Source organism: Seriola dumerili, unplaced genomic scaffold (assembly GCF_002260705.1).
Source record: "Seriola dumerili isolate Sdu_G_001 unplaced genomic scaffold, Sdu_1.0 BDQW01000025.1, whole genome shotgun sequence".
Classification (NCBI taxonomy): Eukaryota; Metazoa; Chordata; class Actinopteri; order Carangiformes; family Carangidae; genus Seriola; species Seriola dumerili.
The window spans coordinates 12,584,924-12,729,102 of record NW_019174280.1 but is presented as its reverse complement, the minus strand read 5'-3'; the positions used below and the strand labels follow the sequence as shown (position 1 = coordinate 12,729,102).

At 40.9% G+C, this 144,179-nt stretch overlaps 5 protein-coding genes across 7 annotated transcripts; 2 read left to right on the top strand and 3 right to left on the bottom strand.

Annotated features, from left to right (window-relative positions):
* Positions 1-35,284: 35,284 nt before the first annotated feature.
* On the bottom strand, positions 35,285-57,242 carry rps6kc1 (ribosomal protein S6 kinase C1). Its single transcript, XM_022770379.1, has 16 exons — positions 57,100-57,242; positions 55,945-55,980; positions 54,511-54,631; positions 53,851-53,966; positions 53,677-53,770; positions 53,536-53,589; positions 52,975-53,397; positions 52,684-52,808; positions 52,249-52,347; positions 50,195-50,242; positions 49,395-49,527; positions 46,258-47,901; positions 44,943-45,032; positions 39,572-39,654; positions 37,766-37,861; positions 35,285-37,038 (listed from the first exon to the last, which is right to left on the bottom strand). The coding sequence occupies exons 1-16, from the start codon at positions 57,199-57,201 to the stop codon at positions 36,937-36,939; spliced, it is 3,366 nt and encodes a 1,121-aa protein (XP_022626100.1). The 5' UTR covers positions 57,202-57,242; the 3' UTR covers positions 35,285-36,936.
* Positions 57,243-59,361: 2,119 nt separating this feature from the next.
* LOC111236693 (DBH-like monooxygenase protein 2 homolog) lies at positions 59,362-65,958 on the bottom strand (the record flags this gene model as incomplete). The annotated part of the gene is made up of 12 exons (XM_022765521.1): positions 59,362-59,484; positions 59,685-59,744; positions 59,865-59,961; positions 60,126-60,214; positions 60,333-60,505; positions 61,245-61,347; positions 61,478-61,633; positions 61,883-61,966; positions 62,136-62,288; positions 63,222-63,368; positions 63,473-63,701; positions 65,915-65,958. Coding segments are annotated over 12 exons (1,458 nt in total), but the record flags the coding sequence as incomplete, so codon positions are not given.
* Positions 65,915-81,492, top strand: LOC111238936 (sorting nexin-9-like). Of its 2 annotated transcripts, XM_022768668.1 has the most exons (19): positions 65,915-66,237; positions 67,732-67,818; positions 69,192-69,266; positions 70,272-70,403; positions 71,039-71,116; positions 72,233-72,395; positions 75,348-75,486; positions 75,924-76,008; positions 76,278-76,403; positions 76,498-76,615; positions 76,727-76,857; positions 77,100-77,203; positions 77,342-77,445; positions 77,650-77,727; positions 78,002-78,078; positions 79,111-79,200; positions 79,529-79,643; positions 79,738-79,829; positions 80,001-81,492. In XM_022768668.1, the coding sequence occupies exons 1-19, from the start codon at positions 66,226-66,228 to the stop codon at positions 80,046-80,048; spliced, it is 1,854 nt and encodes a 617-aa protein (XP_022624389.1). In that variant the 5' UTR covers positions 65,915-66,225; the 3' UTR covers positions 80,049-81,492. The 2 variants fall into 2 exon arrangements, with proteins under 2 accessions (XP_022624389.1, XP_022624397.1); XM_022768676.1 differs by lacking the exon at positions 71,039-71,116 and having other exon boundaries at positions 65,917-66,237.
* An 891-nt stretch (positions 81,493-82,383) lies between these two features.
* LOC111216318 (angiopoietin-related protein 1-like) lies at positions 82,384-104,447 on the bottom strand. Of its 2 annotated transcripts, none has more exons than XM_022737816.1 (9): positions 104,375-104,447; positions 87,152-87,392; positions 86,111-86,326; positions 84,646-84,765; positions 84,421-84,535; positions 84,188-84,325; positions 83,729-83,945; positions 83,417-83,612; positions 82,384-83,343 (listed from the first exon to the last, which is right to left on the bottom strand). In XM_022737816.1, exons 2-9 carry the CDS (start codon positions 87,335-87,337, stop codon positions 83,197-83,199), a joined length of 1,335 nt encoding a protein of 444 aa, XP_022593537.1. In that variant the 5' UTR covers positions 87,338-87,392; positions 104,375-104,447; the 3' UTR covers positions 82,384-83,196. The 2 variants fall into 2 exon arrangements, with proteins under 2 accessions (XP_022593537.1, XP_022593536.1); XM_022737815.1 differs by lacking the exon at positions 104,375-104,447 and adding an exon at positions 87,901-87,950.
* An 11,729-nt stretch (positions 104,448-116,176) lies between these two features.
* kcnk2 (potassium two pore domain channel subfamily K member 2) lies at positions 116,177-143,360 on the top strand. Its single transcript, XM_022769079.1, has 7 exons — positions 116,177-116,436; positions 117,964-118,277; positions 128,397-128,514; positions 133,714-133,874; positions 136,697-136,883; positions 139,335-139,477; positions 142,763-143,360. Coding segments are annotated over exons 1-7 (1,281 nt in total). The 5' UTR covers positions 116,177-116,435; the 3' UTR covers positions 143,120-143,360.
* Positions 143,361-144,179: the final 819 nt, after the last annotated feature.

The window sequence follows — 144,179 nt, the reverse complement described above, 5'->3', positions numbered from 1 at the left end:
ACAGAGGGAGGGAGGGAGGGAGGGAGGGAGAGAGAGAGAGAGAGAGAGAGAGAGAGAGAGAGAGAGAGAGAGAGATGAGGGACAGGAGCCAGACACAAGTGGAGGAGCTGAAACAGGAAGACAACATCACACCAGTTCAACCAGCCAGAGCAGCAGACAGACAGAAAAAGGGGCCATCTCTGTTACCAAACACACACAATCTGTAATCACATGCCTCCACTGAACTGCAACATCCACCAGCACTTCAAAGTCTTAATGACAACCAGTGAATGATTTAAAGGGATAGTTTAACTTTTAGGGAAATGCCGTTATTTGATTTTTTTTTCTGAGAGTCAGATGAGAGGTTGATACCACTCATTAAGTATGGAGCCAAGAGGCTATTAGCTTAGCTTAGCTAAAGACTTGAAGCAGAGGGAAACAGCTAGCTTACTAGACTGTCATTTGTGGGTTTAGAAGGAGTTATGTGGTGTAACTATTTCTTGACAAACAACAGTTTATCCTGTTTCCAGTCTTTATGCAATGCTAGGCTAATTGCTGCGACACTTTAGCACTCTATTAAAGCACAGATGTGTATATCCAACTTCTCGTGTAAATCTAGGAAAGAAAGAAAATAATAAATTTCACAAAATGTTGAACTAAGTGCAGAGCTGGAATCAGGACTTGTTTAGCTTAGCTTAGTTTCGCTTATGTTAGCTTAGCATAAAGACAGGAAGAGAAGAACAGCTGGTCGGGCTCGGTTTAAGAAAAACTATTATACCTACTAATATGTCTACAGCTCACTAATGAACATGGTGTATTAATTCTCAATTTGTGTTTTCGTGCGTTAGCTGGAGATGCTACACAGAACTCTGTTCTCTGCTTTAACACCTTACTCCTCTTTCAACCACAAAATACCATTTAATTTACATTTATGGCTGTGTACAAGTTAAACAAAACACATATAATGGAAATAAGTGTTTAGACATTATTATGCATTAATGCTAAGCTAGGCTAAACAGGTCGAGCTCTCCACTTAATACACAGACATAAGAATCAATATCAATCTTCTTGTCTCACTCTCAGAAAGAAAACTAAAAATTAATTTAATAGCCCAAATTACGTAAAAAACATTACCCATAAACAACAAGCAGTAAAGTGATGTGAAATAATAAAACAAATGAATACAACCAATTGTTAAATCCAGTTCAGCCTACATACTGAAGAACTGTTCATTTGAAAAGCAGGCAGGCATCTGAGCAGTGAGTTGTTCAGGGATGTGAAACCCTTCGTCCAGATGGCGATATTTTTTCCAGCTTTAATTCATTTATTTCATGTCACAGTTGTGCTTTGATCGCTGCTCTCTAATAATTAATGTGGTTTTGCTGTGCGCTGCTCTTGAAGTCATTGTTCCAGTCTCCGCTGCACCAACACGAGCTGGCTTTGACTTCTACACCTGATGGGAAAAGCAGAAGAGCACAGCACTCTCCCCCCTCACCTCACCCTCCTTCCCTCTGTCTACTTTTCTATCTCTCCATTACCTTTTCTCTCTTTCTCTGAGCTCTGAATCGTCTCGAAGGGGTCCCTCAAATTTTTACTCTCACACACACACACACACACACACACACACACACACACACACACACTCGTTGGACTGTCTGGTGTCTCTCCAGAGTGGTTGGGATACAGTGGTTGGCATGTGTCACTTATCCATTATTGATCAGATCCAGCTGCCATCATCTACTACAGATCACTTAGAGATACACCATTGTCTCCGTCACACACACACACACACACACACACACACACACACACACACACACACACACACACACACACACACGCCCAAGCAAACTTGCTCATCTATCTACATTTTTAAACTGATCTGTTAATTAGCTTGTCATCTCGTAATTTGTAATTATTATATTATTTTATAATTATTCCTGCACTAAATTTGAACTACTTTACATTTTTCCATGAGTAATTGGAATGAAGACCCCTTCAATACAAAACTTCTTAATGTACAAAGACTGAAAAGCCTTATAGCTACATGCTTAATAAACAAGAACAGTGTGTATCAACCTATGTTCATAGGCTCAAACAATCACACACTCCAGTGACGAGTGAATCCTGCCAGCAAAGGCTTTGATTCCTCACACAAGAATATTTGTAACACACACACACACACACACACACACACACACACACACACACACACACACACACACACACACACACACACACACACACACACACACACACACACACACACACACACACACATATATATATATGCCATTTTCTTTTGGGTTATCATGGACTAAAAATAGTCCTTTGGCTGTTGTTTAATGTCCTCCAGTGTGTTTCTTCCTTTGTCTTTCTAACTCTTCATTTCATCAGGACAAGCTCAGACTGCTCCAGATATCTCAACCACTACTTAAATGTCCAAATTTTTTCAGGTAATTAAGTACAAAAAAAGAAAACAAAAAAGATTATCAGGCTAGGAAGAGCCCTTCAGAGAACCACTAACCACTCATTTCTTGAAAAGATCTATAGAAAGTATGGGCAATCCATTTATTAACAACCTATTGACATTTGCAACTACTTGGTTTATTTAGGACGAGGATATATACCAATTTGAGATTTTCCACAACCTGGAAACAAAAACATATTCATATTAATTGTGTATAGCTGAAAGCATCAGAGAATGATTAACAATTTATAAAACCATTAGTTCAGAAAGTTTATTAGCACAATCCTGTCTAGAGAGAGAGAGGGAGAGAGAGAGAGATGCACTTGTTGGTTGAAGGTTTAGGGGGTAAGAAGAGGGGGTCTGAGGGAGGACGGAGATTTTGCCCTCTGCAACGTATCCACTCAACCATGTCTGTTCTCAGCTCCCCCTCTCGCTCCTCTCTGACTCTCTTCCTTTTTTTTTTTTCTTTTTTTCCAAATGCAAGTCACCGTGAAAAATGTGCTGGTCCAATATTTGCACAGAAGTGGTGCTGGGACAGGCAGATAACCTATCAGTATTTGAGTTTGGCTTCCCATGCTCCAAATAGCCATCCTCCGCCTGTTTAGCTTATTGATTGGCTTGGCAAGAAACTAGGTCCCCTCAGCAGTGACCAAGGTCATACAACACATGGACTCTGTGCCACCCATCCACCCCCCCCCACTCCCCTCCAACACTACTCCCACCACCACCCCTTCAGCACCCACCACAATCTCTTCCTGCTCTTAATTCCTCTCTCGCTCACACACACACGACGTTGACACATGCATGTATGAGTCGTCTGGATGCATTCACTCTATCAGACATACTTGCACAAAGAGAAAGCCATTAACAGTGTAATGAAGTCCTACATGTGGGAGCTTTAGAAATGAGTCAGATTAGTGCTCAGCATGAAAACACTGAGGACTCAGAGAGATTCTGGGGTGGTTCTGTGAATGGTTGAAAAGATAAAACTTCTTGTGTAAAACATTTGCAGTGAGTTTGATTTAAAATATTGATTTTTTTTTTTAAACCCATGTGTAAAAACTTCCTTCTTTTATACTGAATTTCCACATTTCACTTCTATGAGAAAAAGCTTAAAGTGCATGAATGTAAGTAATGTGTCACTTTACTGTACTATTTGTGTGCCTGTCTGTGTGTGTGTGTGTGTGTGTGTGTGTGTGTGTGTGTGCACGTGTGTGTATAATGACTCAGGGTATGGACCAGAGGCAGCGTCCTCCACTCCTCTGTGGGAATCAATGAGATTGAATTCTGAAGGTTTTCTCAGGGGCATCAGCCCTGCTTGTCAATACTGCTCTGTGTCACAAGTGCATTTTGTACACACTCGCATACACACACTCACACACACTTCCAGTTCACTGTCCCAAGCCAGACCTCTCCCTCACCCCTCCTCTTCTCAACATACCCCTCACAAAATCTCCCGCTTACAGTCCTCAATTAAATTTAGCAAAATTTTCCCCCTTTTACACTTCTCCCTTAATTTCCATCACCTCAACTTTCCCTCTATTTCACTTTATTTAAATGTTTCAATTCAGCCCTTTTCTTTCCTTTCTCATCCTCTCAAGCTCCTACAATGTAATCTCTTGTAGGAATGTTATCAGATGCATTTTGTGCATGCCATTTGTTTTATATCAGTAACACACTAGATTGTTTCTGGCTTAAAACTAGGGATTTGTATATATATAAAACACTCTATCAGATACTATTTAAATACTTTCTATCTGCAGTATAAAAGTTTATTCTTGACAAATGTGCCACTATCTTGGAGGGAAGGAGAAAAGACCATTTCCAACTCTGCCATGAAGTTGTCAGTTCCTTGTATGCGATGAAGAAAATTTTTATTGTGTGCCAAAGTGATACTATTGATTACATATAATGAATTTTTTTGTAATTTTGAACCTCAATTGGCCTTTGAGCAAAAATGAACTTATTCCATAGATCATTTTAAATGCTTGTCTTTGAATCAGACCAAGAGTAAACACAGAAATTAGCCCTCTGGATTAGCTACAAGGAAACTACACAGAAATGCTCCTTTAAAAGTCTCTTTTTTTGTCCCCTGTGCATAGAACCTCTGATAGGGATTCATGGACAGTAGAGCAGAGCACATATTTGTTACTTAATCCTGACTGCCACAGTGTATTATATTCTGTTCTGTTGTATTCTACTCGTTGTTAGTCAGTAAAACTCAGACAGTGTAACCTGTGGCCAGATGATGAGCAGAACAAGCTGTGTGATATATGCCTGCTGCTGTGATGTTCTGCCGTGTTCCACTGTGACAGATATTCCTGATATTCCCAGAGTCCTTGCTCAGAAACCCACCAGGCTCCGAGGGGAAATCGGCTAATCCCCCCCCCCCCAATTTCTAATTTGAAAGGGCCCTTGAATGCCTGCTGGCTGCAGGCTAAAAGTCACATACACAGCCACACACAAACACACAGATACAGTTTATACACACACTCATAATCACTTAGTGTTGCACTTAAATATGGCTCTGGGGAGTTTGAGTGTCATTCTCTGGGAGGAGCGAAGGCCCCTGGGCCACAGCTGTGTGTGTCTGAGTCCGATCTGGTATCCTGCCACACTGAGGGAAGCCTTGGAGCCTGAGGCTTGCCTTGAGGCTACAGCCAGGCCTTGAAGGACATGAGACATGGATAGGAGATGCTGCCCCTCTCCTGAACTGAGGCAATAGAGTCTGACAGAAAATAGAGACTATGTTTAGGGGAACTAAACAGAAGTTTTTCTTTCACATCCTTTATGTTCTCTTCTATAAATACACACGGAGAAGCACAGTGCAGACTCCTCCACATATGTGTCCCCTGTCCCCTACACCCTCTATATACACACACACACACACACACACACACACACTTAGAGTGTTAGCCCCCGCCGCTAAACAGCTGTCTGAGATTTGGTGGTGTGACGTACCCATGCTTCATCATTGTCATCTCCCCATCACCACATTCCTTCTCCTCCTTCGCCTTCTCCTCTCCATCCCTCCATCCATCAGCATATTCAGACACAGGGCTCTGACAAGGGCACATCCATCCCCTGGCCATACATCACCTTTATAGGGGGACGGTGGAGGTGGAAGGGGGGTGTGGAGAGGGGGAAACGTGGTGCTGTCCCAAACTCCTTCACAAGTTGGGACAGAGCCAAGTTTCTGTTTGTCCCCTTCCTTGTTTTCCTTTGTGTCTGAGGAGTGGGTTTCTTTGTTTAGAGACACCCTTGTGTTTTCTGTTCATTTGCTCTGTATGAAACTTCTTTTTTCAAGGCACCCAAATTCCCAAAATGTTGATTTAATCAGCATTCTTCAAAGTGTTTACTTAAGTTCAAGATTTTAGGAATAAAGCTATCCAGTCTAGTAGGCTAGGCTTGTAAATAGTGCAGCAGTAGGAATAAGGCCTGGTCACTTCAACAGCTAAAATAACAACATTTTGAAATTAATTCAAATGGAATCAAAATTTTTTTGTGTTGACCTCAACTTTGACCTCTGAATTTGCATCACTGACCAAATCTGTCTTTACAGTGTTGAACTGAGGGGACAGAGAGCTGGAGAATCCAAAATGGAAGAAGCTACCGTAGCTTATTTGCTATGATGCACCATTTTATTTTACCTTCTCCGTCAGAGGTTAAAGTGTTGGATGAAGGAATGGATCGCATGGATATGCTTATCGTTCTTATTTTAACTTATATTATTGCTTGCTGCTCAGTCTCTGCATTGTATATTTTTATAACTCTTTCCACTTGTGAAGTATTTCATAACACTGTAAACATGTCTTCCAGTGTTTTATCATGATTTTCATAGAAAACATTTTTAAAAAACCCTCAGTATTTCTTCACATCTACTTTGGTTTTCCTCTTTGTATTTTTTCTGTTGCAGTCTGGTTCATGCCTTTAACTCGGAGGATAACTCCTGCTGACCCTGCCGTGCTCTTCCTTCAGTGTTCTCCTCTATCCCGTCCTCTCTATCCCTGTCTCTCTCACCCGTTCCTTCACTTTTCACACCTGGACTCTATTCTTGGCTTTTTGTTTACTGCTTCTGTTTTCCAAAGTCCTGTCCTCCCTCTCTTCCTCTATTCCCCCTCTCCCGCTGCACCATCTATCACTCACTCCCTCCTTCTCACCTCTCCCTCTCCCTGCTACCTTCTCTCTGTCTGTCCTTGCTCTGTTTCTCCTCTGGCTCACCTCTCATTAAGCCCCTGTGCCTACTGTCACCATGCACAGTGTCCACCCACACGTCTCACACCTCTGTTTCTCGCTTTTTGTCTCTTATCTCCGTCCTTCTTTCTCTTTCCATATTTTATCACACCCTTAGGCACTTCTCATAGCTATGTTTGATCACCTCACATTTTGCATGTTTTCTTAATAAATTTAAATTATATGTCAAATATGGACTGACTGAAATAGATAAATAAAATTCATGTAAAAATACAACTTTATATAAACTGAACATGTAAGAAATCAGACTTCTTTAACATTATGTTATTTTCTGTTGTTACCTCTCATTTTGTGTGACAAAAATAAAACACATCAAAATAGCGATACTGTGGTTTAGATTAAACTCTGTCAGCATGGGACAATTGTGAGTGTGTGACCTGTTATAATATGTGTCTTTTGTTCTGCCCATTTCTCTCCTATATTTCAAAGAACCAATACCTGAGTATGACACAATCTGATTAAAGCCTTGTGGAGTTTCATTTCAAACAAAGCAGCACATCAAAACATGGCTCTATAGCACCACAATGGGTCAAAAACTTTGCAGGATGCTTATGTGAAAGGTGCCAAGAAAAGGGCTTGTGCAAGGCCATTAGCTTGACCTCTTGAGATTATAATCAGCCCTTTTCAGCTGTAGAAATGTCCACAAGCTGTTTTTTTGTTTCCTCTGATGAAAGTATCTGACAGTCTTAAGCAAATACTTAGTATACTTTGTAATTATACTGCTTTTCCATTAGCAGTAAGAGCATAAATTGCACACACTAGGCGGCAGCTACAGTATATGCACTCTAATGGCAACAACCAATCTATAGTATCTCTGCAGAAATTGCTGCACAGCTGTGAATATGCATGTGTAATGTAAATACACATACAGGCACAAAAACACAGACAGGTCATACTTAGGTGAACACGTACCTAAGGAGCATGTCTAACACATTTCCTACGGTTATACTACAAGAGCTGGAATACAAAAGTAATGGATGAGGCATAAATGAAGAACTCCATTATTTCAATTATTTATGATATCAGAGCCAGCCTCAGTATATTACTGTGCTTATACCCTGGCCACTTACCACCAGCAAAAAGAGAAGCTTGGTTTAAATTGTCCAATCCATTTTTTGCATTTTGCTTGTAGTCAGTTTAACCCATGGTTAGGGACATATAACCAGTGAGATCTTTGGCACAAGGTACAGGTGTCACCAGGTACATGGTTACCTGAAGTTTATAGTAATATACCATGTGCACAGCTGTTACAGTGGATAAACTTAAACCGGAAACTATGCTTGAAGTGTCCTATTATATGATTTTAACAGACAACTGCCAGCCAGTCAGAAACGAGTATTATCTATGGCTGTGTAATAATCAGCCTTTATGCATACATCATACATCAGTATCTCAGGCACAGCATCCTCCCTCTCCCTCCCACGTACGTATGTGTTTAGATCACCCGGCAGCCTTACCTTGACCGTACGGCTCCTCCATTGATTACTGCCTATACTTCTTCGCTCAAAAACACAATGCATCACAAAGACCAAACTGTCCGTGAAGGGCTAAAATAATTGTTTATAATAGACCCTCCACTTGCAATGACAAGAGTGCTATGATGTATTTTAGGGTGTAGACAAGAGCTCCCGCTTTGTGCTCAGGTAATTTTCTTTCCAGGCGTAAGTGGTGAAGGTCTGGCGTTTTTAAACGCATGTGAGTGATGTGGTGTGGGGGAACCGTATTGTTTCAGGAGATGCGCCAATGTCCATTTGGAGAGCAGCAACACTCGTCTCCCCACTTGAGGAACAATGGAATACACTTCAGAGATGCTGCGTATGAAGTATGTTTATGAGTGCGCTCGGACAATGGTGGACAATGTTACACAACACAAGAAATGGGTTTGGCTCAGAGAGGAATGAGGTAGACCCTGCAGACATCCTTGACATTCACTGATAATTAAAACCCGTTGACATGGCGAGAAAAAGACTGATTCACTGGCAGTGTTTACAGTAGCATATGATTGCAGAAAGAGCTGTAGCCACTTTTGAGAGCAGGAGAAAGTGGGCTGGAGTCATTTGGGGGTGGGGAATTGTTGAGGTACAGTGAGAGAGAACACATTGTGTTGGTGTTTTGTTTGACATAAAAACCTGCTAACAGCTACTGTAAACCAGGAGCTCTGCCAAGGCTCACAGGTGTCATCAGGGATCTGGCTACATGCCACAGAGAGAGAACACCCAAAGGCCCTGAGGCTCGCCTGGAGGTGTCACCCTGCTACAAGAGTTTCCAACACATCAATGGGAGAAGTCAGGAGAGGATGGAGATAAGGAGAGAGATAACGTGTTAAAGTGATCACAAGTGTAAGCAGGAAAAACAGAATAAATACTGAACAGATATAAGACTGGGTGTAAACGGATTTGAAGTTGTTAGTGACTAACTTCTCTGTATCTAATGAATATGGAAAGGAATATTTCACCTTAATTTGTTGGGTGATATAATGACACAGTAAAGATCCATGCATCTGGCCATTCCATCAAAGGTGTATATTTATACTGAGAAGTATGAGAGTAAAAGAAATACAGCGCTCAGAACAAATGCCTTTGGTTAGGTCAGAGTGTCTTCTAATGACCTCATTTACTAACAACAAACCCTGCAACCAAGCAGGCAAACACACAGCACAGCAAGACCTCTCCTTTATCCCTGCGTGACAGTCGACGGAGCGAAAGAAGGATGGAGGGATAGAAGGCAAAAGGAGGCCAAGAAGGAATAAGGAAACATGGAGACAAGGGAGAAAAAGAAGATTTAGAGTGTAGACATGTAAGAGAAAACGGAAGATAAAAGATGAGAAAGGAGAGATAGAGACAGCAAGGTAAGAGGACCTAAAGGACCAATGCAATCAAACACAGACTTCGTGTGACTGCTCAACCTTGCCAATGAAAATAGGTTACCTCTGTTACTACGGGTGCCCAGGGGAGGCACACACTGGCAAGACTTGTGCCCCCGTGTCACCCTGTAAACATTTAACCACAAAAACTGCCCCGCAACACCACTGACAACACTCCCCAACCAATTCCCGTGTAACACAGCAGGGCGTGTGACGTGTAATGTAAAATGTAGCCAAACTGTGCAAACAGTGACAAACAACTTTATTCTTATTCTCACTCTAAAAACATTAAATATACTCTTTTGGTTTAAAAGTTAAGCTAAATGCTAAAATGACATACGGAAGAATGGACAAATACTGTTAACGTCTTCTACAAATTCAGCTATCAGCATGCATTTGTGGAATGACACACTGTATCCTTCTGAGTACAAAAAATATCCTCACCACATGCGAAAAAAGGTTTATTTAGCAGCTCGACTTACACCAATAAGACCCTTTTTACACCAAATTTAGCATCTATAAGCAGGTTTTTTTTACACCTGCTAAAAAAGGCAACTAACTCCCTTTACACTGCCAGCAGAGTTTGTCTTTCTGAGACGGGACACACACACACAACTGTAGGGAGCAATGTCATCAAATGTATGCAATGTAAATAAAGATTCAAGTGCTGATCAGTTCAGTTGGCTAGCTTTCATGTTGCTAGCAGGAATAGGTACCGTATTAGAGGAAGTCAATAGTTCAGCATTTTGGGAAGTATGAGATAGATAACACTCTTGTATCTGTCTGCTAATCATAAAGCTACAGCTAGCAGGTTGTTAACGTATCTTCACAACACTTCCTGTTTTATTGGTACAAAACAAAGCGTAAAAACCACAGTTCACTACTTTATGTGGGATTGTGTGCTGGAGTATTTCTTGGCTGGGACTAGCAACTTCACTGAGTTTCACCACTTAAACAAGACATATTAATTAGGGAAGTTTAGAGGTCCTGGTAGGTGGATTTTATTTCTTCTGGACAGAGTCAGGCAAACTTTATTCCAGAAAGCAGATAAACTTATTTCTCAAAATGTCAACAGCTGTAGCCTCAAACTTAAAATTGCATTAAAGTGAGACTAAAACTTCACTGTTGTGAAAACTAGATTTAAGCTAACAAAAATACAAAGGTCTAACAAAACTATTTTACATTTTCGTCAAAAGACACATGTTAAAGCTAAAACAAAATCAGGTGCCTAAATTAACCCTGGCTGGATGGAATTCCTCTTTACACAAATGAAAACGAGGCGTAGACTCAGCTGCAAGGGTTCACTTCTTTTCTTGATTGCGAGCATAAGTGCACCCAGCCGTTCCTCCATCCCGCTCTCCTTCCTTCCATCTGAGCATCACTAAAGCCCATCTTAATCTCCCTCTTCCACAATCACGGAACAAAGAGCAGAGTGCTGGCAGATCCTTGTTTTTCTAACTAATGTCGATTACATATTTGATAAACATGCATTTGCATTAGCATTAGCCGAGGTCAGGATTAGCAGCGTTCATCCTCAAACTGTTCTGTCTCTATGCTTCGCCTGTTTGTTGATCTTTTTTCTGGCGGTGCCTTTTTTTTTTTTTTTTTTCTCCTGTTGTTTGTGGCCATCTCAAATCCTAAAGGACACGACTCCACACAAGCGACGGCACAAATATTTGAAAGGGTGATTAAAAATCGTTTGGGAAAACAGATTATTGACTGTTTCTCTTTTTTTTTTTTTTTTTTTTTTTTTTTAAATCAATCTGTAAACACAAACAGGCTGCTTTAAGGAGTCAAAGGGGGTCAGAAACAGTTAACATTTTATCTGTTAATTTAGATTTCACCTCACTTTAGAAGTTTCATGAATAATATTACTCATCGCATCTTTAGATTTTCTTGATCCCTCCGTTTCATGGACCCTCATCCCTTGGTATGTAACATTTTTCCAGTAAAATATTTCAACAAGTGAAGAAGCACAAAAAAAAAAAGCTTTGTAAGTATTTCATATATGCCCTTCTTCATCTCTGTACAAAAGCAACAAAAAGGAAGAATTAGCTCCAGACAGCTGGGGCTCACAGAAAGTTTCAAGTGCCTCTGTTGACCACACAAAAAGACACTGATCTGCTTAGCAGGCTTAAAACTCTCCCTCTCCCCCTGTCCTTTCTCTCTTTCTTGTGTCAGTCTCTTCCTAAAACCCTTCTCATACCCCCCATACTCACCACACACACATACACACACACATACACACACACGCACGCACTGAGATGCCTCAAACAACGCAGCTCAGATCGCTAGTCCTGAATGAGGATCTTAAAGACCTCTCCCGACCACCTATTAAACAGCTTAGAGGCATATAATTGTCAACCAGACGCTTCTCTCCAAAATGGGTTTTTAAAAGCCACATTGTTCCTCTCCGCCACCAAAGGTTGAGTAATCCTGAGGCTTAAGCAGCCGAGAAATGGTCCATCTCATTCTGTTTTTCTCCAGCTAATAAGATCCTTCCCTTTATGAATACTCCTGCTTTAACTGTTTGACATTAATGCTAATCAAGCTTTTGTTTTTCTTTGTAACATCCTCCGCCAGACTTACATGTATTTCCTTCACATTGCCACTCTCTTCTGCTTAATAATTTTTCCTTCAAGTGGATTTGTTTAGAAAATGTATTTCTTAGAAAAAAGGAGGACAATAATGATTGGTGGTAATTATAGAAGATTTAGTGAAGAGTATTATAAGAGCAAACTGATGCCATAGTCATGAAATGAGGAGCAACATTAGTATCCTGAGTGGAACCTAATTACATTTGTGGAAAACAATATCGGACAAGAATCAATCAAGGAGTTCTGTGGCTACTGCTAATCAGATTTTATTAGTGTCCTTATTGCTCGCTCATGGATCACAAACGCAAAAAGAAATTAGCTAGCGACTTCCTGCGCCCATCCGCTTGTTTTAATTGGAGAGATGACAAAACAACCGCTCTGGAAGTCTTGATATTTGGAAGATAATTTAAGGGCCAGAGTACAAACGAAGTGAGGAGACAAAAAAAGCCACTCGCTCCTTAATTAAAATTTTTTGGTCTCCTTCCTCCCTGACCACACAATTACCATATTAGAGACCTATTAACCTTATCAACGCAGGCAGAAAGGCCCAGAAGATTCTGCCTCTAATAAAGCAGGGTTATGAGACATAACCCAAACGAAGACATTTGGTTGATTAAACTGTGTAGATGCAACCGTGAACAATCTTTTTCTGTGTCTTGGTGAGTGGACTTATTAGTCTGTGTGCAACAACCCGGATGTTTCTGAGGGTACATTATATATAAATTTGTACATTACTCTGTGATATACATTTTTTCCCCCAGTTTTATCCATGTGATTTGGTGCAAGAGCTGAAGCAACTTGTCCGTTTTTATTCCTCGTGTTTTCCTAAGAATTGAAGCAGTCCGTTTGCTCTGGACGACTTAATGATCTCCACCAGAAAGAGATTTTTTCTTACATTTCCATAAAGACAAGTGCACCTCCACCACTGTTATTTCTGTCACCGAGAACTTAAACCAAATAAAACGATTTGAGAGATTAGAATTGTTCAATTAGCTTTCATTGAAGCCAAGTGATTGGTGGAAATGAAATCCCAGCTCTCCTGCTGGATCTCCGGGTCCCAGGGTCGAGGATTTGTGAAGAACGTGATTGGTTGCTCGTCCCTCCGAGAGTCGTCCAATTGCTGGTCCATATGGACCCCTCTGACCTCTCCAGCCTCCTCATCCTCCCAACTCCATGGCTCCATTTAGCAAACAGAAGCTGCTAAAGGACTGCTAAGTTGTACTTCAGCGGTCCTCCAGTCCAATCACTCATTTACCTGAAGTGATTTTATCACTCTCCAGAGATAATCATGGAGAGTCCGACACAAAGTGCTGGGTTATTGAACTGACAACGAACAATTAACAAAGTTACAAACCTTGTCTATGTTCTGGCTGTGTGTTAGAGGCATCTTAACAAGGTATTACTGGGGTGAGTTTGAGGCATAAAATGTGCTTTATTTAGATGCTATGATGTAAATAAACACTGCTGAGTTAAAACTAGACATTAGTCTCTAAGTAATGGACAGTGGATATCCTCTCCAGATGGATTTCTCTCTGTCAAGTAGCTCTAAAAGGTTTTGGGATTTGTGGAGTGGGCATGGCCACTGGTTTTTGCATTTTGGGTCCTGCACTCGCAGTGGTTGGTCTGAGGGGAGATTTTAAGAGGGGAATTATCTGGAATGGAGAGGGTGGATTTGTGTGGAGATTTGTGTGTATCTTTGTGTGTGAGTGTGTATGAGAGAGAGCAAGAGAGAGTGAGAGACCATACTTCAGTGGTCCCTCTGGTCAGTGTGCAAAAAAACCCGCGGAGGGGACCGAACGCATGGGCCGTTTTTGAGAAGGCTGCCTGCATCAGCTTTGCTCAGATCTCCCCTAATCCTTCCCACTTGAACCTTAGTCTACCACAATCTGCAGGCCGACAGATTAACACAATACGCAAAGATAATTCAGCCGGCCCAGGACTGACAGTGATCTCGCAAATCTCTGAACGGCCAAGGGAAGATACCTCCCCAAAACCCAGATTAAGTCCACAGATCTGAAGCCTTAGACCCTCTTAGGGCATATATTAGCATTACTGCTGGATGCTTTATTTATATATTTATCTGATTTTAAAAACAGATAATGCTGCCTGGTCAGCTTGAGTGTCACAAAATCTGCCTTGGGTGGATGGGATGGGATCGGATGGAGGGATGAGACCATATCCCAGATTGAGGGAGCAAGAGTAAGAGTGGGAGGTGGAGAGAGAAAGAGGCAGAGCGCTCTGTAATCCATATTATATGCTGCTGAGAGCAAGGGAATTATTTAAGAAGCTCTTTGTTTTACTCTTTTTGGAAGTGTCATTTGGGGATGGGATGAGGCCGGCCAGTTCTATTCTGAGGCAGATTATGTGATTTCAATTAAGAGGCTGAAGATTGAAGATTGGAGAATTATGATTTCCGTTTTCAAAGGATGTCAGATTGAGGGCGATATGGATATGAGAGAGAATGGCAGAAAGAGGACAAGAGAAAAGAGAAAGTGCATTTAGTTTTAGGAAAGGTTTAGATATTTTCAATCTTGACACACTACACAAATGCCTAACTTTAAGAGTTAAAGGTTGCTGTAATCATTCCTCCTATACATAACAGTATGGTTACAGCATAAGAGATGAGGGACAAAATACACAGTACATTTTGTACAAAAATTAATTCTAAAGTTCAGTTAACGTGAGGCTTCAGTACTCTTCTGAGTTTTCAGATCAAGTGGATATCTCCCAGAATTTGTGTTTTGTGTAGTGCAAATTTCCCTCTCTGTACTTTGCCACACAGTGTTTTTTTGCTTAACCTCGGCAGAAGGATTCAACCTGGTAGTTTACCAGGATGAAGATATTCTCATATCTGGCCAAATCAAACCACAGAAGGAGAGTCAGTATAGGCCAGTATGGAGAGCAGGAATGATTACAGTGATCAATCAGTCTCGGTATGAGTATTCAATCATATCACCAAATGACATTGGAAGATTTTGCAAAACACTCACTGGCGCTTTTTCCTTCTAATGCCAACATTTTTCACCTTCATCGTTTCTGCAATATATGTGCATGTCAACTATAGTATCCTTAAGGTTAGGAAAATATAATCATTATAGTCAAATGTTGACTGCAGGTTTGTGACAGGATGCGCAAAGTTGCATCCAGACTGAATTTAACTGTATGAATTGTTTGAATGAGGCCAGTCAGTAAAGTCAATGCAGAGGGCTCCATCAAATGTCTGGCAAAAAAAGTTGACTACGTCTCATCTTTTGGATCTGTTACTCAAACTGGGTCCTACTTAATGTCTCACCTGTATCTGAAGCGTCACCTCCACCATTGCAGCCCCTTGTGTTATCAAAGGCTGACGCACTACTCACCTATCCACTACCCCAAACCCCAACCTGGTTCCCTACAATAAAGCACACCACTTCCTGCATTGGCACTGAATGTAAATTGTGAGCTATCAAATCATTTAATGTGGATGTGATATTAGGACAGATGTGAAACAATTCCTGCCTCACCTTTAAAGAACTGCAAAAGTATGTCTGGGGTTTATTCACACACAGAAAGACACATTAGCTTAATAGACAACATCCAATTTGAACAGCCCCCAATTTGCATCTCCAGTCCCTCAACTCATAACTTTTTTTTCTTTTTTTTGGGAGCGGGTGGGGGGAGGAGGGGGAGGGAGGGGGGTGTGAAGTTGCCAAACTCCTTCCCCATTGTGTTTTTCCCAGTACTGTGTTGGGATAGTTTGGAGAGCTTACTGTGTTCCCGCGGCGACAGACTGCGGCCCCTCTCTGCCGCGCTCAAGGGCCCTTGAGGCGGCCATTATCTGGACGCCCGCCTCGCCGAGGCATATGGGTAATTACTGAGCTAATAGAGTGATGGAGGGAGAGGCAGAGGCAGGAGCCTAGGCCAATTAGATGATGCATTAGTGCTCTGTCTTTTGTAAGCACCTAATGTGTGGGGAAAGGATGGGGTAGATAGAGAAAACGTGTCATTTCTGAAGGGTCAGGATCCTTGAGCAAATGCAAACAGTCTCTCTCCCTCTCTCTCTCACATACACACACGCACTTATGGGACTCAGTAGCTGTGCACACATTCACACAAGCGTATGCGCGCAAACACATGTAGACACTGAGACCACATTTGCACAATTGCACTTAGAATGTACCAAACCCCACACACACACACACACACACACACGCACACACGTACACGCATACACACACTGATTACTGCGCTTTGTTTTGCTCTTTTCTCTAAGTGTCTGAAGAGTGTGAAGTCGTAATTATTGCACACTCTGGCTCTACCTCATGCCTGCATGTGCACATACACACATAAACACATAAACACACACACACACACACACAGACCAAATGCAGATGAGTCCAAATAAACGAGGAGACCCTGCCCAGTCTATTGAGGTCTGCTATGAGAATCCACTCCATCAATTACATTAAAGAGGCTGCCTAATGATGGCCACAGCTGTAATCACGCTCAGCTGAAGCATTTTACACCCCGCTTCTTTGTTTTCACCTATTATCATCCATCCCACAAAGGAGAGAAATTCTATCTCAAGCATCGGCACAGTGTTTTGAGTTAAGAATGAACTTTTTGTCATCATCCCGTTTTGTCAGATTGTGAATCAGTGTTTTGGCAGTTGCAGCTGGAGTCATTGAAGTTGGCAGGCAGCAGGAGCAGCAGAAAGTTGTCAGTGTGATGCAGAGTTTTTGTCTTTTGGTTTTTCATTCTCACAAATTCTAGCACAAAAAATATAACTGGTCATGATTCAACTTTAAAAAGGGGTCTTCAGAGCAGATTTACTGTCTGAATCTTTCTTATATAGTATGTGCTAAAACATTAAGATTCCCTTAATGTACCATTTGCAAGATTTAAACTATAACTATCTCAGAGAATTGTGATCTCAACCTCTCCAACTTTTGTAAACAGTGAGGACTGGTCAGTCATTACAAGTGCCAGTCTTCCCCAGCACCACAAACATGTTCTCTTAAATCACACGCAAAGAGCTCCATGTCATTAACTTAATTATTATTCCACTGTACAATTAGCATCAAAACAGTCTCATCAAAGGGTGAACATAGACAGGACTTTAATGCTGGACGAAAGCGTATGATTAACACTCCAAATCGACTTCATTGTTTCACCTGTAACAATAACTCCAAGGACCTTTGCTTTCCTCTGCATGTTGCCTGACCGAGGTGGCCGGCCACTTCAGTATTAACCCCACAATTACAGACATACAGAATGTGTGTGTTTTAGTGTGACGCTGAATAGACTCACAAAGCATTGTTATTCATTCAATCCCAACAGATGAAACTGTAATAGCCATGTATTATTATTCCCCATCAGAAATAGCAGCTCTCATTATCAAACAAAAGACTCTATTACTGATATCATTATCAAAAAGGGAAATGGAGGAGGGGGTCTATAGCTTTCAGTGTATAAATTACTTTGTTTTACAGCCCCTTAGTGGGATTTTACTGTTGTCGTGATTGGCATGTTCGTTTTTTAAAAAACAGGTCAGCTTCACATCTTTGACCTTGTTGCTGCTGAGTGACAATGTGTGAAGTTAGTGGGCGATTATTGGTAATGGTGAAGCCACGGCTCCCCTATGATGTGGTTTTTGTTTTATGGTGCCTGTTGAAACACCTTAATTGCACCTAATTCAAGCCCATCTTTGATGAGGAGGGGCGGGGGTAAACTGAACTGTGCTTGCATTTTGGCAGACACATTGATCTTTTGTGCCGGCAGGAGGAGTAGCTTCAGGGAGATTCAAAGACATTCCCAGACTGAATCACCTTGAGGAGCTTGCTTCAGGCGGTCTTAGCGTCGCTGACTTGCTAATGAAAGTGACTCATGGATGGGAGCTGGCATGAAAATATGTTTTGAAAACCCTTGAAAAGATATTGTGGCCGCTCAACACACCCCCAGCCACTAAGGCATGTTTCATTCATGCAAATATATTTGAATTTTGATTACATGGAGAACCTAATGTTGAGGTTAATTTTGAAAGATATAGTTGGCCAGTGATGTGGGTTTGAACAACTTTTAATAGGATTAGGAAATAGGAAGTTTTGGTGAAATTCTGTTACTCCTAAGAGGGAAATTTTGATTTCTTCTTGTAGTTTTTGTCATCATTCCTATCAGTAGTAATAAGATTGTACTGCCCAAGTCAACTGCTAGAATGTGGAAAGTCTGATGGGACTAGAAACACAAGCGTTCCAACTTGTTGTGTGATTTTAGCAATTACTTTGGTGAGTTATTGTAATAGGAACGGTGGCTAGAACTACAAAAATAAGACCAAAGTTGTAATAAACAAAGTGCCTACACTTATTTCTCTGCGTATAATTGTGTTTATCGATTTCTTCATTTGGTTGAGAAGTGTGTTCATTCACAGCCACACCTCCAGGTGCAATTCCGGAAAAAAAAAAGTTCCTAAATTACAGACACACAAACTCCAACTCTAATATCCATAATGCAAACATAATTGATAGATTATCTATGAACTAACCTTCCTGAAGACAACATAATTTCATTTAAATTATCAAAGTAAAGCCTCTATTTTGTCTAATTTCTCCAGTGTTGCAAGTGTCACAAACAGATCCAGAAGATCTGTTTGTGACACTCAGTCTTGTCGTCAATCTGCATTAAACATAAATGATTTTTTTTTTTGCTACCATTCATTTGAAGTTATAATCCTTGAGATTTTTTATGAAATCCAACCCCATTTTTCACTTCATATTTTTTTTTTGCAGTTACCTTTCAATGTATTTACCTCTCTATAGAGTAGTATCTATAAGTACTTGCAGAGTCTGCCTGCACTGGATCCAGGCTGCCTGTCTGAGCAACAGGGATTCAGACAAGATGACAAGGTATGTTATCCAGTGCAATTTAGACAAACTGATAATAGGGATGCACATGGTTCAAATTTTCATAGTACGATTACTGTGGCCAAAAATATAATGGGGAATGGTCTCGTCACAATAATCGTTCATAATCAGCTAAACTTCTCTTTACAGTTTAGTTTAAATAAATTATAGTTAATACTATAGCTACAGATGTGTTAACAAAGTTTGACATCATACAGTATATTTATAGGTAGCAGTGGGAAGCAACATTAACCAATCACCTGTCTACTATAAATGTGTGTTACAAAGATTTACATACTTTACATAAGCCTAACACGCTGAGTAAATACTGCACAGCAAACAAGACGGTGGGTTTACCGTCCTCTCCATCCCCCTGGTTGTTAGTGATACAACTGAGTAACGGACTCTGGGACAACCTAGCTGAAAACAAAACACATGCTAATGCGTGACCTGGCTCTCGAGTCTCACCTCCTGCGATAGAGAACCATAGTTCTCAAGTACAGCCAACCTGGTCCTTAATCTATCAATGGGAGGCCCTCTTCTCCCAGCATGCGGACACATAACCATCTTTCCATCCTCCAGACAGAGAGCCCTCTCCTCTCCTCCTGTGCCACCCTCCTCCCCACACAGTGGCCCCTGCCCTGGGTAAGACCAGTCCCCATCTGCTCTGGACTGAAGGGCCCTTCAGACGTCTACTGAGAAAGAGCAGAGGGGTGGGAAAGAGAAGGAGAGGAGACGGGCAAAGAACAGAAAAGACTGGAGAGAGTGGAGAAAAAAAACAGAGGGAAAGAAATGACAGAGAGATGTGAAGAGAGGAAGACTGAAGGAGGAGGTAGAGGAGATGCATATTGCATCGGGCCCCTGAGGTTATGGCTATAGTTCATGTCGTATATTAATGTGTGAAGCGCTAGTATTCTCTGTCATGCTAATCTCACTGTGTTTCTTTGTTGTGTTGGCTGGTATCTGCTAGTGTCACATTCACTCATCTCTCCTCTATTCCTTTGCTTTCTTCTCTTTATGTGCTCCCCTTTTGGAGTGGACGATCAGAGGGAGTAATAGAGGGTAAACAGTGCTGTTGTCTAAAAGGATCACATTTGAATAACTAATACATTGTTAGCATTAGCATACATTAATTATTCAGCCCTGCAAAGGTGCTTGCCATTTTCCAAATAAGCCTCAGTTGTTTTTTCAGTTGCTGTTTACAGAAGGAATGCTTCCAGGAATCAGGACACATGAAAGAAAAAAGAAAAAAGGAAACTGTTTAAAGCCCCTCAGCTTGCTATCATCAGCTCTGTCGACCCTGGGGCTTAACAGTGCTACGTCCGTCCTTGTTTCACATTTTTTATGCAACAATTAAAGAGGAAAATTTCAGAGGTGTGGGCCGTGTTGAACAGTCAGCAAGCTGTTTTCCAGCTTCCTCCTGATTACTTTATCGTTTTGAAATCTTGGATGGGAAGAGAAATTGCGAGAGCTAGCCGAGCCAGAATTTCCTGGAGGTAGCATATCTCTCAAGTCTCAGTTGGTGTGGATAGAGGAGAGGAGGGGGATCTCCTCCTGCGTGTTTATCCACAGTAATCAGGAGTCTGTGGAGCAGGAGCGGAGGCTTGGCAGTGGGGGGACCCTGCCACATTAGAGAGGAATGAATAGCAACATGCCAAGCCTGGCACACCAGCACTTTAGACACAGCATCCTTTCTGATTTGGTCAAAACTTTAGGAGGGAGGCAGAGAGAGAGAGAGAGAGACAGAGAAAGAGAGAGAGGGAGAGAGAGAGGGAGGGAGAGAGAGAGACGTTGAGACTGTTGATCTGGAGCAAACTGGACCAGTGTTTCAGTTTTGTTGTGTTTTTTTTTCTTCTTCTCTCTACCCATGAACTTTTGCAGCAAAGCAATGGGGAGGAACAAAAGAAGCCGTTCTGGGTTGACAAAGAGGAGAATAGATGGTATGCGAACGACAAGCCGCCATCTGCTCTGGAGGACGACCAAAATCTTGACACACTTCAGCAATCCCACAATCCCCTGCTCCAGGAGCGTTCCAGGCGCCCCATTCATACTCTCCCCTCCGCTCCCAGAGTCTGTGTGATTTCCCCCTTTTCTCTCCTCCTCAATTAAGTCATTAATTCCTTTCTTCGCCCCCCTCTTAATGACCGCAGAGGCACAAACAAGCCCTGGTTGCTTCCTTTTGAAGCCCTGTGATTGGGCGTAATTGCTGCGAGGGCCTAAGTATGGGGAAGTGGTGAAGAGGGAGGAGGGAAGCATTGTTTTTTTGGCAGTGGCGAAGAGGAGGACAGAGAGGAAGATGCACATTAGGTGGAACCCTTCCTCTTTTGACCTGTGTCACATTAGTGTCAGTGAACATCATCAGTGAACCCGTCCTCGATGGAGGGACAATGAAAATGAATTGAACGACTCCAGACTTGGATGAACAATAAATAAATAAATAAATAAATAAATAAAAGGAAAAGCTAGAATTTAGTGTCACAGAAAACACAGGGGACTGCATAAATTTCCATGTTAAACAGCAGGTCTTTTGTCCACCTCCTAATTATTATGACACATCATGTCTTCATCATGCAAGTTTCAAGACTGCCATGTGTTGAGTGCTTTAGGGGGAAAGGTGCTTTTGTTGGCAGTAAAGGAAACCAAGCATGAAAACCAACCAAATAACTACGCCATTAAAATAGGAAATAAAGAGAACTGCAATGCAAAGAAATGCTTTTTAGTTGCAAGGTGTGCGAGGTAATCATCTGGTATATGCAAGGCACTCAGCATGTCTCTCTGTGAACCGACTACATTGTTTCAAGTAGACGAGCTCTTCCTCACTCCCATGTTTTGGACTGGAACTTGGTGCAGCTAAAGAAAGATTCAGCATTGGTTGTGACTGGTGCTGGCTCGCTTCATGCAGCTAACATTTGATGGCTTCTAGCGAGCAATGTCCACCAAGGATGCCCTCCAATGAGAGAGGGAGTCCAACATTCCACCCTAAAATCAGCCGTCTTGTTTGGCTGATTGTGCATTATGTGACCATCTGCAAAAAATTGGGAGTGTGTGTGTGTGTGTGTGTGTGTGTGTGTGTGTTGTTGGGCTTGGTTAAGGGGGCGGGGGGGGGGGGGGGGGGGCTCGGGTAGCCAGAAGGGATGTGCAGGGAATTAACATCTTTAAATAACACATTTTGGGGATAAATGCATTTTTGAAATACTCACAGATTGCTCCATTTATAGATGTGGAGAAGTAGAAACAGAGAGAGAGAAAGAGAAACAGAGGGAGAGGGGAACAGATAGAGTAAATCTCCAGATTAGAGATTAGCCATAGTAGCAGATTTAAAGGGGCGTCTGGTCCTCGGCCAGGCTGCTCAGGCATCTATCTGGCTTCTGCTGGCCAGGCCTGCCATGGCCCTTCTAAGTAGATCACTCAACCCATACTGGGGACGCCATGTTACCACTGTTATCTCCTGTGGTCTCTCTTTCTTTCTCTCTCACCCTGTTGTTGCTCAGCTCTCAGAACAGGAGACAAAAGGTTCTGCCTGAATCAGTCCTAGACAGAGGATGGGCTGGACGGAGAGCATTTTGTCCACCCTTCCTGGCTGGAACTCCTGGCTTTTTAGGCCCTTTCACATGATTTTCCCGCCTCAAAATAAAACGCCGAAACCCCCTCGCTAATGTCCAGATCAGAGGAGCAGTTAAGCGCCGCCGGAGCCAGCTCAGTTTGCTAGTTTCGGGAGGGTGGAGGGGATGGAGAAAGGAGGGGCAGGGGTATTTACTCCTTTTTAACGTGTAATGGTGAGAGTGGGTGTTTGCGTGATGCAATGAGTGATGTTCCCCTTGGCCTAATGATTATCTTTGACGTTTTTAGGCCCTTTAAGCAGTTCTTATTGGGAACTAATTCCTGTTTTTACATGGGTGTAAGTAATCTGCTGTAATCGGCACATTCACCCAAACACACTCACATATGTATGCACAGAAAACCAGTGGGTCAAATAACTATTACACACACTTGTGGCGTAAATCCCATTGAGGCTAAGCTGCAGGGGTTGGACACAGGGGGTGGCTCCTGGTTAAATATGATCTGTGGGAACTTTTACTGCCTCAGTCATTTAACCCCTTTATATCTTTTTAATCGGTTTTGGAATGTGTTTAAACAGACATTTTAGGCATCTGTTTACTTCTCAAATCTCTTGAGCATACGAGCTCATTGTCAACAGCTGGACACAACTGCAAGTGCACTGATCCAGTGACTTCACTTAAATAACAACACCATATTTCGAAATTATCCATGTGTGAACAAATGTGTACGAGAAGCACAAATGCAAATTAACTAAAAAAATAAAAATAAAAAAAAACTAAAAACTTTTGTGGGAGAAACACCAGGAAAATTCAGTTCCTCTCTTGAAATAATGTGATAAAAGTCGGTGTGTGGCACATTGAGAGAGCCTTAAACAAAGACTGAGCAGCTATATCTTGCCCTGCATTATTCTTCTCTAAGCTGCTTACAACCCAGTTGTGGTCTGATACAGAGATGAAATCTTGGAGAGGCGTGTCTCTGGACCCAGGAAGCGGTGGCCACTGATTGGAGAATAGAGCTCTTGGATGGAGGATGTGCTCTGGGGGTATCACACACACCCCAAAAGACGGCGGGACACAATGAGAAATCACAGCTCTTTCACTTTCCGTCCATCTGCCCGCCATGGAGCGTGCTCAGTGTGTGCCACTTGGCTTAATTCTGTCCCATCAGCCACCACAAAAGCCCCCCGATCCAATCACAGGGATCAGACCTGGGCCAAGACCATGAGACGGGGAGCCAAGGAACAGACCAGAATCAACAGCCCATTCTCCTAAGATCACACACACACACACACACACACACACACACACACACACACACACACACACACACACACACACACACACACACACACACACACACACACATAGAAAACAAGGGGACAAGAAGAGACACAGAAAACACTACGGAGGAGAGTGTGGACAGAGAGTGAGGACTATTTCCACCTTTTATTCTTTTTTTCTAAGTTCAGCAAGCTCAAATTCTGGCTCCACGAATGGATGAAGAGATGACAAAAGTCAAACAAAAGCGAGAGTGGAAAAGTTACCATATGTTACAGCTGGTACGCCATTTTTTAAAAATAGGCCAGGAGATCAGGGTAGAAAGATGAGGGCAGAAAAATACTTTTCTCAAATACCACACATTCCCTCTCTCTCTCTCTCTCTCTCTCTCTCTTACTCTCTCACTCGCTGACTGTTAATTGTATGAGAGCAGGTCATCAGTAGCAGTGCATTAGAATAATGGAAATAGATGGCAGAGACCTACGGATGGCAACACAAGCCATCTTCCCTATTTGCATGGCTGTGTGCTCCGGGACAATTATGTCATTATCACAGACCTCTCTCTCCGTATGTGTATGTGTGTGTGTGTGTGTGTGTGTGTGTGTGTGTGTGTGTGTGTGTGTGTGTGTGTCTGTGTGTGCCTGTGTGTGTGTGTGCACGAGCTCGGTGACAGGTGGGCAAACGAAGATACTAAGTGCCAAGGAAATCTGAACTCACTCTCTTTCACTTTCGCAGTTGATTTGGCTTCAACTCAAAAACCTCTAAATCTTTATGTTGTCTGCTACTTTTTTGCCGGGATTCTTCACGGTTTCACTCAAATTCCCAGTGGAATCCCTGCAGCGTATGTAATGGTTGAGCCAAGTTTGAAGGAACGTTTCGACATTTTGTGCTTTCCTCCTGAGAGTTAGATGAGAAGATTCATATCACTCTCAGCCAGCAGGCTCTTAGCTTAGCATAAAGATGGTGAATAAGAGTACCAACATGATCTATTACTTGAACTCAAAAACCTCAAAATGTTTGCGCTTTCAGATCATTTTTTTTGTAGCACAGGTTTTTAGCACTGAAAGTCTACAGTTTTCACTATACACTATGAACTAAACCCAACTGCAAGGGAATTCCCGTCTTAGCCTCTTCCACCTATCACCTCGTGACCTTTCCGGGCTATATAGGGATCCAGACACAGCCTTGCTGAGGAAATAGCGGAAAGACAAAAGAAAATAGTTAAAACTCATCATCATGACAGCATCTTCCCTCCTTCCTCCAGTTCCCCCTCCACCCCTGAAATGAGTGAGGGCTTTCCAAAGTGGCAGGACCTTATCAGTGACCTGAGACTTAAGAAAACACTGCAAAGAGCAGGGAGGGATGCCCTTTGACTCAAACAAGTGTCTGCTGCTTCCACCGTACACGACTGACACTTCCTGTACTCATCAAGACAGGGAAGAGGAGGCCACCTGCTAACCATGCACTGTTACCTCTCTTATGGCGGATGCACTGTGTGTGTGTGTGTGTGTGTGTGTGTGTGTGTGTGTGGGTGTGTGGGTGTGTGGGTGTGTATGTGTGTGTCTCTGCTCTATTCCTACTTAGATTTGATCCCACTAAGATAAGTAATAACCTATTGAAATCACAACGAGCGAGTCGCTTTTCACTACACTTTCAAAACAGCCGGAAACATACAAAGTACATGTTTTGATGGTGGCAGCTGGATCACAGCAGCATCTGAATTAAAAAAATAAGTATTGACATGACAAATCTGAGCAGTTATGAACATGGACAACAAGAGGCCATTAAATCCATCAGCAGAGTCTTCAGGCTGTTTCGGTAGCGTCAGAGATGTTGGACAACATGCATTTATCTCACTAGCAGCAGGCATTGTGGAGAAAAGGTGCGAGGTCTTTTTTTTTCTGTGAAACCTCTTAGCGTCCCATAATCAGGAGTGATAATGTGTCTCATTCTATGCTAATGTGTGTGTTTTACAGCAATCAGGCGACAGGTGATGATAGCGCGCGCTGAGAGATGTTCTGCTGTGTGCATGTGCTGCGGGTGTGTGTGTGTGTGTGTGTGTGTGTGTGTGTGTGTGTGAGCGGGCAAGTGTGGACGCAAGGCACCATTAGTGACTTCCCAGGTCCTCTTCAGGAATACAATGGGCGGCGAAATTGCTTTAATGGAAAAAGGCTAATGTGAGACGCACACACACACACATGTACACGTACACACATGAACACACCGCCTTAGCAAATCACTCAAGCCAGTGAGAGGTAGAAAAAGGGAGGATATTATCACTTACACTTGAAAAAATAGAGATGGAGGAGAGAGAATAGACAGCGAGGAGAGAGTTGGTGCTGCTCTTCTTCCACTTAGTTCATGCTTCCACCCACTAGAGTCGGTAGTTTTCCAAAACAGAGGCATAGATTCTCATGTTAAGATATAGCTGATGCTTTTTTTTTTTTTTTTTTAAATAACTTTCTTAAACATGCAGGTGTCATTTGAGAGACAGGAATGGAAAGAGAGAAGAAATTACCTTTTAGAGTCATATTTAATGAGAAAACTGTCTACCACCCCTGTCAGGCCAATCTGTCACCACATGTTCAAGTCATTTTCCCTTATTTTGGGGGGTGTGTGTGAGTCAAAGGAGTACTATTGAGATGCATTATCTGCAAGTACACTCAAAAGAGAAATCATCAACATTTTTAAAAAGAGGAGCAGAGGTCAAGATATCCCAACTTTTAGACCCTCTCTATTTGACAAACACCCATGTCCTTAATAACTACACGCCCCCAGCTTTTAACACAAGCTTTTTGTTAAAATTTTAAAGTCTCAAACAAGATAAGCGCAGTACCACCTCACATAGAGTTGATCAGCAATTGAGAAAGGTACAGTGTTGTGCTCATTAGTGGCTGTTTCCCACATAGAGAAACATTTGACCAATCAGAGCTTTGTAGTATGTGTTCAGGTATATACTGTATAAGGATGCCTCTTCCTACATAGCTAGCTACCTAGCTACAACAAACCCCGAGAACAGTGCTGGGCTTCCGGTAGCATTACGTGACACGCACTGGCCCACACACCATCACTGGAAAGGGAGCAGCTGCAATAAGGTGAATAATTTTTTTTAAGCATCACAAACTCCCTCGAAATGACTCTGTATTATCAGAATTTGATCCATCCATTCCAATAACATTGTACAAGAGCCTTATGACTAATTCTCAGCTTTAGAACGACTCTAGTATTGCTAACATTCAGTGTGGTTAGGTGTAGACTGATAATTAAAAAATAAATAAATAAATAAAGTAAAAATGGATTGCCCCTTTAAGTCATTAAAGATTGTAGACAATTTTTTTCCCCCCTGCTATTTCTTGCTGTTGCCTCATCCTCCCTAAACAGAAGAGAGGTACCGTATGAGTAAGATGAATGTCGGTCCATTAACCCGAATGTGGGCCAGTTTTCACACAATGAGCACACAGTTTGTTAAATGTGTGCCTGCTCAGTCAGTATCTTCGATGACCACTGCTCCCTGTTAGCAGCTGCCTGCCAGGGCATCATGGTCTAAACACAATGAATGTACAATCAACTGAAGACAACTGATGTGCATTTGCATAACTTCAACAAACAACTCACGCTCTCTTTTCTTTGAGAGACAGGTCCACACACACACACACACACACACACACACACACACACACTCTTGCACTGCTCGGTAAGACAAGGCACGTCCCTCCTTTGCTTCTAAATGGTCTCATCTGTGCCCTGCTCAAGGCTGGCAAGGCCTGCAGCATCTGTTTGACTGCAGGCCATGCCATAAGGTGCCAGGACTCCAAGGATCCTCCACACTCCCTCAAGAACACTGTTCTATGCCCCGCTAACCTCACCCTTCACCCCCTTTTATCCCCTTTACACCTCACCCTCAGATGTTGCACCCCCCCCGTTACCTTAGACACCGTTATATCATGAGGTCCAGCTAACTCTGTGGCCTCTGCTCATCAATGCCTAAAACTAGCTCTCCTCTCCTCCATCTTTCTCACCCATCACTCATCACTTTGGACTTAGAGCCCCCCACAAACACACACACACATCAAAGTTACCCTTCCAACTGGTTTCCTCTTTCCCTTCCTTCCCTAATCTCATCTGCCCCCACCGTTCTCCTCTCCACCTCCCTGACAGCCCTCCGTCCTCCCCTCATTTCCATCTAATGCCCCCCTGTCGAGATGTGTGAGATGTCATCTACCTCCCTAATCTGCTCCCCCTTTTTCCCCAACCCCACCCCAGCCCAGCCTCCCTCTGAACCTCCTCCTTTGCTTTCTTCCCCGAGGGTGAGCGAGATGTCGTCTGGCTGGGACTTTAACTTCGGCTGTGTGTGTGCGTGCGCGACCACATGCGTGTGTCTGGTAACAGAATGTGTCTCATCGCCAGGAAGATTTTCGCCTTGGAGGAACAGACAGATTAGCGGGTAGATTCTCGCTCCCAGCGCGGTGTTCAAGCTGCATTCCCAGGAATGTCTCCTCCTCAACAGGCATCACATTCCCCTCCGGGTCGCCCGCGGCAACCCCTCAACCCCAGATACAAGGAGGGGAGAAATTGATCTGATGGCACTCTCTCTCTCTCTGTTATTTTTCCTTATCTCTCTTTTCTTGTTGGGATAATCTAAAGCCTTTGCCCCTGAGCTGCAACTATAAGATGTTTTTGCATGTGTGTGTTTGTGTGTGGCACAAACAGGAACCCCTGCTGAGAACCCCCGAGAAAGAGTGGATGGAGAGAGTGAGAGGGGAGAAAGAGAGGGAGGGAAAATAAGGGCCTGGGAGGAGACACGGTCAGGGGGACACAGACGGCGGTCTTATGACAGAGGGGGTCTGTGGCTAACAAGCGGTGTGGAGCCACAGAAGGTGTGTGTAGCCGAGCGTGAGGAAACAGTTGAGACAGCACAGGCCCACTGAGATGACCGTGGAGCTAATGCTATGTTAGTGAGCTGCTAACGGCATGCCTGGGCCCTGGCTCACCGCCCTTCCACACAGATCACAGAGGCCCACAGCGCAACGAAAGGAGACACCTCAGGTCTGGGGGCGAGGTATTACTAGTGACACGTCTTTTGGGCACCGGTTGGGACTCCTTTACCATCTGAGCCTTTCGTATCATGACTCACACGCAGGCATGTGGGTTATATAAAGAGACCCCTAAATCCAATGTGGCGGGGAAGGTGAGGTAGAACAACGCTCAGAGCAGGAAAAATAACCAGCACTTAAGGTCGAGATGTACAGAGGATGCTTTATGCAGCAAGACACCTTGGATAATTTGACTTGAAGGGAACTGAGACACCTCTCAGGGTTAGCAGGCATTTACTCTGCACTTACTCTCTCTTTGGCTGTAGACTGTTGCCCGTCTTGATTTAACTCCACAGCTAAAATGTATGAATCTGAGATGAAACATTGTGCTGTTCTCATTCAGCTCAGCGACATATCACTAACAAAGTAATACATATGCTCGAAAATGTATTTTGGCTAAACAAAGAGAAAGCTGAAGTTAAAGGTCACCAATACAGATAATCCTTAATACGGTTTGTTAGTTTTGATAGTGGAGAGATCCCAAACAGCAATGTTCTGTACAACGAATTAAGCCTTTTTGTATTGTCGTGCCCATACTTCATTCTATATGTCTGCGTCCAGAATTTACTTGCAGTCTCTGGATACAGATGTCAATGTAAAAATTGTGGAATAAGTTATAAATGCCCTTTTTTGTTTTACCATTTTCAAATGTATTAAATCTATTTATATAAATGTATTTTCGTGCAGGTTTGCAGGTGTTATTGTTTTCCTGCTGACTGTTTTGTGGAAAATAAACATGCACTAATAATACACACAAAATAATTTGGGGTGCCTTCATGTGACCTCATGGACTAACAATGTTTCCAGTGACCTCTCAGTGACCCCGTTACGATGTCTGAAGGTGGGAAAGATGAGCATTACAATATGAAGCCATAAGGTTAATGAATGGAGAGTGTGGTGCACCAGCACAGCGTAGGCCAGTGACCTGTAAGATCACTGAACCCCTTAAGGCCAATTGGTGGTTAATTTTGGGTCTTTGCTTACAGAGACTGATATTTGCTGAAACTGAATCTGTAAGTGCACATGAATTATGTCTTTTATGGTTAAATCATCTGTTTAATATTGCTCAGTTAGGGGCGGAGCTGAGGTAAATGACAAAGCTGCTTTGTACGATCTGTTCAGATCAAGGCTTGAGACAGCCCAAGGCGTGAGGGCATTGACCCAGCGTTGACAAGTAGTATTACAGCTGTTAATTAAAGTCAGATCTAGAGGAAATTTAATTAGACCTTTATTTTTTATCTAGAGCCGATGTTTCTTGCTATGATATGCTGTATTTTCAGTTTTTGTATAATCTGTAGTTACTGTCTTGGGTTATAGGTACAGTGGAAGGAGGAGTATCGCACTGGATTTATATACTGGATATTATCTTACACACAAATGTCCGTAGAGGTTATGATATAATTTTGAAAAGATATATATGTGCTGTGGCTGGTAACTGAACACTGATTTAGTACAACTGAACACCAGTGGTTTTGGTTTGTGGCTTTGCTTTTTCTTCTCTATATTGATGTTGTTCGATCCCTTCCCTTAGGATGACACTGGACACCGGCTGCTGCTTGTTACACTACAAACCCACATTAAGCAATGGGCAGAAACTGTATGGACAAAATGAAATATTAGAATTTATAATTTTTTAATATGTAGAAAGTTGAGTTTGCAGCCACATGAGTTTTTTATTGTGACACAGATTTCATGATGCAGCATCCTACACTGTGTGTGGATGAGAAGGAAACTGAGGGGGTACATCAGGGAAAACAAATTGATTACTTGCCTATTTCCTCTTAATCCTAATGTTAAATACAAGAAGCATTTAAAATCAGCCTAAAAAAACAACTACTTAAGAACTGTAGTAAATCATTAATTTAATTGTTTTTACAACTTTACCTGTTTTACAGTGCGGCTCACCTGTACCTCATGTGCTCTAATGCTGTTGACTCTGTAGCTTGCGTGTGTGTCTGTGCAGTGGTAAAGATGTGTGTGTGTTTGTGTGTGAGGGGGGTGTGTGTGTGTGTGTGGGGGGGGGGTGATAATGAAGAGGCATTGTGTCTCTTCATAATGACATCATGGCTCTGACAGAAGCTGGAGAAGATGCCCGAGGTCTCAGAGCAGACCTCTTCAGTTTGGCGCAAGTGTATGTGTGTGCTTGTGTGTGAGAGAGTATGTGTGTGTGTCCATCCCTGGGCTATAGGAGTCCTCCTGGGCTTTGTGAACGAAAGTCAAACCGTCAAAGACAAAAACAAAACCTGACCACCAGCAATATGAAGCAGAGGGCAGGCCATTTGGCTGCTGCCCGCTCACTGGTGCCTCTGTGAAAGCGATGGGTGCGAGCTGGGCTGAGGGGAGGCACATTTGAGGAGAGAGAGAGCGAGAGGTGGGAAAAGAGCGCAGAGAAAGAGAGATGAAAGAGAGAGAAAGAGAGGGAGGTCCAGGAAGTTGCAGAAGGGGTTCAGAGGTCAATTCAGCCTGCAGGCCTGGGTGACGCTTTCAGGGCTCTTAACAAGAGGCCTGTATTGCATCATGGCGTCCTTGGCATGTCCTCTTAATCTTGCCTCTGACCACACGGATCCTTCCCTGTGGCTTTGTACACACACAAAGACACACACATATGTAAAACACATGCACCTTGGTTCTTTGTGTGTGAGGAGCCAAATATATAGTGGTGGAAAAGCACTCAAGTAAAAGTACCAGTACAACTGGTTAATATTAAAATACTCAATTACTGTAAATCCTTCATTCAAAATCCTACCTAAGAAAACTGAGCATCAGTGCGTAAGGAGCATTTCACCTTATTTAACTACCTTGTATACAGTTAGGTAGTGAAATCACAAGGGTCACAGGATAAATCTTATGGTTTGAAAAGCAAAAGTTCTGTTACACCTATCTATATTTATTTCTAGGCTTTTATATAATCTTTGCTTGTTTGTAAAATAGTGGATTATTTTACCTCTTTTATAATTAAACAATTACTTAAATGAAATCATTAACAATATTTTTTATGTGAAATCTGCAGAATAGCTACAGAAATAGAAAGCTGATAATAGTTTAGTAAAAAGTACAATATTTCACACTGAATAGTAGTGGAGTAGAAGTATAAAGTCGCAGGAAATGGAATTGCCCAAGTTGAGTGTAAGTACCTCAAAATTGCACTTAAACACAATAATTGAGTAAATGTACTTCACCACTGCAAATAGAAGTCAGTTTGTAGTGCCAGTTTGAGATATTTGTTGTAATGAACCACATTATACACAAGAAAATAAAATGAATGCTTGTGTTATGGGCTGTTTAAGCTCATACAAGACAATATCATACAATGTGAACCATCAGTGTACATACAAAATTCCTCTTGTAGCAGCATAAAACGTGCTCGGAGGGATTTGCCGGCTATTGTGAACGCATTGAAGGCACATCTCACATCTACACTGAGTACGATTGACAGGTTTCTTCTCTGAGCTGCAGTGAACCTCTCGCCCCACGCGTGTGTGTAATGAGACACAGGTCTTATGACGAGCACTAATCAGTCCAGACTCTTGACCCTGTGGCAGTGAGGCTGACACAAGGGAACGCACTCCAACACTGCTAACAATTGCTCTGACCTGTGTGTGAATGTGTGTGTCTGGATGAGCATGTGTCATTTCAGGTAATAAGAGACGTACCAGGAATGAGTTCACATTCAGTTCAGACTAGAATCAGACCCGGATTAAGAATGCAGAGGCCCCTGGGCACAAAATTTTGGAGCGTGTTGCTGAATGGCATACACAAGCACATGCTGCCCCACCTCCACCAATACAGTACTATGATTCAGATTCTTCCATCACACACACAGAGAGAGAGAGAGAGAGAGAGAGAGAAAGAGAGAGAGAGAGATGGTAGACCTATAACAAATCATGTATGTTACCTGTATCATACAGGATTTACATCATATCACCCATCCTGCTGGTATAGACACGCAATGATACAATAGACAAATAGGTTTTCAAAACCAACAATGTCAACTACTTCTCACTGTATAAACACCTTGGCGACAAAAACATATACGGTGAGTTAGGACAGTCCACAATAATATGAGAGAAAGCCTACCTTATGTGATGGTCTTCTTTCTGGCCTTTCTCCTCGAAAACTCATCATTTAAGTCCAGGTGTCTGACGACTTCCGACTCTTATTGCCAGTACTGATAAAGAGTTCAAGCGTTGCCTCATTCTTAATTTTTAATTCTCAAAGTATGGGAAAACAGGTAGAAAATAATAAATTGTGGGGCTGATAAACTGGTAACCCACTCAACCTACTCAGGTGGAGATGAGGGCGGGGCAGTTGAACAGGTGTCTCTGCTTGTGTTAGTCCTCTGCGATGTTAGCACCGTCCTCTCCAGGCTCCTTGCTAATGCTATAGCAAGCCGAGTAAAAGTCGAGAGAGATGGTATGTTTGTCCGACTTTGAGTTTCTCTTCGTCCTTTTCTTTTTTCGCTTTTCTCTCTGCTGTTACACCTCTCCAATGTTTATTTTCCATGATGTTTTAGAAGCATCTTAAACAACCGGCCGCTTTGCCGCAAAATTCTGACGGTCACCACCTGACCTCTGACCTCCTTCGTCATCATCACGATACAGACACAGCCAGCAAACCGATCGTAATAAATTTTTTTTAAGCTTTTAAAGTAACTCTGCACTCATTGTTTCGTATTTCAACATACAACTAATTTATGTGATTTGAACAAAAAGAAAAAAAAAAGCCAAGATAAAGCCACAGCTGGTGGGGGTTAGGAGGCCCCCTAGATGTTGGAGGTCCCCAGTCACCAAAATGAATGCCCTGTGGATAATCTGTACTTGCCTAGAATGTAAATTTTCTTGATAAAGGTAAAATAAATTGGCTTCATTTCCAAATGCTTCCAAAATTACCATTCCCAAATTTGGCATTTTTAGCCAGTCTTGTCTGTTGTCTTTTGATGAGTCATAGTTTGTTTTCCCCATTGTTTTAGGATCAAATCAGGTCCAGGAAATCAACCAGCAAGTCATTTTCTGCTAAATAAATTAATAGTTCAACATTTTAGATAATGGTGTTATTTGCTTTCTGGCAAGGGCAAGAAGAGAGGGCTTATACCACTCCCATGAATACATGCTTAATACTGTACTAGAGCCAGCATCTGGTTAGCTTAGCATAACACAAAGCCTGGAAATGGTTAGCATATGGTGTTATAATTTCTTTTTGCAATTCGTAGAAAATCCATGTTTTTCTGTTTTGGGGGGGTGATTTCTTCCTGGAGAAGAGCGAGAAGCCAGTGGAGACTGCATGTTTGGACTGGGAAAGAAATTCAGACCTGGACTTATCCACTGCGACTTGCCTGCTCCCCAAATGACAGGCACACAGAGATGTCCGGGACAGAGACTGATGGGACCAGTAAAAACTCTGTATCATGTTATTAATCTGTAAAATGTGCAAAAGGTTTTACAGCCACAAAGACCTAAAAACAAAGTTTGCTAGCACAGTAGATTTATTTGGTTGGATAAATAGTTTGAAATGCAATACTGGGTAATATTTCCTTTCTTGTTATCTTCGCTACAAACCATCAGTCCTCTCTTCTGTCACTGTAGTTCTGTAAAAACAATCTAAACAACTAACTCTAGTTTTTACTCCGCTGTGTGCATGTCATTTGTTTGATGAAGTTTTATAAGGTTTGTTTTGCTTCAGCTATGAGTATTCAATCCCTCACAGTATAAGCTCTGGATTCCACCACAGTGCTTTGGCAATGCACGTCCATGAATTTAGGAGGCGGAGCTTTTGAAGGGAAGGGCATTTTTGTTTTGCTGTTGAGTTCAAATACCAACAGTCTTTCTCCAGCACTGCTTAGTCCACCTTTAAGTTGGCAACCATTTTCAGGTTTTGTCAAAAATACAAATCTTCTTCAAGATGCAACATCAGGGAATCGGCCGTTTCTCTGCATTGCTTTGCCTGATCATGGTGAAAACTACTTATGAAATTCACAAGTCCTTAGTGTACCTGGACGTCCCTTGCTGCTTAATGGAAAGCTCAGAAGGGTTGAATGGACACACTGCTGAGTAGCTACACCGGCAGAAGCAGAGCAGAAAAAGAAACACTGTGCCCCAAAACGGCCAAAAGTATCAATGAATGCTTAGTATTTATACCATGCTGTGTGTGTGTGTGTGCGTGCTGGCTTGTATTACAGTCATGGTTGACACTCAGGAGGAGTGACAGCAGCTTTCTAGGAGTATCATCAGTCCAGCTGATAACAGAGGGGCTGTAGCCTCAGAGCAAACACACACAACACACGACACATTGTCTACAAAGAAAACATCACAGCTGTTCATGTACTCATCCAGGTATGTTTATTGTTTTCCAGAATGCACTGACAGACCGGCACAGACATACAGCACAGACAAGAGTGGGCATTCAATAGAAACCAGAAAAAAATCTGATCCCACTGTGATGTTTATGTCTGATAAAAAGGGTTAATAAGTGGAACTGAAGATGGATTATTTACATTGTCTGTTAACATTACAGTGGAGTAAACAGTGCAGCTTCTACAGTGGAGTGATTATCTGAGTATTGTTAAGAGAAATGTGTTTGTGTCATCTGATTATACAAGTGATAATATATGGCCTGTAATGTTACCATGAAAATGTTTACCATATCATTCAGTCATTATAGATACTATAAAATCAGGATTAAGCTCTATGTGGCAGGTTAGTGGATGTGTTGCTCAAACACATTGATTGTGATTGATGAGGCAGTATGTGATTGACAAGTTGAACATAATCAAGGCTGTGACACCTGGGTGTACCTTTCACTCAGCACAACATCCTTTAAAAGGTTTATTTACAAAACACTATTTATTGTTCGATAGATTTTTCATAGTATTAAATATATTACATAAATCATATTCTTACATGCACAAAATGCAATGTTGTACAGTACAGAGAGCTTCCTCTGATATTCATAAAATCAACTACAATCTGTAAATGGACTGATTTCAAATGTGTGGTTCAAGCCTTGATTGAGCCTTCATTATTCTGTCTTTCCTGAATGAAAAAGTCTCACTGTCCACACAGACAAAAGGCTCTCTTTGTTTAACTGGCCCTTTTTATTTAATAATTTTTTTTTTTTTTTTTAGCTATAATCCATTAAATAACTCAATCTTAATATAAATAGTTCATCACTCAGAATCAAAATCAAAACCTCGAAACTCAGGAGATTTTGTTCATTCACCTTGCATAGTGTCCATCTGTTACCATACATGGCCTGGTTGGCAGTAAAAGGGGTTGGCGCAAAAAAAAAAAAAAAGTTTGACAGTGTTGTAGGAAATGAGTATTGTTAAGCATCACAGCAACAACACAACCCCAGCATTAAAGCAAAAGCTCAAGATGTCCCAATTTAATCTCAATGTGCACCATGAGGAACGACATGAGTGTTATAGGTGGCAACAAATTGCACATGGGTTTTTCCGAAAGGTGACTTAAGTCTGTGTCAGTTAGACTGGATAACATACAGTACTTAATTAATGCAATGAAAACAGGACTAAATGTCACCTCTCACTTCCAGTTGTGTCATTTTGGCTTCCAGCTACTGTATGAGGAGAGTAAAAGCAACAATGCTGTAGTGGATCATCACTCAGTACAAGCACTTACTGTATAAATTATTGCACCGCACATGTTGTTAAGTGTTCCCTGCACCAAAAAAGTTACACAGTAAACCCTCAACGAGAGATAAAGAAATGAGCAATTTACAGGGAAGGTAATACTGCTGCTTGGCACACTCTATAAAAATTAAAAAAAAAAAAAAAAAAATCAAGTACATGGGGACTAATGGCCATATGCAAAATGGGAGATGTGTGCAGAAATGCATAATCTGGATTTACTGTACATCTGCTTGTGTGTCCAGTCTGAAGGGAGTTCATTCAGGACTGCCAGTTTCCCAGCACGCAACTCTGTTTTCTGCAGTCCCACAATGCACAGCGTCTACTTGGGCCAGTCTACTCTGGCAAAGAAAGGGTGGGATTTAATATCATCCACGCCTCCCACTCCTGCCCCGAGTCTCTCCATTGGGTTGTACTGGAGCAGCTGCACAGGAAGACAAGGCCGAGATCAAAACAGACAGACACAAAATATTAAATAAAGAAGCTACAATGTGAAATCTGAACAAGAAAAAAAAAAAAAAAAAAGAAAACCTCATTTTCATAGAAGCATCTCTCAGCCAGTGAGCTAAGTACACTGAACAACTGTTAATGAGTGTAATGACTAATGAGCTGTGCTACCAGAGCCCAGACAACAGGCAATCCAGATTAAAATTTTACAGCTTAAGTAACAAGGGATTCTGTAGAGTCCATACATCCAGTCCTTCACAGCACAACGACACTGGGTTCATGGCCGATTTGTACTACACTCAGCAGAGATAAATCCAGGCTAACCATATTAATACATATCTAAAGATTGCCAGTTTTGAGGATTTGCCGTTAGTGTTAAGATATTAGCATGGAGCAAGCTGTCATTAAGCACATGTCCACCACATGTAGCGTATATTTGTTCATCTGTCATAATCTATCATAAAAACACAAATTCCTAGTCTTTTTAGGCAGTTAAAATGATGTGTAGTTTTGATTCTTATTTTAGTAATATCTTTGGTGATGAATTATTTCTGCTGTTGTTGCTGATGAAGGTGTGTTCAATGTGTGTTCAACTACAGTGAACTTTAAAACAAAAAAAAAAAAAAGTTTTTCTTTCAATTCTGTTTCTGCAAAACATTGAATTTCATACAGAAAAAGCAACAAACAGCACACCAGACTCTCACCTGCTCCAGCAGAGATCTGGCCTCCTCTGAAACAGACTCGGGGATGTTTAGAGCCGTGTGGCGGCCGATTCCTGCTGGATGGCACCGGAGCAGAGACTGTGTTGAGGGAAGGAGGGGTGGAAAGAGGAGAGGTAGATAACCATTAATTTAAAACAAAGACACACTGGGAGCTGAGGGGACAGATATAATGACACCCGCAGAGCCTAGGTCAATGTGAGCGCATTGGGACTGGACAAATAGGAGGAGACCAAAGAGCCAGTGCACCTGAATCAACATTGATCGCACCAACTACAACAAGGGCATGGTTTCATCACTGTTGCTCTTTCTTGGAACTGCTGCATGTATCAGACAGAGTGAGAGTCACAGAAAGAATGATGTAGAAAAATGTATTGTTTTTGGTTAGTTTGTTCTCTGTTTACACACAGCAAGCTTACTGGAAGAGCTAACAGTTAGTCAGCAGTAAATGTAAAGCCTTTTGATTTGTTTTCCAGAGTAAAACCTTTGACCATCCAGGTCAAACTGTCAGTTCAGTTAACAAGAAATTGTTGCACTCACAGGAAAATAAAGCAAAACTAATCCCAGAAGTGAGTAAAAGGGAGCACAAGACCTGCAAGTGCTTTTCTAACCACAGAATGTAGTCCTATTCTTAAAATAATTGCCAATAATGACTGTAATCACCGTATACTGCAACTGCACATCTTTCAGTGCATCTACACCAACAAACTGAAAATGCTGGAGCAGAACACGTGTGGCAAGAGAAAACCGTAAACTGTGTTGGGGAACCCTGTGTGTTCTTTCCATCAGTGAGGTCGGTTTGCCTCTATCTCTCTCTCTTTCTCTCTCTTCCCCTCTCCTGATATGTGCTGCGGGAGTTCTGGCTAGGTTCCTAGCTGCAGTCAAGACTGCTCCAGGCAAGATCTTATCCTGCAAGGATCAAGAGACACTATGTGTGCCTGTGTGTGTGTATCCTTGCCAGGACTGTACCCAGACATAATCATCAAAGGAGACATCTGTGTGAGTTTTTTTTTTTTTTTTCTCTCTCTCAGGTAAGTGTGGATGTGTATTGTTCAACATACTTACACTAACCTAACACCCCGACTCATGTTTGGACCATTGAAGGGAACCACTGATGGTTGATACAAAAGTATGCCCACTGGCAATCAGTTAGAATTTATCCAAATTTAATAGACAATGAAAACTTGGAGGGACGCGTTGCACCTGCACTGGGTGTCTGTGTGTGTATATGTCCTTCAAGAGAGCAAGTTATAATTAGCACTTGCATGTGTACATATATGTAACAGCTGAATATGTATTTGTTGCCTTGCAAACATGATTTTCCCCCTCTTCCCAAGCCTGTCTTGAAAGAAGGTCCCTCAGACAGCCCTGATCCGGGACCAGTCGAGCTGCAGCACCTTGAGAGCTGCCCCAGTCTTCACCCTCCACGCCGATCCGAGGTCAGTGCGCTCAGAGCCCGGCGCTGCTCCAGGAGCCAGCAAAGGGGCCCGGGGAGAGCTGACCCCCTGGCCCAGCAGATGGAGCTCAGGCTGGGGGAGAAAGTCACACCGACACCCCTGGCACTCCCCGAGAACCAGAGTAAGAGACGGCAGCCAAGACGCACCTCGCACACACACCAAAACAACAAACTCCACCTACTCAAACACATACAGACACGCGCACAGAATCACACACAACCTGGCACGACCATAAAGAGTGTGAGAGAGTTGAAAGCCAAGACACCTACAGACATCCCACAACACCTTAGCAACAAAGATAACATTTTTTTTTTTCAATACTTTTTTGACTCACCATGCCTGTCAGGAGCTCAAACAGGATGGCGCCCAAACTCCACCAATCACACGCTGTTGTTTCCTCACTGATACCTCCCACCTCTGAAACAGGAGCAAAAAAGAGGAAGAGAGAGAATTAATCAATAAATTAACAAGCACAGAAATAGCTTATGTGTTGGGGAGGAGCATAGGTGAGAATTATCAACTAGTGATCAATGTAAAATGAGAGAATAATTCAAAATGTATAACTAAAATCATTTATTGATCTTAAGCTTACAAGCTGCTTCAGGTATCTTGCTTTCAAACCCTCAACATTAAACAATTCCAGGATGACATCTTGGATTAGTTAATATTTCATTGAACGCACACGATCGATTCAAAATGAGCACAAAAACACGGACACGCTCTCTCTCTCTCTCACACACACACACACAAACAAGTGTGTGTCTCATAAAAGGGTTATTTGCATAATAAAAAAGCAGTTAAATTGAGGAAACCGTCTGTGCCGCAACTTCACACCATCTGCATGACCTGACCTCAAACACACACGCATATAATATAGACACACACACACTCACTAAGAAATGGAAAACAGGGACATGAGAACAAACAGTATAACATTTCTTTTCAGTTTTCTTTACCCCTGTACTTATTTTCAGCTCCTGAAAATAATCTTATTGATCTCATCTGCTGATTATTTTCTCAAACGATTAATGTTTGGTCTGTAAAATGTCAGGAAAATAGTGGCATATTAGTAAATCACAATGTAGTAAAACCCAAATCCATTCAACACGCCAAACTCTAAAGAGATTCAGTTGACGATAACAATAAAAATAAAGCAGCAAATTGTCACATTTAAGAAGATGTAACAATTAAACAGTTAAAATGTTTACCTGAAAAATGACTTGAATGATGAGTCAATTACACAATCAGTTGATTTTTTTTTTTTTCTTTTTCTGTCAATTGACTAAACGCTACAGCTGAAGCTCACAGCCACATTCTGTGAGATTTAGATGTAGAGCCCAAGGGACTGTTGGGACTCACAGTGTCTGTTTAAGCAAGACACAGAAACCAGGAGTGATACTTGTTCGCTAAAGTCAAAAATGTATGTTTCAGTGAGTGTGTATATGTGTGTGTGTATGTGTGTGTGTATGTGTGTGAGCTCCACTGGGTACCAGATGGCCTCTTGTGCCGCTCAGCTTCCCTCCTCTCTGCTCTCTCCAGAGGGAGGGCGCCTGGTCACCCAGAGGGCCGGGACCCAGGGTCACGGCTGTGTGTGCCCAGAGACTGGGCTCCTCAGCTGCGGGAGCATAAGAGACAAAGACCCCTCATCTCCTGGAAGCTGCCGGGAACTCCAGAGGCCTGTGTGGCTCTCTTGCAGCCAAGGTTAGAGAGGGTTATGATACGACTTACACGTTTTGTACACACACACACACAAACACTCACAAACACACACAAATACACAGCCAACTGAGCAACCAGTCTTCAGGGCTCCCCAGGACTACTGTTTTGACAGCCAAGGAGAGAAGATCGTCATTGAACAGACTAGTGATACCTGCGCAGTTATGAGCTAGAGGGGAGACACTGGACACACACACACACACACACACACACACACACACACACACACACACACACACACACACACACACACACACACACACACACGTCTCAGAGCAAGGTCGATGTCATCACAATGGATTAATGTCTAAGGAGCTGCAGGGAGAGTACAGTGGAGCTGGCTACACTTACCGCTCTGTCAGAGCAAGGCAGGGAGAAAGGGAGACAGAGAGAAAGAGGATGGGAAAGGAGAATTAACTGCATCCACAGGCCATAGGTCATTCAAAGCCCACTGATGTGTTCTGTGTGATGTGGACATTTTCAAATTTGACAATACTTCCACTAACTTGGCTTTGTCTTTCTTGAAACTGCACATCTTACAAATTAATTGGGGGAATTCTAAGAAAACAAAAGAATGAGAGCTGAGGAGTTCAGACAACACCATTACAACAATACCGTGTGTTCACCTTGTGGCCTCTTCTTCCCTTTTCCTGCAACAATGCAGTTCCCTCCTGCTTTGTATCTTAATCACACTCCATCTCCTCCCTCCTGGGGGCCATAAGGAACTTTCTCTCTTCTCCTCTTAGACCGACTTCCCTAAAAACTTAACTGACAGTCATTGTTGAAAGAGGAAGTAAAGTATACGCAGGTAGGAAGTAAGGAGGGATCGGTTTGCAATGTTCCAAGACTGCAAGTATGTGTCTTGCGAGCATGGGAGGCTCCGTTGAAATGCTGCCAATTCTTGATATAAGCAACTGAATTATAAATTCAAAACAAATCTATGTGTCATCTGCACTGTGATGGCAGAGTGAAACTATTTAAATAATAATGCAGAAGTACTTTTAGAGTACAGTTTCTTCCCTGGAAATCTTTTCAAAACAATGAGATGACAGCTTAGTGTCAAAAGGGGAACTAAACTTTATCTTGCCATAAGATCATTCTCTGGCTGAGCAGGTAAGAGAAAAAAAAAAAAAAACAGAGAAAACAAACAGCGAGTATTAACTTTTAAGCCTCAGTAACAGACTTTTTACCTCAGAGAGGAAGAATATTGAATTTCCCTTTTCTTAGACACTGAAGACAATCGGTGTTGGCCTTGCTTCCCTCTTAACAGAACAATAAACAATACAGATTTCTGGTCAAATTAGGTTGCGTCTCACTGTCCCTCAACAGCTTGTATTTTTTTTCTTATTAGAGAACAAGCCATGTGATGTTTATCAGTAATGACGGAATGGCGAGAAAGTAAATAAGCAGAAGTGCAGAATAAACAGATTAACACCCTGCCAATGTATTTTCCGAGTCCACTCCTTTGTTTTTTTTCGATGTGAATGTGTGTGTTATAAAAAACATGTTTCCCTCCTTCTTATAGACACACACACACACACACACACACACACATATATATATATACACACAAGCGCACATACGGTCACAGCAGGCCCCCTGCTAGCTTTCTGGCAAACAGTCATAAATCTGTCATCAGGAATGAAGCCATCGCTAGAGCTGACCCTGTCTGGATAAACAGCAATACATAACAAGGGCAGGAGAGACACACATAGTCACTAACCTCACCTCTGTGTTAGTGTGTGTGCGTGTGTGTGTGTTCACAAGCACATACATCTACAGATAAATGCATGCAGCTACATCAGGTACATGCATTTATCTGGGGGGAGATGGGATAAATACAAGCAAGTTCAAAAAAATGAAAAATGAAAAAAAGTGCTTGTTTGTAATGTGTGTAGCAACAACAACAAAAAGGTGGACAGAATGAAGGACAAGAAAAAGAGAGAAAGTTGCCTGTGTTCGAGTAGGACTGTCAGTGGACGTGGAAGTGATCTCTTCGCTTAACGATAGCATAACACACCCCCTGCTGGCTGCTAATATGCATTACATCCATTGATCCACAAGGGATCGACAGTCGTTTAACTAACAGGACCTTTCACACCTGGGCTGAGGTCAGTTAAATTCCAGTTCACATTACTGACATCATCCCCAACGTGTCATAATGGATATTTTCTGACTTAAAAATATTCTTACATCGAATCCATTTCTATTAAGATATATGTGAACTGAAGGTAAACATCCCTCAAACGTGATTCAGACAGTACCACTAATGATTTTTCAGTACACTTGAGGACACTTTTTCCTTTGCCATTTTAGTCAATTAACCAATGTGCAATTAAATACTTAAAAGTTAGTTATGACAATGGATTTAACATTTAAGTTTGGTATCAAGTGAAAAGGTGTTTACAGTTTTTTTTATAAAGGGAATATTTACCTGGTTTTCTTTGGTTCATATTTATACTGATGACCTTGGGTCAAACAAAATAAAGGACATGCTGACCTTTCAAAAATAATCTATATGATCTGGTAATTGTTAAGTCGATGGGCTCATCAGAAAAGTCATTATATGTATTTTGTTTTCATTTTTAGATCACAATAACAGATTTTTTAAAAATGGTGTGCATAATCCAGGTCCCCTCCCAAACCTACCACCCACACACTATTACAAGAGTAAAAATCTCTCACTGCTTTTAATAATATGATTACATTAATAAAACAGTGACTTGTCAAACATGTCTCGGCTTAGCTCTTAGATTTTGAGCTACATTAAACATCTCCTTGTGCTGAGCTTTATCACTGAGTCTTTAGGTCATCTTCATCTGGCCACTGGCACATATGCCTCTATGTGCTTCTATTTCCATTAGTAGGCTTTTAAACAAGCTGTTGCTAAGGGAATAAAAATGCACACTTTGGATATTAGATAGAGCATTTGTTGCTTTCAGATTTATTACAACGGTGTCATACCGTACGTTCTAGACACAAGGAGGATTTAAATCTGAAGTGACCTTCCTGGCTTGAGAGAGAGGATGAATATGAGAGAATAGCTTAATATAAGTGCGTGGGAGAGTGAATGAGTATGAGGGTCACTGTGTACGTCTCTGAGTGTGTCCAGTGTTTTCAGCGAACAGTTAACCATCCTGCATATTTAAGAAAAATGTCATTAAACACATCAAATATAATCTATCCAACAGCCCAAGTGTGAAGCCATATGCTTAAAGCAGCAACATATTGGAAAAGTTATCCACCCATAGATGCCAAATGCATGCGTATGCACGCACACATACATACACACACAAACACCCGCCACACACAGAAGTGCTAAGTAGGGACATGGACTGTAGTCTAGCAGCAGTTTGTTTTAAGCAGCTTTTAAACAGCATGCCAGAGCTGCCACAAGCTTGCTGGGGGCAACACATGGGGTTACCACACTACAGGCTCACTGTTGCACAACAGCACACTCTACAGGACAACAAGAGTACTACAACACAATCTAGCTTCCTCAAAACTGTGGTAGCAAGTTTGTAAAAAAAAAAAAAGAACAGACATTTTCCATTTATTCTGCGGGTATTAACCAATCTGAGCAATAATCAAAATGTAAAACAACACTGCCAAGTTGTATACCTTGTGTATTCCTTATATACAGTGCCTTTCACCTCATAAAACAACAGGACAGAATGCAGGCGCACCTTTGAATAGGGATTTCTGTCATTTTAAGAGCCAAAAAGAATCACAGCATTCATTTGTTTCTTCCCCTTTGAGTAGTGTGTGTACACTTGGGTAGTTTATTCATGTCTGGCTATGAATGAGGGTTTTGTGACCATGGGAAAGTGGCCTACTTATGGTCCTGCATGCCTGCATAGAATTAACCCCACATAAACCTTTGAGCTGACAGACAAACATACCCAAAATGAGGTTCCTAAATAATAAGTACAGAATGAGTAAATAAGAAAAAAACAAAAACTGTGGTATGATGTGTATGTATATCTCACCCGGTGCACAGTACATATTGGCAACGGCCTCTTTGTCACAGGACTCCTCCACGTCACTCCAGCTACAAAAGTAAGTGATCTGAACATGACCTGAGGAGAGAGGAAAAGATACAAAGTGTTCAGCTCAGAGTCTAAGTGTGAAACATCTGTCTAATGCTCTACCTGTTGTCAACCCCGCAGTCAAGTGTCACTCTGAATCTCTACTTTTCAAACTGTTTATTCACCTTTAGAGCATTTCCTTCCTCCGTTCCTTTCTGCCTCTCTAAATCTCTCTGCGAGCTTTTCAAGCACACAGCCCCGGTGATTACTCCTGTTTAGCGGCTACCCGTTAACGCTATCATTAGAACTAATGGTGTCATTAGGTAGCCGTGGCCATTAGCCTGGGCTAGCCAGACTGATGCACCACACTATGCTGTTGATGGGCCCTTTAGAACAATAATTACCACCAGGGAGACGAAAACAGCCACTCAGCTAATTAGACGCTTGTTGATAACGAGGTGGAGAAAGATGATTGTAGGACGACAAAAGAAGAAGTTGAGGGGGAATCTGTGACCTCCTGGTAAAACAACACTTTCCCTTCTGGAAGAGCCTTCATTTTGGTAAATAGATTAGATCATGGTTGACTGAAGGAGAGAGTCCCTCAGTCAAATACAACTGGCTCTAAGAAAGGGATAAGCAGAGATCCTGACTTCAAATCTCAAAAAAATATTCATTTTTTGCTGAACAAAAATGAGACACACAGCACAGCAGCTTCAGAGGGATCTGATGTTACACTTGTTGTGAGAGAAAGATGAGCACATGCCACCTTTATGATGCTCTTTGACACCATACAGGATGTGGACAATTAAGTACTCTTGCTTGGCTTTTCAAGGGAAAAGATCATTTAGATCGTCGTGTGCCACTACAGTCCCACATTTCTGATGAGGACAATTCAGACGAGGAATCAGCGGATGATTTTGTGTTGAAAATGTTGAAGAAACGTTTACGCTTGTAAACATAAGGTAAGTCATTAATGATTGTTTTTCGTCTTTGCTTTAGTTTTTGGAGGGTCAGCTGTCACGCATATATTTTGCACTGAGCTAATTTAATCCCTTTTTTAACATTGTGGTCACTATTATTATCATTCAATTAATATATCTCTAGGTACATGTGTTATTGTTTAGCAGTATTTCAGCACATATTGCAAGAATGATTTTTTCTCCATAGCCAACACCGAGACACATTTTTAGGATATATTTCAACTCTTCGTGTAATAGCAGAATAAAACACTCAAACAGAACCAAACTCGACTAGTACAAGCGGATGGATGTCTAACCTTGGTAGTCGAGCAATATGTTGTTGGGATTTAGGTCTCGACAGATGATGCCCTCTTGGTGCAGAGAATCCAGGGCTGTCACCATCTCTACGGCCCAGCACTGCACAAACTCCTCTGGGATACGAGCTTGGGACGCAGCCAACGACAGCTCGTCCAGCTCTGCAAACAGCCGTGATACTTCTTTATCAAATTCGCCGCCACCTGTATTACTAACAACTCTTGATGATTCACCATCAAGATCTAATAAACTCTCAACCACCGCACAGGCCTCAGTCTCATTTGTGGCTGGGATGGAGTCTGCACTGGGGTCTGTGTTTACTCTTGTACCGGATTCTGGTTTCTCACTATGTGGGTCAGTATCCGGAATTCCTGGATCAAGGGGGAGGTCATTATTTTGGCATTCGGGATCAACAAACATTTTGTCAGAGGCCTCTTGGCCAAATGTCAGGCTGTAGTCGTCCCACAGTGAAGGGAGGGGAGAACAAGATGCAACACTGGTGTCACAGGTTGCAGAGGCTGTACACAGAGATGAAAGCTCCTGCTCCAGTGGCTGCTCCTCCCCTTCCTCAGGCTGGCTGTGAAGCTGTAAAACATCAGGCTGGATTAACTTCTGAGGAGAGGCTGTGGCCTCGAGACCCAGACACACTCCTGAAGTCTCTAATTCCTCCTGTAACGAGTCAACAGTTCCACTCACTACAGGAAGGTTGACCAAAAGATCTGGCGGGTGACCATCATCCTCCACTACTGCCTCTTTAAATGAAATGACTGGCACGGACTCGTTGGAGCCTTTATCACTGCAGTCCAACCACCAAAGCTCTGAGCTGTGGCCCTTGACTTCCTGAGCCAGCTCTGGAAGATCCTCTGTGACATCCGATCCCAGGTCAGACGTAGAAAAGAGTGGGACCTGCTTTTGAGGGGGGCGCTGCTCTCCCAAGTCAAGGCAGGTGACCTCGCTTGCACTGTCTTTGCTGTCAATACGGAAAAACTCCATTGGCGTGTGCTTGGACTGATCGAGAGACAGAGGCACAACAGGGGAGGGTAAAGGACTAAAAACTTCGCTGTGGTCCTGTCCTTCGCCGCGGTCTTGCTCATTGTCATGGGTGTTGCCACTTTTGTCAGACGACTCGGTGAAGAAGCCAAGTTCCTGAGAGCTGAGAGGTGAAGAGAGGCTGTCGTTGCTCAGCAGTGAGCGGCTACGTGAGGAAGTGGTGGTCGTTGCAATGGGCACTTCCAGTGACAGCATTTCCCGTTCACTCTTCTCTTCTCCTTCCTCTAGTGCATCTGGTTCTACTTTGTCTTGTTCATACTCATTGCAAAGAGTCAAGTAACTGTTGGTGCACTCTTCCTCAGAGGTGGCTCCAGAGTCTGCCTGCGCCCCAGTTTGTTCCATAAGCCTGGGAGGAAGAACACTCTTAAGGGGAGATGCGGTGAGGTTTTTTCCCTCCTTCTGCACCTCTGAGACAGAATCAGGACCAGCAACAGGCCCTGAACCAGAACTGGCTGAACCTACATCCAGCTGTGGTACAGCATGTTGCGGAGAGTGTACAGCTGCTGTGTGGCTCTTCTGGATGAAAGGAATGTCAAAGCTCTCCTCTGGGCTTGAATTACGTAGGTACTTTCCAATGTGAGACCACAATTTCCCACCTGAAGATAAAAGAAACAGGGCATTAAAGACTCTAATATAGAGGTTAGAAGATACAGCAGGGACATTAAGGAGGAATGAGTAATTAGAGAGAAAGCTGTCTCATGTGCTACATTCTGTTCCTTAGCTACAGTTACCATGTTCAAAAATGTCTCTATAAATACAAGGAAGAGGGATGGTTGATAGATGTTTAAACAAAGTTATGTAGCAGACTTCTTAAAGTTGTTTCAATGTGGTGACAATCTACAACAGAAACACGGCTGAAATATCCCGCTATGAGGCCTGGCGCAGGAATCAGCTGTGGGCTCCCACACACATTCTCCCAGGGTCTCAGAAACCAACCAGCGTCTCTAGCTAGCTTTACTGTATGTCAGTTAGTGTGATAATTTGAATATGTGTTTCAAATATTTACCACCTCATTAAAATGGCAACAGAAATATTAGAAGTGTTAAAACTAGATTTTGAAAAGGGATCTCCAGGGGTCTGTTCTTAAGATGTGATGGAAGTGTAAATATGAATGAGCAAGAGGGATCTGACTCTAGCTTCTGAGGGTCCTTGGTTACCAGGACTATTTGGTGAAAAGGGTCATTAGTTTCCACTTAGGAATGAGGAACCAAGGTAAACAATACCAATTGTGACTGAAACCAATTTGGCTAAATGGGGTTGGGTGTGTGTGTGTGTGTGTGTGTGTTTTAGGCTCCAAGTGTAATGTTAGTGTTTTGACTTCTCTCTGTCTTACACACACAAACACATGGACACACAGACACGCGCAGGCATACAGATACACACACAGCTGTAGTGTGAGCAATTGGAAGCCAGCATCTGTTGTGTGTGATGAGAATGGATAGGGAGTTCACAGTGATGATAATGATAGCGGGGCAGCTCGATGGCTTAGAAAGTAAAACCATCCATATGTTGTTTTGTCCAATGTCACTCAGGTCACTGCCTCCCTCCGTCTGCCTGTCTATCCTCATTCAACCTATCAGCTGCTAACAGCATACTATAGATGCGTAAGGAGCAACTCCAGGTTTTCTGAATAACAGAGCTGGGATGTAACGGTGGTGAAACTATGCCTTTTCTGGCATTTGTTTAGCTTTATTAGATTCTGTTTAACAGCCCCATATGATATTCAGTACTGTCCACTAATATTAGCACAGGTTGGTTATGGAGTACACCAGATTGAATAGGTCACAGGGCATTAAAATGGGTGCATTTCACTGTATGCACTCAGCCACACAATCCACACACACATCCTAGAGTGAGTGGGATGTAAGGAGGCCCAGGTGTTGGCATAGCTAATGAAGCATGGTGCCACCTGGTATTCAGAATAATGACCTGTGACACACACCCATCTCTATCAAACATCTGTCTGGAACAAGGGCAGAGAGAGGGGCGGGAGACGAGAGGAAGAGACATCAGGTGAAGGAAGGGAAAAGACAGTCGGAGGTACAGAAGACGAAAGAGGGAAGGGAAGAAATGGCTGTGTGCGTCTTACCTTCAGCATACTGCAGCAGAAGGAAAACCGTGTCTTCAGAGACAATGAACTTCCTGAGCTGCACCATGTGGGGCACAGAGTGAGGCATGATGGTTCTCTTAGTCCGCCCACAGTCACTGCTCTTCCTCAGACCCTATCATAAGAAAAGAGAGAAGTAATTAAAATTGAACTAGGCGCATAACAATAGACTGTGGATTTAAGGACAGGAAGCGAAAAGGAAAGTTAACCCAAATAAAGAGGGTATGGACAGGAGGAGGAAGAACAAGGAGAGAGTTTAGGTTGTGTGAAGACAAGGTGTAAAATGAAAAAAAAAAAGAGAAAGGGACTGTGGCAAAGGAGAAAGCTCCCATTAACGAAGAGCCAACTATGCCCCATGGCAAGCCAAAGTCACTGGATTCATCAAGCCACATACAGCGCGTGACTTTAAAAGAGCCACATAAATCTATCAGCGCTACACGTAAAGTTCACATTGGCCGCGAGTGTGTGTAGGCATGTGCGCACGTGTGTGTGTGTGTAGTCATCTGTGCCCGCGCTGTGCGTTGGCATCTGGCACACGTCTCACACCTGAGAGCAGAGGAGCTGACAGGGACAGGCCCATTAGAATCAATTACACCGGTCACACACAGGGGCTTCTGGCACACTTCACACTTACACTTACAGTCAGGAAGACAAGGATGAGGGGCGGGCGCACACACACACACACACACACACACACACACACACACACACACACACACACACACACACACACACACACACACACACACACACATACACACAACCACACACACTACACTTACTTTCAGGATGAACATCTCTTCTGTTCTCTTGTCCATGACCAAAAGAACCTGTGATGGAAGAGTGCCATTAATTGCCATGTATGAACAGACAGTCTAAACACAGTCTAAAATGATGTAGTGGTTATGTCCTCCAGAGCAGTGTTTTTCAACGACTGGGTCAGGGCACACATAAGGGTCAGCGCAAGATAAATGTAGGTCCCTAAATTATGCCAGAAAAACTGGCATTAACATGTCGGCTCCTGCTGTGTTCACAAAACCAAGTCCAAGTGTAAGAGGAAAAAAGAACAACGGAAAGGTGACAGAATTAACACATATTTTCATAAACAGATTATACTGAAAATCGCTTAGTTCATTAATTGATTAGGTGAGTGACAGAAAAATGAAATGACAATATATATATAATATTATCATTATTCTACTTTTCCCTTTTTGTTTTTAATTTTTTTTTGCTCTCTTTAGGTTCTGAACTGCTGTTTGAACAAATTCGATCAGAAAAATTACAACGGCCATTTTTGGACATATCATAGACTTAACAAGAAAATAAATAACTGACAAAGTAATCATTACTGAAAATAATCATTAGTTGCAGGTTTTATGAGATGCACACATTTCTTTCCTGTGCTCCTGAATTTTTTAATTTTGGAGTACACATGTTCCTTGAAAAATATGTCACCAGAGAGCTGTGCAATGCGTCACAACAAACACAGCAATGGCTATAAATGCCACCTTTAAATCCCTACGTTCCTCCCATCTGCACCCTGATTCCAACAACAACAAAAAAGAAGCTCCTACCACCTCTCATCTCACTTTCCTTTAGTTCCTCTCTCTGTCTCTCCTTTTTTTCCTAATGTCTTTATTTCCTCCTGCTTTCAACCCTTCTTTTTGCTCTGACATCTCCATTGCTCTTCTGCTCCCTCGCCGCCTCAGGGGACAGCTTGAGCATATGTGTGTGACCCGGTGTGTGTTTGTGCGTAGTGTTGTGCGTGCGTATGTTTTCTGGGTGCGTTTTCTCCATGTGACCCTGGCTGGGACCAAACAGGTGCAGGCTAAATGGATATGAATGGAGCTGTGAGTAAACAGAGTGGCAGTGCTAGCCAGGGCGCTAATATAATTAAGACACAAACATCAGGAAAGGGGGGATTTGGAGAGGGGGGGCAGAGGGGGGGCACTAGGGTGAGGAGCTCTCTCCATCTGTCCCCTCTGTCCCCATTAAAAGTGAAAGGAGGAAGGAGATGGAGGAGGGTAAAGAGGAGAGGAAAGCGGGCCATTTCTGGATAGCCTAGTTTTGACTTGTGTGTGTTTGTGGTTTTTTCTGCTGTGTTTTTATTTGTTTGTGACATATTTTGGATTTTCTGTACACCTCTGCAGAGTAACACGTGTTGGTGTTGTGTCAACATTTTCCTTGGGGTTTTGTGTGTGTGCGTGTGTGTATAGGATGAGCATCATTGACTCAATGTTGTGTGTTGCTTTCTGAGCTGCCTGCCAAGTCATTTCATGGCTGAGTGGTGAAGTTGCTTCGCCAGCAGCTGGTTGAGAGGACCAGCAACCCAAACTGACCTTGTGGTAGTCATAACTGACGCTGAACATACACACACCAAGCCCTTACTATACTATCCAGTAAATCTATTACACTTTATTACATCAGATAAAAGAGATGGTTGAAGAAGGAAAGGACATAAGGAGGAGAAAAGTTGGAGTTGAAAGGTGTAGATACCATCCACGATTATCTGGGCTGGCACTCAATACTAAACAAATGAGTGTCTGATGATCCAAAGTGTAATTATTTTTGTTAGGTTATTATTTTGTTTTCACCTTAACAATTGTCTTCAATGTTTACTTTAATATTCAAGGAGAAAATTCTGACATTGGATCAGGAAAAGTCGACTGCTTTTTTTTTTTTTTTTTAAACACAGATCTATTTTTGTCTATGTGTACAGACTCTCTTGGCAGGTAGAAAAAGACAAATTATTTATTGGGTTTATGAATGAATGACATCAAAATAAAAATCACAAAATCTGGTAGCAAGATGTACAACTTGCTTATCGTAAACTGACCTTATCTATGACCCCCAACACCCTGTAAGCTCTCAGCTCTTCAGATGGACTCTGCTGGCCTCCTCTGCTGGTGGAAGGGCAGCACTGTGCCCCCAAAGCCTTGGGGAAAAAAAAGAAACATTTCACAGTGTTTTAATGGTGTGCAATTTTCTCATGGAAATATTTTCACCTTCATTAGGTATCATGACCTCTTAAAACATGTGGCCCAAGTAATATGTGTTTATAGTTTGCACTGTCATTGTGTATTTCAAAAGGTAGGTTTAATATTTTTCAGCACAGACTTGCTGTGATTTTTTCATCTGTAATAAATCCGACCACACTCCAATACACTGCCTCAAGTGGGTTGAGGACCCTGTTGGATACAAGCATATGAAGTACATTTGCATAATCTAACATACACAGGAAAAGGGCCAATGACACTTCCCTCCCACTCACCGCTGTCTGCGTTGACCCTTGACCCATGTTGCTTCTCAGATGCTGACTGGATATCTGTTCTGCACGCATCAGATACTCTGCAGTCTTCTTCTTCACTGCCTCTCGCCGCGTGGGACTGGGCTCACCTGAAATAGGGGTGATTGAGATGATTAGAATAGAAGAAATTTTCTTTACAAAGCAGTTTTTACAGTTTCGGGTGTAAAGTTTCTGTACTAGCATTTTTCTGTACTAGCATTTAAATGGATTCCACTGACCTAACAGAAATGGTAGCCAGCTCTTGGCCAAACTGACCTTGCACTCCTTGCAGCAGCAGGTCCACTCCGTTGCGATAGTAAGAAAAAGCTGCCTGGTAATCCTGCTCTTTCTCCTTCTGTACAGCCAGACAGATGAGCTCGCTGGCTTTGTCTAGGTAGTCTGACTTTACGTCCTTTGGGTTGCCACCGATGGCTTTCTTCAAACTGCCAGAGAAGAGCGGCGTTCGGCCTGGCCAGCTGACCTCTGGGTTTGGGGCTGAGGAGGCAGGGATAGGCGCAGGAGATGGGGTACGGCGATCGTGCAGGGAGGGCAAGCGAGGGCTGCAGCTGCTACTAATGTTGGTAGCTCCCCCCTGTGGCTGGTTTGGGGAGGTGCGGCCTGAGGCCATGCCATCATCCAGCTCAGCCAAAGAGTCTGTATCCACAGCCAGGGAGGTCAGGTCGCTGTCACTGGACGGGCCTGGAGAGGGAAGAATGCCTGGGTCAGTACTGACAGACACATACATACACACTATATAATAAATCTATATATGATCAAAAACCTCAGGAAATCTAATGTATTTTTTAATTTAATGAACAAACAAACAACAAACTGTACCTCCATACTCAGATGTGATAGTCAAATCATCTGCCCCACTGATGTCTCTTTGAACTGAAAAACATGTCCACACATCTCTGAGTAAGTGTGAATTTACAGCCACAGTAAATTAAAAGAGAGAGTTAGTGTCAGTGACCCTACCATCAGAGCTGCAGTCTGATAAACTGTCTGCCAGGAAATCCGAAAAGGGCTCAGCGGGGCCAATGAGCTCTGAGCCGTCGTGGACCTCGCCGCCCTGGAAAAATATTAACAACATTGCAGTCCACAGTCTTTCTGTAAATGATGTGTATCTCTGCCTGTGTGTGTATATTGTACTTTAAAGAAATCTTGGATGTGCTGACTACTGTAGAGAGCAGGGATATTAGCAGAGAACTGCAGCAGATCCTCAGAGCACTGTCTTCTTTCCTCAATCACCGAGTCATCAAAACGACCTGAGCATGCATACACAATGACACACACAGAGTGATATTTAAAATACATGGTTATAATACGCTGTCTCAGCAGTACTACTTTTTCAGGACAGACTGGACACTACAGTGACTCAGTATCGGAAAGTGACAAGACCGAAGGAATGAAGTTTGATGCTGAACTCACAACGGTTCTTGTTAACTGGAAAGTAGACAGCTGTTAATGCTAATGTTGGCTATGTAACAATAGCAAAAACTTAGGAACAGCTCCCTTAAGTTCAGCGGGTGATCATATCCAGAAAGAGTAGTACTTGCTGAGCCGTCACAAGAGTCATGACTACTTTTTCTGTAGTTCAAAGGTCCAGGATTTATTGTATTGTGCTAAAGCACTCTATTGCAGTTTTTCTTTGGTCACTAGAGATCACTAAAGGTTTAGTAGAAACCAAATGTTAAGATCCTAGAGGCCAATAAAAATCATAAAGGAGAAAAGGACTCTGCAGATCTAGGTCCAACGCAAACATCAGGGCAAATGTTTGACACAGAGGGATTTAGTAGGTTAGTTTCTTACCAAAGACTTTGGCCTTGGCAAAGGGAGGAAACAGCTCTGACTGGCTACATACATTCTTGTGCAGCTGCCAGAGATTCTGATGAAGCTTCCGGAAATCACTGTATCTCTTCCATACTGTTATCTACAGAGAGGGAGAGAGGAGAGATGGATGAAGATAGAGAGGACGTTGACTTAGGGCAGGAATGATTATATCAAACTGATTATATTTATGTTCTTTACCAAACACTGCTTGACAGAGTAACTTGATTTAGTACTTGCCTGTAAAAGTAATCTCAATAATTAACTGATTTTATAATATCTGAATAATTTAAAGATTTTTTTTTATAGTGACAGTAAAGATAGACAGGAAAGTCAGGGGGAGATGGAGAGAGAATGACATGCAGCAAAGGGCCCGGCCATAGCACCTACCAGGTAAGCTACCAGGGCACCTCAATATCTGAATAACTTAAATATTCATTATGTCTTGTTAAAGACAACACAAAAATTTAGAAGACTTTACTCACCTCATATGACAAGCTAAAGCCTCATCATACCACCATCTTGTGTAATAAAACTTCAAATACAAGTCATAACATTCACGCACAAACATGGAGTTCCCTACTCTGTGGAATAAAGAAAAACATAATGTTGCAAGAATCTTGGCTGGGCAGCTGGTGTGAGACAAACTGGGTTGACCACCACTCTCAAATAGGAGCGCCACTAAGCAATAGAGGTATGTGTGTATCGAGGCAAAACTCTGTCACTCTGTATCTAAGACACACATGCAGTAATTGACATCATGCCGGTTGCATTAGCGCTGGTTCCAGGCCGGACTGCATTCCTCAGTTTGTTTCAAAAGAAAGAGAGCATGTTTGTGTGTTTTTACTGTGTGTTCATGAAACACTACGAGAAAAACGGATAGATAAATGTTCTGGTAAAATATTTAAAAACAAATCAGTTGCCTGGAGCCAAAAATAAATCTTTAAAATGGTTACACTAGAGCAATCTCTGAAGAACTGGATTTAGGAGATGTGACAAGCGTTCCTTAACATTAAATCTTTGGACGACAACAGCTGGTATGTCAGTACACTGACATAGAGATGATGAACTTGCAATGTAAAAAATGTATAATGTATGTGTGTGTGAAAGAGAAATCCCTTCTGATGTAAGCCTAATTCTTGATTTTTAAATTAACTATTTTCTCAATTGAATTTTCCGGTCAGAAAGAACTACACTCTCTGAAAGGAAGCAGATTAGGGATGCAGAGCCACACGCACACACACAACAAGCAAAATTTTTAAATATGTTATTATATTGGTCTTGTAAGGTCCAAACCAACTTAGGCCGAGGAAAATTCCTTGTTAAATTACATCAAACTCTTTTCCAAAAACTTCAGCTGTCTGCCAAAGTTCTGCACACTGACAAAGTCACCACATAAAGACAATAATGGCTTACCTCTTGGACATCTTCTGGGTTCTTCCTGGAGATTATCTGTGTGGCAGAGGAAGAAGAGGGCTAAAGGCTTTAGAACCTCTATGTGTGTGGTTCTTATATCAAAAATATAAGATGCCAGAGCTGGTTTTCGCTACAAGGACTTTTTTGTGGGGCTAAGTATGAGCCGGGACACAGCTCTGAGTGTGACAATGAGTGCTTTATAAAGCGAATGACGGAAATCTCGAGAGTTAGAACGAGACATCACCAACATTCATAACAAACAGGATGTCAGGCAGGCGAAGACAAAGAAACTCAGCCGGTCCTTGTCCTAAGTTATTAAACTGGGGATGTTCCCATATAGCTGTAAAATCACAGAACACACTGGTGATTGGATGTCTGACAGAAGTGTGGACAAATAATGAGATATTTCTTTTCATTTAATCACCAGAAGACATACTTATCCATGTCAACACTTGATCTGTGAGTTGCTGCATATTATCAATGGGGACAGGGACTCATGTTTACTACTCAAAGCCCCATTGTCCAAAACCGAAAAAGTTATTTTTTATTCTAACTACATCTTTTCAGAGTAGAGAGGCACTTTATCCTGGCAGATAATTTAGAGAGTTTATGACATTGACATGTTTATTTAGTTAAAATAGGCGATGGTATTTCTCCATCCCAGATAGCGGGTGTTGATTATCAGGATGCACCCAAAGCGCTCGTTACTTCTTTCAAGTCAGTTAACTGGGAAACTTGCATCAAAATATAATGGCGATATGAACTAACTGTTCTCGTTAACGCTATCTTCTTGATGCTCGTCTTTTGCAACGCTTCACATAGATCCTTAGCTATTAAGTAGCCTGACAACATTGGGTTAACACAACGTTTGGGTCGGATTCAGCCAGTATTGCTAATATTGCTAATGTATTTTAGCAACTAGACAACCCACTGGGAGTAAAAAAACCTAAGATGTTAGAACATTATCAAGTCTAAATGTGCCTGTTAGTTACATCTGTGGTGTTCACAAAAGCTGTTACAACTGTCAGCGGATAACAAAGGGGTAAACGTAACGTTACTTGTGTTTACATCATATTAGCTTGGCTAGCTAGATAGCTAGCTAACAACACCTTGCATTAGCCTAGCTGTCAGAGTGGTCATCCTCCCTTCACTTACCCTTGCGGTGACTTTGTACACAGTATAGCCTTTCTGGTGCTTTTTAGGGTCTGTGACAGTATAAAACCGAGCAAGTTCTCCTCTGTCCCGCTGCGATATCATTCTGATAGTGACAACATTGCCAAAGCTACTAGTCGGCTAGCCGTTCACATTCATTCCCTGACAGCACACTGACAGGCAAGGAAATAAGTTGGAGCTCCCCCCTGAGGAAAGACAGTGAAACTGCATGCTTTAATGTCACTTCCATCCACTTTTTTAGACATTGATGACACCAGTTTTTAATATATGATTTCTGATATATATGTATACTTAATGAAGTGATTGGCACTTTTTATATAATTCAACAATTAACAATCAGCAGTGGAGGTAATGAACGCAATTATGTACACAAATAGCCTCCGTGTTAGTGCCATATATTGTAATACATAATCATGTATGCATAAACTAAATGAGAAATATTTAAGATAGAGCAGAGTTGGGCTGTAGTATATGGTGGCTCACTAATGGCTTATGGGACACTTGAATATAACAGAGCCATTATCAATGTTATCAGTAACACCTGTGAAAAAGGCCTGTTTAGCAAGTGATAAAGTACAAAATAACAAGTGTAATCCAGCAAATTAAACACCATGTCATATTCATATTCATAAAAAATAATATAATAATGATTATTGCCATACAGCAGTTTTTTCATTGATTTGCAACACTGCCCAGAATAGTCTAATTAATTCAGAAATATTAAAGGGGTAATACATGGCTTATCATTATAGCCAAACTCTAACTAGATGTAATGTAAGTTTTCTGTTATAAATGTACTACCTTACTATTGAGTGTGTAGTTAAATAACATGTCTCCAGGCAGATGTGGCCAACCATGTAGTGCTTTTATGAAACAGAGTATAAAGTGAGATAGAAATGTAAATCTCAGTATGGTAATCAATATGACAGTTGCTGAATAATATGACAACCAAATGATTAACAGTTAATACCAAAGAGAAAAGATATGTGATGAAAAGATTGAAAATACAAATATAAAATGGATACACTTTGTTGAGTGAAGTTGAATATACCCCAATTCATTTTTATCAATCAACAGAGATTTATCAACTGTACCTTCCTTTATCTAGACTGCAATAGATTGGATCTGTTGATCAAACAATCATGTTACATTATTACAATCCAGAGCAGCAAAAGCATGACTCCTGCTGGGCTCAAGATCCAGGGAGCGTGGAGTCTGCTTGACGAGTTATTATTCTGACACGTTACAGTCGGAGTCTTCATCATCTCCCTGATGGTGCCATTTACGTAAGATCTGAAGTTGTGCTGTGGAAAAGAAGAAAGAGGATTAAACATTTTTTAAAAATGCTCTTTTTATGGTACTGCAGAAAACAAGCATTAAAACACCAAAAAGTCTGCTCTGTTGGAAATTAATTCAACTTAAATGCCACATACACATATAGCAAACAAACTCTCAACATGAGACACAAAAGTAAACATGTACAAATCTTTAGCAGAAGACTGACTAATAAAATTGCTGTATGTGTCATTAAAAAATATTTCTATGTGTTTTTGCAAGAAAATGCTTGAAGCAAACACAAAGGAACATAACAGAAGAAATGGAAACAAGAGCAAACACTGAGAGGACAAAAAACAAACTTATATTTCTGTTGTAAAACAAATAAGATTAAAAAAGCAAATAAAAAAATGCTAATAATGTTTGTTCACAGACAGCTCTGTAATTTCAAATTGGAATCAGGTTATATATTGAAGTTAAATTGTTGAATGTCTAAAACTGCAAGGGAAAGTTCCAGTTGTCAGAAATACTTAATCATCTATAAATGATTTTTAAAAAAACTTTTAAATTTCAAATAACTGTTTGAGGGCCTTGGTGGAAACGATGACACATCTAGTACTTAATGACACATCTAGTAAAATTCCTCAACAAAATATTATTTTTCTTTGTTAGATTAGAGGTAGAGAAGAAACAACATTACGTTACTTACATCATCATCAGAGATCAGCTCAATTTGTGGTAGAGCATTTACCAAACTCTGATACTCAGCAATTTCATCCTGGTTTGTGGTCTCCCCAGACATCCTGTTAGAAATCAGAAAGGAGTGACTTTGACAAAAAAAACATATAAAGATACATCTGCCTGAAAATATACATATAATGTATGTATACTGTAAGCTGTTTATACAGTAGAACTGGTGCTATAGATTCAGTCCTAGTGGAAATATTGTGTGAAGCAGTGCACCGGGTCTTACTGGGGGCTTGAATTTGATAGAAACATTGTATTTGGGTGGCTAATACATGATGTGATCTTGATTGCAGGGTAGTAGAACAGGAAGGCCAGGCACATCTCATCGGTGGTTGCTAACCCCATCTGAAGGAGCAAAATTTGAAACATGACAGTGTATGACAACAGGGGAATATGAGAGCCAGGCACTGTTTTGACCAGTTACCATGTTTCTCTTTCTTAAAATTACAATGCATGATTTGTACAGGAAGTAAAATAACAAATTTTCTAAGCCCTTTTTTCATTAGATTCCACTAAGCGATACAGGTCATACAGTATTTACCCACCTCAGTGACTCTGGTGCGATCAACAGTGTTATAGGTGCACTCCACTGCAATCTCATCACCCTGTAATGGGTAAAAGTAATGTGCATAATAAACTATATAGCACTGTTAATATTATATAGTTTCAAAAGCCTAAACAACTAATGGGCATAATATGTGGGAAAGGAGGCAGAGGAGACTTACTTGCTTGATGGTCTTGATGTTTCCAGAACTGATGATCTGCTGTATCTTAAAGTTGTAGTTATCATCCAAGCCCAAGAAGTCAATCTGTTTTCCATTTCTACAGAGACCAGGTAGGAAAGAAGAGTAACACTATTTTACACTATTTCATAATCGGCATCAAAACCTCTGTCCAAAACTGGATTTTATTCAAATCATGAATACTATTTTTTAATTCTACAGCTTTGATATTGACTGATCTAAAGCAGATCATCTCTTTCTTACCTGTAGTGGGCAACTCTGACTTTCCTCCCAGCCAAGTGAGTGTGCAGCATCACAGCGAACATGTGAAGATCAGGAACCGGACTCACCAGCTATAGGTGGAAAGTAAAGACAATCAAGAACACCATCATAAACAGGAAAACATTTTTTTTTTACTTGTCTCTAACAATCACTTTTGTAATTTGAAATCCATACTGAATCTCTGCATACCTGAGAAAAGAGAGAGGTATTGCACAAGCCGTAGGTGTGGAATTGAGGGGCTTTTGGAGGGATGTTGTACTGTATATGATCAAACGGCACCACACCTGTAGTCATGATGCCCACATCATGCTGCCGGAGTTGGGACGTATAGTACAGTCTTAGTCCGGAGTTATCTATCCTGCCTGTACAGAGAAAGACAGAAGTTTAAAAAGGTTTGTATCTTGGTCATGTGATGATGAGACTACAGAACAAAGAAAAGAGGACATACAGAATGTTCCAGGCCTTTTTTTATACAGTATGTAATCCTATGTGAATATATGAGTGCTTACTGTGCGCTATCAATATTACACATAAAGGTCAATTTAATTATCATGGGCAGCACTGCTCTGTCTGTGAGAACAGATCTATAAGCGAACTATATTAAGACTTAGAGACGACATCAACAGGGTCATTTGGCTTGGGCTTTAAAAATGTAATCATTTTAAGAGACATTCTGAGCTGCCATTGGTTGTATCATGGAAAGTGTAGGACCTAACCTTTTTGGAACGCGATCAGGGCTAAAACTAATTATTATTTTCATTTTTGATTCTGCTGCCAATTAAAATTTTGATTGTTTACTGTATACAATATTATGAAATAATTAAAAATGTCCAATTCCAGTCTCCCAGTGCTTAAGATGTTCAAACGTCCTGTTCTTTTTTCCGGTCAACAGTCCAAGACCCAAAACGATTCAGGTTATAATAATGAGATAAAACAGAACCAGAAAATGATCGTTGTTCTTTCACTACTTTTGACAGACAAATGACTAATTACTGCTGATTATTTATGTCCATCAACTAATTGATCAATTCAGATGTACATTTCAAAATCAGACATTTATTGTATGTGCACTTTTTATTATCAAAATTCAGTAGTATTTACCTGTTGCAAGGTTTGGGTTATTATAATGGACTTCCAGCCTGTAGTATGTATCACTGTCCCCACCACCAATGGGAATACCCGCATTTTCTGGAAACTCAAATACCTGAGGTGTCAGGGATAAATAGGGGCTTAATTTGTACAAGCACATCACTGACATCAAATTACAACATGATGAATCAAGGAATTCAAAGATCAGACTAAAACAAGAGCATGGACACTTCCCTCTCCCTCACCTCTCCTCCCACTGCCCATGCGGCCACCACCCCGAAGCAGGCATCCTCCATGCTGCCGATGTAGCACGGATTGTCGGACGTTTGCGTCACAAAGGAGGGACAGCTGTACAGAAGCATGTGATGAACGATGTCATGGTGCTCAATCACCGGTTCAATCTGAGGTAAAGTAGGAGAGATTTTGTACAGACGGTTTAAAGGATAATGAATAAAGAAAGTCATGCTACTTTAAATTCATTTTATATTTAGTTTTTCACTTTAGGAACTAATTTTGAATTAGATGATGTCTCCCACAGCCAAGAATTATCTTATGTTACATTACATTAATACCTACATTGTATTAATGTAATGTTTTTTGGATATGCTTTTGTTAGTGTGGCAATTGTAATATGAAGAGAGTATGATTACCTGATATATGTGATGTTTTGTATTTAACTTTGGAAATTTCATGACCTTACAGTGGTAATAGGTATGAATGGGGGGGACAGTGATCTGCAAAAAAATAAAGATAAGGGTAAATAAAATACATTTCGTTTTGTAACATTTCCATTCATTCATCCAACCTGTATATTGAATGTATTTGTAATGTAACCCAGTGTCTAAAAAAGTGAGCTAGAAGGTAAAAAAATAAATAAATAAAACTGTTTGCAGTTATTCTCACATTTTCCACTGTGGCACTGAGATAGTTGAGGTTGGGTAGGGACGTCCTGATCTTAAAATTCAGCAGGTTGACCTCCTTGGTGCCTCTGCGAGCTCCATGGTAGCTAATCTCATCTGTTGTTCCATACGCATAGATCAGCTTAATGGGTTCATCCTGTTAAAGAGATGACAACTTTAGTCAACAACTAGAAGACAGCAGAGAAGACATTAAAGGAGTTTCATTGGGGGGAAAAGGATATAGCATGTTCCTCTGTCCCCAAAACTGACAAATCAAATATTTGTCTACGTGACAAAACAAGTTATTTTGAAGATTGGACGATTGACTGACAATGTAATGCTCTGACTCTGCAGTTTACTGTGCACAGCTACATGTCAACACATACAGCCGGGTTTTATTACCAAAACCATATAGCATTTCAGGTGTTCAATGAAAACAAAATGTAATGGGCCTCATTGTGACCATTGTATTCATTTCTGAAACCACCCAATCAAAGCCAATATAAAGGATCGTTCAGGTAAACATAACAAAAGAACTCCAGTAACATACTTTACATGGTCACAAGCAGGAAACTTGAGCTTTACATAGAGAATTGGATCAACAATACAAAAGACATTACAGGCATTACAAACAATGAGACACAACAGTGAAGAATGCAGGTTAAAACTCCACGGCCTATAACAACACAGTTTAAGTGAGGCGTTCTGGTTACCAACAGAAACAACAGCCTCTTCTTGGCAATGTTCCACTCACTCTCAGATAACGATGTTATTTGTTTCATAATTTTGCTTTCAAGTTTCAGGGAGTCTGACATTTTTCAGATGTTATATTGTGTGAAAATGTCAACACTATTTCTCACCAAAAATCAATTACTCACTGAAAAATAAAACGTAATTGGCGGAAACAACAATCAAATTATCATTTAAACCAAATAAAGTATTGATTTTGTAGCAGTGGAAACTCCTGCTGCTCTTCACCAATATGTTTTCTTACAGTGATGTTGGTGTTGTACTTATGCAGTACTCTTATCAGCTTTGCATCTAATCTAATCGCAGACTGTGGTAGGGAGAGAGTAACAAAATGTCTTACAGTGATATGGAAGTCTTTGTCATCACAGGCCTGAATGGACCTCTGAAAGGTCATAAGGGTTTGACCTTCACTTTCAGTCAGAGACAGGAGAGTGTAGCTCTGCTGTGCATCCACTAAAGGCATGGTGTTCCCTGTGGCGTAGCGATCCTATAGGACAACAAAGAAAAACTCTCAGACATCAGAAAGCTTGATATTTGCTATGTTTGCTGTGGAAAATGAAAAAAATAAACGTGTATATGGTAATGGCTTACTGAGAAGTAGCTTCCACTGGGTCCAAGTCCCCCTATGACGATATCTGACCCCTTCATTCCTCCGTTGGGACTCATGCCAAAGCTTACCCAGCCCGTGGTGTTGACAACCAGTTTGAATACAATGTTTCCTTGCAGATTATCAAAGCCCCACTTCAGGCAAACCAGATGGTCCTGGTCCAGGTACACCATGAAGGGCATAGAAGGGTCCGATGCCACTGCTCCTTTTGTCCTGGCCAGGAACAGGCAGAGGAAAGGGAGCAGAGAGCGCATGATGTGTCTGTGAAGTTGGAAATTTTCAAACTGAGCTCACTGTCTGTGGACTTGGCAAACTCCGTCCCACCCTCCTTCGACACACCTGCACTGCTAGATGAATTCAGGTGATACAGGCGAAAAGTGCTCAGTCACTTGGCCTTGTAGAACAATGGATACTGTACTGCACTTTGTGAACTCAATTACATTCTGATGTTTGTGGTGAATTTCACTACAGGTGAAAATTCAGAGATTTCCTCAAAGCTTATTGTCAGTGTTAAAACTGTGAATTCACTGGCTTTGATGACTTTGAACAGTGAAACTTCACAGTGGACTTCACATACTTACAGCAAACTGGATCCCCTTTCAATCCCCTCCCTCATCAATATCAACCTGTTCCCCCAGTTCTTTTCCCTTGACAGACAAATGAGACCACTGCTGGACTCAGGCGTTTGATGTATGAGGAGGTGACGGGGGAGTTAGTGACGCAGGCCAAAATGAAATTCAACCCCTTACCCCCCCCCCCTCTTTGTCACCTTCTCATAATGTATAACACTTGATTCTTATAGTAATGTGAATGGTGTAATCATTCTCCATGTTGTATCCTGACATTTCACCTGCCATCACTCCTTACATACCAGCTGACACCAACTATTTACAGGGAACTTAAAATATCCAGGGTGCTTCAACTTCAGCTGAAATTTTATTTGCTTTCATCAGTTAGTTCATTTGACACTTCAGCTGCTTTCACTTTATTTATTCTTTTAAATGACAGCTGAACACGCTTTCATCTGTTACACTACTTAAATACACACTGACAATTCAACTGCCTAAAGGGCTTAAATTTGAAATTAAAATGTTATATGATGTCAACATTTCACTCTCACTTAAACTTTTGCACTTCGAAAGACACTTCACATCATTTCAGTGTTTTAACCTCAGCTGACACTTAAACTACTTTAAAGTGCCTTAAACTTTAACTCCAATTCAACATCTCAGATAAAAATGATTAATGTTTTAAGACATTTGAATATGTTTATAGTTTTTACACAAGCAATCTTTCAGCATAAGACAGCACACCTCAATTTTCTTGGTAGTAGTAGTAGTACACAACAGAGGGATAATATGAGATAATGTGTGGGTTAAAAGTATCATTACTGATATTGCTGTTTTGTCTTTGTGCTTTGATTTGTTAATTGAAGATGTCGGCAGTAGAGATGTGTACACTCTGTTGCCACTTTATTAGGAACACCTAGCCTACCCTCACTGATGTTAATGGTGTGGACCAAATAATAGACTGTTGTATTAGACTGCATTAATTCTATATGTATGTACCTAATTGAAACTAAACTGAGTGTATGTATGTATCCTATTCTGACCACACTGGTATTCAAGATGGTATTCAAGTTGGCTTAAAATGTAGTAACGCCCTGATCCCAGCAGAGGCCGACTTAAGCATTAGAAATGAGCTCAGGGTCACTCCCTTTGAGCCACTGTGCCAGCTGTGAGCTGTCAGCAACAGTAAACACACGGCAGTCGCCTTGAGATCAGAATAATACAGAGGGAACTTTATGACCATTGTTTAGGCTCAGGGTAAAAAAACAAGAGCACAGCAGTGATGTTTTCGGAAACCTCTGAATTATCCATTTAACCATCTGATATTATGGAAATTAGCCAGATAATCAGCAGCAAATTAACGAACTGGATGACGAATATGCAAATATTGTATAAAGGAAACATTCGGATTGCTTCTAAAATTTTACTAGGAATATTTACAGTTTGATGGCTACTATCAACTGTTTCTATAGCTACAAAATGGAATTTGTTTAAGTTGTTTAGGAATCAAGATATAATAATAATAATAATAATAATAATAATAATAATAATAACAATGATAACAACAATAATAATCATAATAATTATGATTATTGTTATTATGATTATCACCATAATCATCGTCATTTTTAGTATTATTATTTTAATATATAATATAATATATTAAGTTATTGTTTTGGTATTCAATGTAATTAATTTAATTAATTATTACTATTTTGTACGTAGGCCTATGTTGTTATATGCGTTTCATAGTTTCCTCACATTTTTCTTTAAGTGCGCCGGTTTCTAATTTCTTGCTTCGTGCTCTTTTTGCGAACTAGTCAGGTCTTAGAGGGTCACATATCAGACGGAGACTACCTTTCCGGTTTCTCTCCGTGGTGCAGGTCACTCCCTCCGTACTGTCAGCAGCTCTCTACGCGGTTCAAACTTACAGTCGCACTTCACCAGTCTTGCACTTACCGTTTTTTCTTCAGGCTTTTGAGATTTTAAAGGAAAACAGTTTTTAGTAGTGTGTTAAAGTCTGCGGTACGGGGGCTCTCCACCCGGAGGAATCACCGTGTTTTCTTCGCTTTTAGCTGAAAAGCAGCGGGGGGAAATGTCCAGCTGAGGATTGGAAATCCTGAAAACCGCAAGGCCTGTTTTTGTAATGATTGATCAATGCTTCGACAATGGCGCTAAAGGTAGGTCTGACAACTTTTCAAACCTGTTTTAACGTCAACCCATGTGTCCTATCTCCTTCAGTTTCTACTGATAGTTGTTTTTTTTTACGAAAACTGCCGGCTGTGGAGACTTGTAGAGACGCGGACAGAGTTGCAGTTTCTCGCAGTAGGTTTACAGTGAACACTTCGCTCGGTATAAGCTACACATAGAGTCAAAAACATTTCACTTCTCTGGTTTAGTTGCGTGTAATGGACGCTTACAACACGTGTGTGTATACAGTAAATGTGAAACGAATGTTTTTGCCATACATGGAAAATGTGTCTCATTAAGAAAGTGTCTTGTGACATTTTACTACCTTTCCAGTGCGGGTCATTTCTACCTCTGGAATTCTGGGAAACGTAGTCTTTGGCTTGTGTATCGCTTTGTTCATTCATCACAGTATACACTCTGTTTTCAGTTGATTAGGTGCACGTAGTTAAAATTAATACAGTCTAATACAGCAGTCCCACAATAAAGGCTTCTTTCATGAAGGTTATAATGTTCAGTTTGTGGTGAAATTGTTTTATAGAAGTTTTGATTCAACTTCATGGTCATTTTAGAGGATGGGGTTTGTGATGAGAGAGGTGTTTCTGTTATTTAGCCTGCCCTCACTGATAGTAATAGAGTGAACAAAATAGTAGATGCACGGGTCAGTTTACCCCGGTGCAGTTCTTTCACTACTTAAAAATGATAACTGAGCTAGCACAGCTGAGGCTGTGTCTCTTTCTCTCATGTAGTTCCTGTTTAAAACATCATTCACCTTCTTTGGCCCCTGCCAGGTGGCAAGCTGACACTGGAATAATAGGACTTTGTTCAAAGAAGACCAAATAACCTTGCATTCCATCTCATTGGTTAATGAACAAAGTTAGATAGTCACACTGAATTTAATTCTGTTTCGATAACAGATGACATGCTGACTCTGTAGCTTGGATAACAACTGGCAAGCCAAATGAATGCACAGTCAAATTTATGAAAATAAATTAGTGGGTAGGCTTAAAGATAAGTCATGAAGTGTCAAAAGCGGAGACATATTTAGAATAGTTTTTACTCTTATGACTTCTCACGGATGATTATCTATATCTCTTTGTGTACGTGTGTGTGCGCGTGCATACGTGCGGATGCACACATGTGTCTCTGGGGCCCTCATGGAAAGGAAGATTAGTAGATGTGGATCAGTGTGAGAGGAACCACAGGCGACTGTGTTAAACTGAACCAGGTAACATGATGGTACTGGCCTTGTTTTCGCTTGATAGTGGTGACTAGTTAAGAGTCAGCATAACAAACCCAGAAGAACGAGTTTGGTCTGCTTCATTGTGCCCTTATGTCATTTCACATGTTTTTGACTGCTGAGGGTGTCGCTGGGTGTGTTGGTCTGAACATTCACATTTACAATCAAGTATACGTTCATATGCTGGCCTCAAAAAAGTGGACATCAAACATACAGCGTGTGTGTTTTTTTTCTTGTTTGTGTTCAGGCACAGGTTTTATATGACTTCTCTGCTGAGCCTGGAAACAACGAACTGACGGTGAAAGAAGGCGAGACAATCACTATCACCAATAAGGTAAATCCACACCAGCAAGAGATGCTGAGTGCCCGATCGCAGTAGGGCTTCATTGTTTGCATTAGTTGTCTGTTTTGGTTTTTAAATTTCAAATGTTTACATTATGTTGATGTGCCTGTTGGTACCTGAAAAAATGTATTGAAGTGAATATTGTCTCCATTATCCGATAATTAAGAATTAATTTGTCACCTCTTACACTGTGGAAGTATAAGTACATTTAACATTTAACTTTAAGGTTTTCAGCTTATACTTTGAAGTTAATTTCTTTTTCAGTATTTCTGCCTCAAATCTTTGAATTAAATCTAATAGTTTTGTGTATTGTAGCTGTTAGTTAAATGCTCGTGAAGCTCTTCCTCATAACTTTGTTATTGAAAATGACCAATCCTGTAAAGGTCCAACTCACATGACCTCAGGCTGTCTATAAACACAGAGTGTCATAAACACATAGGACTACACAGGAAGGAAGGAGAAAACAGGGGGAAAAGAGCATGATGTCATTAAATCTAACAGTTCAAAGGTCAGTTGCTGTGTGCTGACCTACATAGTTTTCTAATCAAAGTCTGCCTTAAGCCAATCAGGACTTACTGTATCAGGAAAACAGATTTTTTTTTCTCCACTAAATAAACTGACTGTAGGAATTTGTCCTGGGAGCGTTCAGTGTGTTTACTGATGCTTTGGTAACCTGGTTATTGTCACATTTTTGCTCCAACCTGAATTCCTAAACAATGTGTAAATAGCAAACCTTGTTTCCTTAATTGCAATAATGAATTAAGAGAAACACATCGACCATAACAGCTAAATTTTTCTGGAGAAACCTGTTTCTCCAGGGTTTCTGCAAAAGTGCATGTCTATATCAATTACTTCATGCAATATTAGTAAGTACTGCAGTGGCAGCAGAGCAATACGATCAAAGGGAACAGCTCTACCCGCAGCAATGTGACCTTGCATCCAAATGAATAAAAAATCCAAAGTATGACTTGAACTCAAACTGAAATATGTATAAATCTATTTCAGTTGGTTTCCATGTATAACTAATAGACCACAGCAGCAAAACAGGATTTGCTCTCTCATTGCAAAACCTTGTGTTTTTCCTGTCAGTCCAAATGCCTTTAAAATTTCTAGGCTCATAAAAAATACTGTAGAGAAAAAGCAGGAGTAATCTGATCCTGTCCAGCTGCATGTAAATGTGGGTTTGGAGTGTTCAGGTTATAACAATGCAAGTAAACACATTCTCACACATTCATTTTTAATGTTAAGTTTCTCATGAACCTGGTCTTTTGTGTGCATGAGATGCTGACATCTGTTCTCTGCTCTCTGAGTCAATCTCAAGTCATTCATGCTAACATGTTGTCTCGGGTCTCACTCTGTTTCAGAATATTGGAGGTGGCTGGATTGAAGCACAGAACTCCAGAGGGGATGTTGGACTGGTGCCAGAAGACTACATTGAGGTAAGTTAGACAGTCTCTTAATGTTTGCTAGTGATTTCACCACAGACATCTCATATCCCACACAGCATTTGAAGTGAATTTACCTCCAGAAAAATTAAGCGACAAAGCCATCCCCTATCACTCTCTGAGGTCAAGATGCACCCTCAGTGCATCTATCAGTATGATATTTGTTATCACAGATAAAGATATGTCTCTGCATATTGTGATGCAGTCTCTTGCCTGAAAGTCAAATCACAACAGGATGTGCCCCCTTCAGGATTTTGCTGATTAGGGTGTGTGTATGTGTGTGTCCGGTTTGATCCAGAAGCTCTGACTGAGGATGTGATTCACGCTGAAGACATTCGCAAAGAGACAGAGAAACAGCTTGATTGAAAGTAAAGTCCTTGAAGTCTGTTCAACAGTTTTGCCTCGCTCTAAACACCACTTAAAGCAACATTTAACAATGTAGTGTCTGTGTGTACAAGCAGGGGACTGATATTATCCATCTGCTTAACTCTGCAAACAAGCTCATGTGGATGTGTGTGTTTGTCTGACCTTAAGTTACCTCTCCAGCTGTCCCCGGACTGTTTTGATCATAAAATCCCACTGATGACAAATGCACTTGTAACTTATGTAAGATCTAATGGAAAACATCAGGACACAGTCTCTTTCTCAAGTAACTTACTTTCTATTTCACTGCACTCTACTGGTAAAATTTAGATCTGCAAAAACAAAAGGATGCCGTATGACAAAAATAGCCAGGAGGATTAGGAGTGGCATTTTTAAATTGGCAAGTGATAAAGCAAATTTCAAATGTGTGAATTGAAGTGTCACCTCCCAGCACTATCACATTTTTGATAAAGTGAGAAAGTTAAAAAGTCAGTTTTCAAAACCAGAGAGTGCCAAGGAGACACGATCACATTACCACAGAAGAATGTACCTTTAAAAGTAATCAGATCACTGTGGAATATCTGGATTTATTTTTTCTAATGGAACTGTTTTTGTCTTTTATTCTTTCATTTGTAGTTCAGTAAGGCATTTCCATCATTCCCAGCAGCAGGCAGTGCAGCACCTACTCCAAATGTAGGAAATGTTGCATCTTCAGACCTTGCCTTCTTTGATGCCTACGCTCCTTCATCAGCACCTGCACAAAACCAGGTAATGCACTCGTCTGATGATGGCCTGGGTTCATTAACCTCATACTGTTATCATATCAAATGCCCCTTTTTTGGATCTTTGCTCTCCTGTAGTAAGAGTATAAAATGAACATACACCCTTGACTTGACTAGACCAGTGTAGGGGAAGTAAGTTATATATATATATATACAGTAATTCTTCAAACAGCACACCTGCACAACACAATGTGTGATGGGCTGATGTTGGAGATAAAGCAAAAAGCAGAAGTCAGCGATGACCGTTTTACTGACGTTCGTGCCGATTGTGTGAACCCCAGAGATGCAGAAGTGAGAGCAGCTGCGTTGGGAGATAGTCACTTAGAGCTGACGCATTTTTTTTTTTTTTAGCTCCTGTAAAATAGAATAGAGAGTGAGGTGTTTTTCTTGTTAGCAGACAGGAAGTTCCACAAAAATGAGCGTACTGCTGGATCAGTAGAAATTTACACACTAAGTGGTTGAGTCAAAGCAGGAAATGTGTCAGCCATCATCCTTCATTCTCTCTCTCTCTCTCTCCCACACACATATACAAACACGTCTACAACCAACATCACTTTAACCCATCCCATAAACCTTCACTGCTGGCGCCTTGTGATGTTGTCACCTTCTTTTCCCCTCAAGGTGGATGCTGGGGGCTTGAGTCCCCAGCCGGACACCCCCGACACCCCAGTTTCCCCCTACCTTTCGTCCCCTGATGAGGTAACTGCCACTTGGGGGTCGGTGGGTGTGGCCAGAGGCATGAACCCGAGCCCTCCCACACTCACTCGGTGTCTGCCTCAAGACCCTCCTCCTCTCTGATTGGTCTGCTTTGGCAAATTCCCCCTCCTACTCCTCATGCCTGAAGAAAGCATGATTTCATCTTCTCCATTCATCTCACACCACAGTACAGACACATAGGCACTATCAAGTCACCAATCAACTCCCACAGCTTTCTTCTATATTGTATGAATCAGCACAACAGTGAAAAGGTTTAAAGATCAGAGTCAATGATCCTTATATCTCACATGTGATTGACTGTTCACACTGGCGAATCATTCAACCTCAACAAGTGCACTTTCCCCAGATGATGATCAGAATCTCACAAATATAATATAAATAATCATCAGTATTTTTAAAATGTCATCTTGACTGAGCTTTGAATATAATGTTCCATACTGTTTTTTCTGTCATAGTCATTGCAGCAATTTGCTCTGAAACTATTGTTTTCTTTTTTTCTCAATATGTGAATGTGCATTACATGGTGTATTTGGTGACGCTGGTCTGCACTAGTTCTGTGTTCAGGTAGCTCAGTGTTTGGTTAGCGTCAAGCTAACTGCAGCCCACAAAAGGCATATACACACTTATTTGCATGCCCATGCCCACAGGTTTTTATAGTGGTGTATGTACCTGCCTTGCAAGCATGGCCAGCACTTGAAAAAAAAAAAAATTGTGTATGAGGCTTGAGAATGTTATTGTTTGCTTTTAGTTTGGTACTTCCAGTTACTGCATGTGGTAAGAAGCATTTATTTTATACCTCAAACCACTCCGTTACCGTGAAGTTGATTGTTAATCTTAACAGACGCCCTGTGAGAGGCCAGCTCTGCCTGATGTGTTGTTTGAAGGAGCATGTTGTTTTAAGACTTCTGTCAGCTTCTTATTAAACAGACTCCAAACTCGGCCGGACTCCACTCGGTGGTCTCCGTCTTTCCCCTCTCTCTCTCTCTCTCTCTCTCTCTCTCTCTCTCTCTCTCTCTCTCTCTCTCTCTCTCCATCCTCGATCTGTCATTTCTCTGCTTCTTTCATCCCTCATGTTTTCACTCTCTCTGTCTTGTCCAGGCTAGTAACGGTAATGATCCCTGGTCGGTGTGGAACGCGGACCCGTCGGGTGGATCCAACAACAACTGGGCGTCAAATCCGGAGGGCACCCAAACTGGGAAGAGTGCTGCTGACCCCTGGGGCTCCGTATCACAGGGCCACCCTCAAGCTTACCAGGGCCCAGGTAAGGACAGCTGTTAACCTAGCAGCCACGGTTGGCTTGATGTTGGAAACATGTGCCAGTACAATATAACCACTGTCCTATGATCTTGCGTCATTTATAAATTATAAATTTCATACCTGTGATTGTACTTTCACTACTGAGAATTGTTTTTCAAAACTACTTAACTGAAATCAGGAAATAAAGACTATGTTACATAAATAATTTTTAAACTTCCTCTTCAAGTGGTTATATTTGTTTGCTCTCAGATTTGACAGGACAATTCAAGTTTATTCAGATCTTAGATTTCTGAAGTAGCAAACATGATAATCTTAAAAATATAGCCCTAAAAAAAGAGGTTAGATCGGCTGTATATCATGATGTGTTAATGTGTTTGGAGCCATGGGAAGGTCACGCACTGTTTTTAGCTACTGGAGTCATTACTTAGCTAAACAGTTTATATTACGATTTGCAGATGGTTGGCTTATGAAAATGTAAATGTGCAGACAGGGAAGGATATATGTGGCTGCAGTGGACTAAATTGTTCTGGAAAGCCAAGACTTACAGCTCAGCCCTCTGCAGGTGTGAGCTTAATTCACCAAATAATCAGATTAAGAAAGCTCGTGTGACACTACACTGCAGCATAGTTCGATTATGCAGCTTGTGAATAGTGTTGCATGTTTATAAAGGCCTCGTTAGACAACAGAATCAGCTTTCATCATCATGTATAAATGTTTGACCACAAGTTCTCTCTTGGTCTTTTGGTTGAAGGTCTGTTTGGATGAAAAATGAAAGAATGTTTGAGAAGAGAAAAAGATTCGCAGTAACTATGATGAGTCGTTGTCATAAGACAGAAGATGACTTTAAAATGTCTAATGGTGTGCTTAATGTATAATGTTTTGCTTTTTCCCCCTTTATTTTAATGTTGAACAAACATTTTATGTTCAACAAAAAGATTATACAACCCACGTTTTAAAGAGTGAAATATAGGTCAAGTAGTCCTGGCAAATAATACTTAGAATCAGCTTCTTTGGAGAGGAGATGGGGTTTGCATCATACAACAAAATGAGAAAGAATATTCCTTATACCCAGGAATACTGAGCATAAAGACCTGATACTAATGAAAATACATTGAGGATATACAGTAAACACACTGATCTGCAACTCAAAGTATCCAACAGTTATTATTTGCAAATACTACTTCAGCCAGCGTCTGCTCAGTCTCTGGTCAGTCCCTCCACAGAGATGCTCCAGTATGTGGACAGGACCGTCAGTGGAAAAGTTAGCCTCACTCATGACTCACAAGGGTAAATTACTTGACCTGATTTTTTAAAATTCTCCAGTTGTTTTTGTAAAAAGAGAACAGAAGGGATAAATGGCGAGGAGAGGTATTAACAGACTTTTCCTTTCTTTCTCTCTTGCCAAAGACATCTACCCATATCCTTACCTTATCGATTACACAGGTATCCCGTGCACTGCCTGGTGGAAGCTTTTTCCTCATTTTTGTGTGTGGAGTGAAAATAGGTGCTCATAAAGACTGATGGCCTCTAGCAAATAATTTTAGGAGATGATTTACAATTGTAAGAGCATGTGTGTGAGGCATCCAATTTGTATCTTGACATTAACACTGTATCTTGATATTAACACTATATTAACATTATTGTGATGTGGGAAAGTGCCAGTGGTGACTGGATGACTTTGTTCATCTCATACAGTCAGAATCACACTGTGAAAACACTGACATCTCTCAGACTTTAGCTGTAGTTGGAGGTGTCTAACTATGAGTTTCAAAATGAGTATGAGTTTGTGTCACAGCATGGCTGCCCTACAAAAGACAGAGAGCAGTAACTAGAGACAGAATGAAGTCTTGTTAGCCCGACTGTTTGACAGGTGAATTGTAAATTGTAAACAAAAGTGTTTTGTTTTTAAGTTATTCCAACTTAACATACTTTTTTTTCTACAAACTTATATGTTTGTATGGCATACTTATATTGTATATTGTGAAACAAATTTCAGAAGCTCTGATTGCATTGTGGCTTTCGTAGGGCAGATGCAATGCAGAAATACATGCAATACAATTACTTCCTCAATTACTTCCTAACTTGATAGTGGTGTATGTGTGGAAATGTTTTGATTGCTTAGGACCACATTCAGATTTAAAAATCTGCCTTTCACCATAGAGTCTGAACCACGTTCCTCGCACCTCAGTCCTTTAGCTTTATAGTCTATGTACTGTTATCATGTGCTTTCGAAACTCATTTTGAAAGTGCAAAGCTCTTGAGAAAATGATGCTATACAAATCATGTCTTTTCTTAGTAGCATCTAAGAATAGAAATTCAAAAGTGGTTGCAAGTAAGAACCATTTTTAAACTTGTGGTCACTGATTTCTCTCAGCCATACCTGCACTTTGCAAGCATAAGACTGAACACCAGGATGCATGCTTTCCATTTTCAAAAGAAGCTATGGCAGAAAAAGAAATCACTGAACCCTTGAACACATTTAACCAAACATCAAAACAAGGTCAAATTTCAACATTTGTAACTAATTTGTTTCAATACGACGTCATGATGAGAAACTACGTGATGAGGACTACAGAGTAAGGCTTAGCAGAGTATTTCTCTACTTATTAGATAACATTAAGAAAAGCTGCATTACATTACAATATTCTTCCATTTCATCTACTTAAGTTGATATTAGATTCATACTGCAACCTGGAGTTCTTTCTATCCAGCACAATAACCATTAGATATGTAATTAGGAATTAGTTTAATAAACAGAACTGATCAAATGTCCATCCCTGCTAGCGTTTAATTAATATATTTTCACTCAACTCTTACAGTCTGCTTCTTGTAATGTGAAATATCCTTAGCCATAGTACAATAGACATGAACACGTTGTACAACTGCACAGAATGTGTTTTTCTTGTGTCCGGGATTGTAAAACTTAACTACTGAGTGTGCATGTATCTGACCTCAGGAGCAGAAGACGATGAGTGGGATGATGAGTGGGATGACGTTAAATCCACTGGAGGTTATGCCGAGTCAGAATCTGGAGATGGCGGAGGAATACAGAGAGGTGGAGCTCACGCAACCTCGATGAAAATCTCCCTCAACAAGTAAGAGTTGATAAAAACACGCGAGGATGGAAGAAAAACTGCAGAAATATTGTGATTCATTTTATAAATGCTTTGTCATTAGATTAAGCTGAGCTTTGGTGTCGAGCTGAACGTGCTCTGCCTTCGAGAGTTTAAGAATTTCTTGTACATTACTACAATGTTGACTTCTTCCTGCTTCTGCCAACTTTCCCTTCTTATTTCTGCTTGAATCAGCATTAATATTCTCTTCCTGTTAAGAGCCACACACACTAAGAACCACATCCTAGATGCGTCTTTCATTAATGGTGGTAGTACTTTGATGTTTGCGGTTGACATAAATCTGGCCACAGAAAGCTTCCTTGAGCAACATCAATACATTCCTCAGACTCCGTGGAAGAGTTAAAGAGAGCGATCAAGAGACCTTCCCTTTTCAAACTTTGTCAATTCTCTTTGCGCAGGTTCCCGGGGTTCTCCAAGTCTGGTCCAGAGCTTTACCTCCTGTGCAAGCAGCTTGCAAAGGGCAAAGAGAAGCTATCAATCTATGTAGGTAACCTCTAAATATCTGTGCAAGTTGTATGCTATATAGCATTAGATATCCTTATGTGTTATATTAGTGGTGGTGATGAAGTCATTTTGTCTGCTCTTTCCTAACTCAATAAACCGTGAAATATTGAGGTATTGTAAATAAGAGCTTCCTACAGTGCATGCAATAGTATTACAGCATGGGTTGACGTGGGTTTCCTCTTTTTGCCAGCTTGATCCATCTGTTATGCCATAAAAAGCAGTTTCTAAACACAGTGTTTCCTGCTCAGATGGGCGAAGTTGGTCCCGTGTGGTCTTACCCAGAGACTCAGCTAGACTGTGTCGTGGCTGATCCCAAGAAAGGCTCAAAGATGTACGGCCTCAAGAGCTACATTGAGTACCAAATAACACCCAGTGTAAGTATCCAGCAGCGTTTTCAGAGCTAAACTAGAGAATTTCCCTTGTTTACATGATTTAAAGTGTCTATAACTTCATGTTATTGGTCTGCAGACCACAAACCGACCAGTCAATCACAGATACAAGCACTTTGATTGGCTGTATGAGAGGCTCCTGGACAAATTTGGGTCGGCAATCCCCATTCCGTCTCTACCAGACAAGCAGGTGACAGGTAAGTGCTCGACTCTTATGAACAACAAATGTAACACAGAAAGAAAACAAACATGGCTGAAGTCAACATGTAAATTAAGTCTGTCTCTTTTTACCTTTGCGTCTGTTCCAGGGCGCTTTGAGGAAGAGTTTATTAAGATGCGTATGGAGCGGTTGCAGGGCTGGATGACCAGGATGTGCAGGCACCCGGTTGTTTCCAGCAGTGAAGTTTTCCAGCTTTTCCTCACCTACAAGGATGAGAAGGTATGTTATACCTCCCCCTCCTTGTCCCTCTAGGTCTCAAATGATGTGTCCTTAAACACTGTACGACTGAAAGTGCCTGCTTTTATTATTGAAAACAACCATTTTATTAAAGATTTTATTTCACTTTCAACGGCTGCATATATCATGGACTTGATGATCTGCCATCGCTGAAAGTTTGGTTTGGGACTTGATTGCTTTATTCCTTTATTTTGTAATTAAAATGAGTGATTGATTTTGTGCAGGACTGGAAGATGGGAAAGAGAAAAGCAGAGAAGGACGAGACAGTGGGAGTGATGATCTTCTCCACAATAGAGCCTGAAGCTCCAGATCTAGATCCTGTAGAAGTGTGAGTTCAGTCAAACTTTGCAAAAAGCAATCCGTGGCTCAAAAAGCAATGAGGTTACTCGTGTGTATTAGCATCACTGTATGTGTTGATGCATGCTACAGTAAATGTATGTTCAGTACATGTGTTCATTGTCCTCAGGGATCAGAAATGTGAGCAGTTCAGCAGGTTTACCAAAGCCATGGATGACGGGGTGAAGGAAATCCTCACAGTGGGAAACGAGCACTGGAAGAGATGTACAGGCCGTACGTATACACCGCACCGAAGCTAAATATTTGTTTTACCCTACACAGGCCACACCTCCACCTCATGCTGTAATTACTGTTTATATTAAAGAAAGAGTCATTATGTTTAGTATTTAGTCAACTTGGAAAAAACTTTATTCACACAGTGTATGTGTGTGTGTGTGTGTGTGTGTGTCTTTGTTCATGTTTTCTTTCACTCCACAGCTTTGCCAAAAGAGTACCAAAGGATTGGCAAAGCCTTCCAGAACCTCTCCTCTGTCTTCACCAGCAGTGGATACCAAGGTAATGAATACAAATATGACATCCAATGTTATTTTGAAAGCCTTAGACATTTTCCCACAAGCAGGCACTTGCTAGTTGTGTCTCGTCACTTTGCTGTCTTTGGTAACCCATTCAAAAGATTGCTGTAATCAACACATGTTATAATCATAATGACAACAGCAGAAGTAGATGCAATTTACTATGCAGTCATTCATTATGTGGAAATCTGTTTTGAGGCGTATTGACAAACAGGTACTCTTAAGAAACACGCTGATTACATGTTTTGATCGCTCAGGCGAGTCAACCTTGACTGATGCCATGACAGCAGCAGGGAAGACGTACGAGGAGATAGCTCAGATGGTTGCAGAGCAGGTAGGTTGCTGCTACGGTCGTAACACACTGTGATATTACTGCTATCCAAAAAGTTACATAACTGCTTCCGCCTTCAGTATTCTTCCTGTGGGCATTCTTTAGAGAACTTTTATGTTCCTTTCATGTTCTTGTGTTATTCTCACCCAAACAGCCTCTGTTATATTGTTCATGTCTTAAAATTCAACACAGTCCCTGTCATGGGTGTTGGATATACGGTGTGTGTTTCCCCTCTGAAACAAGGCAGTGGAGCAGGACTGTCAGAGCTCTGGTGTCGAAGGTCTTGAGGTTTATTTTAGGCCTTTTTTATCAACTACATTGTCGTGTGTTCACTCTCTCAATTCACAACATCTCACAATGTCTGTGAACATTTCCTGCTTGCAGTCAGTGTTTACATCCTAGCTGTGGTGTTTATATGACCCCTTTAACCCAGCGTCCTGCTCGTGAAGTCTGCATCTGTAAAGGAAGAAGTAATGAGCAATTTATCTCTAGTATTTCCTAAATCTTTGTTTTGACCCACTATTTGAATGTGGCACACCTCATTCAAATAACACGCATTCTGTGTTGTCCGGTCAGTGTGGTGTGTTATAAAATCATACCCGGGCTCTTTTTTTTTGTTTTTTTTTGTTTTGTTTTTTTTTTTTTAATGTCCCAACAGCTTCCAGAGGGAGGGGGATTCATCTGGTAAGCTTGTGCTGACATGTTGTCAGTGCTCCTGTAGAGTTGTTGGCTTTAGTGTAACATTGCCTGTGATGCAGTTTACAGAATATTGAGGAAGCAATTGTCTGGACATAGATTCATCTCAGGAGCCAAAAGGCTAAAACAGTGAAGTTTATTTGTTGAATTATCTACGGAGGTTGCAGAGAGCATTCCCTTATATGATGAAGAATACAGGAAAAATTGTACATTGTATCAGTTTCAAATCCGTTTATTATTTCCTCTGCTGCATTTATCTCTGTCATTTTTGTCAAAAACACTTTTTCCTTTTACATTTATCTTTCTTGTTTGTGTTGTTTCCTGTGTGTCATTCTCCAGCCCAGGAAAGACCTCCACTTCCTCATGGAGACCAACAATGAATACAAGGGTCTTCTTGGATGTTTCCCAGACACTATTGGAGTCCATAAGGTACATCAGGAAATACTTACACAAAGGTTTTTCAGAAAGCAAATTTAATTGGATTTATATATACTTAAAAAGTAAAAAATATATGTGTATATATACATATATATATTCAAACTTAGTCAAGTTTTCACTAAATGGAGACTTACCTATTGCTAACTTGCCTGGTTCAGAGGTGAACATGTACAAACTTTGTTATGAGATATCAATCTGTCATTTTGCTTTTTTAAATTCCTTCACCTTATCTGTATGCAGATGAGTGAAATGATTTCCTGTTCTTATGCAATGTAACTCAAGACTCATGTTGTTATTTGATTATTTTTAATTCTTGCAGGCAGCCATAGACAAGGTGAAGGAGGCCGACAAGCTGGTAGCCACCAGTAAAATAAGCCCTCAGGACAAAGTCACCATGGCTAAACGAGTCAGCACCATGTCTTACGCTTTACAAGGTACCACACTCTCTCAGCCAGAGGCAGTGAATTAGTGTAGTTTATCTTGACGTTGTTGCCTGATCTTAGCGGTTTCCCCTCTTTTCTGCCTCAGCTGAGATGAACCACTTCCATAGCAACCGTATCTATGACTACAACAGGGTCATGCAGTTGTATCTGGAGGAGCAAGTCAAGTTTTACGAGACGGTAAAGGCATTTTTATCAACCATCTGTCAAAGTAAATTGGACTCTGTAACAGTTTGTCCTTTTTGTTCCCTTGTTACCTGTGGAGCAGCTGTAAAGTGCTTGGATACTACACCATCACGATCACCCTATGAGTTTGCATTCATACTGGTTTTTCTTCTTCTCAATCCCCAGATTGCTGCAAAGCTGAGACAAGCACACAGTCAGTTCACTACAATGTGAAAGCCTTCAGTCTCGCACTACAAGACAAGAAGAGTTAAACCAGCTCAACATCCAAAATATTCTTGCTTATACTGCATTCTTTTCCCTCCATGTAATTTAAATTTCACTTCTCTCTTTGTTTCGCTCTTACCTCATCTCTTCCTTTACTGCTCGTGCCAGCAGTCCCGGCTCATGGTGTTACTTTTGTCTGCTGTGCTCAGACGTTTTCTCAACAGTTTATGAGCATGTGCAGCAGCTGAAAAGGCTTTGGCACAAGTGTTTTTTTTTAGGGTCAACAATGGGAGAAGAATGAGAAACACTATGTAGACACATCTTTTCCTCTGTCCAAGGTCCAGAGCTTGTGACACAGGAAGTAAACATCCAAGTCACAGTTTGTGACCATGCATTGCTTCATTGCATGAGTCAGACGCCAAAGCTATTGGTGGAAACATGCAATACTCTGCAGTTTTTCAAACTGTTCCATGTTTTTTTTTTTTTTTTTAAAGGTTAAAGAAATGAATTACACATGTAGCAAAACTGTTTTCAGCACAGTGATGTAGTGATGTACTGACAATAAAAACCAAAGCCATTCTCCACCCTGTCAGTAGGGACAGCCGGGGAGCTGATTACTAAAAGTAGCTTTGACAGCATATCAGAGCTTTACTGCCTGTTTACCAGTCAATGCAGAGTTTATTCAAATTATTTTTTTCATTTCATTTCAAGAGTCGCCCAACGTCGTTAGTAAGAAGCAGTGGAGCATTCCTTTAAGATTCCAACAGTCTTGGAAGAGTTGGCAAAGGCGGAATGTGTGTCCTCTGTATGTCCACCGCTGGCAGTGCCAAGCCCTCTTTCATCCTGCACTTCCTCAAAAGCTTAACAGGAAGCTCCACCTCCTTCCTGTCTTGCCCACGTGCCTTGCCCCTCTGAGGAAGACAGAAAAAGCTTGAGTTAATTGCCCCCCAGCCTGTGTGACATGACACTGTGGTTTACATTTCAGGACAGAAGAGAAAATGTGGGATAAATGATACTCAGGTTGGGGTTGGTTATTTTAAGCATTGTACCTTTAAGCCAAAAGTCACATGATTCTTTTCTTGCAGGTCAGTCCTGTTTTTGACCAGACTATGGTGTTTTATATGAAGGTGTAACAGCAATGTTGCTGTAAGAATCTGTTCTATAAGAGTTTGGGACAGAGCCATGGATTCTGTCATGTATGCAGTCTTTCTTCTTTGCTTTTCACCACCCATGTTTTCAATCAGTCGCTAATCTTGTTCACTCTTTGTTTTCTTATCACATGATACATGAAAAATATACATATATATATAAATATATATATATATATATATATATATATCAGGTGCTTCTTGTCATTGAGATACTATTTTATGTATAGAAGTATTTTCTATACAGTGCAACTCAGAGAGGAGCAAAACTTCTGTTTGATTTATTAAACAATGATTTGTATTCATTGGGACTTTTGTTTGTTTGCGTGTGTGTGAATGAGTGTGTGTGTTTGCTTGAAAGAAACCTTGTGTTGTTCTTCTCTGTACGGTTCAGAGTGTTCAACACACTACGCATTCTCTGGTTTTCTCACAGTAAAGCTCTTATTCGCACCAGCAGATTCTTGCATAGAGATGGATAGGAATGAGAATGAGTCGGCAGCCTGTGCTAGGGGTCAAAGAGTGTGTTTGTGCAGTCTTGTGTTGGAGGAAGTGAAAGAGCCCTTTTACCCCACTTTCAGCTCGCACTGTCGTCAGGTGCAGCTGGATGTGTATGCCACATTAAGTCACCAGGCGAGGAGATGGTATACACCAGACAGTACATGCATTCTAATATTTGTCACTTATTTTAAGTGTATGTGCGCTAGTGTGTTTGGGGCTTTAGTAGAGCTAGGTGCACTTATTCCACTGTTTAAAATGAATTCACTTTTTATTTTTCATACTTTCATACTCTATCTATAAATTCTTATAAAACTTGTAATTCAAATTTTTTATACATATAGAATATATTCTTTAAAAGTGTTTACAGTGAACTGAATACATCCTGCTGCCTCTTTTTCTGTCGGCCTACAGACTTTACCTCTGCGCAACACTTGCCTGATATACTGACACACACCTCCTAATATGCTAAAGGTCTGTGGAAACTCCTGTGTGAAGTAATTTGAATGTAAGTAACTAACACTACTGGTTGCCATAGTCAAACAGTAGTGTGTGTATAGTTAATGATAAGAGTTATCTATTATTTCAGGCTGCTAGTCTGGTCTGTAGCTTAAATCACAAATGGTTTTAGATCTTGAACCATTCTCTCTATATGAAATGGTGTCCTGTGTGACATAGTACATGAAACATGTAGTCTTTATTGCACAGCACATATGTATGTATACACAGTCCTCCATCCTCTCTGTCTGAGTCTATATAGTGAGACGATAGCACTTATCAAGTCAAAGGGTTGGGGTCTTTTTGTCTAATACAATTCAGTGTTCTTATGTCATGACTGATTAATAGTGTTAATACACTTATTACAATAGAGATTTACACATTTGATTAAATTCATAGTTGGCTGGATTTCAAAGTGAATGGAAAATGGCAAAATATAGACATCATAAAAAGTACATGCACACGGCGTATGCAAAACATCCAGTAAACGGTCTCATGCTCTGCCAGCCAGTTGTACAGGCCTCCTCTCAGCGTTTGATACTGCAAGCCTCTTCATGCTGTCAACAAGTTGTACAAAATCTGCCTTTTTATTTTGGCGGAGTTACTAATAGTGTGTCAAGTATCAAACTAAAGGTAGAAAATAGAAGTAGAAAATAAGGAAGAACTCACTTCCCATGACTGAGTGAAAAATGTCCATGTCCCAAAAAGAACTCTACAGTTTAAAGTGTGTGAGTCCAAAAATATGCAGCAGAAAATGAGTCCATATTTTGTGAGGAATATCAAGCACACCAGCCATATTTGCACATACAATCAGTTCAAAAATAGGAGAGGAGACGCCATTTCCACAGGTTAGTCAGAAGGTTCACTCACTACAAAGACTTGTTGAGATTCACTTCCCTCTTGTAGAGCTCTGTCAATAAAAACATCAGTGGATGTCACCATCAGTGTGACGCCATGTCATCTCCAATGCCAGAGTATTGTTCCTGCGTCCCAACCGTTGTCAAGGTGACAGTGGTTCAGGGTGACAAACGGGATCTGAAGCTGCGTGGGCGGATCATCATGCTGACCTTTCGTAGAGAGTAATAGTCAGAGTCTCTCCAGGAGTGCCAAACGATCCCATCAGGACCCAGCGGCCCCCGTCCTTTAGGGGTGTAGTGGCCTCCCTGCGGGACCAAGAAGTAGTAAGCACACAGGACTTTAACAGTTTAAAGTGAAGGTCAGTCTGTGTGCACTTACCCTGTAGTAGACGCCATTAAGGTTGGCGTAGAAGCACTGGTTGTACCACCAGCCACCATGGGAGATCTCAGCACAGATGTTACCACTGTCTGGGGTGCTGAAGCCCTGCTTGTCGTGGTACCAGCTGAAAGAGTCCTGCACCGTGCCACTGAAGCCTGACACATGGAGACGGTACTGATGCTCCTCATCGTCCACACTGCGCGCACACACACACACACACACACACAGAAGAACAGTATGAGATTATGCATGAGATACAGGTGGTTGTGCATGTGTTTGTCACCTGTTTGCACACATGGGCATGACACTGACCTGAAGCTCTGGTAGAGGGCGTGTTTGTGCTTGTTGGTCCAGTCCTCCAGGTTGATGCGGAGGCTGTAGTCTCCCTGGGTGCTCAGGTCATGTATGTGGTCGTTTCCCAGCCAGAACTCTGAGTGCAGGTCTCCAAAACCGTCCCTGTAGTCCCGCCAGCTGCGGTCAAAGCTCACCGAGCCGTCAACTCGCCGCTGGATCACAGTCCAGCCACCACCTGAGGCAAAAAGAAGGCAAGGGGAGGAAACCATATGCCATGCTCAACTGAGGACGACAGGTCAGCTGCACATTAGTGTCACATCAGTGTTGCTCAGTGTCACCGAAGTGGAGTGTGTGCATCCCAACACAGAGACTGAAACTCTGGCCGTTCGGTTGAAATATAGTCGAAGCTAAGCCAACTTTCTACCCATGTGTAATGTGTCATCTATCGTTCATGTACGTATATTGTATGTGACTCACCATCTGTATCCATGTCACAGTAAACCTCCACAGGCATGCCTGCCAGTGATGGCACTACAGTGTAGAGGCCTGATCTCCTCACTCCATTGTAGTAGATAGAAGCACAGTCTATGGGGCAGTTCCTCACATGCTGAATCTCTGAAGGAAGAAAATGTGAGACAGTAAATCAACAAGGTGGGTTTGGCTCCCTCTGCTGGGAGATCATAGCATGTGAGTTTTCTGGAAGTGTGTACCTGGGTGCAGGGCTTCTTGAGCACTCATGAGAGGGTTGGGCCGGACGATGTTGATCAAACAGCCAGGGCTTCTTTTTACTTTATTCACCAAAAGCGTCAGATTATGGAGCTGGTTCTAAACAGAAAGCCAAACAGTCAAACTATCAACAACCACCTATTTGCTATGTGCTCTTTGCCTCACTGAGAGTGAAATAGTGCTTGTTAGGATAAGGAGACACAGTGTACCTGTAGGTCCAAGATCAGAGTGCCCTGAAGGTGCAGCAGGGTGGTGGCTTCAGCATAGTGCAACTCCAGCTCATGAAAACGCTGTTCCAAGGAGATGTTCAAATGGTTTCTCTCTTCACTCTGACATTATCCACGCAAATACACAGATGCACAGCCAAAAACATGCAGTTACTGTGTGACACGGAGTACATGAACAATCAGCAGTTTAAGTGACATAAAAGAAAAAATGTGGCAATTTTTGGCCATGCTGCTGTGCAGATTAGCAGATAACATTGATCTTGAAATAACAAATATGAAGTATGCTAAATTGTAAAATAGGTTTATTTTCTTTAAAAGAAGCAACAACTTATATTTTAGTTTTTTAGCATTTTAGTTACATTTCAGACAAGATTAGGGATTGTGGCTTATTTAACGTGGGTTGTTAATACACTGATCTCAGTGTTTATTGCTTGTTTACTCTGTTTTGACGTGATTGAAAGTGTAATATTAAAATGTAAATTTTGCCTCATTGTGTTACTAAAAATATACAGCAAAAAATTTAAAATTCACAAATCTTGTGGCTCCCTCACCCGTCCTCAAGGGTCACCAGGGTGGAGTGACACTGACATTGGGTGGGTAACTAAAATAAAGTCCACTAAGACTTCAACTGACTACTCAGTTTTTCTAGTCTATCTCTATGTGGACATTAAACCTCAAAACATGCGATGTCTGCTGGTGCTCTCAGGACAAAAAGGACGAGTCCTCTGTTCTAAAACCTAAAGCCAGACACTTCAGAATGTGGTCTATTCCTAGCCTGGATATGGAGGATAACACTAACTCCCATTACCACAAACCCTGTAGCCCTCTCCTCTGCCCTCTTCTAATGTACAGCACATGAGTTCTTTCTACCGTCCACCTGTGGCCAGTGACCGCTCCAGCTGAGACTCTCTGTTTGTGTGGGCTCACTGCCTGAGACGCATGAGGCAACACGTGGAAGAGTAGGAGGCTAATCCTGTTAGTGACTAAGGTCAAGGACATGCTGGGGGGGAAGCCAGCTTGATGACCAGGCACCACGTTACAGTGCAGATGTCTACAAAGGAAATAATGTAGTGTTCCTCCTCTAAACTGAAAACACTGACATTTACCAGCTCGCCAGACTGTACGGAGAACAGTCTTGTTGAAGTGAAAGACAACAAAGGCTTATTTGATCAAACATCTTATGTCTAGTCTGAAAAGGCCCCTGAGCAGAGGAAATGTTCAACAAAAAGTCTGGTTCTGACATGTATATTTAATACCACACACACTCAAGAACAAAGTAAGTTTATGAGGAGAGAAGTTCTGTTTGTCTGTCTATGAAAAAGTAACCAGTCACATTGCGACAACATCCAGAGAGTCTCCACGTTGACTAGAGCAAGTGCTCAAAGCAGCTGAGAGGATTGTTACTGATAGTTGACCCAGGTCTGTTAAGTCGATATGGAAATCTCACCTGCAGCTCGAGGACTTTGATGCGGTGCCGGTGGTTCCTCAGCTCCTCCTGCAGCTCAGAGATGGTCTCCTTCAGCGCCACAATCTGCTGTTTCCTCTCCTCGTTCTCGTGCAGCCAGTAGGAAACCTCATCGGTGCAGCGAAACATATCCGGGCATCTCTGCTCGTCCAGCTGAGGCAGCGTGGCCACCAGCCGACACATGCCGTTCTCCATCACCTGTTTGATGAGGAAGATTTGATCAAGAGAAGCTTCTTGTCAGACTGGGAATAGACCTGTGTGAGGTCCAGGAAACATGCTGGGGTTTTATCACTGATGATCTCGAGTGGGATGGAGAAAAAATAACCACAGTCTCAAAATTTAATATATTGAACTGTCTTAATTTAAAATAATTATACCTTAAATGCTTCAGGTTGGGCTTATATTAACAAAGCTTTTTCTGGACTCTAGTTGATGGCCATTGGCTTCTGTCCTGCAGTGGTGGAAAGTTACTAAGTACATGTATTCAAGTACTGTACTTACAGTAATATGATTTTTAGCTGCCACATTATTCCTCTCAGCACCCATCAAATTTGTCTTGTGACCCTCTGAAAGGGCCCGTCCCAGAGGTCGGGAACAACTGCACTAAACTCAGTGTACCTTGAGTGGATAAACTAGTTACATTTACACAATATTACATCAGTACCAACAATCTAATAATACCATGTATAATAATCAGGCAGTCGAAGTATATATAGACTTTTACTTGTAATAAACTATTTTACATTGTTTTACTTTTACTGGAAAAAAGGATCTGAGTGCTTCTTCCTCCACTTCTGTCTTGCATGTTTAAATATACATTATGTGCAGTGCAGAATGTTACTGCAATCATTAAGTCACTTTTTCAGTTCTGTAAATGTAGTTGGAAATGAAACATTATCGGGTTTTCTTTTGAGCTGAAATGCTCTTTCATAGAGTTGACACATCTCTGGAGTAAAAGGAGGAAACTGACGACAGTAATAAGATCATTTTGCTGTGTGTGTTCTGTATGCTAATAATAATTACCTGGTTAGTGTACTCCCCACACTGGGAACCCCCGCCATTGCGCTGAGTGGTAGTGTTCAGGTTGTCTGCTTTGGCCTCTGGGAGCAACACGATGAGGATACAGAGGGCAGAGCACACGCTCCAGCCCGGGGGGTTGGTTAAAGACAGGAGAGACATTGTTGCCACCCGGTTAGTCTGTCCCTGCATTGTGTGTGAGAAAGGGGGTGGGACTCCGGAGTGTATCAGGCTCTGCTGGCTCTTCCTACGGGGTAAACAACATAAAAGATGATTGTATTATATTCTTTTCATAGAGCACAGTCTAATTCACAAAGCTATATATATCTGTCACTTTGTCTCAGTATGACTAATGAGACATGAACGTAGGAAAGTGAGATTAATTAAGAGGAAGGTGATCCCCACAGTCTAACACGTTACTTTAGTTTGTCCTCAGGTAACTCAGTAAACACACACACACACACACACACACACACACACACACACACACACCCACACACACACACACACACACACACACACACACACATACACGTCAGCTACTCTTGTAGCCAAACTGAGGTTCTGGCTTCAACTGAGCTAAATCAGACAGCAGGTGATAGTCGTCATGGTTTTCTAATTTTCTTAATCTTACTCAATAAATACATAAAGACAATAAATAAAGATGACATGATAAAATGTGGCAGTATTCTCTAGAAGGAACAAACATGTTTATTGTGCACCCGTGGCACCTGTGGAAAAGGTGGTGTACTCACCCTGGTTACAGACCATCTCCAACCCCATTCCTGGCCCATTTCAGGCTGAGGGGGTCTCTCCATTTTCTTCTCCCTCTTCTCTGTATCTCTTCCTGAATCGCTTTCTCTCTCACTCTGTGAGCCTCATGCTCATCTTCTTTCTCTCTCTCTCTCTCTCTCTCTCTCTCTCTCTCTCTCTCTCTCTCTCCCTCTCTCTCTCTCTCTCACTGTCTCGCTCTCTCTGTATCTTAGTCCCATAATCCACCTCTAAGAGGATTCACAGTGACTGAGAGATGGAGAGAGGCAGACAAACAGGGAAGTGGTAATAAAATTAAAAAACTGAGACATAAGAGAAAACACTGCGAGAAAAAGCAACATTGATATTTTCTTTGATAAAACTATTATATATTGTTATATACTGTGCCTTTATTTATTACATCAAATGCTGCAGCCATACAGTATGTACTGAATTGTATTTAATACTTATAACACTTTTGGGATTTTACTGGATATTGTGAGGAATAAAATCAGTATGTTCTAGATAAATGACAGAAATAGAGAATATAGGTATAATTTGCTGCAAGAGTCAGATTATAAAGTAAAACCGAGAGGGATGTATGGAGTCAGTTCACTGCTGGAGAACGTAAAGCACATATATTATATGCATCAGCAAAACACCCACACACATCACCATATACAGTAAATAAGCATCACCTCCAGGCACAGTAATCCAGCTCAAAGCTAGTGGTAATGAAGGCTCATGTGAGTGGGAGTATGAGGGGTGCTGATCCTATTACAGTAGCCAAGCCGCTCTTTCCATCTTTATACCCTTGACTATGGCTCTTAAACATTCACAGTCTCATTGTTATTAAGAAATAAGCCCTATAAGTGCACCCTTTAGGTGCAATTATAATGTAATTAAATTATAATGTAATTTAAAAAATTATACATTTCCTAAACCATGTCTCTGTATTGGGACAGTACAATATCAATTTGCAACACTACCTGAGGCGCTGTTCTTTGTACTTAAAGAGGCCTCGCAGCGAAAAACTTCTGAGCAATCGTGCACTTTTCAAATGGTTCAGCTGTTAAACAGGCTCAGGATTCAGCACGTTACAAACTTAGGTGTTTAACTATTGCAAATGTAGTGCATATAATTAAGGTTTTCATATGAGCTCTCAGGAATGTAAAATGTCCTTCATTAAATGTTTTGCTATAGTGCTGATAATGTTATGATATACATGCTTTTTGCATGTGAGAGAAACCATGTATGTAAGGCCACATGGTGGCACCACGTTACAACTTAGTGACCTGCTGGTCTTGACTGTGCTGATGAGGAGCTTCCTCACTGAAGTGAGCAGAGAAACAATACAGACTTCAGAGAGGTCTGCAAAGCCTGGTGTTATGGGATGTTTATCTGGCACCAGAGCCAAAAGTTGTGCTGTTGACATATGTTGCATATCCTATAAACAAAGTTTTTTGATTAATACATTTCTTTTCAAATATTCATTTATTTATATTTAGTTTGATGAAGATAATGTCTTTGAGAATGTTTGTGCCAAATCTAAACAAATTCCCTCTGAGCGTTGCTGAGATATCACATTCACGAGGCCAAAACTGTGTTTTGTGAGGTCACCGTAACCTTTGACCTCCTCAATCCAATCAGTTCATCATTGAATCCAAGTGAACATTTGTGCCAAATTTTAAGAAATTTCTTCAAGGCATTAATGAGCCATTGCGTTTACGTGAATGGGACAGGCGTAGAGACGGATGTACAGACGTAGAGACATATGGACGGTCAGATGGACAACCAGAAAATATAATGTCTCCATCCCTGGCTGTCGCCAGCGTGAAGAGATAAAACATTTGGCATATTTACATTACTTTTGCGGCCACAACTGGTAACTACAGGATGATCAAACATTGAATTTGCCTTCATTTCCCAAGATCCTCTCGAGGCAGTTCCTTTCAAGCCTTTATCATGTTTATCTGTGCCATGCTACAATGTACTGTAATGTCAGCTAACACAAGCTGGTAAATTAACAGCTGTTAATGCTAATGTTGGCTATGTAGCATTAGCTAAACTTACAAATAGCTCCTTTAAGGGCATAAGTGTAAAGGTGAAGTTTAGTCAGTCTGGCCTTTTATTTATGGACTTTTAATTCATTTAAAACTGCTACTGCGATGAACACGATGAAACGCTGTTCACTTATATTTCATGCATTTAAAGCGATTCACCTTGCTGAATTATTCATAACACAAAAAAAAAGGCAGGACAACATTTGTCAAGATTCAAAGTGGATTTTTGCAACGCGTTGACATCGAGCTGAAAGCTGAGGCTGAGTGATGTGACAGTCTGACAGGATGGAGGACAGGTGGTGATGTTTTAAGAAGGAGGTGGAAGGAGAGAGGATGGCAGTGGGAGGTATGTCACTATTTGTGTTGGGAACATGACACACGTGTAGAACAACGTGAAAACAGTAGGAGCAAATAAATAGAATTTGAATTGATTTATCCAGCTCTCTTCTTCTGACTAACAATGAAAGACCTTTTGCTGAAAGGCTAACTGCCTGCTTTGAACCTAAAGACCAATCATGTGTAAGTAAGGCGCAAATGTCCATTACACAGGGTGAAATAAGTGTTATGAGGATAAAGCTGTTGCTCTACACTGACGTGGAATGAGGGCGCTGCTCTCAGTGAGTCTCTCAATTTGGTTTAAATAAGCTCTGAGAAAGATGACTGGTTCATGGAAAAGAAACTACTTTATGAATAAATGTGAGCTTGTGTGTTTGTGTACGTAGCTCAGAGAGAAAGAAAGGAGACTAATCATACAAACCTAGTGAACTGTCTCAGCTCACGCATAGCATGTTACTCCTTTGCTCTGATACAACTTGCTCTGTATGACTTCATCTCTCCGATGTACACAGATTAGGGACGTTAACCTCACATTAACCCTTTAACCTCAATAAACCAAATATGAATAAACAATGAATGCAGATGCTTTCCTACAGTGTATGGGGAAGAGGTCACTGAATGGTTTAGCATGAAAATGATGGGAAGCTTATGCTACGGCCTTCACAGTCACAAGATTTCGATCTGGTTGAGCATCTGAAATACAAAACTGTTGGCCCATTAAACTTCATAGCTCCTTTATTCACACTCTTCAGATTCGTGATCTGTGTGTCTAAATGTCATGAACAATATTAGAAAGGAGGCAAAGCCTATAAGCTATAAGACAGTCAATTCGAATCTGCCACTACACTGCAACATGCTGGATATCCATGGCACCCTTTACGTCTAAATCATGTACTGCAGTTGTTGGTACTCTGCTCGCCACAATGCTAACCAGAAAGCTATACTGTCGCTTGCTTATGCTGCTGCCCCTGCTGCTGTTGTTCATATAGTTTATGAGCCTCACCTCCACCTGCAGCCTCCGAGTTCCTAAAGGGGGGGGGGGGTCTGTTGCCATCGCTCACACTCCCCGCTGTGCTGAGCTTGGTGTTTCCTTGTGGGGAGCGATGAGGTCAGAGCCAAACATTAATGCTGCACATATTCCTCATTCACTGTACTAATCCATTTCATGTGAGCTGGGGCTGGCTGTACTGCATACAACATTATTTACTCTATATGAAATGTTAGCATGTGCATAAATTGCGCAGCTACCTATACCTAAACTAATAAATGAACAGTCACGCCTTGGGGGGATTATTGATAAGCCAGAGTGTATCGACCCACACATTCCTCAGTTTAAAAATGAACTTTAATTTCCTTTTAGACGCATGAAATGAATCACACCTCTTCAGGGCAGTTTCAGTCCCTCTGAACTGGCGTCGTCGAACAACACAGTCAGGCTTCAGAGCTCTGGCTGAGGGGCTGACATTTTCTTGAGAGAAACTGTAATATGGTCCTCATTAGCAACAGAAAGAGGGGGAGCTTTTGTCAAGTGTAATTCAACAGTGCTGCTGGGTACAAGACATAGATTTTACTGGACAGAATGCTTTAAGCGTCTGATAACCAGATGAATATTTACAGATGCATGAGTTATTTCCAAGAGCCAGCAGCACTGGGACCTGCACGCTTAACCTATTGCTTTCCAATAAGATTGCTTGCGAAGGCTTCCCTTAGCATTGATCACAAGTCGTGTCACCCATCTGTGATGCACAGAATACAGAGAGTCTCTGAGTCTCTGCATGAATCAATCAATCAATCAATCAATCAATCAATATTGATCAGTATTCATCACGTGTCTGCACCATTCTCTGGATGGATATTTATCTGGAGCACATGCCATTACACCAGGCAGTTACTCAGCATAATGCAACCACATCCATCAGATTTCCATCTCCGTTTTGTCTCACACGCACACGTGCGCGTGTGCACATGTGCGCACACATGCAAACACACACACACACACACACACACACACACACACACACACACACACACACACACAACAGCACAACACACACAGCACACACTAGCCATACATTTCAAGGACTAGCCTATGCTTTTCAGCTGTAATAAATTTAGGAGACATTAGACTTCTATTCATCACTGTACTACCCCTGCTTTCATGTATTATCAACGTTATTTATTAGTGTTTTTCTTATTTTTCTTATTATTAATTGGTGCTGCAATCATTGCAGCTGTTATGACTAATAACATTATTACACCTACAAGTATCACCAGACCATTACAACAACCAGTCTGAGGGTGCTTGAATACAACAGTCTTTCTTTCTTCTCTATCCTTCACGTCTGCCCTCTCAACCCAACCGGCCGAGGCGGATGGCCGCCCACCCTGAGTCCAGTTCTGACTGAGTTTGCCTGTTGGCAACTGTTGGGTGGCTATACTCTTTGACAAGTGACACTTGCAGCTGGTGTTGTAGAGGGGAAGATAAAGCCACAAGATGTAGAGGGCCTATCCAGTACAAACCCAAATCGGACAACACCAAAAGACACGCTGCAGAGCAGAAGCGGGAGCAGGAAATTGACTTGTCAAGGAACCGCTTTTTCCTGAGGCCTGAACGACTGGCCAGTTAGCTGCCCTCTAAATGTCTTCTGTGTAGCTGACCATTCTAGTTTCCTGACAGCAAAACAGCCGATCACAGCAGTGAGTTTAGAGGGTCCCTCCGGCTGATCCAATGTAGCACCAACCCACCTTAACACACCCATTGAATAAACTCTGAATTGACTTCGGTTCTGTCCAGTCACAAACAAGAAGTGTCGTCCCACTCTTTCTGTAATCTGAAATGTTTTGTGTTGTGTGAAGTTTTGTTGGGGACAGAGGATCTCCTGAACCGCTCTGTTCATCAAAGTGCCCAGAAGCCTCACTTCTTCTTCTTTTGTTCTTTTTACAGGCAAGCTACTAAAGAGAAATAGACTGAATATTTTATTAAACTTTGAAAGGCTAATTCTGAAACAAGCTGTTCTGATCCAAAGAGCCATTATTCCAAAGAATAATTTTAAGATGAAGCAGCGTACCTGAAGATGGATGTTTTTAACAATTACAATCTTTCGTTCCTCCTCTGCTTCACTATCCTCATCAGGGCATCTTCTTTTTCAGCCCACAGATTTTCCATCTCCTTCTGTCTCCTCTCCCCGCTCTCCTCCCCCTCGACAAGCTCCTTCTTGAACTTCTCCAGAGCGTTGCACCTGTTTATGCTCTGGTTCAGTTCAGTCTCTTTGAGGCTGAGCTGGGATGAAATGATCAGATTCTCCTCAGTGCGAACTTTAAGACTCTCTCTCTCTCTCTCTCTCTCTCCCTTTTGTTCTCTCTGATAACTTCCTCACTCTCCCTCTTGTACTCTTCCTGGCCTGCCTTTGTGGCCTCTTGAGCCTTTTCCAACTCCTTGATGTTTTGTTTGGCCATGTACGGCTCTCTCCCAAGCGTCCTCTGCAGGCACCCGTTCTCTTGCATCAGTGTTTGGTTTACTTCCTGCTGGCTGGCAATCTGATGTCTCAGTGAAATATTTTCAGTGGCCAGCTTCAGATCATCTTCTTTAGCGGACAGCAGGGCTTGTCTGAGAGAGTGCACATCCCAGCTGGGAGGCACTCCTGCAGGTGGCAGGTAATGCTGTGGCCTGGTAGTGTTGCCATTCTCAACTCTACCACATGCCTGAAATACAATAATATATAAAAGTGTTTCGCTTAAACTAGTCTCATCCTCAGTGGTGGAGGATGTACTCAGGTCATTTTATTTAGTAAACGCAGCCAGTAATGAACTGGTGTACAAATACTCTGTTACAAGAAAAACACATGTGGACCAATAAACTTTTAAATGAACTTACACTGAATAATTACAACAAACAAAACATGTTCCAGTGCTCATATGGGCACCTGCCTATTGTTATAACGGTTTAATGTCTTCATGCAGTTCCTACCAGTCGTTGATAGATGTTGATAAAGACTGCACATTACTTTTAGCCCTTATAAATTAAATGGATAAAAACAGCTTGAAGTGAAATTATAACTTGAATGCACCACAGGGATGTATTAGTACTAAAGCAAAAGGCAGAAACAGCGAGAAAAGATGGCTCAGTCTAACACAGACTGTTTGTGTCTTTGATGTTAACCGCCTCAGAGCTCATCCTCTCAAATTGAAGGGGGGGGGGCACATAGAGCAAATGGACACATTGTGGTGAAGCATTTTATTTGATAACTTACTCCTGGCTGATTTTTTTTCTGTGCTTCCAGCACCTTTTGGAATTGGATGGACTGTTATTTCTCTAGCTGACCTTAAATGCAACACCTGTTGAGGTGTGAACTTAACAATTCACCCATGATATTCTTTTCACCATTATATTCTCCACCAGCGCCTCTCTGAATGTTTCACAAGAGAAACCTGAGGGCTTCTTCTTCCTTTGCAATAGGCACTGATTACAGTCACAGTCCACTTCACAAACATCACCTGCCCTCATTTAACATGTCTGTGGCGTGTTGGCAGGCTCATCAACCACACCGCTGCCTCGCCTGAGGACAGAGTTAACCTACTCTTCCACACTGCAGCGTGGAGGAGTAGGTTAACTCATGTCTTTTCAGACATAAGTTATTTATGCAGAATGCATTAAGCACTGACTTCATTAGTATAGCTCTGACCAGTTTGGGTATTTAGAAAACAATGTCTTGTCAAATATCTCATCAAAATGTCAAGATTAAGAGATTTCAGACACATCGTGTGTATGAACATTTTTTAAAAGTTAAAACAAAGAAAGAAAGAAAAATGTCATATGGTGAAGAGCAAACCGTTAAATTCATTGATGACGAAGCTTTTAATCACCAACTTATTTTGTTGGTCAAATCTAAACTATGACAAGCATCTTAGTCATTTTTTTTTAAAAGATGACTAAAGATACTACACATTGTCACTTGATCCATTGTTACTGTAACCATACATATGGAACATTTAGATGTTATTATTAAAAACTATCTTTAAAATGCACATTTTATCATAATACCTGACATGTGTGTGTCAGCTGAACATCTTGGGTTTAATTCTGGTCTGTTGTGTTTTATGACATGCTGACAGTTACATCATGCACAGCTCCATCTTGCTTCAACCCTCCTTTCCCCTCACCTCCTCTAGTCGTGCCATTTGTGTCTCCAGAGGACAAACCTGGCTCAACCTCAGCTTCACAGGACAGAAACAACATTTCACACACATAGTGCTCCGCCCTGAACTGACAGGCCATGGGGAATGTGTGTGTGTGTAGCACACTGTAGAAACACACTGAAGGAAGCAGGATCATGTAACTGAGAGAAGACAGGTTTGACAAAGTGTGTATTAACCTGTAGCTCTACATGTCACTTTAACTCCACGTATACAGGTACAGGCACCCTAACATGATTGCATCTTTTCAACACGCAGAGTGATTGAGAGCACTGAGTGCAGAGTAAGTGACGTAATTTCTGTATGAATGGAAAGGAATCTATTTATAAGAGAGAGATACAAGTAAAAGGCGAATCACTCAGCATACAAACACAATCCTCGAAGTAAGAAACAGGAGTATTATTGTTAGCATTAAAGTCAGTATTCCTGAGACTATATAAAAGTGTCTGCTCTGCGTCAGCTGAATTTCACTTTAGATAATTACAGTCATATTTCATTACTGAGATTTTGATACTTCTTCCCTTTAACTTTCAACACATAAAAAATTGTCTCTGACAAATGAAAATGTCGCATGAATAAACAAATGATTTTATCAAGGTCAGAAAGGGAGTGGTTTAGACTTCAGGAAAAATTCAACTTGAATCCATATTTTCTTAATGAGAACAATAGCATTTACTTTCACTTCTGCTAAAATATTCACTAAAAAAAAATCCTCTTACCCTAATGTGTTCAGTGAATAAGCGAGCTTGATTTTTTTAAGAGACAGCTGATAGCACTCCTCCAGCTGTTTTTGCACCAATGTTCCAGATGTTCATCATCATATTGTTTTTGCTCAGCCTTTGTTCTTACATGTACCGCAGCTGACATTCTTTGTTTGGTTCAGTGGCGGCCTCTCTTTCTTTGGAGTCCTCTGGATGAGATGCAAATCAAAAGCAACAGGAGTAGAAAGATAATGTAACGAGGTGGTAGAAAGCAGCTGCTCAGCGAAGCAACCGGAAATCAACAAGACTAATAGTCTAGAGCCATGCTCTGTGAGGCTGCACTGAGGCACAGCGGTGCTTTGAGGTAAATGCTAACATTAACAAGCTAACATGTTGATGTCTAGCGGTTCTGCTGTTTGCTAAGTTTGCCATTTTAGTTTATTGGTTTAGCATGCTAACATTTGCTAAATAATTGCAAAGCACAGCTGAGACTGATGGGAATGTCAGGTATTATGTCATAAACCAAAATTTGAACTGATGTTGGTGTTAGAGGAGAAGTTAAGAGTTCACCAAATTTAATGCAATCCATCCTGAGCAGGATGTGAAGATCTGAACCACGTTTCAGCCACTGGGGATCAAGAATGTCTGAAAATTTTGACATTCCTTCTTCTCTAATTCTTAGAAACGGGGTATTTTTAAACTCAGGCTACTCTCGGTATTTTGTCTAAAATTTGATGAGAGCTACTGATTAAATCAGAGTTATTTTTGTCCCCACTTGATGCCCCTGTGTCTGTCTACATGCCTTCTGGCCATGGGGACACTCGAAGATCGAACACAAAAAGAGCAACACCACACACACAAACAAAGGTTATGTAAGACCTCAGCAGTGGTAAAACTGGTGAGTCACAACACACTAGTGACCTGTAAAATGCTGAACTCAGCTAACTCACATTACTTTGCTTGGCATAAATATTTTCGAGACTTCCACTGCTAAACCGAAAATGTACCAACCTGTACTCGGTAACATATACTGTATTTGACAAGCTTACCCATAGCATGTGGCTGCTCTCCAGCAGAATGAAGGGCCGAATGAATGTTTTATGAATGCAAAGTCTCTTTGTCTCTGTCCCTGATCTCTCCCTGCTGATGACGTAATAAGGGACTGTGGTTTTCCGTCAATTGCATTATCCATACTGACTCGTTCACTGCCTGCCAATGCTTCTTCTGATTGCTCAGAGACGATAAAAGGCTGCCTCTATTATGACAACACACACACACACACACAAACACACAGGTTCACTGATAGTGGGCAAGAAACTGAGGCAAGAGGAAGGAGAACTGAAAGATTCGTATCATATTTTATTTCAACACTTTCAATAACGAAATAAAAATCATGACCTAGCCTCTCTCCGCAGCTTTTCTCCTGACTTCAGGGTGTAATCTGTGGAGAGAAATTATTCTCAGTGCTGGTGAGACATTTACAGGATTAATGTTAGTTGTTAATATGTAATATTGGATTAATGACTTTGGAAATTGGAAATTTATCTGTAGAATAATGACATTCATTCAAATGCTGTGTATGTGTTTGTAAAATGGTTTTACATTTGTTCAAACTTGTCGCCAGTTCACACTGACACAAATTTCTCTAAAATCTGGGCGCCGTGTCCCTGACTCCTACCTGTGCCGATCCCGCTCTCTCTGTGAGATCACACTGACCTCATTGACCTTGTTTTGTGTTCCTGTTTGGTTACTTGACTGAAATCAGTTGTTGTGCACTTGTTGTGCTTTGTGCACTTTTGTTTTGTTCTTGAGCCGGGCCGAGCCGCGACAGTGACTCACACTTGAAGAGTTTTATGTAATCAAGTGTCAAGTCATTGTCTGTGTGAGTGAAAATGTTGAAACTGTTTAATGCTTTTCACACTGAATTAGAGCAGCAGCAGTGGATTCTCTGTCGCCTCGCAGCACAGAATTGAACTTATTGCTAATTAGCAGGACATTGTAGACAGGTGAAAACCTTGTATCTCCCTGTTGGCGGATTTTGTGACCTGAAAGAAATTCAGATTGACCCGTGAGCATTTGAAGGGTTTATGCAGTGGATTTTAAGGCAGTTTCACTAACAAAGACCACACCATTAAAAATATGGATCTACAATCATTTATTGTACGATATAGATGGAGGTGACCCAAGATAATGTATTATTATTATGAATGAAATAGGATGGATTGAGAAATGACGGTCAAGGGATGATGTGATGAAGGATGAAGGAAGGAACTGAATCATGAATGGATGGATTGTTGGGATAGTTGATGGGCCGATGTTGACTGGTGGCGGAAAGACAGTGGGGACCAACGGAAGTCGAGACTGACTCTTCACATACTGGATGAATAGAGCCTCATAGTTCCTGTATTTGGACAAAAGAGAGGAAAGAAAAAGAAATAAGGGGGAAACTGAGCCAAAGGGGAGAGGAAAGGATAAAGTGTGCTTAAATGCTTTTGGTTCGAAAATGGGACAAGTACACAAAGCATGTACTTCGGTTCAGCCACTTGTATTCAATGTGGTGCCAACTGGCTCTGAGTTGAAAACAACGAGGGACCGAGTCTCATGGGTTTCCACTGTTGTGGATAGGTGTGTTTTTCTCATTCGTACAGCCCAGCCTAAAAGCACAGGTAATAGAATTGGATGTCGGACATTCTCCCATGATAAACACTGAAAATGATCTGGTTCACTTATATCGACACCCAAAAATGGATCCGCACCTATTATCCAGTGGCCTGGTGGCTGAGTGGTTACAATGCATGCCACATAGCTGCAACATCCATGGTTTGAATCTGGCCATGGACCTTTGTTGCAGGTCATACCCATTTTCTGTCTCCCCTCTATTTCCTGTCCGCCTATTCATTTCCAATAAAGGCAAAAATGCTCAAAATAATATTTTGCACCAAATATGAATGCCTATTTTATATTACTCTTTAAGTCTGTCTGTCACTGTTTTCTGTAGCTGTCCTTTGCATTTTATTTTCTTGTGTTTTACCGTTGCAAAGCAGGAATGTGGCAGTAATATTGTGTATGAAATGTTACATATGTGTATGCATCTTGTCGACACAGGACAGGCATCGATAAACTCAGAAAACAGGCAATATTGTATGCTGCCCCTTCTACCTCTGTAAGAGTGGATTTGTCAGGTAATTTCTTTTATGTCACATTATGGGTGAGTATATTTTTAACAGTCCACTGGGGTTTAGAGAACTGAGAAACTTCAAATGGATGTAAGACTGTTTTTGAAGAGGTAGCTGAAACACATTTATAATTGCCAGGAATGACTCCGAACACGTCAAGAATGTAGATACAGTACATATCGACAGAAACTTAACACCAATGAAAGTTAATCACTGGCTCAGTTTGGTTGACATAATAATTTTGAAAAAGACGGTATAAATGAAGCCAATGAAGAAACAGAAGTGGTATATAGAAGTTTAACAGTGAAACGTAATGTCAGTCCTGTTCAGAGTTAAGACTGGCTTGTTCACAGTGTATCCTGTTATTCTCTGTTCTTTTAAATGTGCTTCATTGTGGTTGATTGTCAACAGTCTGTGCGAGATAATAAGGGATACATGGTAAGAAGGCATAAAGGGAGAATGACATCATCAACAGTCAGCAATGTGTTGCCTTGCGACTGTATGGACATTAAATGTGATAAAACTTTAATTTAACACTCTTACTGTCTTACATGTGCGTGCTGCCATGCAAATAAACAAACAGGCAATTTATACAATGTGTATTTACACATTTATGTACACAAATAAACATATTAAGCTGCACCTCCAGAAATTATTTCAATGGGATCTTTTTCATTTTGGTTTCGTCTTTGCTGATGTTGGATCAGTGGTTCAGTCCAATTCAGTTTGATTTGCCACAGGAAGAAGGCGTGGCCAACAATGTGACCCAGTGTAAACAGACAATAAAACAATAGCAAACAAGAAAAACTAAGATACAGACTGAAAAATGTTTTGGTGAGCAACATGCACTAAGTTTGTAAACGCAATACCCAGCAACACATTTCATTTTGCCTGACATGACCTAGTAACCATGGCAACAAAACCACATAGTCATCTGTGGAGAGGAAAGAGTCTCCTTCCTGTTCAGATGAAGGTGAAAAAAACCATCATGAAGATGAACAGAGAGACCAAGAATGGATGTTTGCATCAGGAAAGAAGAAGATGAACAGAATGACGCTGCCTTCTTCTGCTCTCATGACTGACAGTGAGTGATGAATTTTAAAAGCATAACTCCATCCTCCCACTCTGGCCTTTTAACTTATTGCTCTGTCTGCCCACTTTGTGTTCTAATCACAGCAGCATGCTTCCTTTTTCATTTGCATAATGATAATGACACGAGGAAAGTGTATTTGTGTGTGTGCGTGCAATGTGTTTGCCCGTTCTGCAGCCTGGCAATCTGTAATTAGGATTCTGCTGCCTCTGTTAGGTCTATTAACAGCTTTTACTGGGTATCCCCATTCCTAGCAACAAGAGACTAATTACACGGCTTAAAAGCTGGGAATCCTATAAATGACTCATCGTTCATTACAATCTAATCTTTTAGGTCAAATATAGACAATGAAATCATCCTCACAGTGGTTTTCAGATTAAAGCTATAACCTGTGATTCATAACTGTTAATGAAAAAAATCAGGTGTTAAAAATTGTAAATATTAAAGAGGGGGGGAGGGGGGGGGGTATACGACAGACTGTTGTATTTGGCAGTTTTGGTAGTTTGTGATCCACTTCAAGAACGCAAAGTCCGAACTACCACCAATCCAAATCATGCAAGTTATTTTTAGCAAAGCAGTGCTTTGAGCTAAATACCAACATCAACATGCTAACATAGTCACAATGACAATGTTAACATGCTGATGTTTAAAACCAATCTTTACCATTGTAACCATGTTAGTTTAGCGCGTTAGCATGCTAATATTTGCGAGCACTTGTGTCTGTGTGCAGTGTTAGCACTGTAGACACAGTGTAGCACAGTATAACGTAGCGTGTGATGGGAAAGACATTAGACATTCAATGGCAAAGCTAGTCTGTAATATTTGATGTCTTATACCCAGAGGACGGAGTGAGTTCTCTTGAATCCATGAATTTCAGGTTGGATATTAATTATGTCTTAGTCAAAGACATTAAATCCAAATTGCTCTCAATTGCTCCTACATATCTGAAGTCAGAGCTTTGTCTATAAGTGGTAAGGTCACGTCTAACCATGTCTGCTCAATCTGAGAAATGGTAATTATTTTTCATATTTTATTCATGAAGTTAAACATCTGGTACTTTGACCGAGTTCTGGACTGAGGAAAATGATTGCTTTGTTGAGGGGGTTTGTGAACATGTTTCTCAAGTTGAAGCATGAAAGGTGATATATGAATACATTGTGGACACAAGTTCTCTAAAAGTTTAAGGCACTGGGTATATACAGGTGTGTGCAGTATATATAGTACATAGGTGAGTTAGAGGAAAAATAGTAATCCATCTTACAAATGCAATAAACAAAGAATAAGATGCTTTCACAAGCGATGAGGTATTATCAGTTAAATCAAATAGATGAGAGGGTTTTATTTAAAGTCATGTCACATGTCTGCTGTTTTAAACAGGCAGATACAGAGACAGACCCATAGATAATTAACACGGGAAGTGTAGAGCAAGAGGGATGAGGGAGAGGTCAGACTATTCGATGGAGTGCCTGTTAATAGCTTTATTTCTGTTAACTGCACAAACCAGCACATTCAAGGGCGTAATCATTTCAGTGGTGGAGGAGACGTCTACTGGGAACTGCTCGAGCCATGACAGCTTTACTGTGTAGGAGTGGTGTGTTCCTACAGTTCACTACGGCACACTGCTTCTTGACTCTGTAACTCTTTGGTATACCTATAATGACAACCTGACCTCAAAAGTATGAAAAAGGAAAATGTTACACACATTGTATTTACACAGTGGTAGTGGTCATTGAATATTTTTGTCTGACTGAACCTACAGTTTTCTCATAAGGGCTGCTTTGCCTTACACACACACATACACACACACACACACACACACACACACAATAGTTAAAGATACCATTACCATTTCACATGTTGATTGTAAAGTAATTTAGCCATAAAATTGACTTTGTGATATTGTCACCGAACACTTCAATGGGTTATGTGGAAGTTTTAACTTCCACAACAGGGGATGTCTTGACTGCAGTCAGAGTGGGAGAGAGAGCAAGGGTGATTTAAGATACAAGGATTCATGTAATTTGTGTTGTCAGTCAGCTCGTGCTCATTTGATTCTCCAAATTTTATAAGACTGTCTGAAAGCCCAAAGACCTGTGCCTACCTCTTACAGGCATAAGGCAAAGATAATGAAAACTGCATTCTTGAATTAAATCAAGGTTTATATTTGAGTCAGATGAGAAGGGTAATTTGATTTCCCTAAATTCAAGGGTCATTCATGGGAACAAACCCAGCAGCCTCCACTCAGGGCGAGTCTCTCATCTCTCTGCAGAATCATACCTACTGGCATGCGTTAGAGATATAGTGTGATAGACAGTCAGATAAAAGATAGGAATTACACGTGCTCTCAACAAGATTTGAATGTAGGATAGCAGAAGCTTTTTCATTTCTACTCTCAGTGTGAAAGGCTTTCTCTCTTCAACAATGCAGCGGCTGCAGTGAGAACAACGTGTATGGGGAGATTATGAAACACATAAAGTGAAATGTTGCATGTTTTAGTGCTGCCTCGGCAACTTCTGACATATGACGTGTGTGTTGTAAGTGTTGTAATATCACACTCTTACACCCTCTTTTTCAAGTGATGAGGTACATTTCATAGTTTAACATTTTCCATCAGATTATATACTCTTATTTTGGTAATGTATATCTGTCACAAATCAGTTCATCTGATTATAGGCTGCCGCACACCAGAATACTAAAACCAAAAGCATTCCTGCTCTTGGTAGCACTTCAGTGGCTGACAAATTGCAAGACTGAGAAAGGTAGGAGGTTGTGATTTTTCTTTCGCTGGTTTAATTTTCCAGTATTTTCATGGTTCACAAATAACTCTGAGAGACAGGTTCAATACATGTTTGAATCCCAGATACTTTTGACCAATTTTCCATCAATAATTTGGGTTTTCAAGGTCCATAAATTCAAAATCCACCACCAGATCATCCATAAGGCCACGGGTCTGGCTCAGCAGACCACACATAAAGTTCAGGCTCGTAGATGGAGAAATGATGGAAGTCGAATTTTAGATGAAATGAAATGATGTGTGTAGAAGGAGATTCAAGGTGAATGATAACCTCAGAGTCCAAGGACACAATCATTCTTCCCTCATTTAATTTATTTTGAAAGGCAGCATCATTTTTAAAAAAAAATATAATACTGCAAAGGATTACAGTTTGCAAAATGTCATTTCTGGTTTCCATCAAATTTCAAAAGTACATGCTTCTCTCATTTGGACAGAAAGGCACATACTATGACCAGAAATGACCAAGGTCGGGGCATCGAGTGGCGCAGTGGTCTAAGCGGGCGCCCCATGTGTAGCGGCTACAGTCCTCGCTGCAGTCGGCCCCGGTTTGAATCCCGCATCGGACGGCCCTTTACTGCATGTCATTCCCCCTCTCTCTGCCTCCCCATTTCCTGTCTCTCTATACTATCCTGTCCAATAAAGGCACAAAAGCCCAAAAAAATATACTTGAAAAAGAAATGACCAAAATCGACAATATGTTAGTCTGTACCTCAATAGTTTGTGTGGCCCAGACTCACAGACTCACTCTCATTCCTCAATTTCCTAAACGAGCTGGGGAATGTAGCTAAGAGATGAGAGTACGTGGGATTGAGTCAGAATAAACGAGGAAAGGTGTTTTTAACACAACAATGGGATTTGTTGACATATAGAAAATAGAAACTATAGAATATCAGCAGTGTTAGCCTTTAAGTGAGCAAAGAAGAGACAGAGAAGCTTCACCTTGGCAGCTATGCATCTGAATAGTCCAGATAGGAGCATCACCTTTCAACACTGTGTGCTCTCTGCTAGGTGGTACTCTATAAATACCTTGGGTTTATTTAAAAATGAATTGGAAAAATTATTAAGCAGAATGGAGTTGAGATAACTTGTATTTAATGACGGATGATAGGTAACAGAAGGTACTTACAGTATTGTACCTCATTGTTGTTCAGTCTCACATCGTGCCCTGGCTCAGCTAATGGAGCTTGAGATGCCTGGAGTGTCTGAGAGAGAAACATTTGCAATTACAGTCCACACCATGTTCTTTCCTGGAAATTGCCTCGGGCAGTTGGTGAGACGGCTACATTAGTTGCAGAGCTGTAAACAACATTCAAGTCCCACTCTGGTCCAACACCTCATTACGCAACACTTGAGGTATGAAGAAGAAACACTGTCTGAGAATCATAGTTCATCTGTCCCCGAAATATCTGATGCTGTAGTCATCTAGTCAGCTGCTCCTCAGGTTGGCAACTACACTTGAAAAAAAGAATGAACAGCCCACAGCACTTAAGTTTCACAGTAGTGTGAAGAAGAGATAGTAGGAGTGAACTGCTCATTGTCGCTGCAGACCGGACAGCGCTTGTTCAGACAAATACTAATATTTTTTTCTTCTTTGAACTGCAGCAGGGAGAAAGAAACTGCAGCCTCAGGGGAAAGATGTTTCCTGTGGAAGCTTCTGCTCAGCACACAGAACCGTCTGTGATAAAGGCTTTCTTTTCAGCAAACACTGCATTTTAATCTCAGCACCTTGATGACACCCTCACCGTGAAGACTATAGTCCTTTTCATCCACTGAGTAGCGAAGCTCTATAGTTTACATACCACCGGGTCTTCTTTCTAAGTCATCTCATCCAAATGTGAAAAGCTTTTTGTGTTCTGCCCCTTGCACCTTACCAGGGCCTGTATTCAGTTCTCCGATGAGTCAAAGAAGAAGAGATATTATAGCTTTTGAAAAGTGCATACCAGATGAATTGTGAAGTGCGGTCATCTACAGTAAAGTAACTATTACTGGTGTGTGTGTAGTATGGAAGCAAGGTGGGGGTTTGCAATTCAGTTGCCCAGCAACACAAGCTGCAGTTACTGTTGCGCTATCACGCCTGTGTCACGGGCACCAAGGAGCAAATATATGTCAGTCAGGGTTCAAATGCTTAACCTCCCTTTGTCCTCCCTTTGTGATGCTTTAAATCAGCATCACATTTAGAGGAAATCATATCCTCAACCTCAACTTTATCCTCATTCTGCTCATTGTTGTGTAACCAAAATGAGAATTTGTTGTGAGACATGAGTTTCACACCTCTTACAGTCCTGTTGGCGCATGCAGAGAGGAACATACTGGACATCATGGCCAGATATAGCAACAGCTCCGATTTTTCTGTCAAATGCAACGTGATGGTTTTGCAGACTGTGACGCTGCTAAATGCATTGTCACATACCTGCAGAGCATCCTACTCTACATCACACCTACAGGTGGAGCTAAATATGTCAGACACTGTGCACTCTCCTGTCTGACTGAGCCTGGGACCTTTTCTTAGGTCTGCTCAATCACTAAAATATAATGAGTTCAATTTCTCTGTAATAATAAAAACCTCGGTAGTGCTCTCTTCGGACTATCTGCACTTACCATTTGAGGTTAAACGGCACAAGAGCGATTACTGTGACACGATGCGAGCAGAGAGAGACGTGGACACACAGGAGCAGAACAGACTGCAATTAATTTCCAAAGTGTAGAAAACAGAAAATGAAATGAATGAAGAGCTTTGAGGAGAAATATAGACAAAGGGATATTAATACTTTTTTAAAAAAAACTTTCTTTATGACAATAACTATATGACTAAAATGCAGACTAACAGATAAGTCATATAAGAGAAAGGGCTGGTGAGTGGTGCACCAAGTTTTTGGGGAATTTTAGGAAGGCTTTGTCTTATTAAAGGGCTGAGCTGTTTTAAATGTCAGTACTCATCAAAAGAAATGACAGCAGCTTTTCAATGCCTTCTAAACAATGGGCCTATAGTGATACTGGTCTTATGTAAAAATTTAAACATTCTTCATACAAAACACAATAAAAAAAAAGACAGAATAGGAGCTCCTGCACTGATAATTTCCCAGTTGTTTCCCAGTTGAAACTTGCCAAATGTGTAAATTAACAACTTATCCTCATTACATTGATAGAAAACATCACCTGGTTGCAATAATGTTTCCTACAAAACATATTTGCTGTCAAAGTTTAGTTGTATAGAAATGTAATTCCTTGGAGACAGGGTTACAATGGGAGTTTTATGCTTGAGGAATAATGTAAATCAGGTTTTGGTTATTTTACGGCAGAATTCATCCATTATTAGTTTTAGTATTTTCATGGGATTTGTTGACAAAAAGAAAAATATATAATAAATATGACCAGATTTACCCTTTAATTGTTACTACACCTGAGCAACTGGCAGCAAAACAGACAGTAGCTACCACGTCAGACAGGATATAATCGTTGATTAATTTCACATACAGACTGTTGCGGGTAAACAGAAGGCCATGGATTAACATCTGGTTAGCCCATATCCATTCCCTACCAGCATCATTTCCACACAGATGGCACCTGCTTCCTGGTGTGAGATAGGAGAAAGTACACAACACATGGAGATGAATTCCAAACACAGCTGAATTTCCCCATTCCTATTCATTGTGTGTGCCTGTGAGAGACAGAATAAGCTGTATCTGCTGTGACCTACATGGCAGGGAGCACTCTGATCCAACACCCACACTATTCGTCTCACTAATGTGGAGCACAATGAGTGTTTGAAGAGAGTGTTTCAAAAGTGGCATTAAAAATGTCTGTTCTACGCTGCAGTACAAGTTGGGGAAGTAAACTCATTCTCAATTGAGAGGTGCTGTAAACCCCAGAAAACATTTAAAATGGACTTTTGCACATTAACAGTTTGCTTTATATACTGAATGTTGTGTAACTATCATTAGTTGAAATGCAATGGGGTGTTGTTGGAATCTAATCACAGGCTTGTATGATCTGGATAGTGCAAATGCAAAAGCCGGCTTCCAAGTATAGCATGTGCCACCAAGATGAATGTGTCATCCAACGGATAATGAGCTGTTGGGCTGCCGTGGGCCACAATGGGAAATGGGTAACCACAAAGTCAATCTGATAGGAGGAGAGGGAAGACTTCTGTGGGTGCTTCCTCATCAAAGCCCACCATATGATAATATCTTTGGGCAAGAGCTTGTTATGCAAGGTGCAAAACCCCAGTCATACATGCTTCAGCAGACTCGCACTCAAAGGTTTCCCTGATGTCTAAAAGCATGAATATTTTACCACAGACATTCGCTATTTGTCTCTACAGCAACATCCTCTTTGTTAAAAATCAGAAGATCTTTTGTGGTTTGGGGGATGCTGCAGTTCAGTGGTCGTGTCTGCATGAGAGGACGAGGTGGGAGTTAAATATGTGAGCCCAATCACTTGTGTGGATTTCCCAGTTCAGCTCTCAGATGTATATCGATTGGTTTGTCATTGTCTGACCGCTGTTTGTCAGTTGCCTGCGAAGACAGAGGAAAGTACTTAGATGAGTGCTCTAAAAACAAAGTGCAGATTCCCCAGCATATGTATGTGTGTGTGTGTGTGTGTGTGTGTATGTGTGTGTGTGTGTACCTATCCACAAATACATGGAGAACTGGAATGACAAACAGTGGGGGAGTAGCAAAAGAAACAAAAGTTTGAAACTCAGGCTATTATTAAACCCATTGCTTTTCTGCTCCAAAGATCTTTTCTTAATTAATGAATCAATGTAGTGTCAGGAATGAAAGGCAGACAAAGATGTCATTCTGTCACTTGTATGAATAGCTCTTATAATTTCACCACACACAGGGATATTATAAGCTCACCTCATGTGTTGGTTCTGCTGCTGCTGCTGTTGCTGTGTGTGTGTGTGTGTGTGTGTGTGTGTGTGTGTGTGTGTGTGTGTGTGCACATCTACTTGTATGCATATGCTTCCTCTATGCAAACCTCCCTGTCAAACAACCGAGCCCAGAGGAAAAGTTATTTTCTTCATGGCAGGATGTGTCACTGATCTCATAATAATAATCTTGGATCCTGCAGGAGGAGGAAAAAGCTGGAAAGAACAGAGTAATTGGTGAAAAAAAAGAAGCATTTTCTGCATGGGAGACATCCACCATGGCCTTACTTCTATATACGTTGGGGTATAACGCTAACATTTCCATTTCAGTTTCAGCAGCAAGTTTTGACTATACTTTTTTCATCCCAATGGGAAATTCATTCATTAGCCTCACTGCTTATCCTCTAAGGGTCGCAGGGGAGCTGGAGCCAGTCCCAGCTGACATTGGGCTGAGTTCATTCAGGACAGGTCGCCAGTTTATCACAGGGTTAACATACAGAGACAAACAGCCATCGGCCCTTACATACACACCTACGGGTAAATTTAGAGTCGCCAATTAATTTAACCTGCATGTTCTTGGATGGTGGGAGGAAACCAAGGTACCCAGAGGAAACCCGCGCAGGCCCGAAGAGAAGATGCAAACTCCACAGAGTTGTCAGCTGGCCGGCAGGTTTGAACCCAGAGCCTTCTTGCTGTGAGGCAACAACCACTGCACCACCGTGCTGCCCCAATGGGAACTTGATAGCACTAAAACAGCCGAAGTCACGCGTGAACCAAGATCTTAACTAAAAACTGACCTAACTTAAACCAGGACCATGTGTGATAGTCCCAGTTCTGTGATATGGTTGGTGCAAGTGTATCCATCATCTAAATCTGTATCTAAATCCTTATGTGCTGTCTCTCGTAATTCTTGTAATAAACACTCATCGTTTCCAGCAGATGAGATGAAAGTTTCTGGCCCCGCGAGAACGACATCAATATTTTGTCTTTACAACCTTACATTTCCATATTGAATTACACTCTCATGGATACATGTTACTGCATTCTGCATGGCCAAACAACCCAGCAGTTATCTCCTCTCACCAGCTTGCATAGTGAAGTATGTGTTTATGAGTGTGTGTGTGTGTGTGTGTGTGTGTCACCAATACTGTTGTCATCCCCCATATTAATCTTAATTGACCCCCCTGTTGCTGAGGTGTACTGGTGTGACAGAGCACTGTGGGATAGGTGACACAGACATCTCAGTGGGTGGTGAAGAACATGGGGAAAAATAAGGGCTTTTCTCTACATCAAAGTCTGGATTGAGATAGAGCAAAAAAAAGTGGAGAGGTCACTGTCAAGAAAGTCCTCAAACACGACAACAGAAACTTACTGCAGTTGTCAGCTCTGGCTGTATGTGGGTAAAACCAGAATCATTATTCCATTTATTATAGTTTTTTTTATTCATGTTAAAGCTCACAATATGTCTAAACAAATCGATGTGGTTATATTCAGACCTTCCAGCGGTGTTGTGTATGTATATACTGTATACAGCAGAAAAAAATCCATAAAAAGGAAACACAGCAGAGCTTTTTCTTCTTTCCCCTCACACTGATTATTATTATTTGTTACGCTCATCCTATTTAAATATTATTTGTAATGTGTTTTATTATGACCCTAATGAAGGCTATGAACTAAGAAGTGTTGGCCTCACTATACATTTTTTTTACTTTAACTAAGTTTTGACCTCTTCAGACTATTTTCACCAGTTATGCAAGAGTCCTGTGTGTGGGAGTTTATTTTTAATTTCATATAGTAGAAATGACCAGACAAAAAAATAGACTGTTACACTTCAAATGGAAAGAAAAAAATGTTTTCACCTTGCACAGTATGACCGTTAAAACTTTTCTCTTCAAGCAGAAATCCAGGGATAAAAGATGTTTTATCTGTCATACTCATGTAAAGCCTGAAACCTTAAGTCAGGTTCACCATTCTAACAGTGTTATTCTAAGATACTGTTACTGAACCAAAAAAAAAAACATTGATTCAACCTCTTATAAATCCAGCAGATCTAACTTAGTTCAGACATTAAATAAAATAGTTCCTGATTGAGCAAGGCATTTTACCTCAGCTGTGCAGGCCTGAGCACTAGTTCTGTTCATCAGGAGGCAAATAGAGCAATGTTCAATAATCTGAAATGATGGAAATGCTGTTGGCATTAACCACTTTTAACTCATTCAGCTTCTTTGGTTGTCTATCATGTGCAAAAGGTGCCGTCAACTGTCTGATGAATACCTGTTCAAGACTGTCAAGTAATTATTGTAGCAGCACAAACTTTCTGCAAACCTCTACACTGCTCTCCAGGTTTTTATACCTCGAAGCGCCGCAGACACCGGAGTGAGATGTTCATTTAACTGGCCGAGTATGTGCATGTGAGTGATCTTGAGGCTTTCACATGCTCATCAAGTTTCGTTCAGTTGACTAAGAAAGAGACTCACGTCCGCTGTGAAACCAGAATTATTGTTTGTGAGCTCTGCCTGCAATCAAGAGCCAGTGACTGGAACAACCAGGCCTGACATCCAATGTGCAACGCAGTGTTAAGCAGCGCATCTTAATGAGGGAGCGGCTCGAGACCGACATCAGTTATTATAGAGGCTGTCCACATGACTGCGAATTGTATATGAAACTATGTATTATCTGCTTTCACTCCAATCAGAGTCAGTGATCTCATTGAAAAGAGAAATCACTGCGGAGAAAGAGTGCAGTCGACTTGACTCTCACATTCATGGGCTCACTGACTAACCTAAAATTCAGGTGGTTAGTCTGTCTATATTGTAAATATTTAAACACTTACTCATGGTGCAAGCTCACCGAAAGTAAAGTGCAGACGTTCCTCACAGAAACATTTACTCTTTATGATGTTTGAAGATAAAGTCAGTATCTTGATCTAATTTTAAATTTCATTACAGATGACATATCGATCTAAAAAACAATCATTTCATACTCAGTCAAGGCCCCTGCTGCTCATACTTTTCTGCAAGAGGGGGAAACTGCAGCCTCAGTGGAAATGATTCAGGTTGATTCAGCAGGATTTGGCGTTGGGGTGCACTTTATTGATCAAACATTAAACCTTCGAAGTCTGTACGAAGCAAAATTGCAGACAAGAGTATAAAATATACATGTTTGATCACTTAAAACTCATCACATTTTCAGTATTTTTGTTTGCTGGTGTTGCAGATAATGTTTACTCAGCTTTACTGTCAAACTTTTATCAGGAATGTTGCAGTATTGTTTGCGTTGCCCTGCATCTGTAACTATGTAGGGAACTGCATTTAGAATAATAGCATTCAGGTGCTAATCTCCAACCATGTCCATAAGACATATACATTCACTGAACACCCCAAAATATGAAATATAGTCAATATAGAAGATGAACACAGCACACTCACATTATCCCTCGGGGGATCATGCAACATATTGGTGTAGGAGGATCTTTGAAATAATATGTTTCTTATTTGAAATAAAATTTGAAAAAACACAGAATTTTAATTCTAATTGATTTCAGATTTCTGTATGAAACCACTTTGTAAGCACCATTTGTCAAACAGGTCACAGGTGACTTGTAAAATGGCTTACTACACCAGTGTCTGGCATTTTGCTGTGCCATTAGAAGAGATTACTATGGTAATAGGGTTCATTAATGCACCAATGTCCCCAATAATAAGATCACTGTCTGTAATGTAACAAAGACCATATGTTTCATGTTACAACTGTCCTGTTCGAGTCAAACAGTCAGCAAATAAGGACAAAAGGTGCTGATGCATGAGATTACACATGATGAGGAGACTGTTAATGAGATGAAAATGAGTCAAAGGCATTCATCAAGCTGTTGCCTGCACAAAAATAGCTAAATGGATTGCCTGAAATTCCCAAATGCTTCTCCTTAGCAAGTAAGATTACTTCTCATAAAGCTTAAGACCCATCAGTGTAACTTTGTCATCTGAATGAATATCAAAGTTCTAAGACAGTCTCAGTCAGGCTCCATTCATGTTAAATAACGCTAATTTAATTTTGTGCAGCTACATTATGCGCATAGATAAGATGCTTTCAAAGTCAATGGAAATTCAGGTCATTTAACGTATTACTATGTTTGCACATTACACTGCTCTGCTGTGTGTGACTTCACCACACAGTGTAATAAACAGGAAAAAAACTTGAGCTGGCAAGCAATTCTCTGTCATTATATATATGAGCTGGGCCGCAATAGTTTCTTTGATGGGCTTTTAAATGGATTTTTTCTTCTTGTGTCCTTCTTTAGAAATATTATTGTGTGTGTTTAACTGCAAACTCCACTTGGAAATAATCAGAAAAGTAGATAGAAGAAGTGGACATTACTGTGGACAAACAAGTCATGATAAAAGCAAAAACACATCGCAAAGAAAAGACTTCTTACTCATGAATGTTCCACGAGGTTCAGGTGCTTAGAAAAGACTTGATACTCCCACGCTAAATGTGACAAAAACAGATGAAAGCAGGTCCCTCAAGGAGACTACAGCAGAAGTTACAAGAACAGCTGTAAAGCAAAGCCTCACTGACAAAGTCAAAAGGATTTACAGACTGTCAAATCCCGCAGCAGGTACCACTGAAGTGTTGTCACTCTACTGGGAAAACATGACAGCATTAATGGTCGGAAGCCTTGGTGAAGTATACCTCAGCAGCACAATCACGATCCCACCTTGTTTGAGTTCTGATGAATCCTAGCTGACCTGTGACCTCTGTGGAGGACATCAAGCACTAAGAAAGTTTAACCTCAGCCAACCCCAGATTAATAGTGACTCGCAACACTTGTTGACTTCAGCACACGAATGATGAGCTGCTTTCCATCCCAGATTGCATTGCGGTATTGCTCTGCCCTGTAAGAGAAATACACAGCTAGCTGGTTACTGGTGAAAAGGGGTGAATTAACACTCAGTGTTATACTCTGCTTTGTAGATGCTGCTGTCAGTGTAACAAACCAACCCTGAGAGTCATGCATTAAATCATCTGTAGCTACAGCCTCCATTGCTACAATAACAGCATAGCTGTAACCATAGCAACATAATCAAATCCAGTACTACAACCATCACTCGAAAGTCTTTGACTTAAAGTATTACTGGAAATAAACACACACATATACAAGACTTTTTGATATGCAAGACACAGTGATAGTGTGAATCAAAAATAAAAAAGCTCAGACCTGAAGCTTCAACATAACTGTGTCCACGCCTGGTTTATTTTCCAAGTGTGTCTATAAAAAGAATGAAGAGAATTTGGAAATAAGTAAATCAAAGACTTGAAACTGTTAAGGCTGAGCTAGTGAACCCAAATGCTAGACACAGAGGCAGGAGACTTAAAGGTTTTGAACTGAAAAGAGTATTTATTAGGATAGATTGGTCTGGGCTGTGGCTGGGGTTAGGACTGGACCTGGGCTGAGTGAAGGGAGGCAGGCTGGTCCAGAGAGTGGGAGAGCAGGGAGATCCAAGGCTGGAGGTCAGGGCCGGAGGGGAGCAGATGGAACTTCAGGCAGAGGAAAAGCAGGGGTAATCTAAATGAAGCAGGTAAAGAGCAAACTTGCAAACATGAAGGCTGGAACGTAGACTGACTGAAACAGGCACTACGATCATGTGGCAGAGCTGAGTCTTTGTAGAGGAGTTGATTATGTGATGGGCTGCAGCTGGTGAAGCTATGGTCTGCCTACGGCACACCTGTCTCCAGGTGATCACACACACACACACACACACACACACTCAGCACAGACACAGGAAGAGAGAGAGGCTCTGCATGCTAAGCAGAGGTAGAGGCCATGACAGAAACTTACTACATAAATAATTCATCACTGCTATATACTGAATCACACAGCAGGTCATATAAGCCCCAAATGATGTTACATTTGAAGCAGGTATTGATTTTCTACCTCTTGAATTGATGGATGAAACACTCGAACTAATGAGCTAAAGCCGTCAAACAGAAACATATCACATACCTTTACTGTCAACACTCACCGAAGATGATGGGAGATGAAGACATCACTTCCTGTCAAAATTCATCTGCCATTTGATTCAAAGTCATTTCGAGTAGAAGATGTCAAGAGATGGTCAGAAAAAGAAAATAATGTGAAGAAAGGAAAAGGACTAAGTATGAGCAAAGGAAGCAAAGCACTTACTGAAATCTGGACACAATCCATTAAAAGCATTTTAAGAGGTGAAGCACAGTGCATGTGCAAAATCATTGTATGGTTTATTGCTGTCATGCAGCACACCACAATATATATTTTTTCCATTTTCCTCCTTCTTTCCTTTGCAGAGGAGGTTTCGCCAGCAAACTCAGCTACTAGAAGACTGAAATGTCAGCAAAAATGGAGTTTATATGGAGGTCATGAAGAGCAAATCACAACAAGAGATGGGAAAACACAACAACAAATCAAAAAACACAACGGCAAATAGGAATAATAAAAGCGTTTTGTATTAAGGTTAGGTAAAGATCGTGGTTTTGGTTAAATATAAATAAACATATTGTGTCTCAATTCCTAAACCATTACAAAGTGCTGTGAGTGCCAAAACATTACCATTAAAAAGTATCATTTCTGTCATGAAAACAACAGAAAACTCTTGTGATTGTACAGGAATCACAACGTTACATTTCTTCACTATTTCACAAACTAAATCTCATTCCGACTGTCATGAAAAAATTGACAATTCACATCAATGTACGTTAAATCAATAGACTACATTACTTGTACCTGGATGCGAACTGACATGAGACTGGGTTGGTTTTTTATCATTTTCTGCTGTTTTATGAGTTGTTCATGTGTTTTGTGATATGCCATTGTAATTCCCTATAGTTGTGACGGCCACTGTAGGTTTATGAGTTATTCGCTTTCATTATCTTTTATTTAACACTTACACAAAGAATAATAGTTTTTTTGGAGATTCACTGACAAAGAGAGGAACATTCGTCTGTGTGTGTGTGTGTGTGTGTGTGTGTGTGTCAGAGCACCACAGACAAACATCACAGCTGTGCAAGTCTCTCAATTCAATTAGCTGTAGCAGCTCATGCAAATGCAATCAATATTGTGGACACATTCACGCACACACACTCTTTCTTTCACACATACAAGCACTCTCACCAGGACAGAAAAAGCAGCTGAGCAGCAAGTGACTATCAAATTAGTGAAAATCTCTGTCACCCTTGGTTCTCTGTTTTCATGTTAGTGGTCAAACCTGCATGCCAAGGTGAAAATTAAGTCCAATCCGTGACACAGGCCATAAACACTGTCTCAGATGAATTTAATTAATGCACGCCTGTCCTTCAGGACAGTTGTCAGTGCAACCTGAGGTCTGCTTCTGATAAGCTGGCTTTTGCCTGGATGTGAGGTGTGTGCTTGTGACTGGGAGGTCGCCAGTAAATGCTCACTCTTCTCTCCCTCTGTCAGCAGCAAAATGCCCTCCAGACAAAAACTGAAAACAAATGTCAGGATTAGATGTAACATCCAGGCCATTGTAGAAAGTTAATGTTCTCTTAAGCAAAAATTAGTAACATACTAAGTGCAATTTTAGCTTCTTTTTTTTTGTCCAATGCAGAAAGGGAATACATGTGTACTCTTGAGCCACTTTACCTCTGCATGGCTGCTCTGAGGAAAAGGCAGTGGGCAGCTTCTTGGAACAAGAAGGGTCTTTCATAATATATAACCATAATGTACAACGAGATATATTAATAGTTTGTGCAAAACGGTTGTATAACTCACTATCTAAATCTCAGCTGTGATAGAGGTTGGAGAAACTTCATATCATGGTCATCCATTATTAGTATGTGAAATTCTGCAGCATGGGAAGTCTCTGAAGTGCTGCACAGCAGGCAGCTTCACTCCCTCTCTCACAGCAGAAGCGCACACTGTCCACAACCAGAGCAGTGGGAGTGCGCAGCGCATCCAGCGTGTCACACTGGTTAAGTACCTCCTCTGACCAGTACAACCCAAACCTCTCCTCTTCCATAAATCCCCCCGCACGGGGCACAATGTCTCCAAACACCTGGATGGATTTCGTGGAAGCCATTGTTCCTTTTACGCTCCGTCTTAGCATGTCTCTTGGTGGGAACAAGATGTCCTGGATGTATTTTCTCCGGAGATTGTAAAGTGGAGGGGAAGCGCAGCTCGCCCGAAACCATGTGGAGAGCGGCTACGTCCCTCAGTGGGAGCACCTGAGACAGAAAGCGACTGTCAGAGGATCAACCATTGTTTGCACTTTCGTGGAGAGGAAAGGATCCTTCGATGAGGAAACAAAGAGAGAAGAGATGGTAGAGAAGTAAGTGCGAAAACAACTAGTTGAAATCCAACACGAGAATGATGCAAAGATTACCTGTTCTGCATGACTTGTATAAACCTGCTGTTCACAGGGTAGAAAAAATGACGTGAACTTATGTCCTCAAAATACTTTTACTGTAGCTTTTATTGTAAATGTGCCATACAGTGTATTTTAGCACGTATGCAATGCACAGTTATGTAATTATGTAACATTAAATTAACAAAACCCATAAAAAAGAATTTCTATTTTAAGGGTTTATTTCACATGGTTTCATCTTATTATTGAGAGGCAGAGCCTGTCCATAAGTTGTTTACTGTAAAATACTGGCTATCTGGACCTCATGGGATGATTATGTAATTGCGTCTACTGTAGCAAGCAGATTGTTTAATTTTTTATGAGCTTCAATTCAGACGTTGTATTCATTTATATTGTGGGACCCCAAAGCACAAAAAATAAATAAATAAATAAAATGAAACCACCTGCAGCGTGCTCCACCGTTGTACATATTAGAATTATGTCATAGATAATCCCAGCCTAAGCATGTCTTTATTTTCATAACACTGAAAATACAAATTTAACATCTGAATACTATTTTATGAAGGAGCCTGAATCCAGGAAGAAGTCACGATTCCCATTATTAGACCAAGCTAATCTAAGAGATGAAAATACATATATTCAAGTCCTGAAATGACTGTATGAATGTTAATGTTGTTAAATTATAGGTGGTATGGAGCTTCTGCACACAGTGCATTGAACGCTCTGTGAATAAAAATTGCCCTACACCCGTTGCAGGTCAGCAAATGTTGTGGGGAGGCGCTGTTCCACTGGTTTATTATCAAGGAAAGAAATAAGAGTATGAAGAGAGAAACTGTAACGACACAGGAGCTGGTACATTAAGTTCCCATGTGTCAAATATTTATGAGTACATGATTGAAAACCTGTGATTCAATGGCAGTTGAAAGGAGGAGGATAAAATAAAGGCTGTTATTGAGAATATTCTGAAATAGTGCTCAGTGATTGATTTGTCCTGGATGAGTTTAATATAAATGACTCATAACGGTAGTAACTATTCTCTAATCGCTTTTGATGATGAAGTTTAAAGTAAAGTTCAGTGCTTACCCGACTTTCTTCAGATGGTTATTGCCTCACAATATATTACATTTTTCTCTTATATAGATCTGAAAAAGTTAGTGGATTAATTGATTGGTTGTTTTCTTTTTACATTTATTTTTAACATTTGAACTGTTTTTGGACAAACAAGACTGACCATCATCTTGTGCTCTGAGAAACTGCGATGAGCATTTTTCTCCCTGTCAGTCAATAGACCAATTAATTGATTAATCCAGGAAATATTAATCAAAATAAACGATAATGAAAATGATTGCAACCGTAATCTTAAATTGTATGAATCCTATGGTATATGTTGTGGCCTTTTATGTCAGTGGTTGGGCCAACAATCGATAGATAGATAGATAGATAGATAGATAGATAGATATTGATCCACATTAATCAGTTCCTTCCTCACAGTGGCAGCACCTGACCTTCTTGACCCCAAGTCTGCCGCCCACAACTCCAAACCTCGCCTGTCCTTCTCGGCAAAACCAGTGGTGCTGAACGTTCCAGAGGATGAGTGCGACACCCGGACAACTGTCATGAGGTGGAAAACAGTATCAGCCATCTTTTTCTTGGTGGTGTTTTACCTAATTATTGGGGCAACGGTGTTCAGAGCGCTGGAGCAGCCTCATGAGAGCTCCCAGAAAACGGCCATTCTTGAAGAAAAAGTGAAGTTCTTGGTCATGCACGCCTGCGTAAACTCCTCTGAGCTGGAGGATCTGGTAAAGGTAGGTGAAGGCATCAATGTCATAAATAATTCAAGTCTTTTCTCTTTTGCAGGTGATGACTGGTGAAATATTTTGCACTTTGAGTACAGGTTTTCTACAAATGGTGGTTTTAAGACAGTATTGTACACAAAAAGAAAATATACAATGAAGTTAATATTGACATTTCAACAGCTTTACAGTATCTCTGAACCTTGTGAACACAATGACTGGGAGTAAACACTGCCAGACCTTTAACCTAAGGATATTTCTTCAGCCAGTCTAACAACCAAAGAACTAGTTTGTTTATACACATTTATTATGTGGTTCCTGGAGGCGGTTTTATATCAAACATAGTCCATATTTCACTTACCATGGTTTTACATCCATCAATCTGCTGGATTATGAGAAACATTGCACTTGGTTCCAACCAACAGGTTTGTTTTTTAAAGCATGAGCAACATGGTTCTATGACAAATAAAATACTTATTTTAACCCAAATCACCATCTTTCCCTGAAACTAACCATGTTGTTTTTGTGCCTAAGCCTAACCAAACCTCAACCATAGTGTTGTCACATCACAAAACTGATTCATTTTCTAACTGTGGTTTGTTTTGGAAGGTACAGATAAATGATATAATAAAATATTAAAGGAAACCATCAAAGGAAACCTGAAGTGCAGATTTTATTTTCTTAAGGTGGTGCTATTTACATGTCGAACATATTTAAATTGCTTTACTTACCATTTAATATAGATTTACTGTAGCCAAATAATGCCCTGTGCAGTTGTATTGGAGGAAAAAAAGAAAATCAAAGAAAAAAAAATCATAAATAAAAGATGAATAATTAATTACTGGGACTCAGTATAGGCAAATAATAATAAAAAAATAGGATGAAGTAAAAAAAACAAAACAAAAAAAGAAGTCATGGGTTTGACTGCAGTTTTTCAACAAGAAATCTTAATAACAGTCACTTCATACAGGGGCTCTGGTTTAAGGGCCCAATGAGTAAACAATAAAGAAGACTCAATGAAATTCATTCACTCAACATTCATTTAACTAAAATAAATATGCACTACCAGTATCAGTAGGCTACTGAGTGAGCAGTCTTCTAATGAAAGACATCTACTGATTCCACAGCTCTTCCTTTATGGATTAGTGGATCTCATCAGAAACCAAACTTGTCAAGGTTGATCAAAAGCATTTGCTCTTGGGGAATCTAGCAGTCATATCAGACTTGTAGATGATGATTACTCCTCTAATGTGAGCTGAGCTGAAAGGTCTTAAAATCCCAGGGGAAACTGATTTGTCTACCTAACTTTGGCCCAGGAGCTGATCCATTTCCCTGATTCTGTTGTAGCACCGGAGGGGTCTCCAAATGCCAAAACATCCACCAATCTCACTGTTATGTAGAAGCAGTGTAATAAATTAAATGAATAATGAAGATAAAAATGCTTATTTTTCACATTGTATTTAAGTTGAACATTTGGATTATATATCACTTGTATGCTCACTATAGTCCTTTAATGATCTGTTTTATTTAACATCAAGTAAGTTGATATTTTTTCTTCTCCCATACCTTAGTTAACCTGTAAATTAACCATAAATGTTGGATGTCAGAATTTTTGGTTAATAAGTATTCAAAACTTGACTTTACGATTTCCTTACTCGGTTTCCTAACTGTGTGTACAGCAGTGCAGAGCTGCTATCATTCCTCAGATTAAGTCTTAGTATCTTAGTTTGATTATCACAACACAACTCATTTTAACTTTCTCACTATAGTTAGAAGACTAAAGACTAAGACTACAGTTAGTGTTGCCACTTTTGTGAGTGTGAGCATTTAAATAAACCTATAAAATGAACAGAACGACCACATCTCTAAAACTCTTGCAACACAATGAAAAAGCTGTTGTTAGTCACTATAGCTCAACATTAGTGAGTGAGACTGTCAGTGTAGTGTCTCTGGCTTTCAGTTTGTATAATAGGTACAGGAACTCGAAGTGTAGTATATGCACATTAACCTGTATCCTGAATAAATTGTAAATATTATGAGTATAATTGGATATCTCCATCTATATATTGTCCTTAGATCAGTCATGCTGAAGGTATGGAAGTGCCAGGTGTTATTACCAGTGTTTCATTCGTTTGATGTTTGAGATTAGATTTTCAGTTTCAGTTTGAGTTGAATATGAATTGAATTGGCTCTGTGAGTTTCTCAATGACTGTGATTTGATTACAGTTGATGCCTTAGTGAAAGCTCTTTTTCCTTTGGTATTTTAGGAATTGTTGTCCACTGCGTTGGCATCAAGTGAAATGTATATTTCATGTAGGTTCTGAACATATTCGAACTGACCCAGGCTGACAAGGATTTATTAGACAAGGATTTATTATCGAACAATGTTCAGTGCCCAACTATGTAAATGAGCCTGTTTTTGATTAAGAGGGGCTGATCACAGATGGCAGTTACATGGCTTTGAGATGCAGAGTTAATGTTCAAAGATGGTGATGATGCTTTCTGTGCTGAGATTATTATCTTTCAGATTGACTGTTAGATAATGATCTCTTGTCAACAACAAAGCTGCTTTCTTGTGAAGAAAGCCAAACAATAGCAAATGATACTTTAGGCGTGTGGTATTATTCAGCATGTGCAAATGCTGCTCATCATTCTCTTCATTTGTGTCATTATTATTATCACGATTTCTCTTTTTTGGTTTCCCTAGGCAGCCCATTTGTTGGCATTGCACAGTCACCATAAATGTTGCTGTTGCTTTTGCTGGTGGTGCAAACCTTTGACATGTTAGAGATTAATTAGGTTGGATGCAGCAGGAATAATGAAAGCAGCAAACAGTAGGAGCAGCTGAGTCTTCATTTGAGAAAGAATAGTGCTCTTTGTTCACTGCACCAGTTTTTTAGCAACACTAGCAGCGTGGCACCAGGGATGATAATGTGTGTTAACTACTTTGGCCCCAACTGACATCAATAATTATTGGATGGACTGTCACGAACTGTTGTACAGATAGCTATGGTCGCTTTGGTGATCTGCTCAGATCAAACACTTCACTTATCCAGGGAAATATCACTACATCTGCAAGATACTAATACAAGATCAACTTCAGTTGTACTATTACCCTTTTTTTCCCCATTTCATTACTGGCTGAACTCACATGTTTTGTTATCACAGAGCGACACTGTGCCCTAACTCTAACCCTGTGCGACAAAATGAACAAACCCGCAATTTTTAAACAGCCAAGCAAGCTCACTGTAGCCTGTTACATTTCTGTTAGTTATTGTACTATACTTTTAGTATTGCAACCCGCAAAACGATGCTGTGGTCAATTGAGGTTGTTTCTATGTTTAGTATCCTTTCGCTATCCTCCATTGTTGCATTGAAGATAAAAGGATCCACCTGTTGGATCCTTCGTTGTCCAGGAAAAGAAGGCTGCATTTGCAAATGGGACAGCCTAGTCGTGATGCTGGATGCAGCCCCTGAATTGGGACACAGCTATAGTAAACATTATGCCTGCATGTTAACATTGTTGTCTGTGCCAAAGTAGAGTCTCACAGAGCTGGTAAAAAGGTGGAGGGTAAAAAAAAAAATCTATGACCAATCAATTTGCAACAACCCAAGGGATGTTTTAATAAGGAAATGAAGTGCTGTGAAACTGATGGGCGAAAGTGTAGTATGCCCTTCAGTATGACCCAAAGGATACCACTACCAGGTCTGTCAGTTTCAGCCAAAAGTTAATTGACGGAAAACCGTCCTCTGTCCTCAAAAATGTCTTTCGGCTAGTTGAACATTTGTTTTCAGGCAAAGTCTGACTCTTTCTGTCACTGACCTTTCTGCTTAATCAGTCTGTGCTCATTACAGTTTACAAAAACAAACAGGTTACACAGGGTAATCTCCGTCCTGGACTGCAGAAACAAACTGCAGAATGAACAGAATTAATTACTGGCTCAACTGTTTAAGCTTAGGAAAACTGAGAAAATTTGCCTGTGGGAGGCATTTAATGTATCAACCTAACAATGTTATGCAGTTTCGACAGAACAGTCCTAAACAAAAAACAAAATCTTATTGACTTTGTGGTTCTGCTCTACAACAGTTCAACCCAAATGGTTGTTTAGCAGCCTTTCAAACAACTACTTCTCCTCTGATGATTTATTGATACGCAGCTTCAACACAGGTGTCCCCCACTCACTTTTACTTAATTATGTATGCACACACACGTCGACCTTTGTAGGCTCCTACTGATCAAAAGCCAGTCAGCAGAGGATTGAGGAGAGATGTGCTCTCAAAGGGAGTAATTAAAAAAAAGTGAGTGATGTCAAAAAGCTCAGACGATTCAATCTCTCCTGGCTGTTTGGCTCAGCTTGGAGACAGCCAGTGTGGTCTTCACATTATCCTGTCTTATTTTCCCTGGCCATAGTTAGTTTGCATACAACTGAGTACCAAAACAGTGAATTAATGTGGCCGCTTTGGCTGGGAAACAAAGGAGGCTGACTGAGCCAAGCCCATCTGATTGTGTGGTTTGATTTATGATGTTTAGAGGCACAGTGGATAGGTTTTCAGAATTTTATCTTTGAACCCTCTCTTTTGTTGTATTTGGAAATGATTATAGATGAAACTGATGAAAACTGGGGGGGAGCATAAGCGCAGACATACTGGAAGGCAGGTGCAGTGAAGGAACTTGGACAAATTCTGGCTTATAGACAGAGGGGGTGAACAAACAGGCAGGTAAAGACAACAGGTTACTGCACACAGGGAGCAGGCACATTGGTAAAACACAAAGAGCCGCAGGTAATCTGACCAGGAGCTGGTGGAACTGACTGGTTTAAGTACTGGCTGAGAAAATGAGGAAACAGGGGACAGGTGTGTGAGTGGGGAGGGAAGCTCAGGTGATTGAGAACAGGAGACAGGTGAACAGGTGGCAGTCAGGTGACTGGGCTCATTCACTCAATGACTCATTCAGTCCTCCCTACTCACTATACAGGGAGTTCAATGTAGAGAACTCACTGGTAAAAATGAAAAAACACTTTCGGACACTACTCGGCACCGTTTTTCTGTCTTTCAGCATGAGCGCGATGCATGATGATATATATTGCTTGGTTAGTGACCATCGGTTGTACACTACTTTTCCACATTTGGACAGCACTAGAAAATAGCGAACTCCCTATATAGTGGACTACATAGGGAGTAGTGAGTGATTTCGGACACAGCCTTGGATATGGAGGCCAAAATAAACAGGGCAGAGACAGGAATAGTAAGAGTAGGGACGGTCGGTCCAGAGACATGAATGAGAGCACCAGACGAATCATGACAAAAACACTGAACTATTGATGACTTCACCTTTCTACATAATGTTTATTGTGTCTATTTCCTGTATTATATATTATTTATACATTATTTCCTGGATTGGCACTGAACACTTGCAAGCTGTGAGTGAGTTTGAAATCATCCAGCATGAATGTAATTCCCAGGATACTGGACTGGGTAGTTGAGAACATATTTTTTTTTTCTTTTGTAATATAAGTGAACCACGCCGTTGTCTATGTCTTTGTGTATATCAGCTTGTATGGATAAGCAACACTCGTAAGCCTCGGATTACAACGTAACAATATTCATCAGCCCGTATCCCTCCACCTTCTGACCTGTCATGTCATGTTAACAGTGTTGTTACATTAGTGCCCGTTCCCTCCATTTCCAATCCATTATTCACCCACTTCACGTCTAACACCCTCGGTCTTTACTGCCTTATCACAGGCACCAGTCGTAGGTTAATGAAAGCTCTCTCAGTTTTCGCTAAGAATGATGGATCGTAACAGACAACACCCTGACATTGCAGTGACCTAAACTCTGTATGTGTGTGTGTGTGTGTGTGTGTGTGTGTGTGTGTGTGTGGAAAAAGCTGATAGTGCTAGTTCAGGAGTGTGAGCAGTGATTTACGCTGTACATCATTGTATTATTAATACTCTGTTCCAGGAGGTTTTTTGATATTGACTACAAATAATGGATATCATCAAGAGGAACTACTCCTTCACTAGAACAAGTCTTACATTTATTAAAGTGTACCACAAAGAATCATCTTATCTCAAGTGGAAAAAATGGAAATAAAAGCTTCAGTCCAGTAAAGTATTCGTGTGCATGTCGTTCTGAGGTCTCAAAGCTTTTCTCTCTCATTTGTCTCAGTAATGATTCCGTATCTTGAGAAGCCACTTGGACCAAGAAACATTTGCTGTTACTGCAGTGAACTGGACTGTGTTAGCCACAGTCAAGTTTAAAAAAAACAAAAAAACCCAGCATTCAGAGGCACTTATCATATACTTGTCTTGCTAGCTTTCAGTTGCACATGCAATTGACATAGAATTACCACTCGAAATTCCCAGCTATTTCTGCAACACTTGTTCCTTGTTTTCAAGCAGAGGTAGACAAAAGTAGGCTTTTCATTTGCATCAAGCGACCACCAGGTTTGTCAGCTGTAATAATGATTGTCGCTTGTAGGTTTTAGCAGCTGTAGATAGCTAACTAATTAAGATAAATTTAGCACCATGAGTTGGTTGAAACAGACCCCAGCTGTAGAATCCTAAAAATGTACTCGATGCAAGAGCGTAGGTTTGCATATGGACGGTAGGAACATGTCCCTACCAATATTTTGGCAGGACAGAATTGTCTACCAATATTTGATGTTTGGAGTGAAGTCGACTCGACTCTAGGCATGGGCACAGTATCGTTATCTTTTTTGGCCGATAATCGATAAAATAAGTACATTTTAAAATGCGCTACTTTGGCTCTTATGCAGCTGCCTGTCCCTGGTATATAGTTTCCACCCTGTGAGCTGGAGAAATGTCCCGCCCACAGCACCATCTGATTGGTTAGACGTCACGAGTAATAGCCTAACGGCTGAAGGCTGCTGTGTACACGGACGAGGGTCGCTCCGGTTTACTAGCAGAGCTGTGTGTCGAAGGTAAGAGAACAGATATTACTGAAGATGTAATAAACATCACAATCCTCTACACTGAAGTTACAACAACACCACACTCTGATGAACAAGTTCATCTGTTGGTTCAAGCCACACCGAGCAAGAGAGAGGGAGAAAAGCTATCGCTAACTGCTAAGCTAACGCAACTAGCATCTCAATAGCATATGAACAACGTTGAATTAGTGAAAGTCGCTAAGAGAAGCAGAGAGCTCTGGGTGCTGGAGTAAGTCAGTTAAAATATCTTTGAGTGAACGTGTTAAGTTACATTTTAAGGGGAGAGGTAAAACATGTTACATGGTGATGATAGTATATGATAAAACTATTAAAGAGCATCTTTAGGATGCCAGGTGAATCATTGCACAGGTGAGGACAGCACTGAAATCAACCAATTAATTCCAGTCAGGCAGCCAGTGCATACAACTGACAATTACTAATATACACTCAGTTGGCAATTTATTAGAAACATCCATCTAAAGCTGATGTAGTCTAATACAACAATGTTAGCTCATTATAATATACTAGTCCTAAGTCTTTGATCTGATATTGTATATTTTTAGTTGAATATAAATACATTTCTGAATGTAAATTCAGATTTTGTATGTTAATAAACCATTTGGTTGACAGCATTAAAAGGTCGTCTTTGTTTTGGAGGGGTGGTGGGGTTCTTGCATTCCTACCAATGGTGAGACCAAACCTACACCCTTGACTTGATGGCTTCATATATGTTGTCATGCTAAAAGACTGAGGATAGTGACATGTCCCATGCAAAAAAGAAGTCAATTTCAAAGAGTCTATTTTCACTATACTGAATTGATAAGGCTTGCAGGATGAGGACTGGTCAGTGTTTTTGGTAAACACAACTCCATCTCTGGTAACATTGCTGGAGTGTAAACTTCCTCAAGTCTAATCAAAAGTACGACAGAACAAATGTTGGCCTCAACTCTGATATAGACGCATTCAGGAGCAGCTTCCACACAGCACAGTGGACATGCTAGTCTTTTTCAAAAAGCTTGCTAGTTTTTTTACACAACCTGCAACCCCACAAACTACCATAGGTTAGTTGGTTAAGATGTGCTCCTTAGCTTTTAAAGTAATGCTTATTTACTACTGTAGGTAGTAAGCTAGTTAGCCGGGCACGCTTATATTAGAGCAGATTAACACACTGTTTATAACAAAAAAACACCAAAAAAACAGTTGACACACTCAAAACTTTTTTAAATATTAAGTATCTTTGTCATTTTTATTTTGCAAACCCCTTGAACATATGGAGAGACCTAAAGCTTAACAGGATCTGCTGTGACAAGCTATGGTTGCTATGCTTGGATTGGACAGTTGCTGTTTAGGGACCGGAGTTTATAGAACAGTTAATCTAGTCAGGAGATCATTATAGTGTGAGATCATAAAACCTGTATTAGATACTAGAGTACAAACACACAATAGCATCTATGCACATTTTCCAGTGTGTGGCTGTGAGCCTCGCAGCTCCTCATGTTTGTTCAGATGACTGTGGGTGTGAGAAGCCGTGCACTGGTGTGCTTTCCCTCCAGCTGGTGGCTTCACTTGTCTCTTGCGTGCTGTCATGAGAGCACAGCCCCTGAGTGGGAAAACATGTTGCTGTTCTGTTTCCCGTGCAGCCGTCTGGTGTCAGAAGGGCTTGTCACACTCAAAGCTGATGTGGTTAGACTCGTGTCGCACCTAGTGCTCTCCCACACACTCACACTCAGTCAGTCACCTGAGCAATACTCATCACCATCATACAGAACCAGCTAGTTTCACATCTTACCCATAGTCAGACTTCCCCTCTGTAGCCAGAAGAAGTTAGTTTCTTTCTTCTTTTTTGATAATGATTTAGTGGATCAACAGGATGCTTAGAAGTTATTACAGCCCATCTACCTTCAATGAAAGGAGAAATCCATATCTCTGGTTTTTCATACTAGCCTCATAGATAAGCTCTGCTTGGATACTGTCAACATGAAGCTGCTTCAGGCAAACTCTTATTGTCACATCGTCACACACCTGCAGGTAAAGCAAACACGTGTAGAAGACACTGGTATTGTGTGCTGTATGAGTGATTTTTATGAGTTTGTTTCTTTTGTGTAAAAAACCCAACTCTCACTATTACTATTAAAACCAAAGTCTAAAGCCCAGCATATAAATGTCTTTTGACGGTCTCCACATGGCAGCAGTCAATGAGGATAATAGTGGAAAAATTAGTCTATTGGAGAAATTATCTTGTCTGTTGGGGTATAAATGAGTGAGTCATTTAACCGTTAACATTAACAGTGTTAGGCAGCAACATGTGAAAGACGCATACTCTCCCCTGTAGTGAGTAGTGTGAGGGATTTCAAATAATTACAGTACAGTTGCTAATATCAGAAGCACTCCATTACTTTGACATTCGGGGTAAAAAGTCATGTTTTCAATGAGTAAAGTGATTACTATTTTCAAGTGACTGGCCCAACACTACATATTGGAAAATTACAGGTTAACTACATATCAACTCTGGGCTGTCGGCTTCCTAAGTGTTGTTTCTCTTCTGCTAACAAGTCATGCACTCTGCTGTTTTGTGTCCTTTGAACTGAATGAAAGACAAATTACATTTAATTTGTTTCTGAATATAATTCATGCAAACTCAGTGGGTCATAATATGAATTTCTGCATTAGAAAGCGCTGTGTGATTTGATGAACATTGTTTTACACTCTGTAGATGACAACAGTGGGGATGAGGCTAAACTGACCATGTCCAACGACTGACCAATCTATTTTTAGTTTATGGGCTAAAATGAGGATCTTTAAGATTTTGAGCCTGTGAATGAAGTTCACTAATGAATGTGAATGTGCAGATGTAAACACTCTATGATTACATGTTATTTATGTTTATAATTACCTGAACATTAAAGGACTTGACGGCCTTTGCTGTTTTGTGAAAAGTACAAGTTTTAAAATTTCTGATTCATTTCATGGAGGTGACAGAAGCGCCTCATTGGTCTCATTGCTATTAATTGGTTTTGGTTGGATGTTTATTGTGGCTGTCACCTATTCCCCAAGAAACCTGATGCACACCACTAATTTTCTTATGTTCCTCATACCACTCTCCCTGTGAGAGACAGTGGGAGTGTGTGATCTAACTTCTCTGTCTTTTTTTCTTTTTTTTTCACTTTCCGCTCCAGCAAGTGGTTTCAGCAGTCCGAGCAGGTGTAAATCCATCAGGAAATTCATCCAATCAGACAAGCCTCTGGGACCTCAGTTCCTCCTTTTTCTTTGCTGGAACTGTTATCACCACCATTGGTAAGAACAGTGATTTATTACTCCTAAGCAACTCAATTCTTAACCTTTTCTCTTTGTAGACTCCTGACAATACTTGTTGCATGCAGTGCTTTGAAGGCGTTTATTTTTTAAAGTTGAGAAATGTTGGAAAGTGTCAAATGAGCACAGTTCATTTATCATCGTTCTGCATTCACAAAGCCGGAAGGGCCAAAGTGCTATTGTGGAGACCATTTTGGCATGAAATAGCACTTGCATAGCAAAATGACACACACGAAAACCATCAGCTTTTCCAGATTGTGCTTCATTGCAACAGGATTCCACTTAAACTAAAGTCACTAACATTACAAAAATTATTTGGCCACATCCAGTTGCACCCCAAGTTTCTTTTGCACTTGCCCCCACTCTGCAACAAAACAAATGCAGATGTTCTGCAAACAGATGTTGTTTTTCTGCTAAGAGAAATGAATGCCAAACAAAATATCTAGATCCATAAGCTGGTATACCAGGGTCCAAGTACCCGACCCAACAGAACCAAAGGCGCAGAGGTAATTTAATGCCTGTTTGTTTGAATACTTTGGCAGGCTATTGCCCCAGCCTTGGACCATAAGTGTTTAATCTTGCTCTACATCAGAATTATTCCCAAAGTGTTTCTCAATGAAGTTATGCAGCACTTTGATGTGTTTTTCTTTTAAAATTAACTGAACAAGAACTGTCACTTGAGGAGCTTAAAGGGATCTGACACTACACAAGAAGAATATGATTTTTAAGGCCCTTTAATGCTCTTTTGCTCTTAGTTACTGTGCTGTATAATCAAAGAGCTGTCATCCGTCTCAGCCTGTGGCACTTTCATGCACACACTAACACACTTCCCCTTTCCATCATCTTCTTTACACCATAGCTCTCTGTGTCACCTCCAGCTGCAAGAGCTTACTAATCAGGAAAAAGGAACAGCTCTCTCACACACACACACACACACACACACACACACACACACACACACACACACACACACACACACACACACACACACACACACACACACAGAGCTAGTCTGACGGCTCATCTGGCCCCTCCTATCGGACATTTGACAGATCAGTGCGTCTGTTCAGTAGGCTGCCGGGCTCCATTTCACATCTCTAGGATCCTGCCAGAGCTCACCCTCCAATTAGAATATGTAGTGCCCCGCTTTGTAAAAATATTAATTTGCTCTCTGGTTGGAAATTGAGTGTGCTTGTATTTCAGATTATTAGATCTTACTACTTGCTAAGACCATTTTAAAAAGATTTCTAGATCTTGCTGCACTGCACCAACCTTGAGCCTGTACCTCTACTCACCAAAAACTGCAAGAATTAATTGGCAACAGCACACATAAGCTACACACACACACAATCAACTAGTCTTATCTGGCTCGTCCAAGCAAACCTTTCCATATCAGCTTGTGTGTTTGGTGAGCTGTTGGGTTCCATTTCACGTCTCCAGGATCCTGTCAGATCTCATTCCCTGCTTGCAATAAGTTGATTTTTTGGAACATATTTCTGCTTTTGTATAAGACTCAAGAAATCATGAGTGGGCACAGTGTAAAAGCTGCACGGTGGGTTTTCCCTTCACCCACCTGAGAGTGAGTATGTTGACTCTCTGTTATTCTCTCATGTGCTGCTGCGGTGATTTACAGAAATTGACCTTGCTCTTGATGCAAGGCAGATTTACTGATGTTTGACTTGTACATGTAGCAGTGTTTTCTCATGAAATGAGCCGTGGCGGTTTGCTTACTGAGGCAGAGAAAAAGGAGAGCTCTATGGCTTTACTTTTGCTTGATATACATCGATTTGTTTTGTTTGCTTTTGTGGAAAATAAATAAAACATCAAAAAAAGGTTTTTCCTGCAGAAATCTCACTCCCAGATGTTTTGTGTGTATTACTTGATGCTTGTTAGTATAAACAGCATATAATTGCTATGCTGTCTGTCCGCAATCATCATAATTTTATCTGATTGGCACTAAATATTTTGTGGTTATTGCTGCTGTGCAAACAAATCACATTTCAGAGAAGCGACTCCTAAAGCCTTTGTTCAAATTCTTTTTTATTTCTGCAGAGATGTCAGACAATACAGTTTGTTTATATTGAGGCTTGTTACCCCCCCCACACACACACACACACACACACATACACACACTTTCATCTATATACTTTATCCAGAAAATGAACTGAAATAACTGCTGTTGCTGCTCCTTCCTCCTTCCTCCCCTCTCCTGGGAGTAGAAGAGGTGCATGAATGATTGATCTCACAGCATTTCTCCCCACGGGATTCCTTAGTTAAGTCTCAGCTGCTGTTATATTCCTGCTGAAGTTCACATTCCCTGTGGTGTATAGATCAAAACAGATCTCGAATGAATCATCATTTATGTAAAAGATAAAATCATTATAAATCATTTTTACACACTTGTCCCCCTTGGACTCTTTTGTAAAGTTATTTCCAGTGGAGCACAAGTGTCCTGAGTTTTATTTTAACATTTAATGTGATGTACTGTACCATGAAAAATGTCTTTAATCTTTATTCTTGAATCTGAATGTGAAATCCACTGTGACCAACATCCAAATGTGTCTAATTATAGGGAGTGTAGTTCTGGTGATAACAATGAGACAATGTTTCCCCTATCAGCTTACTTTAGTACTGCGCGAAACCCACCATGACAGGGTCTGAGTGCAAATGAAACCAAGAAACAACCACTCTGCCTTTAAAAGAAGCTAATGAGGTCACTCAGGTCAATTTTGTGCCAATTTTTCTCTCCTAGCATCACTTAATGAGTTTAGAAGGAAGTCATTAAGCTTCTATTGACGGCTTCTATTGCTGTAGTTGCAGTCATTCCTTCAAGAGATAGTACAAACGGACGCATTACTTCCTGTCAAATGGGCTTTATGTTTGTTTGGTTGGTTGGTTGTTTTTCACTTCAACGCATTAGCTCAGTATGAAGTGGACAACTTAAGGTTCATGTATTATTTATGCAGGAAATGTTGTAGTCAAGTGAGAAACGAATGAATTAATTATTGTTATTGATTATCTACATGGTGTTTAACTTTTCATTTGCGTCATTTAAGGGAAACGTGTCTGAACAGAGTAGAATGTGTTCTAAAGTTGAAAAAGTCCAAAAACTTTGGACGAATAGATGTGTTGCTTGAATACATACGATTTTACTCTGTTTTGTATGTATACATATGTTTATATAACCCTGTTTTTCTGTATCATTTATATCATATTTGATTAGGACATTTAATTGTGTCTTTAAACCAGTTCTACCCATCAGTGGTGAACCCTAAGTATTAGAACTGGGCCTTCAACTCAACACAGAACCATAGACATTGCAGACAGTCTGTCAACTTCTTCTTCTTCACTTCTTCTGACATGAAAACAATTTTTTCAAGTTCCGGCTGGGGGGGGGGGCTTTGATCATGCTTGTTTCTTACAAATTTTGTCCCCACAATGCACTGTTCAGTTTTCACCCTTGGAGGGTCAAGTGAAGACAGCGAGCACACCTTTTCCAAAAGCCGATGACAATTTCCCCCCTGCGATAGCTCTGGCCTTCAGGAAGACCTGGGGCAGTGATTTTTGGTCCCAACTACTATAAATCAAAATATGTCTGGTTAATTCACCTGCCACTTTCTAAACAAACACACAAAGCTGTGGGGGTTTCAGGCCTTCTGTCCTGGTTACGAAGCCAATTAGTGAACCAGCTAACCCTTTCTCTGCCTAGAGACAACAAAAAAAGAAAAAGAAAATCTGATTGGATAACTCTCTTTTCATGGTTTTAGGACAGTAACCTTTTCATTTGGACAGAAATGAGGCTAAAATTAGAATCACAAGAGAATAATTATTAAATGAAAGAGATGAAATAAATTACTTTTCATATCTGATATTGTGATAGAATTGAGAGATGAGATGAGAATATAAACAATAATTTATCTGATTGATTCATTTAAAAGAGAGACACAAGCACATCTTCAAATTAGAAAGCTGCTGTTTTTCCTTTGTTCTGCGTGGGCACCCAGATGTGTTAAAAACTAATCCAGCATCCTGTCTCCCATTGAACTAATTGTGAAATCAGTGAGACTTGATTGACAGTTTCTCTCACATTTAGTGACAGCCTACTCCAATGTGAGACTGGAGAGTCATTAGAAGGTACCCTGCAGCTCCTATCCTGAGACGGATGACTGCGTTAATAAAGAAGAGTGGATGGAGTTCATTATGCAGACCTCTTATGTAACGTTAAATAATGAAACACGTGTTGTTGAATGTGGAGTCAGGTTTATGCACAGGTAACGCACAGGTCTTGGAGGTTTCTGTTTACCAGGATATGAACTTTTAAGCCCCATCTGCTTTTCTAGCTGCACATGATTATGGGTTTGGAGAGAAGATGAAAGGCAGCGAACCAGTGATGGACTCATGTTTTTGTGTGTGTTTCTGTCTGAGTGTACATACAAAGCCCTGTGCACACCATACTGTATATCTTTTCATTTTGGTGTTCATTCCTTTTTTTCAATTTTTCATTAATGTCAGAATTGCTAAGGACAGAGGGTGAGAAATATAAAGTCTTGTCTGAGTCAGATTTCCATCTAACGCTACTGAGATTTCAATACGCTTAAAGCTGTTCTACAGTCTATGTTCTGTTGTATCTCTCTGCAGTGTTGTTACAGCACAGTCAAGCTTTGTGAAAAGTTTCCTTGTCTGGCAAGTTTAGTTTAAACTCAAATTAGTCCTTCTGTCAGCTTTGATGAAAGTATTGTTCATAGTAAGACAAAGTATATGCAACATATACTTTACATCAAAAATATTCTCTGACAAGGACCACACTCTGCAGGACTGTGCTTCAGCGCTTTTTTGTAAGGCACTAGCTTAACTTCCATGCAACAAAGCATTCATGAGGTCTTTTTCCAAGGGAAACAAACCCACTTACTGCATAACTGCAGAAAGCAGAGCATTCACAGGATGTCTGTGCCTCAACAAACTTAGAGTCTGTATACTGTATATAGCAAAAATGCAGGAGGCAAATGGAACTAAGAAAATGCATGCCGTCGCAGGAAAAAGTACAGATTGAATAGACAAAGTAAAACTAGCAGAAGTGCAGCACAAACAGTTTTGAAGTAAAATAAGCACTATACTCTGGCCTTCACAATAAATGCTGCCTGTTGAAGTATTTTTTTTCTGTCTGTGTCTTCTTTCTGTCAGGATTTGGGAACATCTCTCCTCACACGGAAGGAGGGCGGATCTTCTGTATAATCTACGCTCTGCTGGGGATTCCTCTATTTGGATTCTTATTGGCTGGTGTCGGGGACCAGTTGGGGACAATTTTTGGGAAGGGCATCGCCAAAGTGGAGAAGATGATAGTGGTGAGATGCTTTGTTTATGTGAGCTTGTTTTTGTCTGAGAATCATTTGCAGCTCTCTGTTTGCTTACTAGTGTGCAATGAGCTGTTAAATTTTGACACATTTGACAACTTAATTATCCAGGTAGTGCAAAGGCAGCTGTGAAATTGCCATCGCCATTGCTGGAGCTGTTCCCATAAAGCACTGCAGCTCCTAAGTGTCACGGTTGTAGCTGCAATGTAAACGACGCTAGATTCTCAGGTAAAAGATTCACATTCAAAAGTGCAGGGGTTTTTTTGCCTCAGACTTCAGCGGTATGGAAAGGAAATGCAGTTTTTGGGTTGCCATGTCAACAGACTCTAGGACAGCAAAATAAAATGCAGACAGTTTGTTTCAGTGTTGAAAGCTCAGATCAGTGAATTACAGTTGTTTTTCGAGCCATATTTCAAAACTCAGCCGAGGAAAGGGTTTTTTTCTGCCTTTTTTACTGACTGGACTCTTGCCTCTTGTCGTGTTATTTTATAGTTTATAGCAGTTGAATAAACCAGCAGCACACACACAGATCAATACATCACTCCGAAATAATGATGTAGGCCTATTTACCACACTGCAAGTCAGACATTGAATTCTGTTCATATAGAAGCACATACAGTAATAATATGCAAACAAACACATGTGCTAGTGTTCTGCAAGAAAAGTTAGAGGGCGCCATCATTCATGTTGGACACAGAGTATAAATGGACCCTGCAGCACAGTCTGGCTGATGGTTAGTCATTTCTCCTGAAAAACAGAAGCAATCAAACAGCTGCTCAGTGCACAAATCAATAAGGACGATATCTGCCAGAAACAGTGACTGTCAATGAGCTTCTACACAAAAAAAAAACAAAACAAGCAAACATTAAACTAGACTGAGTATATTTTACCTTCTCATTGTATAAACTGTTATCTGCTTGTCTTCATTGGTTCTTTACTAGAAACACCTCTGCTGTTCATAAAATACATTTATACAACAGACTGTGGAGCTGGTTCATGAATTTGTCTAGTAGGATGATAATAAATCACAAAATCAATAATAACCTTTAAATTAGATGTTGAAAGGAAAAGACAAGAAAGAAAAATTGTGTTTTTTTTTTTTTTTTTTTTTTTTTTTTTTAAAAAGGTGTGTGTTGTATACATCCTCGTACTAATAGGCAGAGTGTTCTGTAGTGTCTGGGGACATATGAGATAAATGCATGTCAGCTTTTGTCCTGAAATGAGGAGCAGTTACAGCTGATGTCAGAGTCAGCTGAGCACAGAGATGTGTTGGGAACATATAGGTACACTGTAATGAGTTCCTGAATATAATACTGTTGAGCCATTAGATGGTTTGCAAATGAAGCCTGTCTGAATTTCTATAAAAACAGCGTGACACTCAAAAAGGTGAAAAAAAAGAAATGCAGATGCACATTTTTGTTCATTAGATGGTGAGTGGCCGTTACCATCTGTGGGTGTCAGTGGGTTGTCAGGGTTCTTGTATACTCACAAATGTGTTGCAAGTGTGCCATTTGTTTAAATAATGAAATATGCCAAAATGAGGGAGAGAAAATGATCTCATGATTCAATCATTCAGGAAACTAATTATCAAAACCAAATAAAAACCAGACACTAGGAGGCAACAGGTAAATTAGGATTTTGTTTCATTGTTGTCTCTGTGGCCTCTCCCCCCGGGGAGGAGGAGAGAGGTTGGCAGCTTGTTTGAACAATGGAAATTGATTAACTGTAACAGTTGCTGAAGTCATTGCTGCGTAGTGCAGTTAATAGCTGAGAAACCACCTCAGCTTCACCAGTCCCTTTGGAATACATTAATGTTTAGTCTGCGGCTAATTTGGGCCTGTAAGGCTCCTGTAGGTATCTGTAAACTGTACTCCACCACTTTGCATAGTGAAGCGAGGACCTTAGACACAGCAGTTTGTTCTTCACCCCAGAGTCACTGTGCTTTGGGCTTACATAACGGGAAGGGAAAAGGGCACGAAACACAGGGAACCAGCTGAAAGCAGTCACCTCAAGTGAAAACGCAGCAGGATACAGAACACACTCTAATGTACTGGAAATGTGATGCAAAAGAGGCTCACGTCAGCAGGACTGAGCAAGGCTCACGTCTAAGTTAAATTGTCGTGATTACAGTTGATAGCACGGGCTGCAACTATAATGAATCCCAGGATATCTGTTACTAAGACTGCACTTGAAATATTTGATCACTCATTGATATTATTACACATGTGAGGCGTGTCAAGTCATGTGCCACCTCTCTGCAGCTCGGGTGGGCATTCCATCTGACAGTGAAAGTTATGTCACACAAGCTTGGCAGCCTGACGTTTGAGATGTGAGAAAACGGTGAATGTATTCCTAAAAGGAGGTCAAAGGAAGTGACTCATCACAATGTGAAGTGAGCAAAAAAAAAAAAGAAAAGAAAAGAAAAAAGCCTATGGGAAATCAGAGAGAGGGAAATAGGCAGCGTGTTTTCAAGTGTTAATTTCCTCCACAGTCATTTGTGAAAAGGTCATATACTACAGGAAATCACTGGTATACTTGTGGACTAAACAGAAAAAATATTCATGTTGGCCACTATTTTAACAAGAAAACATTTTATTCTTGATTGTATTTGGATGAAAGAGATTTCTACACCACTAATCACATTGGATGGTAACACTAAACCATTAACCCTATTAAATTTCAAGCATTCATCGCCTCTACACTCCTGTTGAATATTGAATTTCTTTCAAGCCTTCGCCTCTCTCTCCTACTAATTAAAAAGTGTATTTTATTCATCTGGAATTTATCTCCTTTTTCATTTTATCTCCCTACAGAAATGGAAAGTCAGCCAGACAAAGATCCGCGTCATCTCCACTCTACTCTTCATCCTGTTTGGGTGCCTCATCTTCGTGGCCCTGCCAGCAGTCATCTTTAAGCACATAGAAGGCTGGAGCACCCTCGAGTCCATCTACTTTGTTGTCATCACCCTCACCACCATCGGCTTTGGAGACTTTGTCGCTGGTGAAAAAGGTCACTTTATTTTCTTTTGTACTTATTGGGCGTCTTTCATTTTAATGTTTGGCACTCACTTTAAAACCACTGCTTTTATAGTCGAGTTATTCCCAGTTGAGTCAGTGTGACTCAACAGATGTGCATCACAGTGATAAGCCTCCCATTGGCCTGCTATTACATTCTGTGCTTCACATTATGAAACATGTATTCTGACAGTTCTTCCAATGCATTTGTAGCTGTGTTTAGCACTGCCATCTGTTAAACCATTTTCTTAAACCGTAATATTATTAAGCAGCCATAATGATACCAGGCAAATAACACTTAACTGAATACAATAAATTACACAAATGTTCTCCTTTTATGCCTTAGTTTCACTTTCATACACATTTACCAGAGCCATCAGATGCTAGCAAAAACTAAAGCATGTACAGCGAACCCACCCCTTACATTTAAAGGAATAGTTTGACATTTCATTTGCTTTCTTCTTAGATGAGAAGTTATATGTGTGTGGTAAATAATCAGCTAGTTATCTTAGCTTAGCATAAAGACTGGAAACGCGGGAAGCCCGCTAGCTAGCCTGCAGCCTGAGCAGTAACAAAACTCAATCACTAGCATCTCTTAATCGATACAGACAGCAGACAGTAAAAACGTAAATTCCAACAGTTGCCTGGCAATAGGTGGAGTTTCCAGAAGTTGCTGTGGATTATACGGATAAAACGGTCAAGAAATAACAGAGTCGTTAAAGAGTTTTAGAGGTGCTGTTGAGCAATTTTTCTTACCATCTGATATAACCAGGCCAGCTGTTTCCCGTTTCCAAACTTTATGCTAAGCTAAGCTAAGTTAACCGGCTGTTGGTGGTAGTGTCATATTTACTATACAGACATGACAGTAGTGATGATTTTCTCATCTAACTCTCAATAAGAAAGCTAATATTTTTCTACATGTTGAACTGTTCCTTGACCCTGTAGCCATTACATGTTGCTATGACAACATGATTTGAGTATGAAGTTTTTTCAATTAAAACATACATAATACATTTAGTAGTGTAACATTTTTAATTAGAGAGGATATATAATATCTGTAATATATATAATAGTATACTTTGTGCACACTAAATATAAGAATGGGTGGGTGTGAGTGTGTGTGTGAGAAAAACAAGACAGAACTAGAGGGACTGGGCATGCGTACACCTTTTTGAGTGTGTGTGTGTGTGTGTGTGTGTGTGGGTGTGTGTGTGTGTGTGTGTGTTTGTTTGTGTGTGTGAGAGAGAGAGCAGGTGGTATTAGCTTGATGTGACCTGCTTGACAGTCAACAATGGAGAGGCAGATGGGAAAAATCACAAACACTTAGCTGCTAAATTAAATTTTCCTGAGCAGGCCTAATGATTATAGATTAGATTACACCACCTCTGCCAACCCCTGTAGTTACAGTAAACTAATCAGCCTGGACTGCTGTTAGTTAAACTGGTGCTGTGAGGGGTGGTTATCTTACTGCACAGCGAGCAGGCTGCCTCTGCTGCTTCATCCCAGTTGATATGTTTTAAGAGCTCATCCAGCAGTACAGAACATGGTGCGAGCTGAGACGGCATTTTAATGTACTGGTAACGTTTAAGTAAATCCAAGCAGCTGATGTAACGTGCACCTAGGTACGGCTTCAGGTGCTTTCTCAGACATTTTACAGATACATCTACTCATCTAATATCGATATCTATTCCTTTATCTAAATATCACAGAGAAGTGTGAAGACAATGTGATTTGTACCACCCTCATGCGTGCATATACTATAAACAGAGCAGGGATCAAATCGTAAAAACCATAGCACCGGTAATGGCCTCAGGGCACCTTCAACTTTCATCCTGATAAACCTTCTTCCCTCATCAAAACTCGCCAGGTAACTGAATATTATTTTTATGTGAATAGCCAACTCAGTCCTTGTCATAAGATAACATAAAAATAACATGTTTTTATCTTACTGAAGAAAGTATTTGGCCTATGACCTATGTGTTATGAGTACGATCAAATCTAGAAGTTTACAGTCAAGATTCCACCTTGTTACTTTATGAACATTTACCACTGTTCATTATTAGAGCACCAAGGTAACACAAATTTCCAAGGAAATTTAACAGTCCCTGAATATTTTATTCTATGTGTGGTATTGTGCAATTTTCTTCTTACTTATTGGTCTCAAAATTATCAGCCCTCTATTTTTTTATTCTTACAAAATGATCCTACCCATAAAGCTCAGGGGCAATTAATGACCATCCTCCTGCAGAGAGACATGAAATGGGAAGACAAAGGCTCATTAAATGATACAATATTGAAAGTTAAAGAACTGTTTTTCTCAACTGACTTAACTGACTGTATCAGCCCTGCCTGGCTTTGTTCTCTCATAAGGATACAGTTGATACAGGGTGATGTAACAGAATCTTATACCGCACTTGCTTCATTTTTGTTTCTGCAGGTGGGTCAGAGAGTCCAGATTACTTGAACTACTACAAGCCCGTGGTGTTGTTCTGGATCCTGGTGGGCCTTGCGTACTTTGCCGCTGTGCTCAGCATGATCGGAGACTGGTTCCGTGTCATCTCCAAGAAAACTAAGGAGGAGGTACGTGATGCTGTGCGTCACTCTAGAGGTGACAGAAGTGCAAGATAAGAAACCTCTCTCCACTACAGGAAGAAAAAAAATGAATTTCACTTTGGAGGGTTTTTTTTACAGAAATGTGATGAGGATATTGGGAGTTAGAGAATGCCTGATTTTAGCCTTGTATTCAGTTGCTGGAGTGTTTTTTTTTGTGTGTGTGTGTTTTGTTTTTTTTTTTGTTTTTTTTTTGATAAAGATCCAGATAAACTTAAATTTCTGTCTGGACCACAACAGCGCAATGATGTCACTTGTTTACAGCAGTTCCACAGCAGTTTTCATCTATGTCCACTATTTTGCACATTAACCATACATGGTCCAGCCATACACTTAAGTTTTGACCTAGTGTTGTTTTCTCAAGACCAAAGATATTTCAGTCCAGAATCATATTTCCCTTCATTAAAGTCAGTATTTTAAGTGCGGTCAAGACCTCCTGTCCCATCCCACTCCCACAAAAATAACCCTTTCCCATCCTAATCCCATTACAGAATTGATAAAATGTTGTGTCCCATTCTCAATGTGAACCCCCAAATTCTGTGGGGTTTACATGTCTTTATAGTCTTGGCACAGTGAATCATAGAAATGGAGCTGGCAGCACCCACTTTCAGACCATCACTCCACAAATGGAAGTGAGGGAAGTACAGTGACAAAAGAGAGACGGAGAGGTCAAATCCTGCTTATAGGAAATAAAAACATGCTCAAAATATGAAATATGTTGTCAGCTTTAGCTGCAGAGGTAACACACCAGAGCAACTCCACCTGCATTAAACCACTTCATGCTGCTGCTGCTGCTTTATGTTGCACCCTACACTCCTCTTCACCAGCCTAACCAGCACCATATGACAGATATATATTGTAGGTGGAGGAACATTTGCAGTAAATTCACAGGTGTGATCACATCCACCCTCCCCTCATAGTGAGAGTAATACCTCACAGGGTTTTCCACTTCACTCTTCAGGCCATAAATCTATAGTGATGAATCTCCATCCCAGCTACGCCCTCTGGAGTAAATACCCTCTCATACAAGGGCTGGATTAAATATTTGGTGTTTCCAGTAGCTGCTGCTGAGTAATAAGAGCCCTTGCTGTTCTGGCAGGTTCATATAAAAAGAAAAAGAGCCGTGCGTCCACATACACACTCCTGCATAAACCAACCACATGCTCATCTTATTTCTTTATTCTATGTAACATAAAAAGGGTGGTGGGTGAGGCAGGAGGGGCTATATGGCAGTCTGCAGAGGGAATCCTTTCACAGGCATAATTAGTACAGCTGTGGAGGCTGTGAGCTCTAGAGAGAATTGCATTAGTGAGAGGCGGCTGCGGTGGAAGGCTAGGGGGTTTGGGAGCGTGGGGTGGTGGGGTTATGCGGATGAGCAGGCAGAGAAAGTGAGAAGAGACAGCACACACTCAAGTGTTTGTGCTGTACATGCACACACATACAGACACACACGCGATGAATTTTAACGTAAGCGCTCAGAAGTCCACTCTAAACAAGCAAAACCTTGAAGTCCAATTGATAAATAAACAGCATGGAGACCTAATGCATTATCAAGGTGAGATCAATGATGTGTTCGCTCCTCTCCTCTCAAGGAACACGAACAAACACTGTTCATACTGGATACAGTATATAGTCTCCAGGAACCTGGGCTGCTGGGTCACACACTGCTCACACACATAGGTCATTTCTTGTTTACTGCTTGAGGCTCCTGGTTTAAAATAAACCTTACCAGTGAAGTGATGGGTGAGTAAGGTGCGGACATGTCTACACCTTGTCACATCTGTAGAGCAAAGCTGAAATCACAACACAAACCTAAAATCAGCTCTAATTCACAAATAGCTTTATTAGTAATTCCCATTATTCTATGAGTAAGTATTTACTTAATAATGGCTCTAAGATTTTATGGAAGTTATAGACTAACTCTCATCAAGAAGGCGAGCAGATGCTGAATGGCAGGTGCTTGGCAGCAGAACCATTGCAAACACAGACAGGAATTAAGTTATTTATTGCTGTGCACAGGGAAGAGACGCCGGTTTCTGGTTGGGAGGGTAGCTTGAGCTGGACACTGAGGCTGGAGGGAGAGCAGTGGGGAGTAGGGGGAAGGGATCGAGCAAGGATCGAAAGGGAAGCCACAGGGCAGAGGTAGACCAGCAGGCTTGAGCAGGTGAGTTGGGGTAACAGTCAGAGAAGACTGGACTGTAGGGAGGCGGAGAGCAGGATAAGTTCAGGGAAACAAACAAGAACGAAATGGGCACACACACACACACACACACACACACACACACACACACACACACACACACACACACACACACACACACACACACACACACACACACACAGGGAGGGGGGGGCAACTCAGGTTAGGCAAGCACCAAAGATGAGGGCATGGCAGAAGATGCCCCAGGGTAACAGCAGGTAACTCATCTCATCAGTTCCAAAACATTCTCCTCAGTTATTAATTTCTATTTTTATTTTAAATCTCCAGGTCTGCAGTTGACCTTTATGATAGATGAGCATTTACTGCAAAGAATAGATGAAAGTTATAGAGTTCTGTCATGGACTAATTGGGGAGCAGCAGAGACATTGAAGAACGGTCACGGCAAGAGGTGTTAAATAGTCAAAGAGATTAATGGACATAGAATTTTTGTTCAAAAGAGTGAACATTAATTATCGGTCAGCGGTTCACATTTAGGTTATTCAAAAAGAAAGACATGGCTTTTGTGCATGTTTAGCTTTAACAGTTTAAAAAGGCTCATAAAGACAATACCAGCACACTTTCCAGTGTCCATTATTCTACAGAGCTATGAAAATGTTTCACCTTCAGCACTTCATGGCCTCAGTTAAATGTGCAGGTGTCTCTTTGTGCACATAACTGTTTCTCAGCACCTGCAAAGAATTTAAAGATGAATATGTTTCTTGATTAAAATTTTAAAAGATCATACTTTTGGCCTCTGAACTGCATATTTTATATGCTTTGAATTACATTTGAAATTTTCTACAACACACCTCTGACTTTTTTTAAATTTTATTTCCAGACATCGGTTATCATTTCATGAAAAATCAATCAATCCGCACAAACTTCCAACTGTCTTTTGCATGCATACTACCCAGACAACATTAAATCAGCAGACATTTTCTCAAGCTAAACCACACTAACAGCAGGTGTAAATGTAGCACACATGGACATTACAGGGAGGAATAGTTTGTGTTCGATCACCTGCAGGCATCAATTTTCAGTCTCTCTCTCTGCAGGTCGGGGAGTTTCGCGCTCACGCAGCCGAGTGGACAGCAAATGTGTCAGCAGAGTTCAAAGAGACCCGGCGGCGGCTCAGCGTTGACATCTATGACAAGTTTCAGCGCGCTGCATCCATCAAACGTAAGCTGTCATCCGAGCTGGGCATTAACACAGCCATCAACCAGGAAATGACCCCTGGCAAGAGGACGCTGTCGGCCAACCTGTGTGAGGACAGAGAGACTTACCCCAACTTGACTCTCTCTCTCAGTCCCGTCCCAGGGGCCCTGGCCAGGAACGGCAGCCTCTATTTAAACGGCCTCAGCCCAGACTACGCCGACAGGCGGGAGATCGCCATCATCGAAACTCTCAAATGAAGAGCAGCAGGAAATGAGCTTTAAGGAACTGAGTGAAACACATCTAGTACAGCACACATAATAAACACTGGTGTGCTTATTGACTGAGCGTCAATGATAAGGTACTCATACGCGTTCGTCAAGTGGATTGTGCTCCAATCATTGATTGAAAACCTTGAGAGTGACTTAAACACAGATCAGTCGTCAAGCTCCATACTTTCATGTGTGTGTTTAATACTCACACAAAAAAAAAAAATCATGCACGGTGTGATAGCGCAGAAGTTCCAACTTCTTTTCACTATGTCTGTACCAACATGATCGACGGCTGTGTTAGTGATTGAGCCCGATCAGAAGCGTGCGCCTGACTGGGAAAAAAAAGAGATTGTATAAGAGGCAGGAGTTTCACAAACTTCTCTCTGAGCAGGAGGGAAATGAAAGCCCATATTGAGGTAGCAACTTCATCTTCTCATATACCATCATAAAAAGCCTGTAAACACAGAAATAAATACATTCATCAAACTTAGAAAGCAATAGATGTATCTGTGCTCATCTCCTGCTGAATTTCCAGAGGCCCTAAAATCTGCATCAGATAAAGAGGACCCTCACTACTACAAATACTCAGACTGTGGATTTTTTTTTTCGTTTACACTTCTTACAGTATGAATTTATATGCCTTGCATTCACCAGTCAGTCTGCCCTCACTAAAGAGACGAATGTTGACATTTTTGTTCCTTCATGACTGGCACACAGCGTTTATCTGAAGGAATAACCCACTTGTGCCTTACTGAAAACCACACTGAACATGTGAGGATGGTGACGCATGAAAGACTGAGCAACACCGTGTCTGTCCACTCATACTTATTTATGAGCACAGTAGTAATAAAAGACATGTAGGAGGCATCTTGGAAAAACAGTATGACGAAGAAGAGGGCACAGACACTTTTATTTAACCCATTTTATGAGGACGTGAGAGGAGAAACTGCTTCTCGAGAGATCATTAATAACTGGAACAATGTCACCTCTGTGTCAGGCAGTGCGTTTTAGGTATTTACTACCAGTCTTAATGTGCTGAGATAGTCAC

What these genes read in the sequence shown, in the direction of transcription:
- LOC111238936 (XM_022768668.1), top strand. An exon ending in ACCTTTCGTCCCCTGATGAG is followed by an intron (nt 71,117 to 72,232) that starts GTAACTGCCACT and finishes TGTCTTGTCCAG; the next exon opens with GCTAGTAACGGTAATGATCC. An exon ending in AAGTCAAGTTTTACGAGACG is followed by an intron (nt 79,830 to 80,000) that starts GTAAAGGCATTT and finishes CTCAATCCCCAG; the next exon opens with ATTGCTGCAAAGCTGAGACA.
- rps6kc1 (XM_022770379.1), bottom strand. Translation starts at nt 57,201, where the DNA reads ATGATATCGCAGCGGGACAGAGGAGAACTTGCTCGGTTTTATACTGTC. An exon ending in ATCAGACTGCAGCTCTGATG is followed by an intron (nt 53,590 to 53,676) that starts GTAGGGTCACTG and finishes CATGTTTTTCAG; the next exon opens with TTCAAAGAGACATCAGTGGG. An exon ending in TATCACATCTGAGTATGGAG is followed by an intron (nt 53,398 to 53,535) that starts GTACAGTTTGTT and finishes TTCCCTCTCCAG; the next exon opens with GCCCGTCCAGTGACAGCGAC.
- kcnk2 (XM_022769079.1), top strand. An exon ending in AGCTGGAGGATCTGGTAAAG is followed by an intron (nt 118,278 to 128,396) that starts GTAGGTGAAGGC and finishes TTTCCGCTCCAG; the next exon opens with CAAGTGGTTTCAGCAGTCCG. An exon ending in CCAAGAAAACTAAGGAGGAG is followed by an intron (nt 139,478 to 142,762) that starts GTACGTGATGCT and finishes CTCTCTCTGCAG; the next exon opens with GTCGGGGAGTTTCGCGCTCA.
- LOC111216318 (XM_022737816.1), bottom strand. Translation starts at nt 87,337, where the DNA reads ATGCAGGGACAGACTAACCGGGTGGCAACAATGTCTCTCCTGTCTTTA. An exon ending in GTGGGGAGTACACTAACCAG is followed by an intron (nt 86,327 to 87,151) that starts GTAATTATTATT and finishes CTCATCAAACAG; the next exon opens with GTGATGGAGAACGGCATGTG. An exon ending in TCAAGAAGCCCTGCACCCAG is followed by an intron (nt 84,326 to 84,420) that starts GTACACACTTCC and finishes TTCTTCCTTCAG; the next exon opens with AGATTCAGCATGTGAGGAAC.